The sequence below is a fragment of the Eulemur rufifrons genome, chromosome 21 (assembly GCF_041146395.1).
Source record: "Eulemur rufifrons isolate Redbay chromosome 21, OSU_ERuf_1, whole genome shotgun sequence".
Classification (NCBI taxonomy): Eukaryota; Metazoa; Chordata; class Mammalia; order Primates; family Lemuridae; genus Eulemur; species Eulemur rufifrons.
The window spans coordinates 1,001,956-1,143,568 of NC_091003.1; the positions used below are offsets into that span (position 1 = coordinate 1,001,956).

The 141,613-nt window shown below is 54.4% G+C and overlaps 2 protein-coding genes across 6 annotated transcripts; both read right to left on the reverse strand.

Annotated features, from left to right (window-relative positions):
- Positions 1–4,013: 4,013 nt before the first annotated feature.
- On the reverse strand, positions 4,014–20,998 carry MMP17 (matrix metallopeptidase 17). Its single transcript, XM_069497495.1, has 10 exons — positions 20,840–20,998; positions 13,272–13,404; positions 12,844–12,973; positions 11,833–12,116; positions 11,358–11,534; positions 10,617–10,716; positions 9,098–9,180; positions 8,850–9,002; positions 5,039–5,296; positions 4,014–4,348 (listed from the first exon to the last, which is right to left on the reverse strand). Exons 1-10 carry the CDS (start codon positions 20,996–20,998, stop codon positions 4,014–4,016), a joined length of 1,812 nt encoding a protein of 603 aa, XP_069353596.1.
- Positions 20,999–37,926: 16,928 nt separating this feature from the next.
- Positions 37,927–99,256, reverse strand: SFSWAP (splicing factor SWAP). 5 transcript variants are annotated; one of them, XM_069497004.1, is made up of 19 exons: positions 98,899–99,256; positions 96,163–96,332; positions 95,447–95,578; positions 90,453–90,538; positions 84,132–84,357; positions 82,751–82,863; positions 81,635–81,770; positions 66,438–66,678; positions 65,289–65,420; positions 64,631–64,724; positions 63,171–63,336; positions 57,163–57,393; positions 55,897–56,087; positions 51,180–51,445; positions 45,598–45,753; positions 44,238–44,363; positions 39,830–40,003; positions 38,643–38,715; positions 37,927–38,255 (listed from the first exon to the last, which is right to left on the reverse strand). In XM_069497004.1, exons 1-19 carry the CDS (start codon positions 99,114–99,116, stop codon positions 38,190–38,192), a joined length of 2,997 nt encoding a protein of 998 aa, XP_069353105.1. In that variant the 5' UTR covers positions 99,117–99,256; the 3' UTR covers positions 37,927–38,189. The 5 variants fall into 5 exon arrangements, with proteins under 5 accessions (XP_069353105.1, XP_069353107.1, XP_069353106.1 ...); XM_069497006.1 differs by lacking the exon at positions 45,598–45,753; XM_069497005.1 differs by lacking the exon at positions 45,598–45,753 and having other exon boundaries at positions 37,955–38,255; positions 84,120–84,357; positions 98,899–99,229.
- Positions 99,257–141,613: the final 42,357 nt, after the last annotated feature.

Here is a 141,613-nt window from a genome sequence, read left to right on the forward strand (position 1 = left end):
GGATCCGTGGCCCAGGGCTCACCTCCGGGACAGCAGCCGTGTGTTTGGTGGCCTGTTTGCTACCGTCCCCTAAATGAGCGGTCGGCTGTGTTCCAGGGAAGATTTGTTTACAAAACCAGCCGTGCGGATCCAGTTTGTCCCCGGGGCCCACGCTGGCCAGCCCTGATCTGACAGCTCTGTTCTGCCCGGTCACCCCGCCCTGGTCTCCGAGGGAGACGTGAAGCTATTTCTGGCTTCCCCACCGGCAGGTCCGGTAGGATCACTTCTGCCCACGTCTCGGGCCTGCCCACGCCCGGCAGAACCAACCCGCAGCTGCAGTGTCGGCCGAGTTCTGGGAAGGCCCTGTGGGAGGGGTCTCGGCCCACCACGGAGAGCCCGGTTGGCTCCATGCGTCCCACGCCACGTGGCCCTGACCGCCCCAGACGGCTCCTGCCCTCGGCAGGGTGGTAGCCCTGTCCCTCCAGGCGCCCAGCGAAGATCTCGCCATCCTATGGGCAGTGGCGCCGGCTCCGCCTTCCAGACACGCCCAGCGTGTGGCTGCACTGACCCCAGTCCCTGGAGTGTCCCCGCGGCCTCACCTGTCCCTGCACCCACCTCTTCCCCTTGGCTTCCTTAAGGCCATTTGACTCACTATACAGCCAACTATATGTCACTAGTACCCATTCTCGCAGGCTCAACTTGTGATTCCTTGGTTGTTTCTTCCCCACTAACTAGAAGGTCTCACAAGACTAATGATTTGGTCCATGTGGCTCCAGGCTGTGGCCTGGCACCTAGAACAGGGCCTGGCTCATCTCGTGTTTGTTGAGTGAATAAACGAACAACAACAATGCCATGGGTAGACGCAGGCACCGCCCTCCGCACCCGCCCTCGCACCTGGCCACAGGCTGGGAGGAAGCCCAGAGCCAGCACCTACAGCTACGCATGAGAGACGTGAGAGACGTCAGAGATGTGAGAGATGTCAGAGACGTGAGAGACGTAAGAGATGTCAGAGACATGAGATATGTCAGAGATGTGAGAGACGTCAGAGACATCAGAGATGTCAGAGACGTGAGAGACATCAGAGACGTCAGAGACATGAGAAACGTCAGAGACGTGAGACAGGGGCGTGGCAGCAGCCCGGCCACCATCCGACTGCAACTGCAGGGGAGACCCCGCAAGAGACCACCCGGCCGAGCCCAGGTGACCTCCAGAGACGGGGGTGGGGGGACAGACAGAGGACTGTGCTTGCTTTAAGCCTCCTAGCTTCGGGGGTCTGTTCTGCGGCCGAGTCGGCGGAGCCGGCAGGTCACGGGCACTGAGTCCGCCCGCGGCTGTCCCCTCGTCCCCCGGAGGGCAGGGTCCTGCGCAGCCTCCCGGACTCACTGCGGGGCCTTCGGGGGCCCAGAGGGAGCAGCACCTGGGACTCCAAGGCGGAGCACCCGCTGCCCCTCGACCCCTCGACCCCTCCACCCCTCCCACGGGCAGCAGAACGCTGTTTCAGTCCCGACCTTTGGCACGTGGCCAGCGGTTCCCGCTCACTGCCGCCTGGGGCGCAGCGACCTCGTCTGGAGAGTGGGAGCGGCCACCCGCCCGGCCTCGGGGGCTGTGGCCTGCGTAGGTGTGGGGCAGCCGGCTGCCCCTGCCACCAATCACACTCATTCCCTGGGGTCACCCGAGTGCCCCCACGCCCCCACAGCCACCCCCACAGGGCTTCTCAATGGGACCCAGGAGAGGGGGCAGGGAGGGGCTGGGGGCTGTGCCCCAAAGTCACAGCCGTGATGCTGTGAGGAGGTGGAGCCTTTGGGAGGGGACCAGGGTCAGAGAAGGTCGTGAGGGTGGAGCCCGGCAGGGATGGAGGGACGAGCAGCCCCCTCGGGGGCCGTCTGGGGACCAGAGAGCGGCGCCCTAAGAACCCGAGCCCGCGACCCCGGTCTCAGACTTGCAGCCCCCAGGACTGTGGGGACACGAACGCCTGCTGTCCAGGGCGCCAGTCTGTGGTCTGTTACGGCACCTGAGCCAGGACACCCTGCCTCAGTTTCCCCACCTGCATGACGCGCTCGGGAAAGGGTGTGCCCCCCCTACGTCACCTGTGTAGACGTGTTTTGTCAGCTCAACACCCTCCCCAACACATGGGGATAGGCATGTTTGCTCACAAGGCTGGGTCACGCTGAGGGCCCAGCACCTGGGCCCGGCCAGGGTCCTGCCCCTCCCCGGGTGACCCCTGAGCACAGCCACCCACCCGGCCATGGCTGGCAACAGCCCGAGTCCTGGCGTCAGCACAGCGCGAGGAACAAACCAAGGCTCGGAAAATCCGAACGTCGCGGGAACCTGCGGGCCCGGCTGGAGACCCACCTGCAGGAGGAAGCCCGTGTCCGCGGCACCGGCTGAGAGCCCAAACCTAACCTGGAGGACGCCCCGGTGGGCTGCCCGGGCACACGCCAAGGTCGCAGGGGCAAAGGAGGGCGGGTGCTGTGGCCGCGGGTGGAGGACACCGTGTGGCAAGGCCACCCGCGTGGGTCCTTTCCCTGCAGGGGTCGTTGCTGGGGAAATGGGGCCGGGGGCCTGCGGAGCGAGGGGCTGACGTGTCCGCCCCGTCTCCCGGTGTCGACCTTGGGGGAGCGTCCGGTTTGCGGGAAACACTCAGGGGTGCTCCCCAGGCCCCGGGAAAGTGCCCTGTAAGCGGAATCGTTTCAGCAGAGGAAAACGCAGGGACCGGCTGGTCGTGCGTCCCTTATCGAAAATGCTCGCGACCAGGAATGCTTGGGACTCCGGACTTTCTCAGATCTTGGAATGCCGTATTTGCATTATCCCTGCCGGTTGGCATCCTAACTCGAAAATCTGAAACCCTAAGTGCCCCAGGGAGCATTTCCTGAGTCGGTGCTCAGGGGTTTCGGGTTCTGGGGTGTTGGGACCCGGGTTTCTGGGCGAGGGTGCTCCGCCTGCGCCGGAACACGGAGTGATGGGGGAGGAAGATGTTCCCGGGGGCTGCTTCTCCCTGCTCCTCTGTCCCCAACGGGAGGCTCCGAGAAGCTCCGCTCTGCGCCTACTGTTTACCTCTTCACGGGGACAGAACGGTCAGAGCTTTATGAAAGAGTGTCTGGGCTTCACAGCCGCAGTGAGGCAGCTCCCGGCCTTGCCTGTCTGGCGTGGCTGGGGCACCTTGGGGCCCCCCTGGGCCATTTCCCAGCCGCTCAGGGGGCCACAAAGTGGGACAATGCAGGGAATGGATGTGTGCACTCCGGGCAGGGCAGAGCCAGTGTCCCTGTGAGCAGAAGGGACCCGTTCCCGCCTGCGAGGGGAGGACGTCTCCGCACAGACCTGTCCTGCCCCGTCTGGCAGGCGGGGTCTTTCCCGGCTCCAGGAGCAGATGGTGAACAGATGGACGCAGGAGCGGCCGGGCCCTGGCGGAGTCTGGGATGGGCCGGCCCTGGGGTTGGGGAGGGCAACCCGAGGAGCCACGCGGACGCTGCGCAGGGAGGTGCTGAGGAACCCACAGTTCCTCCCCCTGGTGCGCCCACCCCTGTGCACCCCCCCAAAGCGCCAGGGAGCCGAGATTACAAAGCGGGGCGCGGTCGTGTTTGTCTGGAACGCGTCACAGGGAGACGTGCCGTGGCCCCGGCTGGGGGCTCGTGGGTGTGGGGCCGTGGCCCGCGGGGGAAGGGGCCGGAATGAAGGTCCCCTGGGCGGTGGAGGCACAGGGTGGCAGTGACTCGCGGCGGGGCTGGCGGCCGCCCTCCCAGCCCAGGCTGCTCCCTCCAGGGCCGGCGGGGGCCGAGCAGTGACGTCCCCGGCTCAGCAGTGAGGTCCTGGCGGCCGGGCGCTGGCCAGGGGAAGGCGGCTCCGTCCCTGGTCCTCCCGGCCCCGGCGGGCAGCGCCCTCTGCCGGCCCCGCCCCCGTGCGCGGCCGCGGCCCGGCCTGTCCTCGGCGGCGGTGCGGGCTCCCACGTCCGCACGCCCTGGGCACCGGTTCTCGCCCTGCGCGGCGAGCGGTCCTGATGCATCTGCCCTCTCCCAGGCCAGCGCCGCCGTCACACGTCACAGCGCCGGGGCCTGGGCCGCCGTCCACGGGATGTTCAGCAGCAGCAGCAGCAGCAGCAGCGCGGCGGCCACCAGCGGTCCCGGGGTCCCCGGCAGCGGCGGGGCCAGGGAGGTGCAGGAGCAGACCTCGTAGCCGTCCTCGGAGCGGCTCTGGTCGTGCTGTCCGGGCGGGGCTCGGGCCCCGTCCACACCCGTCACCTCGGTGCCGCCGGCCCGCGGGTCTCCACACACCAGCCAGTCCCGGGCCGTGGACTGCGGGTACCCGGGCGCCGCCTGCAGCTCTCCGTCCAGCACCTTCCAGTACTCCTGGCCGCGGAAGAAGTAGGAGGCACCTGGTGGGGGAGGAGGCAGCGCTGAGCTCCGCTGGCCCCGCACGGGGACTCCGGGGACTCCGCTGGCCAGCCGGGGACACTGAGGGCCTGAGGGCCAGCGTGTGTGTGGCCACAGCAGCGCCGCCACGGGCCCGGGAGGCTCAGAGGAGCCCGCTGGCGGCAGGGACGGACGGGGCGACCTCTCAGGGCTTCCTTCCCTTCCCGGGTTCCACCGAGAGCCCACTCTGTGCCCGGCCGTCCTAGGTTTTGGGGTCGGAGCACTGAATGCAAAACAAGACGGAAGACACTTCTGTCCTGGGGCAGCTGCCCGGTGGGGAGGTTTCTCCACACCACGGGGCGCGGGGAGGCCGGGGCTGTGCTCAGGGACCTGGGGCCCGTGGCGGGGGCTGTGTGGGTGTCTCGGGAAGGTGCAAAGGCCCTGGGGTGGCCGCATGTTTGCTGTGAGAGGCAGAGGCTGCTGGGCTGGGGGCACGGCCGGGCTACAGAGGGCAGAGGAGCCCCAAGGGGAGGGGTGTGGTGCTCAGGAGTGGGGGACCCTTGGAGGGTCTGCGGCGGGTGTGACCCCTCAAGCTCACTCCGACAGGTGCTGGGCTCCGCTCTGCTCAGGGAACCCTCCCAACAACCCATTGCCGACCTGTCTACAGGTGGGGAAACTGAGGCTGCACAGCCCCCACCCACGACGGCGCTCACCATCGGACCAGCGCATGGCGTCGTCCAGCGTGCTGGGGACGCCCCTCCACAGGGGGCTCTGGGCAGGGTAGCCGGGGTCCATGCGCCGCGTGTGGTCATCGTAGCGCCAGTACAGCTGGTCCTTAAAGAAATAAGTCCTGTCATTGTGGGCCCAGGAGAAGGCGGCGTCCACGCCGCCCGGCGGCAGGCTGAAGTCCGAGACGGGCCGCGGGTATCCTTCCTCTACGTTATTGTCCTTAAACACCCAGTATCTGTCTCCTGGGGGCGAGAGAAAGAGCCATGGGCCGGGGCTCGGCCCCGCCCCGAGGGGCAGGGGGCTCCAGCCCCTCCCCCTCCCCACAGCCACCGCCCTCGCCCGGCGCACCGGGACGGCACTGCCACTCGGTGCCACGCGCCACAGTGCCGGGAGCTCGCGAACACTCAGCGAGCAGCTGCTCGTGCCTGGCACGGACGTCCCGTGCACCCGGCAGCTGGGGACCCGGGTTCTGTGCGGCGGCCACTTCGTGGCTTTACCCTTTGCTCTGCCCCGTTCCCGTTCCGCGGGACAGGGCTGGGGACATCTTCGTGGGCACAGACGGGAAAGGCACCTGTGTGACTTTCACACTTTAGTAAGAGTTGACGCAGAAACAAGACGTTTAAAAGTCCTTTGCTGGACAAAGGGAAGAGGGACAGGTGGGTGACGTGCACGTGGACAGATGCTCACGTCACGAGAGAAGCGCAACTCAGGACTCAAGGAGACTCGGCTGCACCCGTCAGGACGGTCACGGTCACAAACAGAAAATAAGCGCTGGGGGTGGAGAGGCTGGAGCCCAGGGGCCACTGCTGGTGGGAATGTGACACGGTGCAGCCACCGTGGAAAACAGCCACCGTGGAAAACAGCTTGGAGCGTCCTCAAACGTCTAAAGCTAAGGTGACCATGGGACCCGGCGATCCCACCGCTGGGTGTTTATCCAGGAGGAACAATGGTAAGATCTGGAAGACGCATTTGCACGCTCATTTGCACGCCCACGTGCACAGCTGCTCTCTTCTCCACAGCCACGAGGCGGCGTGGCCTCCCGTGGACGGTGGATAAACGCGGGTCTGCCCACACGACCGACGTTACTCGGCCTCGGACAGGAGGGAACTCCTGTCTCAGGCTGCCACGTGGACGCGCCCCGAGGACAGCGCGCGGGGTGAAACTGCCAGGCACGAGGGACAAACCGCAGGGTCCCCTGGTCTGAGGTGCTCAGAGCTCCAGGCTCAGAGACAGAGAGTGGGGGGGGGGGGCGGGGCTGGGGGGGGTCACGGATCGGAGTTTGGTGGGGACAGAGCCCACTCTGGAAGGTGAACGTGTTCTGGAGGCAGACGGCGGTGACGGCCGCAGAACCACCTGTCTGTGGTTACCGCCACGGAACAGCACACTTAAAAACGGTTGAAATGGTAAATCTTGTTACATATTTTCTACCACAATTAAGAAGGACACAAAAAAGTCCTTTGCTGGAGACTGGACGGAGCCGGCATGTGAGCCGGGAGGCGTCAGGAGACGACGGCACATCCAACAACCGGCCACACTGCAGCCCAGCGGGAACCAGCCGGGGACGCAGGGGACGCAGGGAGGGTGGGCCACGGCCAGAGGCCCCCACGGTCTCAGACCTGTCCCCACAGGTCACCCATGCACTCCACGGGGGAAGTGGGGACTTTAGACTCGAGAAACCTGCAGACGCACCTTGTCCAGGAGACCACAGCGAACGTCACCAGAACTCACCACCTGGGTAACGTTCCTGCCAAACCTGCAAACCACAGTATGGTCTAGAGGAGACGCCAGACAGAGCCACGAGGGACGACTCAGGTGACGTGCGGGGGTCCGCGGGCACCCGGGGCACAAGGCGAATATGGGCCGGGAGGTGCCAACCAGGGACGGGGCCGTCAACATTCAACTGCCCACGTCTCGTCACAGTGCAGGGACGATGCCTTGCTCTCATGGCCTTTAGGAGCAACAGGTCATGAGGTCTGCAACTCACTCTTTTCGTAAAAAAATTTTTTAGAATTTATTTTTTTTTTTTGAGACAGGGTCTCTATATGTTGCCCAGGCTGGTCTTGAACTGAGCTCAAGCGATCCTCCTGCTTCAGCCTCCAGGGTACCTGGGACTCTAGGTGTGCGCCACTGTGCCCAGCTTTTGCAACTCACTCTTAACTGGTTCAGGAAAAGGCGGCAGAGAAGGCCGGGCGAGGGGGTGCACGCGTGGTCCCAGCTACTCGGGAGGCCGAGGCGGGAGGATGCTTAGCCCAGGAGTTGGAGGCTGCAGTGAGCTGTGATCGCACCACTGCACTCCAGCCCGGGTGACAGAGCGAGACCCTGTCTCGAAAGAGAAAGAAAGAGTGAGCATGAGGACCTAGAGGATGGGAATTTGGGCATTGATACGGTATTTTTGCAGTTTGTCTGGAAGTTAAAATTTTTCAAAATAAAGTCTAAATCACGAGGAGGCTCTTTATGCAGTGACATGAAACAATCCCCTTGTCACAGCAAGAGGAGAGCCGGGTGGCGGGCGTGGCGGGCGTGGCGGCTGCTCTTGGTGCAAAGGGAATGAAACCATCGGGAAAACTCGGCACATCTGCTTATTTGTGCAAATTTTCTCGAAAGGCGACGTTTCCAAGAGGTGAACACAAAACATAAATACCATCAAAGTTTTATAAAAACGTGCCTGAACACGTGCCGGTTCCCTCTTTCTCACGCAGGGTCTTTGTGGGCCGCCACTCGCCCCGGGGCCTCGCTGTGCCTTGGGGAGGAATCGGCCCTGGGGCAGCCCCTGCGCGGTGGCCCCCGAGGGCCGACAGTGCCGGGTGCCGGGTCCACGCCAGCAGGGGACGGGCGGGTGGCGGGATGGGCAAGGACGCGGTTCACGTCACAGACACGCGGAATGCTCTTTGCCTCCTCAGAGGAACGGGATCTCTCCCGTGCTTGTGGACGTAGCCGCTGCCCTGGGTTGAACAGCAGCCCCCCCAGTTCACATCCACCCGGAGCCCCAGAACGAGACCTTACTTGGAAACGGGTCTTTGCAGGTGTGAACAGGTAAGATGAGGTCGTGCCGCGTGAGGGTGGACCTAGACCCTGGTGTCCCTGCAGGGAGAGGGGACGCCGGGTGCAGACGCAGGCTGAGGCCGGGGGCTGAGCCGGAGGCGCCCGCAGAGCCCCAGGGGAGCCCACCTGCCCACGCTGGGTGTGGGACTTGCAGCCTGCGGAGCTGCGGGGGACAAACTCCTGCTGTTCCCAGCCCCCACGCGGGGCCGAGACGTGGGCGTGAGAGAAAGGCTCGCGTCGTGTGCAAACAGGAGACAGAGGGTCTCCCTGGAACGGGGGCTGTGGGTGGGGTGGCCTGGAGAGAGGCAGCCGCCTGCCCCGCCACAGTCCCTGGACCCTGCACCGGGTTCTCCGCCTCCTCCTGCCCCAAGTCACCCCTTGGACGTTCCTGGCACTCGGCGGAGTGTCCCTGCCACAGGGCCTTTGCACTGGCAGATCCCCTGGCACAGAACCCTGCTCCCCCGGTCTCCGCTCCGAGCCCGTCACCCCTCCTTTCTCACCGCGTGAACCCTGCCCACGACGAACCTCATTACTGGGGTGCTTAGTGCGTGACCCCCCCGAGCCCGGGCAGGGGTCTTCATCCGTCTTGCCCTGCGTGTACCCGCAGTGTGGCGCCCAGGGTACCTGCACTGGGAGCTCAGGTGAACGTGCGCCCCGTGCTCTGTGCCTGCGGCGGACGCCAGGCCACGTGCCGCGGTACGGAGGCCGCAGGGAGCCCGCAGAGGCCCTGAGTGCACCGTGGGGACCACACACCTTTGAAGAAGACGATCTTGTGGTCGCTGGTGCGCTCATACACCGCGTCCACGCTGTCCAGGTGCAGGGGCAGGCCCCGCCAGAAGCGGTGCATCTGTGCCGGCTGCAGGGACACCAGGTGCCGGTCTCGGTTCAGCCGCCAGAAGTACTTGCCTGCGGGACACAGGGGCGGGGGGCTGGAGGTGGTGGGTCTGGGGCCCGAGTGGACCACACGCTTCCATCCTCCGGCTGCGGGACCCCCGGATTACCTTTGAAGAAGAAAGCTTCCCCGCGGATCTGGGCCACCGCGTCAAAGTGGGTGCTGCACCTGTGAGGCATGTCCTTCCTGGGCCTGTGGGGGCAGAGAGAGCGGGTGGGCCTGGAGGCAGCCCCCACCCAGCACCCGCAGGGCCGGCATCGCCAGGCCTCGGAACGGGCATCTTGGCTGCGGCTCTGCCAGGCGCGGTGGCTCACCAGAAGAGAAGGCGAGTTAACGGGAGGCCGGCAAGGACCCACCCTCCAGGCAAGCGTCAGGGCGCTCACGCACACGCGGGCAGGAGGGGAAGCTGAGGCAGCGCTCGAGGGGCCGGCTGGGCACCGTCTACCTAAGAGTGAAGTGCACCTGGGACCCCGCTCCAGTTCTAGAGCTCTGTCCTAGAAAGGGTATTCATAGCATCACCATCATCATCATTTCGTATAGATGGGGTCTTGCTATGCTGTCCAGGCTGGTCTTAAACTCCTGGCTTCAAGCCATCCTCCCGCTTCAGCCTCCCAGAGTGCTGGGATTACAGGTGTGAGTCACCACACCCAACCTGCATCACCACACCAACCTTGGCCTCTGGGATGGCCAAGGACCCAGGACAATGTAAACGTCCACCAAGAGAGGAATTTAAAAATACAGGGTGGCCCATGGATGCCAGTGTGGCACTCAGCTCTCCGAGGGACGGGTGAGTCGTCACGGACAGACACAGGCCCCTCAGAGAAGCCGCATGTGGCGTGAGCAGCACTGTGGCTGTACGCGTGGCTCTGTGTCCACGGTTGCTCACAGAAGTGTCCGGGACGTCCGGAAGGGACATTTGCTCCCAGGGAGGAGGACGGGTGCTGGGGTCAGGGGGACAAAATCGACCCTTCCAAGCTGGGCGCTTTCTGTGCCTTCTGAGTTGTGCTCCACTGGCTTGTGTCACCCACTCCAAAAATAAGTTACTTTAAGAAAAAAGCCAAGTTGGAGCCACATCTGTTGGGCAGAGTGAAATCCGGGGTGTACAGCTAAGTGACAAAAGTGTAAAGCCATCGCACGCTGGAAACCAAAACCACTCCCTGCAAAGCCACTGTTGCGGCCGAGGCAGCCACGCCGTGTGCCGGCCAGCTCCCAGGACAACGCGGCCCGGCCGACTGTCCCGGCTGAGCCCAGGCACCCGGCCGGGTCCACACGCCCGTGGTCTTCCCCGTCCCCCCGGGCAATGTCCCTGCCGTGTGGAGCGGCAGCCAGCCACCCCCGTGCCCCGTGTGACTTCCAGACCCACAGAAGCCACGGGCTGACATGGTGGTGGTGTCTGGTGGCACGAGGCTGGGCTGCCTGTCACGCAGCAGGTGACGGGGATGGGGGTGAGAGGAAACCGTGTTGGAAGTTCAGTATCTCTGCTCCGGCTCCCCGGTGGGGCGAGCGAGTGTTTCCCTGCCCTGCCCTGGGAGTTCACGGAAAGGGAAAGTGTCACTCAGGCCGTGGCGGGGCAGCGCTGGACGAGGACACAGGCCGCGGAGGGAGGTGGCAGGGGGGCCATGGCTTACGGGATGCTGGACCGGTTGTCGGGGGACTCCGGCAGCAGGGGAGGCTCCTCGGGCTCCGGGGTGTGCGGCTGCACCGTGGGGGACACAGACTCCCGCACGCCTGCGGGACACAGGGAGAACCGCGTCGAGCCCCAGGACGCCCGCCTCCCCCACCTGCCCTGGGCCCCCGGAGTCTGGATCAGGCGGGTACAGCCGGGCACAGCCGGGCGCCGCCGGGCCAGACCACAGGGCGCAGGGCGTTCAAACACCGCCTGGAAATCGCGCTACGCATCCGAGAGCACCGGGAACATGGGTGTCCCAACAAGACTCGCACTCCATGTTCACAGCGCGGTTCCCACGGCCAAAGGTGGACACACCCCCAGGCCACAGGGACAAACAGACGAGGAAAACCCCGCAGTCGCGCAGAGAAGGAAGCTCTGCCCCGGGCGGCCGCGTGACGAGCCGTGAAAACCCGCGCGCAGCGCGAGGGCCGGAGACAACGGCTGCAGGACGAGCCCTTTATAAAAAGTCCAGAACTGGCCCATCTACAGCGACAGAAAGTGGATCGGGGGCGCCAGGCTGCCCCAGTGTTTGGGGGACAGGCACGGGATTCTGCCCCGGGGCGCCGAGGGTCTCAGGGACGGCTCTGGGAAAGGCCGGAGGGGCCCAGCCGGGCACCCCACGGACGCGCTCTCTGGCCCCCCACACGCGTGGGGCCGCGGGGTGTGCCGGGCGCCCGTGTCGGCTTCGGGCCCCACTCACCGTACAGCTGCCAGATGCGCACTCTGTCCTCGTAGGGCAGCCCGTAGCGCAGCGGGTCGCCCACCGGGCCCTGGTAGTACGGACGCATGATGGAGCGCGCGGCAGCCACGTGGCTCAGCCCCAGGGCGTGGCCGAACTCGTGGACGGCGACTGCAAACAGGTCCATCCCGTGGGCATCTGGGGACATGGGGACCACATGAGCCAGAGGGAGGGGCCCTGTCCCTGAGGGGGAGGGGCTGGCAGCCACCTGCTGAGTTAGGGGGCTGCAGTGCCCCAGGGTGTGGGCCGGGGCTGGGGTGGCTGTGGGGGCCACCATCCGGCTAAGCCGGGCTGCCGTGGGGGGTGCCCGTGGGGACCCTGGTCCTGGTCACACGGGTTCCGAGGGTCGCTCGGGGCTCGCTCGATCCCCACCGAGGCTCTGTGGGGTCTGCCCGGGCCCAGGGGTCCCCACGGACTCAGCGCTGCCCAGACGCACCCGAGGAGCGGAAAGTCCAAGCCTCGTCATCGTCAAAGTGGGTATCTCCCGCGGTGTGGTGGTCGCCAGGGAAGAAGGCGTGGGCCACGGTGCCGCCAGGGCCGTCGAAGGGGTAGCCGTCGTTGTGGTCGGCCTTGGAGAAGTCGATCTGGATGTCGGCGGCGCTGCCCGCCACCTCGTGGAAGTTCAGCGGCGTGATGTCGCTCCAGACCTTGAGCGCGTAGTACATGAGCGCCCGCACCGTGTCGCGGCCCAGTGCCGAGTCCCGCGGGAACGTCCGGACCCTGCAGGCGGGGGTCAGAGCCCAGAGTCCGGTCACGACGAGGAGGCCCAGTGGCCCCCGCCCGGGCTGAGGTGCCTTCCCTGGGACACCCCTCCCTGGGGCTAGCACTGCCCCCAGCCCGGGGGTGCCTGTGTCCCCGAGGCTGGACCCGTGACCTGCCCTTCCCCCTCCCCAGGGTGTGTCTGCTGCCCTTGGGAAGACCCCAGGACTTCACGCAGGATGGACCGGAAGGTGGAAGCAGGGGACAGTCCGGGTGGGCGGAGACCCCCAGCACACCAGGGTCCACGCCCGAGTGCAGCCCGGGCCCCTCGGCGGGCACACCCTGACCCCCAGCCACCCGCTCCCGCCCAGGGACGGCCTCTCTGAGCCCTTTCTGACCCCAGAGAAGGGGACAGTGCGGCCCAAACTCGTGCCCATCAGAACCCCGGCATGTGGCCCGACTAGCAAACAGGTCTTTGTGGACAGAAGGACTGAGACGAGGGCATCGGATTAGGGCGGCCCGACGGCAGGGAGTGCCCTGCGGGGGCAGAGGGTACACAGACTGCAGGCAGGGGACCAGAAGCCGGGCAGGGGCCTGGGCAGACCCGCCCGAGCCTCCGGGACAGAGAGGGGACAACTTCCTGCTGCCCAAGGCCTCCGGCGTGTGGGCGTTTGCTGGGGCAGCCCCAGGACACGGAGACACCACCAACGCCAGGCCGGGGCCTGCCCCTCACCGGCCACCCACCCACCTCCACGACAGGTTCCTCTTGTTCCACTTGGCGGGGGCCGGAGCCTGGCGCCGTCTCCGAGCCTGGGCGGCGGTGGGGAGGTCGGGGAGGGAGCAGCGTGGGGTTTTCATCAGCGCCAGGGTGGCCTCGTCTGCAGGGGTGGGAGGTGGTGGGGGTCAGAGCCAGGCCCAGCACCCCAACTGGGGGTTCCGCGTGTCTGTCTCCCCAGAGCTGGAGCGTCTGACTCCCACCACGGCTCCCACCCAGCTGCCACCCCCTCCCGCCACACGCGGCCTGCGGGAACAAGCCCCGGGGCCACTGTCCCCACGGGCCACCGCACTGTGGCAACAAACTTGGGGTGTGGCCCTGACCAAGCAGAGGGGGCCCGGCTGTGCTGGCGCAGCCCAGCAGGGACAACGGTGTCCCCCGCCGACCCCCCGAGAACTGACCGAGGACGCCAGTGGGCTCCAGGCCGCCAAACTGCTGCATGGCCGCGATGGCCCTGGCCAGCTCCTCCTGGGTCTGCAGCTGCCCGGTGGCGGGGTCTGCCGGGGGCAGGTAGCCAAACCTGCTCAGCCACTCCTGGGGGCAGAGAGCAGAGTGAGGGGTGCAGTGGGGGCTCAGCCCCCACCCCCGAAGAGGAGCCCGCCCCAGGCCCCACTGGGGACAGGTAGGGACAGCTTCTCCCAGCCCCGATCAACACCAGCCAGCCCCTCTTTAGCCCACAAGTCACCTCGTGCCCCATTTTTAAGTCACTTTACAGGCAGCAGCTGGAAAATTGTCTTAATAAACTTACGTCCTCTAGAGAGGATGAGCTTGTGCAGTACACAGCCTGTACAACTGCCCATAGCGGCCCCGCCCCACCTCCTCCCGAGGCAGCAAAATGCCCAGGGGACATTTAAAAGGTTCTTAAACATGGCCAGCACCACATGCACTCGTGATTCGAGGGCGCAGCTTCTCCCGAGGGGCCCCTAGAGCGCCAACCTGCGCTCCTCCACGGTGGGTCCCAGAAGGGCCCACCTGCCACTCTGGCTCTGTGCCCTGGGGTGCTGGGGTCCTGGCTGGGCCTGCACGTTCCTCCTCTGGGCGGGCACGCCCCGCCCCACATGGACACGCTCCCACAGCCTTCGTCACCAGGACTCGCTGGCGTGTCCCACGGCTACTCGCCGTGCTGGCCGCTGAGACACCCAAGAGCGCATTCCACATTCAATATGAGCATTTTCAGCTACACGCGGGTTTTCGGAAAAGTTTTACAAACATTTTAAAGTTTTGATTCTGCCGTATTCTTTCCAAATGTCAGAACACACACACACACACACACACACACACAGACACAAACACACACAAATTTTTGTAGTCCCTTTGTTAAGATCACAGGCTGGAGCTACAGCACCACGGTGCCTCATGGTTACAACAACCTGTCACCTCCTCCAGGAAGCCCTCCAGAGCATCCTCAGTGCACAGGGAGGTGCCTCCCCCCCCCAGGCCAGCTGCTTCCCTACCCCCTGCCAGGCCTCCCCCACTGGGGAGCCAGCCTAGGAGCTGGGTGGCCGCAGTGAGCAGCCCCTCTGCTCTGAGGGTTCACAGAGGAAGGAAACTCCTTCTCATCCCCCGAGAGCCGGGCAGCCCGGCCATGAGGCCACACAGCTTTCGGGCTTCAAACGCCTCACGCTGAGCCTGGGCCCAGCAGGTAGCCCTCGAGGTGGGTTTTAAATGTTTTCCAGCATTTAAGAGCCGGTGGTCTTAGCCGCAGGTCCCAGTGCCCCCCAGGACGGGCAAACCCCCGTCCACAGCCACCTCTGCCGGGCACAGAGCATACAAGGGACCAAATCCCGGGGGTGGTGGGGGGCCCGTGACTCCCGCCCACCTGAAGGCCCGTGGTCGCTCCGGGTCAGTCCCTGGACGTGGCGGGAGTGTGAGGGTGGGAACAACTCTGCGCCTCGCCAGGGGACGCGCTACGGAGGACAGGACGAGGCCCCGCTGGACGCAGGGCAGAGGTTCCCCCGGCCCTGCCCAGCGCGACCCTGCGGGAAGGAGCAGCCGGCGGGGACAGCTCTGCTCTCCAGGAGAGAGGCCCAGGCCCGGTGGCCAGCGCTTGGGTGATGCTGGCCTGGCGGTTAATACGCGGAAATGCCTGAGGCAGTCAGCGGGGCGGGGAGGGGGCAGAGGTGACCAGGCTGGGGTCCTCACAGGGCCAAATGCGGCGGTGCCCCCGCCCAGCCCTCCCCTGCCACAGAGGCGCCTAAGGCAGGATGGCCCTGGGGTTGGGGCACAGACCCCCCACCGCGTGTCCCCTGCCCGCCCACCCCAATACCTGCAGAGCCTGGGCTCACGCGCCAGTCGGCCGGGGACATGGGTCTGAGCAGCTTCCTGCCCCCACACCCACCGCCTGGTCCTCCCTCCGCGGTCGCCACGGAGACCGCTGTCTCCAGGGTAACCGAGGCTGCAGCGGGCTCTGCGGCAGCAGCAGCGGGTGAACCTTCCAGAAGGCCACTGGGGAGGGGGCAGGAGGAGGCTGAACCTTCCAGAAGGCCACTGGGGAGGGGGCAGGAGGGGACCCAAGAGCTCCAGGTCGTCCCAACCCTGCAGCCGCCTCACTGGTGGTGACTCTCTGAGCAGACGGCAGCTCCACTCCCGCCAGGGGCGGGGCCGTTGCTGTGGAGGGGACACTGAGGCCGGAGGCGGGGCCTCCCCCATGCGCCCCCCCCCCCGGCCACCCAGCGCCCACTTCACTTCCCACTGTGGCTCTGATCACCGTTTGACACTCCGTGTGTCTTCCACAGCTTTAAGGAGGCGGAACATACACAGCATAAAATTCCCCTTGATGTGTTTTTGTTTGTTATCTTTAGACAGACTCTCGCTCTGTCACCCGGGCTAGAGTGCCGTGGCGTCAGCCTAGCTCACTGCAACCTCACACTCCTGGGCTCAAGCGATCCTCCTGCCTCAGCCTCCTGAGTAGCTGGGACTACAGGCATGTGCCACCATGCCCGGCTAATTTTTTCTATATATTTTTAGTTGTCCGGTTAATTTCTTTCTATTTTTTAGTAGAGACGGGGTCTCGCTCTTGCTCAGGCTGGTCTCGAACTCCTGAGCTCAAACGATCCTCCCGCCTCGGCCTCCCAGAGTGCTGGGATTACAGGCGTGAGCCACCGTGCCCGGCCGCCTCTGATGATTTTTAGCAAACCTACAAGTGCAACCCCCGCCCCCGCACGTTAGCTGTGCTGGTTGACTCTGTCTCTTCCGAGCGCCCAGGTGTGCTGGCTCCCCGCCCCGCCCCCGTACTGTGACTCTGCTGTGTCACGGGGGTGGGGGTGGCTCCTGGCACCTGGGACCCGCCCTCACTGAGGCCTTACAGCTGACCTACCTCACCCACGTCAGACTTGACCAGCACCAGGGCGGGTGGAGAGCAGGTGCCGTTAGCCCCATTTTGCAGACGAGGAAACCGAGGCTCAGAGAGGTTGGGTGACCTGCCACAGTCACACAGCTCACGGTCCGCCTCACCAACCTGTCTTCTGCTGCCACACGCCCTTCCCCAGGGGACGCTCACAGGGGCCTCTCACAGCCTGCCGACTGTCCGTGCGACACATCCCAGCGCGCCGTATGGGTGCTGGGGAGGGAGAAGGCCGGGGCCATCCTGCCGGCCCCTGGAGCGGTGGCACGTGGGAAGCCCCACGGCAAACCATGGACACAAGTAAATGAATCTCAGCGGCCGTGACAACACGGACGGGAATCACCCTACGTGACCTGGCGGCTGCCGTCACCAAGCACCTGCCACGCTCGCAGCCTGATGCTCACGGCGCCCTCAGGCGCCACGCGAGGACGGGCCCTCGATTCCAAGAGTGCGCAGCACACAGCAGGCGCTCGAAAAGTACCTGCTCAATCGACCTTAAGAAGTGGGTACTAGGCCGGGCGCGGTGGCTCACGCCTGTAATCCTAGCACTCTGGGAGGCCGAGATGGGCGGATCGTTTGAGCTCAGGAGTTCGAGACCAGCCTGAGCAAGAGCGAGACCCCATCTCTACTAAAAATAGAAAGAAATTATCTGGACAGCTAAAAATATATATAGAAAAAATTAGCCGGGCATGGTGGTGCATGCCTGTAGTCCCAGCTACTCGGGAGGCTGAGACAGGAGGATCGCTTGAGCTCAGGAGTTTGAGGTTGCTGTGAGCTAGGCTGACACCACGGCACTCACTCTAGCCTGGGCAACAGAGTGAGACTCTGTCTCAAAAAAAAAAAAAAAAAAAAAAAAAGAAGTGGGTACTATTATTGTCCTCAGTTGACAGATGAGAAAATGGAAGCACAGAGAGGTTAGGACGCTTACCCAAGGTCACACAGCCCGTGAGTGGCCAGCTGGGGCCTGAGCTATGCGTGGCGGTGAGGGATGGTATGGAGCTGCTTAAATAAGGGGGCTCAGGGAACACATCCTGGGGGTGACCTTTGGGCTGTGACCTGCTAGATGAGAAGCGGCTGTCCAGGTATTAACAGTGGGTGAACACAGCAGGGGACAGCAAGCGCAAAGGCCCTGAGGCAGGGCCCTGCGGGGACAGGGACGCGCAGGGAGAGCAAGGAGCTGGCCCCGAACACAGGCAGGCGGGATGGGAGGAGGAGGTGGGCCAGGGCAGGAGGGGCTCTTGGGCCCAGTGGAAAGTGGGACTTGATCCTGAGTGCGGGAGAAGCCAGGCTCTGCACCCCGAGCTGGGGCGGGGGGCCGAATCTCAGAGCTCGTGCCCGGCAGGCTCACGGCTACCGTGAGACGGATGTCACCTGTCATCCGCCGGGCACCGATCCTCCACCCAGAGCCTGGGCTTGTGTTTCCCGGAAGCTCAGATCTACCCTCAACAAAGGGGCAAAAATCACAGGCTCAAAGTACCCTGGGAAACACCCTACTGTGCCCCAAACCCTCAGCTCCCGCCCCTCCCCACCCCGCCCCAGAACCACCGGAAGCTCTGCCTGACGGTCCCACAACGACCTGTTCTCATGGTCCCCATTTTACAGCTGGGAAGACTGAGGCCTGGCGCTTAGGTCACGGAGCTGGTGAGGTCCTGTCCGTGTTATGGGGCCACGCCAGAGAGAAACCACATTCCCCGAGCCACACAGATGGCTGTTGGCAGGGGACCATGGAGCAAGGGACACGCAGACACTCGTCTCCCTGCCTGCCCAACTCTGGGTGAAGCCACGGCTCCACTTGACCACTAGCGGCTCTCTTGGCTTTGGCCGAGGGTATGTGGCTGGCGTTCTCAGCACAGCTGCAGGGTGCAAGGGGACATACCTGGTCCCAAGCCAGGGCGATGACACAGGTACCGAGGGCACACTGGGGCCACTGGCCGCCTGGGTGCTGCGGCAGAGGGACCCATAGGCCGCGAGCTGAGGCCGGGACGAGGAGGACAGCTCCTGCCACCTTCCGGGGTCCTGGCTCCCACCCACCACCACCCGGCCCCTGCCCAGCACAGCCCCTCGGGGCCTCCTGGGCCACGGAGACCCCGCACACGGCCTCAGCGATAAACCCTTCCAGCCACGTGGGTGCCGAAGGTCAACAGATCCGTCACCGCGCAGTGTGGCTGGAGGCGACGAGACTCGGACTTTGCTGCTGAGAGTGGAAATGTAGTAGGAACTTCACAGGACACTTTGCAAAACCTGCCACCAGGCGGCCAACACTCACGCGTGGCACCAGGCAGCTCTCGCAGAGCCCAGGAACCTCTCGCCCCAGCCGCGGTGCCAGGGGCTCTGGCAGTGCTGCCGGTGGCAACCGAACACTGGAAACAGCCTGCACCGGGCCCGGGCCTGGCTGGGCGACACGCAAGCCTGGGCGACACGGAGTGTTCTCCAGCACAGACCGCGGAGCAGGCGAGCAGCGCGGCGCCTCCTGTGCAAGAATAACGGGGGGACGTGGCCATGTCCCCTTCTGTGCCCAGTCTGCGGAAGGCCCCCGGGAAACCGGGGCTGGGGGCGCACCTCCCCCTCCGGGGGGACCACCCTCATCCGGCTCTGCCACTTTGCTGGGGTTGTCACTCAAAGCCAGAAAGACTGTGCTCAAGGACGACCCCAGGAGGGCACAGCATGCTCTTTTGTCCCCGCCACAGCCAGAAAGCCGGCGAGAGCCAGTCCCGCGGCTCAATCCCAGGCTGTGTCCACCGAGGACGCCGGGTGGGCTGGCCGGGGGCCCTCCCCTCCAGCCGGCTGCAGACCGCGGGGCACAGCTCTGCCGGCAGCAGCCGGGTCACATGTACAAAGGGGCCCTTCTCCTCGCTGGCACCCAGACCCGAACGTGCACAGGGTCAGCGGCCCCCAGGGCAGTCTGGGGAGGGGGCGGCAAGGAGTTCCCACGCCCCATAAACCCCGCCTGACACAGCCTCCTCCCCTCCGGCCCAGCTCTGACGTGTGGTTCCCCCGAGGGCCACCAGAGGCCGCCCTGCACCACCAGTCGGGAGCAGGTGGCAGGACAGTGGCTCCCACACCCGGAGGGTCCCGGCCTTCCCTGGGCGGGAGGCCTCCCTGGGCAGGGCGCTGCCGGCAGCATCCTCTGTCTTCACCCACGGGCCGGACGCCAGGGCCCCACTGCCTCCGGCCAGGCTGGGGAGCCACGTCCTCTGCTCAGCGTGGCCCCTGGGGCAGGTGACCCTGGGGTGCCGGGGAACCCAGAAGCCCTGGGGAGCTGGGAGAGGAGGAGGCCACAGGTAGAGCCGGGAGGAGTGTGGCCACCCCACTGTGTCCCGACAGGCAGGAGCGAGACACTCCCACACTCCACCAGGCTGATGGGCCACTTGGCCGGGCCGGGGCTGCATCCCTAAGCGTGTGGACCCCACCCCCATAGCCCTCCCGCCAGGGCCCTTCTGTGGCACCCTCGGAGCTGGAAGGTGGGGCCTGGGCTCTCCTGTCCGAGCAGAGCTGGAGTCACAACGCCCCCCGAGGGTGCACCTCAGTGGGGCCTCCAGGAACCCCCCACGCTGCACACGGGACTGGGGGGCACCCTGATTTCAGAGCCTGTTGGCTGGGAGGAAGCCGCTCTGGGGACTCGCGCATCTGGATGTGGACAGCAGGGACGGTGGCCAATGCCCCCATATGGCAGAGGGGTCTGCGGCAGCCGGGGCGGGGTGGCCACATCTGCTTCCCATCCAGACCCTGTGGCCGAGTCCTGCCGACCACAGGGCTGCGGATGCCACTCCGGTGCCTCCACCCCAATGCTCCGCCCGCCCGAACTCCACCTACGGCAACTTGCTTGGACCCGAGGGTCTTGGAGCCCCCAAAAGTCAGCGGTGCTGGGAGAGGGGCCTCGCCAGGACCCCACTGGGAGCCGGGGGAGGCCCGGGCCAGGAGTCCCCGCACCTGAGCGGAGTGGGGACAGCTGCCGGGGCAGAAGCCTCTTAAAGGATCACTTGATCCTCCAGCCTGCGAGCGTCCCCAGGACCGCAGCCTGGGGGTGGTGGGACCCCGGAGTCTGATCTCAAATCTTCCGGGTCCACAGGAGGCTCCACCCCGGCGGCCGAGCAGGGCAGCGGGTGTGGGAAGAGGAATAGCGGGCGCGGGGTAAGGGGCGGCTGGGGAGGCGGCGCGTGGGCCTGGACCGGGAGGACGGCACCGGCTCGCGGCCGGGAGGCAGGGCAGGCTGGCCCGGGCGGGGGGCGCGCAGGGCCAAGGTCCAAGCCCCGCGCGAGCTGGGACCGGCTGCTCGCCCCCGACACCCGCAGCGGAGCAAACTCAGGGACGCGGGCTGTCCGGGCGCCCACGCTCCGCAGCCCCAGCCCTCCTCGCGCGGGGCGCACGCCCCTTCCCACGGCGCTGCGCACCCCCGGACCGCGCGGCGGGGCGGCAGTCCTCGCCCACGGGCCGCTCCGCGCCGGGACCCGGAGGCCCCCGAGCTCCTGCGGCTGCGGCGCCCCGAGCGCTCGGCGCGGAGAGGGGACCCGCGCCCCCGGCCTCCCCGCCGCGCCGGCCTCAGCGCTCCCGCCTCGGCAATGGGCGCAGGGCGCGCCCGCCCCGCACCGACGGGGCCCCCGCCCGCGCCCCCGACCGCGCACTCACCACCCCCAGGCTCAGGTCCTCGGCGCGGGGCGCGGGCGCGGCGCAGACCCCGCGCGCCGCCAGCAGCAGCAGCAGCAGCGGGAGCAGCGGGAGCAGCCCGGGCCCGGGGAGCGGGCGCGGGTGCGGGGGGCCGGGGCCCCGGGCAGCGCGGAGCCCCATGGCGCGGCCGTGCAGCTCCCCGCGCAGCCCCGCGCAGCGGCCCGACCGAGCCCCGCGCCCGCCCCCGGGCGGGGCGGGGCCATGCTAATGAGATGCTAACGAGGCGCGCGTCCCTCTGCCGCCTTAAAGGGCCCGCGCCTGCCGGCCCGCGCCCCCGCTGCGGTACTGGGGTCCCCGCCGGACCTGCCGGGTCCTCCGGGCCTGGTCCGCGCGTCCGGAGGAAGGGGCTTCCCGAGTGTCCCTAGACCAAGCTGGGGCGGCGGGGGGCGCGGCAGGGCGCGGGATCCGGCTGCCGGGCTGCCCCGCGGTGAGCGGACCCCGCCCGCTCCCCCCACCGCGCCTGCGCCCACCTCGCCGCCCGGCCAGGGTTCGCGGTCACTCGGGGTCCCGGGGGTCGCGGTCATTCGGGGTCCCGGGCGGCCGCAGCACAGCACACCGCGGGCGCTTGGGGGAGCCAGTGCGCCGCGGAGAAGGGGGAGGGGGCGAGCGGCGGGGGTCCTGGGGGGCGCGGGGGTCCCAGGGCGCGAGAGGGGCAGGGGTCCGAGGGCGGGGCCGGGTCGGTCGGGAGCCGAGTCTCAGCCGGGCTCGACAGCCACTGGGGGTCGCGAGGGCCGGGGTCTGCGGTCACCGGGTTGGGAGGGGCCGGGGTCTGGCGGGGGTGCAGCGTGTGCCCAGGTGCTCGGGGTCACGCGTGTATTTCAGCCCTCGCACCCTCTGCGCGGAGGAACCAGGGTTCCCGTTTGCAGACGGAGCCCCTGAGCCCAGAGACAAGGACAGGGACCGGGGAGGCTGGTGGGCGCTGAGCGGGGGCAGAGCCGGTCGGAACCCCAGCGGGGGACACAGTGGCGTCCGCGCTGTGAAGGATCTGGGGACAGGCCCGGTAGGCTTAGGCCAGACCCCCCCACCCCGGCTTCCCACCTTGCAGGCTGCGCTCTCCCTGCATCCTGCAAAGTCACAGCTGGTGGTCAGGACCCGGGGCCCATCCTATGGACAGGGAAACTGAGGCTCAGGCACCTCTGCAGCTCCATGGAGGGGCGCGGTGGCCCCTGCCCAGGTCGGGGCTGGGTTCAGGGAAACCCCCTCCCCTTGGCCCTCCCCTGCGTGGCGCTGCCCCCGCATCCCTGCTGCTCTGCGCAGCTGTGGCTCCTTCTGGAGCGCGGAGATTCTGCACCTGCTTCAGACAACCCGGCACTGGCGGGTGGAGATCACGTGGGCCGAGCAGCCTCGCGCGTGGGACCTTCCACAGACACATCTCGAATTCGGATCAAGTGCAGCAGGAACGGAGCAGAGACCCAACCAAACTGGCCTTAGTCAAGGAAAAGAAACTTGAGGGCTCGTTAAACTGGGATGTCCCAGAGCGTGCTCACATCAGGCAGGGCTGGATCAAGCCGCACAGCAACAAGATCAGAGCGTGGTTTCTCTCACTCCGTATCTGTACTGGGCAAAGATGGCCAGCGGCACCCGACATCCTTCCAGCTCAGCAAGCCCAGCCAGAGACAGGTGCTTTCTTAGGCCAAGTGCCAAGGCTGTGGGTCACGTGTCCATCCCTGAACTGATCATGATGCCAAGGGGGTGGAAATGAGCTGAACTGCCTGGGTTGACTGGGATTTTCCAAAGGAAATTGGAGGTGCTGAAGTCAGAGCAAGGGAGAGTGGATGGCAGGCGAGGTTGGATCAAGGGGCTCAGAGGATATGATGTAGCAGTCGACCCTGCTGCGTAGCAAAACTCTTAGTGCATTTGAGACCTGGAGTGGGAACACGGGCCGAGGGGCTGCGGAAGGGCCTTGGCATGGCTAACAGCTTGGAGCTGGGAAGAGGCTTCAGGAAGGGCTGTCAGCAGCGAAGACAGTGGCCCAGGGTGGACACACGCTGGGAAATACCCCAGAGATGGAACTCGGCAGGGTGGGGCCACTCAGACGTATTATGAGAAAAAAGTAGAAGGCAGAAAAAACCCACAAAGCAAAACAATCGCTACATACTGCGTTTGCACCCAACGTGTGTACTCAGCACACACCTGTATCACATCTGCCAAGCCCTTGATCCAGCCGCGCCTGCCATCCATCTCCCTTACTCTGACTTCAGCACCTCCAGTTTCCTCTAGAACATCCCCCTTTGCCCCAGGGGTCAGTGACGCCGACCCCACCCCCAGCATTTACCCAGGTTGGGCCCCCTGGAGACTCAGGTAGGTCTGTTGACCTTGGTGGTTGGCGAATGATGGTTGGGCACTATTTGCGGGGGTCTGTGGGGCAAGGGGCTCCTGGCTGTGACATGGAAGGTTCTAGAGACAGCTGTCGGGGCTCCCTCCCTGGAGCAGAGGCTCTGATGTGTGGCCCCTGCCGCCCAGCCGGCCCCTTCAGCCAGACGGAATCGTTCAGGGTGAATTGCACTCAGGGACCCCTGGGTGTGGGGGACGGGACCCTGATGCAGACGGGCCTGAGGACCAAAGCTCCGGTCAGCCCGGCTCAGGGACGCCCCGGCCACACCGCCGCAGCCCGTCTGTCCTCGGCTCAAAGTCCCGTTTCCACGTCCTCGCCCCCTGACGCCCAGCTCCAGTCCCTGCAATGAAACTGCCCCATCGAGGTCCTTAACCCCCTGTTGTCGACTTTGCACATTTGTATTTACTTGTTTAAGTTGTGGCAAAATATGCACAATATGAAATTTGCTCCTAACCAGCTGTACGTGTCCATTCAGTGTCATTGAGCACATTCGCATTGTCCTGCGGCCGTCACCGCCGTCCACCTATGGGACACTTTCCTCTTTCCACACTGCAGCTCTGCCCCATGAAACACTGGCTCCCGCCCCTCCCCGCCCCGGCACCCCGTCCCCCTGCTGTCCCCGAGCTTGACGACTCACGAGTAGGACCCGCAGGATTTGTCCTTCTGTGACCGGCTGACTTCACTCAGCAGAGCGTCCACGAGGCCCCGGGTCCCGCCTTCCTTCCGTCCTGCGCATTTTCTCACCTGCCCCGCGGTGGGCACTGGGCCGGGTCCACCTCGTTAGTGTGAGCAGCGCCACGTGCGCCTCCTCCTTAGCTGGCGTCCCTGTGGCAGCCGCACCTGGGCCGGTTCTGTGCCCACGTCCCCCAGCCAGCCGCTGCGCCCAGCAGGTCCTCCTCCCTTGCAGGACATCGAGGGGAACGTGGCTCGGTGGCCCGTTTTGCTCCCAACCCAGAAGCCTCAGTCAGAAACCTGAGCATCATTAGTTAGTTATTTCTTTTCTTTTTTTTTTCTAAAGAGCAGCCTAATGTGTCTTTATCCCAGAAGTGCTCATTCTGAACAATAATGAGAAAAGGAAATATATCTCCACATCTTGACTTTATTAAAGTCAACAAATACTGCCTTTGTAAATTTTCAATTCCCTAGTTCCAGCTTCTTTTTTGCAGAGGAAATCATCTAGTATCAATTCATGTGACATTTTGGAAAATTAGCTTTGAAGCCCAATCACAGGAAACCCAGCGGCAGAGTGACGGCGGGGGCCGTGCAGATGGTGCCAGGAGAACCGTCCTCTCACCTGCGTGCTCCTGGGGCTGTCCTGGCGGCCATCTGAGCGTCCTGGCCCGTCCCCTCCCGCTGGCGCGGCCTGAGGTTTGCGAGCGGGTGGAGGAGCAGGGTACACAGCGCAGCCCACCCACCCCGCACCTGCAGGCCAGGGCAAACGTCCCCACGTCACACAGACACAGATGTTCCTAGATGACAGCTTTGGAAGGCATAGTTTGTGTGTGTTGTTTCTTTGTTGTTTTAAAAACTAAACTAAATTTAGAACAGTTGAATTTACAGAGAAATTGTGAAGGTAGTACGGAAAGTTCCCATATGTCTTGTTTTTAAAAATAAACGTTATTGTGTACATTTCAGCTGTGTCACGTGGTGTTCCGAGACACAGAGTGGACTGGTCACTGCAGTGGAGCAGAGTCACACGCCACATGGCAGGAGCAGCGTGGTCTGCTCGCCGGGCGAACGTCCCGCAGACCATGCCTGTCACTGACTGCAGCCCCGGGTGCGTGGGACCTTTTGACGGGTCGACGACGTGTTTGCTACTTTGTATCCACGTGTTTGCTACTTTGTATCCTCTGACCGCCACAGGCATTCCTCCCCTCCAGCGCAACCCTGGTAACCACTGCTTTTTATCGCTACATATTTAATTTTTTTGTTTTAAAGATTCCACATGTATGCGCGATCCTGCGCGTTTTCCTTCCTTCACTTAGCGCCACCCGCTCCCCGTCCAGCCACGGGGCGAGCGCCAGGGCCTCCCCCCGCGTGCGGCTGAGTCACAGTCCCTCGCGTGTGCACCGCGGGTTCTCTGCCCCTTTGTCCCTCGATGGGCACAACTTCACCAGGTGGTGATTTCACTCCCTCTGGGTGTGCCTGTGCCCGGAAGGGGGATTTCTGAGTCACACGGTGGTTCTATTTTTCAATTATTTAAGAACTTCCATTCTGTTTCCACAACGGTTACGAGTTCCCACGTATCTTACACCCACTTCCCTCTGTCACTAACATCTGCTGTGGTTACGGCACGTTGTGTGTTTTTTGAGAGAGGGTCTCGCTCTGTCCCCCAGGCTGGAGTGTGGTGCTGTCATCGTAGCTCACTGCAGCCTCCAACTCCTGGGCTCAAGCCATCCTCCCGCCTCCCAGAGTGCTGGGATTACAGGCGTGAGCCACCGCGCCCAGCCAGGATATTTGTTTTATACTTTGTATAAATCCAACACTACAGAATCGTAATTTTTTGGTTCAACTTGCTCCGACGGCCTGGGGAGCTTTGTGTGTCCACACATCACACAGGAGGTTTGTTTTTAAAAATTTATCTAGTTGCAGCTTACAGAGCTTCTGGAAGAAAAGTTGGGTTTGAGGAAACAAGAAGAATTTAGGATTTAGCCCAGTTTCCAAGCGGATAACAAGAACTTGAAAACAACGTGTGGTCTACAGTCTAAGAACAGGCCTGCTGTAGCTTTTCTTTAGAAACATAAATTTCTCTCTATAGTGATCACATAGAAATCTCAGATTTAAAAACCTCTTGAGGTAGGAAGCCAAAACAGGGCATATTTTAGATTTTACTTACAGTCTTGAGGCTTCGGGCCTGCCAGGAAGTGATAGTTTTATTACTCACTGCAAGGCCAGAACCCTTCAAGCCAGAAACATTCTGTGCACATTTTCAAATATGACGTTTTGGTCAGAGCCTTGCCAAGATAACCAATGTTTCCAGTTGTATCTTGTCATAAAGAGAGAGTAGGTTTTAATTGGACTTATGCAGATAGCTGTATTGTCACCAGAACACTCACGAATAGTCTCCGAATTTTGGAAGATTCCAGTAGGAAGAAAATCAAATGCTTTCTTCTTTGTTTACGAGAGCACAGTTCGCCACGTGGGTGCAAACTGCAGACAGGGTGGGAGAGAAAGGGGCAGGGGGGTCCAGCGGGAGGAGGGAGCCATGAGCAGGTCTGGGCAGCTGCCAGGACGGGCGCCGTCGCCCCGGAAACAGAAACAGGAAGAAAAATAGTTACACCAACAACCCGAAGTGCTGGATGATTTAGGGAAACCCAGAGACTCGACATATTAAGTTTTTTTTTTTTTTTTTGAGACAGAGTCTCATTCTTTTCCCCAGGCTAGAGTGCTGTGGCGTCAGCCTTGCTCACAGCAACAAACTCCTGGTCTCAAACTCCTGGGCTCAAGCGATCCTCCTGCCTCAGCCTCCCGAGTAGCTGGGACTACAGGCATGTGTCACCATGCCCGGCTAATTTTTCTATATATGTTTTTAGCTGTCCATATAATCTCTATTTTTAGTAGAGACGGGGTCTCACTCTTGCTCAGGCTGGTCTTGAACTCCTGACCTCGAGCGATCCTCCCGCCTCGGCCTCCCAAAGTGCTAGGATTACAGGCGTGAGCCACTGCGCCCGGCGGACACATTAGGTTTTAAAAACAGCTCCTGCTCAGGTCCCTTTGCTCTTCCAAACCTGCTCTCAGATGTCATCAGGTTATGCTGGGCCTCCGTGTCATTTACGCGTGGTACAGATCTGCAGTGACGTGGAGCCCAATCCTGGATTAGATGCTCGGTTTCCATGTTTACCTCCTTGTAAAACACATTAGTCATCATCATCTTTCTGTGAGCCGGAGAAACACCCTTTGGAATCCAGCAGGAAACCAGGCGACACCCGCTGTGTGGCCAGAGGACAGGCCGCGTCACATCCGAGGGCTGCCAGGGACGGGCCTCATTGAAGATCTGTGGCCGTCTTCAGCGGGGGCCACGGGAGCCTCCCTGTAGAGATGTCACCAGGGAGAAAACAAACCGAGCTTCCGATGCGGCCTCCTACGCTGCCGCCACGCTGCTCCGCGACGACACCAAACGCCCGTGTTCCCGCCGCCCTGGCCCTGGCGGAGGAGCCCGGCAAGCTCCGTGTGACCCGCAACGTCCCCGCGGAAAGAGCGCGGCCGCACCTGCTGAGCACACGGGGCTCGGGGCTGAGTGGCCCGTGCGCACTCGGGCCGCGTCGTGGGAACCAGCGGCTGCAGCTGCCGCCGCCCTGCGTTCCGGGATCCCGGGGACCCGGGCGGAGCTGGGCCCCCGCTGCAGACCCAGATGCGCGGGGAGCATTCGGGGAGTGTCTCACACGTGGGCCCGCTTAGCTGTTTATCATGTTGATGGAAGGATGGCAGCAGCGTCTCCCACGGTGTCACAGCTAGTGCGTGCCGTGGTGACTTGTGGCTGGTTGGCTTGGCCTCCCGTGGCCAGTGGGAAGCCCCCACTGCTCCGCCCTCCAGCTCTGCCGTTTGTAATTCATGGTGTCACTTCGCTTTCCTGGTCGGGAATCTGGTTTCAAGGGACAGGCCTGTCAAGGAGCGCAATTGCCGAGTCGTCCAACCCTCTCCAGTGGCTGCAGCCTGTGGGGTCCCGAGTCCTCCCTGTCGTGGGAGCTGCCAGGACGCCGCAGGGAGGATGCAGAGGGTCCCGTCGAGGGTCCCGAGCGAAGGCGGCAGAGACCGCGCCTTCTCATGTCTGATACGTGAGAATAATGAACGAAAATTAATTCTTTTAAATATAAGAATACACAGGCAGCTAGAGACTAGGGACAGGAAAGAAATCTTTAGCGATGAGAGGAGGGGGCTGGGCCCTGTGGCTCACGCCTGTAATCCCAGCACTTTGGGAGGCCCGGGGGTTGGGGGGCGGGGAAGAGGATCGCTTGAGGCCAGGAGTTCAAGACCAGCCTGGGCAACATAGTGAGACCCCCATCTCTGCAAAAAATAAGTGGTCCCAGCTACTCAGGAGGCCTGGGTGGGAGGCTTGCTCCAGCCCGGGAGACAGAGCAAGATCCTGTCTCTTTAAATAATAATAATAATAAGCGGAGGGTAATGCATGCCCTATCCTGTCAGGAGAAGGCATCCACGGGCTCCCTGTCTATGAACTAAAGCTGAAACACATTTGCCTGACTACCGAAAAAAGAGAGAGAGAGAGAGAGAGAGAAAATTTCCTTTAATCTGAAAAGCAAAACATTTTAGAGAACCAACAATGTTTTAAATGAAAGTCATACAGCCACTATTGTTATTAGTAATTTATTTTTATGTAATTAATTTTTGTTTTGCTGCATTGTAATTAGCGGTTTCATAAACCCATCAGTTTCTTCATCAGAGTTCTGGAAATTTTTATTTAGTCTGCTGATTTTAAAGATATTAGAAATATGTGTTTGGGAATGTTTGTTGAAACCTTTTCCATGAAAAGCAATTTTGGGCTACAGCAAATTGCTAATGTTTTTGGAGAAAAATAAAAACAACTAGATGACAAAAACTTGGAATAGTCATGGTTAAAAATCTGATGAAAATTCACAATTGACAAGGAAATTGCTATTTTTATTACCTACAGCATTTTAAGGCAAGAACCAGAATCATGACTGACGTGTCACATTAGGACCTTAAGACCGTTATAAATGTTACATAATCTTTAGAATTACTAATAACATATTTGTATAAATATAACTTTAACATAGATTTAATGTAACAACTAAAATCATGACTGATAACAGATTTTTAAGAGTTTTATATAATTTTGGAACTTTCATATTAATAACATAAATATGACTAAAATATCTGGTATCACTTATTATTTGACACTGACTCTCATATAATTTACTAAGTAAGCTTAGTGATTTAAAATCTCTACTAAATCAGAGGTATATTCTTTTTCTTTTTTTTCAATTTTTTTTTTTAGCGATAGGGTCTCATGCTGTTGTCCAGGCTGGAGGGCAGTGGCGTGATCACAGCTCACCACAGCCTCAAATTCCTGAGCTCAAGTGCTCCTCCTGCCTCAGCCTCCTGAGAAGCTGGGACTACAGAAGTGCCACCACATGCAGCTAATTTTTTTGGTTTTTAGTTGCCTGGCTAATTTTTTTTTTCTATTTTTGGTAGAGATGGGGTCTTGCTCTTGCTCAGGCTGGCCTTGAACTCCTGGCCTCAAGCAATCCTCCTGCCTCGGCCTCCCAGAGTGCTGGGGTTACAGGTGTGAGCCACTGCACCCGGCCTCTTTCTAAATCTGTACTTTGAAATAACCTTCAAATAACCTCCAAATTAAACAAAAAACTTTTTTTTATAAATGACACATTTTTATGTCTTATAATTTTTTAAATCTTGGCTGGTGCCATAAGCAGTGAAGTTTGTCTCAACACCAGGAGAGAAGCAGGCAGAAGAAAGGAGAGAGAGCTTAGAAGCTTCTACATGTTCGTTCTATAGTTGCAGCATTTTTTAAAAGAGACTTTGAGGCCGGGCGCGGTGGCTCACGCCTGTAATCCCAGCACTCTGGGAGGCCGAGGTGGGCGGATCGTTTGAGCTCAGGAGTTCGAGACCAGCCTGAGCAAGAGCGAGACCCCATCTCTACTAAAAATAGAAAGAAATTATATGGACAACTAAAAATATATATATAGAAAAAAGTTAGCCGGGCATGGTGGCGCATGCCTGTAGTCCCAGCTACTCGGGAGGCTGAGACAGGAGGATCCTTTGAGCTCAGGAGTTTGAGGTTGCTGTGAGCTAGGCTGACGCCACGGCACTCACTCTAGCCTGGGCAACAGAGTGAGACTCTGTCTCAAAAAAAAAAAAAAAAAAAAAAAAAACAAAAAGAGACTTTGAATAACGCTCACTGGAGCTCTGACTTTTCCTTGGTGTAATTTGTCCATCAGTTTAAAAATGTGCGTGCGAACAGGCTGTGATACGCAGCCAGCTGGAGTCCCGGAAAACTTGGCATGGCTTAATATTTAACAACCCCGTTCTGTTTCTTATTAATCTCCGGAGAGCAAAGAAGCTTCTACAATCCTGTCAGAGAGTGTTGGGACCTGGGACCGGCGTTCTACCCGGTGGCAACTGCCCCAGCGGCTTTTAATTAGCCATCCGGTGTCCGCCATTTAGAATGTTTATTTTTGTTCGTGAAAGATTTTCAGAAACAAGCAGGGAGAAGGAGTCAGCTCACTCACGTAACCAAACTATAATCAGAGCGCTCACACAGAATTTTAGCCCAGGCACGTAGATCAAACGAAATATTAAACTAGGTGCACAGATCAAAAGCGGATTTGCCAGAGAAGTGTCACCGACAGGACGTGAGTCTGTAGAAACCAGAGTCCTCAGACCAGGAAGACACTTGTCTTCCTACCGGAAAGGACTTACCAGAAAAGACACAAAGTCTTTTGTCATCCGAGAGGGACATAAGGACCCTTATCAAGGCGCTCTCATAACCGAACGAGATCTGCCAAAAAGAGGGGGGCGTGGCCTGGGAGGGCCTCACGGGCAGAACCGGTTCCGGGAATCACCGATTCCTTCCGACAGCGACCCCGCTTCAGGTCTCATTTCTGACACTGTTTATGTCGACCTAAATACAGATATGGAGAGAGGGTCTCCAAAAGGATGATACGTATTCAGCGACAGGGCATCGCGGTGGGGATGCGCCAGCCGCAGTAGAGTGTGCGGTTGCCTGTCCCGCAGGGGTCCTTGCAGAAGTGTTTTCTGTGCAAGGCAGCGATGGCCTCTGTCCAGGTTTCTGCAGTCCCCTGTGACAGTGCAGTCACCAGGCGTTAATGCGCGAGAACCCCCGGTTGTGACTCCGACTATCCCCAGACCAGGCTCCGGCCCCCGGCGTGTGTGTTGCTCCTCAGGCCTCGCTGCTCAGCTGAAAGGAAGACGTGTGTGTATATTAACTGTTGTGTGTACACGTTGCCTTACACATTTTTCTACTTCTATTTAATTGACCATAATAATTGCACGTATTTACGGCAGCAGAGTGACGTTTCCATACATACAACGCACAGCGATCCCGTCAGGAATGAGCACAGCCGTCGTCACGAACATTCATCATCGCTTTGAGTTGGGAACGTTCGGTATCTTCCTCCCAGTTGTTTGAAACTGTGTATTATTGGTAACTACAGTCGGGCATCCGGCGGCGGCATGGAGCCCCGGAACCACCCTCCTTCACGGCTGCCATGCTGTGTCCTTTAGCCAGATGTCTGTCCCTGTCCTGATCATCTCTGTATCAGCCATCGGTAGCTACGCGCAGCTGAACACTCCAGCCCTGGGGTGCTGCCTGGGGTGCTGGGGTGCCGCCTCCCCGCCCCTCGGGGACCTGCCCTGTGCTCTGCACCGTCTAATCCCAGACTGCGCCGAGAGCCCCAGCGCCGTGCCCTAGTTTACTTCTCTGTCCTCCCAGAAGAGCGCTTGGCGCGAGGATGTGCTCAGCGTCTGGAGGATGCACGGAGGCGGGTGGAGAGCCGGGCACGGAGCGTCGTCTGAGCAGAGTTGGAAAAGGCTGAGCCCTCTGGGGCGCGGGGCTCTGCGGGAGCGGGAGCGGGCAGGGGGAGAGGCAGCTCCCGGCCTGGTGCTCTAAGCATCTGCTGTTGCAACTTTGTTTCCAGGGTTGCACGTTGTTTCAGAGCCAGCAGCGCCTGCTGTACTCAGACAGAAATGTGGGTCATTTCTAGGCAGGTGAGGGCATCGCGCCAGCCTTGGTTCCGCTGTGGTCCGGCGACCCACTGCCCGGTCTGTCCGGGGGGAAGACACAGACTGGCTCGGCTCTGCAGAGCCGAAATCCCAATCTATAAGAAGTCATTCTTCTGAATCCTCTGTTCCAACATTTGACTTTCACGCTTCCCCAAGCTGCCCCCGCTGAACAGTTAATGAACTCGTAATTAAAGCAACTCTTCACTTGGTGAGACGCTGTACCCTGACGCCCACCGCTGGGCAGGCGTGGGAAGACCGGCCCTCGTGGCCACGGAGCGTGGTCGAGCCGTGGGCTCCGTGGGGGCCCAGCCTCTCGCCCTCCTGTGGTACCAGCTCCGCAACTCCCTCTGGGGTTCGCCTGTCCCCACTGGACACGCCGGGGTGCCCGATGCCCTTGGCCCGGGGACGAGTGGCCGTGGGTACCCAGCGCAAGCCCAAATCCCTGAACTTGAATGATGAGCAGAGTCGGGAGAAGGTGGGGAAGGGTTGGGTCTCGCTTGCTACACCGGTGCTTGGCTGCTGGTCCACGGGTCACTCCCACCGTGGGGACTTTGCGGAGCCGCCGGGTCCCCAGCCGTCCCTTCACTCCAGGGCACGGCCCACGGCCCTGTGACACTTCCGGTTTTGCCACATCAGCCAGAGCTGTTTCTGCTGCTCACGACCAAAACTCTGACCGATGCAGCGTGTAAGTCTCCGGTCAAAACGGGAGCGGTGAGGGCTCCGCCCCGCAGATCTGAGTGACGCGGGGGCTGGAAGCCACTGGCAGACGCTGGGTCTCCAATGAGCTCCCTACAGAGGAGCAAACGGAGACGGGAAGAGGCCGGGGAGGAACAAGAGCGCCTGACGCTTCAGTCGCTCCCCCGCCTGTCTTGCCTCCACCTGGGGAAGCTTCGGTCCCAGGTTCCCGCGGACGCGGACAGCTTGGCCCCGGAGAAGGTTCTGTCTGGGTCAAGTAACATTTCTGAACCGCAAACCACCCCGAGGGCCACTTCTGGCTCTGAACCATTAAAGTGCAGCCAGTTCTCAGTGGGGAGTGACGATCTCAGGACCTCAGGAGTTGGGCAGGTGTAGACGTGTGAAGTGACTCAGTGGAAGACAGCAGGGAGGGGTGGGGACTACGGCATTCAAGTCCAGTGTAAAAAAGACAGCAAGGGAAGGCATCTGCGACCCATGTCACACAGAGCTAATAGCCTTCATATGTAAAAAGCTTCTGAAATCAATAAGAAATGACTAACAATTCAATAAAACATAGAATGTACATAGTTCAAAGAGCTAATATAAATGTCTCTTAAAAGCATTACTTATATTTATTTAATAATAGCTTTGAGATATAATTCACACACCATACAATTCCACCATTTAAAGTATACAGTGAAATATTTTCAGTATGTTCAGAGTTGTGTAACCATCACCATGGTCTATTTTGGACATTTTCACCACCCCACAAAGAAACCTGTGCCCAGGAGCAGTCTCTCCCCGTGTCCCCACCCAACCCCAGATGGTCACTGGTGCTTATGGATTTACCTGTTCTGCACAGGGCACGTAGGTGGGGTCTGGGGCACAGCTCTAGGGGTGGAAAGACCGGCTGTCCGGTAGGTAACTGTGTGGAGCCTTCCGTGGAGCTGCCGGACCGTCTTCTGCGGTGGCGGCACCGACGGCAACGTACGAGGGGAGGGCTCCAGTTCACGCCGCACCTGTCCGCAGGTCTCTGGTGGCGGCCACCCTGGTGGGTGTTCACGAGGTCCCACTGGGGTTTTTTTGCACCTGTGACGACTGATGACGCTGAGCATCTTTTCATGGGCTCATGGGTCACTTGTACGTCGTCTCTGGAGAAATGTCTGTCCAGATCCTTCACTCATTTAAAACCTGGGCTGTTTTCTTCTTCTTGAGTTGCTGAGAGGTCCCTGTGCGGAATGCTGGACACAGGTCCCTCCTCAGACACGCGGTTTGCAGCTCTCTGCCGTTCTGTGCGTTGTCTTTGCACGCTCCGGCTGGTGCCTTGGGAGCACGGGTTTTACATTTCCATGGAGTCCAGTTCGCCTCTTTTGTCTTCTGTTGCTTCTGCCTTTGTAGTCACATGCAAGATACTGTTACTGACTAAGCCAAAGTCATGAGGAGTTTTTTTTTTTTTTAGAGACAGGGTCTCACTCTGTGGCCCAGGGTAGAGTGCAGTGGTCTCATCACACCTCACTGCAGCCTCTAACTCCTGGGCTCAAGTGATCCTCCTGCCTCAGCCTCCCAAGTTGCTGGGACTACAGGCATGCACCACCACGCCTGGCTAATTTTTAAAAAAAACTTTTGTAGACACAGAGCCTTGATATTGCCCAGGCTGATCTGGAACTCCTGGCCTGAAGTGATCCTCCTGCCTTGACCTCCCAGAGTGCTGGGATTACAGGCATGAGCCACCATGCCCGGCCTCAAGATACACTTTTGAGTTTTAGCTCTTCTAATCATTTTATGGTTTTAGCTCTTGTGTTTAGGTCTCTGATCCAGATGGAGTTTACTGTTGTATATGGCGTGAGGTAGGGGTCCAGCTTCATTCTTCTGCACACGAGTATCCAGTTTCCCCAGCACCATTGTGAAACTAAATCCTTTTCTCTATTGCATTGTCTCGGCACTCCTGTCGGAAACCTGGACCTCAACTCCACCCCGTCGACCTGTGTCTAACCTCACGCCAGTGCCCACAGTCCTGAACACTGTGCTTCGTAGTAACTTTCAAATGGTGAATTGTGAGTCCTCTGACGTTACTCTCCTTCTTCCAGATTGCTTTGGGTATTCAGGTACAAATGTCTCTTACACATATGAGAAGATGCTCAAGTTCACTCCTAAAAGCATGCTATGGTGAGACCGTGTTGAAGGGGCCCTCGTGCCCCAGTTGGTTTTTTTAATCTCCAAGGAGGGAGGCCTGGCTGCATCCTCACGGGCACAAATACAGCCCCCCGATGAGACTTTCTGCCTGGGGGTGGCAAACGGCCCCGTGCAGACTTCCCCGGCCTGTGGGCCAAATGGTTTCTACATTTAAAAAAAAAATTTGGGTGCTGGGGGAGGACTGCAGCCCAGAAACACTGGGAACTGCTTCTAGTTTTCACATTTTAAATTACAAAATAAATTTTGTTAATAAAAAGAGAGCATATTTTGTGTTATGTAAAAATTATATGAAATTCAAATTTCAGTGTCCATAAAGCTTTATTGGAACATGGCCACATCCATCCAATTACATCTGTCTCCGGCTGCTTTGATGCCCGACGGCAGAGTTGAATAATTGCTCCAGAAACTGAGCGGTTTGCAAATCCTAGAATATTTACTAGCAGGCCTTTGCTAAAAGCTTGCTAAGCCCTGTTTTATGAAAAAGATGCTTATGCAGATATGAGAAATAACTTATGTACAGGGTTTTTACAGCAAATCTTTTTTTTTTTTTTTTTGAGGCAGAGTCCCACTTTGCTCTAGCCTGGGCAATGCAGTGAGACCCCCATCTCAAAAAAAAAAATAGTAATGAATCAGTATTGGTTCATTAATTGTAATAAACGTACTATCCTAATTAAGATGCTAATATAGGGGAACGGTGCCAGTATATGAAAACTTTTTGTACCATCTTTGTCATTTTTCTATAAACCTAAAACTGTTCTTTAAAAAGTTCATTATTAACAACACAGGAAGCTCTTTATGTGCAGATAAGGAAGTAATTCCAGGACAGACAGCAACTGCAAAGCAGACAACGCGGGCACACGACACACCGTTTGTTCTGCATAAAGATGTGTATTGGGGGGGCAGAAAAGGGAGAATTTATTTCCATATTTGCTTATATCGCGAAAAGGAACTGTGAAGGATTCAGGAGAAACTAGTATTTAGCCATGTGAATGAACCACTTACTCAAAGCAAACAAAACCCCAAATCTTGGTGAAACTGCTGAAGTTGGCCCTGAGGTCGAAGTGTCCAAGTTTCTCGGCAACACCTCGGTCTTCTGCCCAGCTGGCCCGGGCTCCTACCAAATGCTTCGTTTCCGATCATTTTTCTTTCCCTTTGTCCCCCGCTTGTCTGCAGCCCGTGACCCCGTGACCCCGCCTCGTTCCGGGAACCGGTGCAGCAGCTGAGCCCTCCCGGCCGGCACCGGGGCACGGAGAGTTTAACGATCCAGACACGGGTCACAGCGAGAGCGAAGGAGGCTGATCGGAGCCACGCGCCACCCCGGGCACCGCAGAGGCACCAAAGCTAATGACTGCTGACAAAACAGCCGGTTCTACAAAAAACAGGTGGAAGTATTTTTAGAGGACAGTTTTATTACCACAGTGTAGGAGCCTTAGAATGATCCAGTAAAACGACTGCAAATCCACCAGATCCTTTTAAAGGGGCAGGACTCTGATATGACGGCAGCGTCCTCTGTAATGTGAGAGAGGGACGCTGTCCCCACGTCCGACACGGAACAGCCGGGCCCTGGGAGGGGGGGCTGCACCCGCAAGGCGAGGGGCAGCCGTGAACGCTCAATTGCTCTTCACGTGCGGGATTCCCGGTTTAACGCACACGGTCCTCAACGGCAAGAAGGAATTACGGATGTATCACACGTAACACGCCTCGCACACACTGGGCACGGCCTGACTTTCCAGTGTTCTAAATCACAGAATGCACGCGTGTGCCGTGCGCGCGACACCACCGCATGCGTCTCCTTGGGACGCTGTGGCCGCCACACGCGGCAATTTTGGAGACGGGAGCAGTGGAGTGTCAGGTGGGCTGTCCTCCTCTCGAGGCGGGGACCCTGCCCGGGGAGGGCGTGAAGGACGCAGCTGCTGGCCGGGGCCTTGCTGGGGGCGACTGCCGCGTGGCAACCTTCTCACCGCGGACCTGCCGCTCTGGGGATCTGGCCTGCAGGCTGCGGCATGTGGCAAAGACGGCGCTGGCACCAGGATGTCCACCGTGGTGCTGCTGCGGCAGCACAGGCCACATCACGCAGGGAGCAGCCACCGGACACCAGCGAACGGGGTCGGTGCGGCCACGGGCCGGGCGCGTGCAGCTCCTCGTGCAGGGAGGCATGAGGAGCACTTGCCGGCGGACGGTCCCGGCCCCTGGACAGAGGACGCCGCCTCGGAATCAGACCCGCCAGAGAAAGCCCAGGACGCCTGGAAAGCGGGCCGGGCTTGGCGAGGGGAGCCAGGAGCGCGGTGTGGGCTTCTCGCTCTGCCCCGCCGGGCACGTGAGGCAGCGCTGGCCGGGGACGGCCGGGGCCTGTACCCGTGCGCAGCCCCCAGCCCCCTCTCCGGCCCCCACACCCCAGGGACCCAGGCCGGCCACGCCAGCCTCGGGGGGCGTGCGGGGTCCGAGGTGCAGTCCTGGCTGGGCAGGACTCGACTCTGTGAGGGGAAAACACAAATTCCACCTCTGGGTTTTGGTGAATCGGCAGAAGTGACGAAGGAGTCTGGAAACTGGCACAGAAGGGACTTCAGTGGATGACGGAGAAGTTCCTGTCTGTGGGGACGGAAGCTTTACTCTCAACGTCACCGCACGGACAAGCCAGCGGGTCCTTAATCTTGGCGTCAGGCCCAGCAGTGAGCCCTGTGCACGGGAAAGGCTGCCGGGGGCGAGTCCCGGGGGACACAAAACTGCATCTGTGGGGCATGGCTGGAACCGCGGGGGAGTCCGAAGCGCGTGGACAGCAGGAAAGTGACCAGGGAGCGAGCTGCACAGGGCTCCAGCCACGGGCACCGCTCGGCACCGGGGTCTGGGGGCTCTGAGGACGGCGTTGGCGCCGGGCCGGGGGAGGGGCCCGGCCCCCAGAGTGCCTGCAGAGCCGTCTGCGCCCTCTCCCCCTGGGGGCCGGGCACGGGGACAGGCGCCCACAGAGCTCACAGTGGCAGGGAGGCCGTCTGCGCCCACGGCGGGTGCAGTGGCTGCTGTCAGAGGGGCCCCGACGGGCTGTGCCCGCAGCTCACGTGGCCAAGGCAAACCCACTGGCCAGAGAGGAAAGAAGAAACCGCCCCACAGTTCTAGCTAGAAAAGGTGTTTTCCTCCCATTTTATTTGATAATACATTTTCACAGAAACATGATATTATTTACAAATATACAGGTAAGAGACTGCTGGTCAAAAATCTTAAACTGAAAATGTCATCAAAAATTAATTTACAAAAGCCACCAACTGTCCGCGGGAGTCCCAGGGCGGAAGCCCTGACGGCGGTCTGCGCGGACACCAGCTCTCGCTCCGCGATCCGACCCGGGCGTGTGGGGCCGCCCCGCCCGGCGGCTGCGTCTCAGGAGGCGCTGGTTTGTAGGTTTTTGGAGGCCGCAAGCATTGCCCTGACTTTGGCCATGAGATCCTGTGCGAGGCAGACACGGAGGAGACCCGTGAGCTTCCTGCTAAGACTCGGGACCCCAGAACCCGCGTGGCGCAGACAAAAGACAGAGTTCCCGACACCAACGGAAGGCGGCGGCTGCTGCGAACACGCCCAGGGCAGGGCCCACGGAGGCAGCGCCTCGCGAGCTCCTTCCAGGCTCCCCCTGCCCGGCCGCACACGCATCACCGTGTCCCCGCGTGGCGCCTCAGCGGTGGGCACCAGCCCAGTGTCCACAGACCCAGCCCCCAGCCCCAGGGCGGACCCTGGCAGGGCCACGGCCCGCGCTGTGTCGGAGTCAGTGAGACGAGGGACAGGGAACTCGGCAGCGGGGGAGAGAAGACGGGAAGGCGGGAGAGTCAGCCCGCTTACCTGAGTTATTTTGCTCTGCACGGAGGAGACAATCGCCGAGGAGATCTGAGCGTCTTTTTCCTGAGAAACGCCCCTAGTGCAAGAGAGCGAGAGCGAGGCTGACCCGGTGGCTCCACACCCACTCCCAGAGCCAAGACAGACCAGTTATATCTGCTAACAGCATCTTTACGATAAAAATAAACATCGCGAACACACACTTGAAATACTTTATGAAATGCAGCCTAATTCAAAACGTACTTTCATATAAACATTGCATGAAACACAAGGAGAAACAGGAGACGGAAGAAAGAAGTCTCAGGAAGATGGAGCCGTTCCCAGAACCTGCCCACCTCCTCGAGCTTCGCAGGCGGCCGCGCCTCCCCCCACTGACATTTTAACGCTAGAGACGCCACCGTGGACCCCGATCCATCCCACGTGTGCTGTGGTCTCTGCCCCCCACATGGGACAGTCCCCTTCACTCCTGAGTCTGGACACACCCAATACTCTCACCACGGGGGCAACCGGCTTACGGCCGGGAGGGTGCGGGAGGACAGGGTGCAGGGTGCGGGAGGACAGGGTGCAGGGTGCGGGAGGACAGGGTGCAGGGCAGGAGGATGGGGCGGGGCGCGGGAGGATGGGGTGCAGGGTGCAAGAGGACGGGGCGCAGGTGCCCGATTTTGGTCTTGGCAAATGGGACTTGGATGGGAAGAGCTTCCTGACAACCAAGGGCTGTGGCAACCAAGAGCCACCAAGGTCTGGGACGCTGCCTGGCTCACAGCACGTGACAGCCTGGACTCTGATACCACTGGGAGGCTGGGTTGGCCTCAGCCCTTGTGGCTTGGTGACGTGTTGACAGGAGTTGTGGGTCCCTGGTCACTGCGGAGCCCGAGTGCCCGGACCTCCCAGTCCCTTATAATCACAGCGCAGGGGCTGCGGCTGGGCCACCCTCCCGCCCACCCTGCCCAGGGGGAACGAGGAGCCTCCTGTCCTCACCGGCTGCCGCGCAGGGTCCCAGTGAGGCCCTGAGTCCGAGGGACCCCCAGCCCCACCCCCACGCTCACATCAAGGTCGGGACTCCGAGCTCAGGCCTCGTGGGGACCTTCCCCGCTGGACGGGAGCTGCAGGGTGCAGCCCGGGTGCCGGGGGACGGGAGGCCCCCAGCCGCCCCTCGCCCCTCGCCCCTGCCTGCTGGGAGCGGCCGGGCTCACCTGGAACGCTCCTGGCTGGAGCCCCGGCTCTCCACGGGAGAGATGCTGGCCGAGTGGGCCGCGGGGGCCGCAGGCCGGGGTGCTGCCTGCTTGCTCGGGGACGCCGACTGAGACCTGGCCTTGGACTTGGTCCGAGACCGGGACCGCCTCTTCTTCTTCTTCTCATGGGGACTTCTGGAAGGAAAGCGTCTTGGTGAGAGAAACGGACGGTGGGTGAAAGGCTCAGAACGCAGGGGAGGAGCCGGGGCCTGAACCAGCTTCTGCAGACGTGTTTTCAGGGACCGTGGGCGACTGAACCTTTCCCTTCTATCACGTTCATTCCTTTCAAAGCTGTACATATTTTATGCACCTCACAACGGATGGATTTAGCAAAACAAGCCATGGGTTTAACAAAAGCCACCTCAAGTGAAAAGAAGACAGGCATGGTCTCTGCAGGACGCTCTGTCCGTTTCTGGGCCTTCGGTAAGATGCCTGTGGCATTTAAAATATAATCAGCATTTTATTTGCATTTAAAATACCTAAGAAAAGCAACCAAGAGCAGTTTATATTGCTTTATCATTCATGCTGACTCAATCAGAACTTCCGAAAGGACGTGGAAAGCTATAAAGTCCAGTGTCACACATGCCAAAGTTCTGTGGGCCTACTGTTTCCAGCGGCTGGTCCCTGTCGCCCGGGCTGGAGTGCAGTGGGGCGACCACAGCCCACTGCAGCCCGACTGCTGGGCTCCGGCATCCTCCCGCCTCAGCCTCCCGAGCGGCACGCGCCTCCGTGCCCGGCTTCCCGTGTCCCTGCCGGCCCTCGGTCTGGCGGGTATGGCTGGGCAGGCCTGCGGGGCCGGCAAAGGCCCTCCAGGCAGCTGAGCTCCGTGAGCACAGGGTACCGTGCGGTGGCCCCACAGAGCAGCGCTTCCAACACTGCCCCGCAGGCCAGGCCACCCCCCTGCACCTGCCGCAGCACCCCCTTCCCTCCTGCAGGACACGGCGACTCCTTGGCTCCACTTCCACACCCGCACCCCGACCACCCCCAGCACAGCAACAAAAAGGGGGTCCTTGGTGAAAGCCCTGTGCCCTGCAGACAGAGCCCCCCCCCCCCCCGCAGTCCCGTGTGCCAGCCAGGCTCCAGGGCAGTCCCTCAGTCCCTCCGAGTGGGACCGCTGGGGCAGGGGCGTGAGCCGCAGCACGGCTGGCGCTGCCCGACTGCCTCCCTGGTTCTGCACCCTCTCAACCAAAGGGTGTCCCAGCTGCTCAGCCTGCCACGCTCCGCACCTCCCCTGGGTCCACCATTTGCACGGCCCCCACGTGTCTGGGCTCCCCCAGGAGTCGGCCCGGCAAGACCCTGGCCCCCCGCCCGTCCTCCAGGGAGACACCCCAGGGCCTGTCCACCTGCCACGTACTCCAAGCCCCGCCCTTATTAGGGCTGTGTGACTGCACGGATTCTCGTGCCTTCCCCGTGACCTGACATGCTGCTGCCGATGACCAGGGCTGTGCTGTCTGCAGGGGCGACCCCCTGAGCAGCCCACGCCCACCGCCAGCACCCGGCTCTGGAGGTGCTTAAGGACCCCGGGGACCGACAGCCCACCCCAGAGTACCGGGACCCTGTCACCCTCTGTAAGGACAGCCCGAGAGGCTGAGGAGAGCTCAGCACTTCCACCTGGGTTCCCTGGGCTGTTCCGGGTAAAAGCGACTGTGCTGGCGCCAATGAGACAATCTGGTGCCAGCGCCACAGGCCGGGGCTTTCCAGCTCCGCTCTGTTAACAAGGAGGAACTTGCCGAGGTGGGGACAGTTTAGCCACATAAACCCAGCGGCCAGAGGTGGTGTCCCTCGTGAGCTGGGGCTGCAGGCAGGTGGCCCAGCGTCTTCTGGAAGCCAGCAAGGAGGAAATGTGGTCACAAATGGAGAAGCTGCTCTTGGCGTCAGACACACAGATGCAGAAACTGCGTACAAGAGGGCGATTTTCTAAACTGCAAAGGCTGTGCGCCATGTTTATGTCTATAAACACACGCTAGGATATCAAAGGAAGTCCCATGTAAGTAAATATTTAGTAGCACGTGACATATGTCCAAAATGACGGACAAAACTTTCTAAGCATTTGCTGGAGGGATTAAGTAACTCCTTTTTTCCAAAAGCCGAGGTGCACTTTACACGATGTGACACGGTCCTCAGGGCGGTTGGCTGAGTCTGGCAAATGCTCACCTGGTGAGACACAGACCCCACCCGTCAGGAGCACACGAGGTCCCCAAAGTCCCTAATGCCGAGGCCGGTCAGCCTGAGTGAGCCCCGCCCTGGTTTCCAGTGCGTGACTCCAAGCCGCACACGCGCGCGCGCACACACACACACACACACACACACACGGGTCCACGCCGGGCACTGCGGGAGCCTCGCGGGCGGCTGGCGCCCCCCACCCGCTTCTCCGCGCTGACAGGCAGCACCGCACGGCAGCCGTCTCCAGCCCGTGTTTACTCTTTCTCCTGTCAACTGTCACTTGGGGCCAGGCACGGTGGCAGTGCCTGTCGGCCCAGCTGCTGGGGAGGCTGAGGCGGGAGGACCCCTCTAGCCCAGCAGGGTGAGGCTGCGGCGAGCCATGACCTGCAGTGACGGCACCACTGAGCTCCAGCCGGGCCGCAGGGACAGAACCCGTATCTTAAAAAAAAAAAAGACACCTGGGTTGTTTCTAAGTTGTTTTTGTGGCTAAATATTTCCTTTGTAAGAGTGAATAGCAGGGCTAGGACAGCTGGGGTGTGGAGTAGGTGCCTATTTAACTCCGTCACACCACCGTCCGCACCTGGCACCCCTTGCCAGGGGGGTCCCGCCGCCCAGGTCCCTGCCCCCGGTGCCGTCTGGTCAGCGTCTAGTGTCTCACTGGGGTTTTACTCTACACGTCCCTGATTGATGACTCATGAGGTCAAACATCTTCCGGGTGCTTACTGGCTATTTAAATACATTCTTCTGTGAAGTCTCTTCGAGTCCTCTGTCCCCTTTTTAATCGGGTCCTTTGTCTCTTTGGTATCAGCACCGGCTTCTGCCAGACAAACATACTGCCAAGGCGGGGCTCGCCTGCTCGTTTCTCTTTTAGAGACAAGGCCCCGCCACGCTGCGCAGGCTGGAGCGCGGTGGCACAATCACAGGTCACGCAGCCTTGAATGCCTGGCTTAAGGGATCCTCCCGCCTCAGCCTCCCGAGTAGCTGGGACAACAGGTGTGCACCAGCACACCTGGCTAACTTAAAAAAAATTTTTGTAGAGACGGGGTCTTGCTGTGTTGCCCAGGCTGGAGAGCCGTGCTAGTCACAGGCACGATCACGGCTCACTGCAGCCTTGAACTCCCGGACTGAGCTGATCTTCCCGCCTCGGCCTCCTGAGCAGCTGGGACTAAAGGCACACACTACTGTGCCTGTTTTAAAAACTTTCCTATAAACTAAAAAGTTTTCAAGATTAAGAAGTCAGTGAAAGAAGGGTAGTGGGCACTTCGCCCCGGTCTGGGGGATGTTACAGGGTTAAAGTGACGACGTCACAAGCCACGGCACTGAGCCTCGCTCCTGCGCGGAGACAGGAGGACGGAGGGGACGGAGGGTGCGTCTGACCACGTGGTGACACAATTCGGTGGCTGACGAAACACAGCCTGGATTCACCTTGACTGAGAGTCTCCGGAACAGCCCCGGTTTGCAACTCTGCAGTCCGGCTGCAGGTTTAACCGCAGCGACTTGGCCGGGGCAGCTCGGCACCGCCGCAGACTCCAGCCTTAGCTCTGCGGACTCACACAGCCCCGGCGATAAAGCCGGAAGATCGCACGAGTTCTCAGGTCTGACCTGGCGGCTGCCCGGGGCAGCACTCATTCCTCCCGCAATCACCGTCTCCTCCCAAGACCTCTCCTTCAACGCAAAGGTTAAGTGAGGGCAAGGCAAGAACTCTTCCGTTGAGAGAGCCCTTTTGCTATAAGGAATTAATTTTAGACCGTGCCCTTTGCATATATACCAAAGGTGATGAATTCCAGATGTTAAGTTACTTGCTTAAGGAACGAATTCCAACATGGACTTTGATTTTTATACTGTGCTGGAGTCGTCGTGAGCGCTCAGTGTGGGGTTGCTAAGGGCCAGAGCGAGTCTGCATGGAAATCTGCTCTCAGCCGTCAGCTCTGCAGCTCCTTTGCTGACTTTTCTGCTTTAAGAAGAAGATCACATCGGATCAATCCACGGGACTGTCACGGGACTGTCACAGGACGAGGCAGGTGGCGGCGACACTTCCCTGCAGAGATGTCACCAGGGCCACTCCTGCCCAGCCGCGCTGGAGAGGGGCTGGTTCCTGTGGCTGCCCCGGCACCGCCCTCATCCCCGCAGCTCCCTTCACACACGTGGGCCCCAAGCTCCAGGCCCCCCTTCCCGCCACGGCGCCCGGGAACACACCCCGGCCTACCTGGAGCGGGTGCGCTTGCGGCTGGCCCCGGGGCTGCTGCTCACACGGTAGGCGGTGGGGACGCCTCTCTCTTCCCTCCGTCTCTCGGGGGAGTGGGCTCTCCTCCGAGGGGACCTGGAGCGGGACCTGGACAGAAGGGACGTGGTGCTTCAGCTCTGCAGTCCGGCTGGCGGCGCGTCCCTCCCCACCCGCCCTGCGCAGGCCGCTCCGCCCAGCCCCACGGCTCTCCTGACACAGGCGGACTCGTCTCAGACGCGGAGATGTCTCTCCCCACACCACACACCGGGCACGGCCACGCCAGACTTCCACCCAACGCACACACGTACTCGGGGCTGGAGTACGGGCTGCTGCTTCGAATGGCCGGTGGCCACCAACTGTCCTCGAGTCAAGGTCTGACTGCGCAACGTGTGGCCCACGCAGGCCGCCGTCCCCTCCCCTCCTCCTGCCTCTGCCCACTCCGCTCCCTGCACATTCTGGCTCACTGACATTTCTGCCAACGTGAGGTACGAAGAGGCCATGAAATCCCAGTGAGTCAGTTCAACCTGTGTGAATACTGGTGGTAAGAAGAAACTGTACGGCAATGAAGTTAGAGGATCATCTGGAAATTTCTTTGGTTCGCAGTCATCTCTGGCCCCTTAGCTGACTGACCGAGAACAGGCCGCGGCACCGGCATGAAGCCTGCAGTGCGGTTCTGACTGTGCCACTCTGACAGGTTAGGCTAAACGATTTCAGCTTATGAGATTTCGTGGATGCAAAACCATCCATTGATATTTATTCTTCCTTGTCATGCGCCTGAAAAGCCTTGTGCTGCGCACGCAGTGACACGGTCCGCACGGTCCAGCAAAGACCCGGAACACCCTCACCCATTCGGGGTCGAGGTCCTCAGCGTGGGCCCCTTGGCCATAGGTTTAGCACATTTTAGTTCTTTGCTCATCTGGTAAAGTTACTATTTTGGGAAGACCTGCAATGAGCAGAAATCTGGAAAAAAACCTCACCATTTGTTTCCATTCTGTTTCCATGACAACCCACTCAAAAACAATATAAAGAAGAGCGGTTTGATTTTACCATTTAAAAAAGTTCTGCATTGCATCATTGCATCATTTTAATTAGAATAAAACCCCAGACCGACACCGGCTGTCGCTCCACCCTCTGGTTCCCGGAGGAGGCCCTGAGCCCGCAGAGCCGCCACGGCGGGCCACGGCAGGCCACGGCAGGCCACGGCAGGCCACGGCGGGCCACACCTGCTCCAGGGCCATCTCTGGCACCACTTAACCTTTTAACTTATAAACGGTTACGATTTTTCCCCAGACCTTTCCTAAGATTTATACAACAGATTACAAAGGCGAGGTCAGTTAGACACCTTGACATTTTACCAGGTTTTCCCTCAAAAGAGCTCCGGGAGTCAAATCTGTTGGTGGCTGAGGCTGCCTGATAAGCTCCTTGCTCTGCTCCTGCTGCCACTGCCGAGCTGCTCTGACAAGGCTCCGTGCTCAGTGTCCCTGGGGAGGCTGTGGCTCTGTGACACGGAGGCACACACTTCACACTCAGGGTAAAAGGTGCCGGGCTGGGCGCTACCAGATCCCTGAAAAAAGCTCTGCTTAATCAACGCTACGGCGCCTACGGAATGCTCGCACGTAGAGTTCTACGATAAACTCAATCATCAGCAGTAAATTAGTTTCTCACGCCTGCAAACTCGTAACTTAGACACACAGTACCATCTTGCAGTGGCTGCCAGTATTAGGGTTCTTTAACTGAAGGGGCCGTTCCCAGCAGATTTTACGTTCTCTGGGGAAAAAGCCCACCTCAGACTGAGGGGCTTTTTCAATGGCAAATACCATTCAATAACTCTTTAAGTTTTACTTTAATTAAAGAAGCTTTGATGTCTTTTATTCTGTTAATTAGGCTTTTCATATTGACATACACAGGATAAGAAACGGGAATTCCATTTCGTAAGTAAATCATCTGTATACTGTGGCTAGAAGCCTTCTTAAAGATGAAACTTTAAGCATAATGTAAGTCAGTTTTCCCAGAACAATCATTACTATTTGCTTTCAAATAAAGGCAGGAGACTTTTTCAATGCTAAAATCCCAGAAATGTCATCGGCATGACAGCGATCACATCTGTAACTGTCAGAGCTTCTCTGCACCAGTGTTCACCGTCCCACCTAATCCGCTCCCCTCTCTGCCCGGCTACGCTCGGCTCCTGCGAAACCCAACAGACTGATCAGCCGCCGGCGCCGGGGTCTGGATCTCGCCCGGCTGGAGCAACCAGGAGGCTCCTCATTTTCCTCACATTTAAACCGTGGATCAAATTTCGCCTACAAGCCTTCGTGGCTCCCTGAGCAAGGTAAACCGCCCGCTGTTCTCCTCCCCACCCTTGGTCTGGGCTCGGCTCTGATTCCCGCCGGCGCGGGCGCGTCCTCCTACGGGAGGGACTCGCAGGTGGAACAATGACTCTCTCTGCTTTGCTGTGCAGTTGGTCACGGGGAAAAGGACTGTGAGGAACTACAAACTTCAAACTAAAGTGTCATCCAAGTTCTGCCTGCCGGAGTTCTTTCTGAATGCTAAAATAAAACTCTTTATAGTCTGCCCCTCCTCCACCACCCAAAGTACTTGAGGGGCTAATTCCTATAAAGAAATACATCTTTATCATACAGATCCTCTATACCGGAAGATATTTTAAAATGATGAAATTTAAAGATTTCTAGCTCTATCTAGAATATCCTCAAAGGCTGGACTAGATCTGAAATGAATACCAGAAGAAATCTCACCAAAAGTTTAAAAAACAAACTTAGTTTCAAGTTTAGTCTAAAAATACTTAAACTATTAAAATTAAATTTTGATTTTAGGCCATAAATACACTGTGTGAGTACTTGTTCATTCCATTAAGATAGAGAAAAATACAAATGAAAATAGAATCTGGGAGGCCGAGGCGGGTGGATCGCTCGAGGTCAGGAGTTCGAGACCAGCCTGAGCAAGAGCGAGACCCCGTCTCTACTAAAAATAGAAAGAAATTATATGGACAACTAAAATATATATATACAAAAAATTAGCCGGGCATGGTGGCACATGTCTGTAGTCCCAGCTACTCGGGAGGCTGAGGCAGTAGGATCGCTTAAGCCCAGGAGTTTGAGGTTGCTGTGAGCTAGGCTGACACCACGGCACTCACTCTAGCCCGGGCAACAGAGTGAGACTCTGTCTCAAAAAAAAAAAAAAAAAAAAAAAAAAGAAAATAGAAAACACCACAATAGAAAAAAAGTCTTACACTTTAATCAGCGTTAACTTAAGATACGACATATGCCCTTGTCACAATCAGTACGGTTCTGAGAAGCAACACACTAGTTTTCCAAAGCTAAAGATTTCTCTACGACTAATTCACCTTTGGAGATCCAGAGTCGCCTACAATTTAAACATATCGAATAAATGAGGCTTCAGACGTGGACAGTATAGACACTAAATAAAAATTCATTATGATGTAAAAGGGCTTTCTAATCTTACCTCTCTACAGTTTACACAAAACGTTAATAATTTAATATACGAAAGGAAGTACAGTACATTCCAGGCACCACCCTGCCACGCTTAGAAACGGCAACAACCGCCGCACTCCGCTCTGGGCTGGCGGCAGTCACTAAACATAGTCAACTAGGTCATGTCGGCCCCAGAGGCAAGTCTGACACGTCCTATGCAGACGCTATGTCTGTAACGGGTTATTCTATCCGAAAAGACAGATAAAGAAAAAACGATGACAGTATCATTAGCGCTTTCAATATTTCGGTTAAAATTTCATTGTTTTTTATACTTCAAGAATTCATATTACCGAGGAGAATACCACCCCTCCTGTTTATAACCGTGTGTTTTAAACCCACTTGGCTCCGCGGAGGCGAGCAGTGCTGTGGAGCCCGGGCTGCAATCTGCACCGAGCGCGGAAGAACTCGGCCCACCCGGCGGGCGTGGGCTCCCCCGCCTCAGCGGAGCAGGGGCAGAGTTCTGTGAGCTAAGGTGACGGTGGAAACCACCGGCTCATCTAACTCTGTCCTCAGGCTCCAGAGACCACAGGACAGCAGGTCTCTGACCGCAGCCCAGGCTCCGCCCTCCGCCCTCAGCGAAGCCACTGGCAGGAGCTGGGCGGGGCCCTGGCCGGTGCCGCTCTGGGCAAAACGTGCCGAACAAGCCAACACTGGCAGGGTTTTGTTTCCTCTTACTATACCTATTTTAAAATAAAGTTGTACTCTGAATTCATATGTTATCTGAACTGCAAAATCAAACACCAAAGATCTGACTTATTAGTTAACTTAAAAAAACAGCAAGATTTTGCTTCTTAGACTTGCCGTGCCGAACACATAAAAATAATATAAAAATATTATATATTTACATATAAAATATGGAAATCTAAATCTACCCTAAACTAAGAAAACTAAAAAAGATAAAATAATGCATATAAGGACTCAGTCTATTATAGACTAGTCAAAAAAAGAACATAAAACTTAAAATTCCAAGTGTTAAATAAATACTTCCAGTTCTGAATATAATAATCTGGGACATTGTATCACCTTTTCTTAACACTGAACAGACGGGATACACTGAAACACCCGGCATCAGAACCTCCTGTGTCTGCTAAACGCTCGACACTGAACCTGAGCGAATCTCGTCACGGTTTCCAGTCCCGAAACCGGAGATTTATGAAGGAATTATACTTTCTTTTGTTTGAGCCCTGCAGAAAACAATGATTGCAAAGAATTTTACTGAACATGGTTTATTAGGGGGACTTATTTAGGCCCATGTTATTATCTTCAGCTACATAATGTCATAGGAAATTTTTTTCAATAAGCAATTTAAAAAAAGTTTTTTTTTTTTTTTTGAGACAGAGTCTCACTCTGTTGCCCAGGCTAGAGTGAGTGCCGTGGCGTCAGCCTAGCTCACAGCAACCTCAAACTCCTGAGCTCAAGCGATCCTCCTGTCTCAGCCTCCCGAGTAGCTGGGACTACAGGCATGCGCCACCATGCCCGGCTAATTTTTTTTCTATATATATTTTTAGCTGTCCATATAATTTTTTTCTATTTTTAGTAGAGGTGGGGTCTCGCTCTTGCTCAGGCTGGTCTCGAACTCCTGAGCTCAAACGATCCGCCCACCTCGGCCTCCCAGAGTGCTAGGATTACAGGCGTGAGCCACTGCGCCCGGCCTAAAAAAAGTTTTGATATATACTTCTTGGGATATATCAACAAAGTTGTTCATTTCATTAAAAATCAGCAAGCTTTTTATTCTTGAGTAAGTGTAGGAAGTGATGAAAATTCTAAAGAACCAGCAAAAATGCAGATAGTGAAAGATCAAGTTTATCATGGAGGTGGATCCAATTTCACTGCAGGAAAGTTAGTGTAAATATTTGTCAAACCTTTAGGGGTCGGCCTGGCTAAGAGTAAGGAAAGCATATTGTTTTTAGGATATACTCATAGAGGCAAATGTATAAAATTGTACTTTTAAACTGTGCTTTTTGTTTTTAAGAGATAGGGTCTTCCTTCGTTGCCTGGGCGTGAGGGCGCTGCAACCTCCAACTCCTGGGCTCAAGCAATCCTCCTGCCTCAGCCTCCCAGTAGGTGGGACCATAGGTGTGCACCTTCATGTCCGGCTAATTTTTCTATTTGTCGTAGATTATAGGTCTTGCTATGTTGCTCAGGCTGGTCTTGAACTCCTAACCTCAAATAATCCTCCTGCCTTGGCCTCCCCAAGAACTAGGATTACAGGCGTGAGCCACTGCGTCCAGCCCATACTTTTTTTTTTTTTAAACATAAAGCATACAGGGCATCTGCATTTTTCCTATGGAAAGGCAAGAACTGACGTCAATGATGTAAGAGCCGCTAGATCACAACAGTACAAGTGCTGTGTCTGAGACTCGCAAGAGCCCAAGCGACGCAACACCTCACAGCCTGACGAGAGTCTGAAAAATAGGATGTGCCTTTTTGAACCTCTGGGAGCCACTGGGTCACTGTTTTTTTTAAAAAACTATTTTACGGCCGGGCGCGGTGGCTCACGCCTGTAATCCTAGCACTCTGGGAGGCCGAGGTGGGCGGATCGTTTGAGCTCAGGAGTTCGAGACCAGCCTGAGCAAGAGCGAGACCCCACCTCTACTAAAAATAGAAAAAAATTATATGGACAGCTAAAAATATATATAGAAAAAAAATTAGCCGGGCATGGTGGCGCATGCCTGTAGTCCCAGCTACTCGGGAGGCTGAGACAGGAGGATCGCTTGAGCTCAGGAGTTTGAGGTTGCTGTGAGCTAGGCTGACGCCACGGCACTCACTCTAGCCTGGGCAACAGAGTGAGACTCTGTCTCAAAAAAAAAAAAAAAAAAAAAAAAACTATTTTACTAAGCAGTAAATTCCATGACCCTTAAATGTCTGATTGTATCTGTTGCCAGAAATGTTAAGCCGCTTTTTCAGAAAATGGCTCCTGGTGAGGCGGCTTTGGGGACAGAAGTGACTCTGAGCAGGAGGCATGGAGAGGCAGACGGGTCCCACGAGACAGATCTGTGTTCTGTCCACTCTACACGCGTCGGCAGATGCTGTGCGGGAGAAACCCAACACACACCAAGCCACAAAGACTCCTTCCGTCTCGAAATTGACACCATGGAAAGAAGTCAGTGTGGGGAGATTCATTCATACAAACAGAACAAAGGAGCCCAGCACCCCACCCTGTGAATTTATCGCACATTCGGCAAACGTGCTGGACTTGCGAAAATTGAAATCAATCCATTGTTTAAACCTGGCAGAGGTTGATGAGCTTTGAAAAGTTAAATATAAGACAAAAAAGTAGTTCTACACGGTCTCACTTGGGCCTGCAGGACACACACAGGCACGCGCGTATGCACCTATTGCAAACTTCCTGCGGGCCCCAACGCACGCACATCAGACACAGGACACAGCAGCGGGCGCCGCCCTGCACACCCACCTAGACCGCCGCACCGTGCGGTAGGCACTGGGCAGAGAATGCTTTGCTTTTGAGTGTGACCGAGACCTGGACTTGGATGACGAGTGGTACTTCGGAGATCGCGACCTTGTTCGAGATCTCTTTTTGTGCTTTTTCTTTTTCTTTTCTTTCTCTTCTTCTCTTGGTGGATCTTTGCTTTTGCTTGAAGGCCTTTCGGGTGGTTTCACTTCTAAAGCAGGCGGAGGTCGGCCCCCAGTCAGCAGAGGACAGGGCCCGGCACTGGCCTCCTGGAAACAAAAGTACATGTCTGGGCATTAATAGGGAAAGTATGACATTTAAAAATACGTATTTATAAGATTTCGGCTTTGGGTCTCTCACACCAATAACACAGTAATCATCGCACAGCAAGGCCTGTGTCTTTTCCACGGCTATTACAAGCTCTCCCTGGCCGCTCAGGGGAGACGACCCCTCATACTCTGGGGCCTAAGTGACGCCTCCCATCTGCAGCGGCTCCGCGTCACGCTGTGGGCAGCTCAACGCAATGAAAAGACTATGGTAATAAAGATACTGTGTTAGAAAAGAATCTGTTTGTTCTTTAATAATTTTAACTTTCCGTTGAAAAAGAGATTCCCCGTACCTCCATGAAGTTTTTTATGAACCCTGGACTACTCTGAAAACAATTTTTAAAGAAGGTCCAAACTAAATGGGCGTCTCTTCGATTTTCCCACACATGTGCAGAAGAGCACACAAATCTCAAGCACATCAGCAAGGAACTTCCGCACTAGGGCACCAGCACCCAGATGGAGAGACAGCCGCCTTTCACCCGCCAAGAGCTGCTTCGTGTGAAGGCTGTGGCCAGCTGCCTCCAGTCCTCCCCTCCTCCTCCAGCAAGGTTCTTCCTCCAATTCACTGTAAGTCAATTTTAACCACAGTCATTAAACGCACAGCTCGAGACGCAGTGAGAAACCTGCAATTTATCATCTCATGCCTTGAGGACTGGGCTGCAAGGTTTTGGAAAACCATGCAAGTTTGGCCAGTCCCTGGAGAGTCACTCCCGTGGCCACACCCCCTTCCCAGTGTGCCCAGCGCACGGGACTCGGGAGCCAGGGTCCTGGCAGAACAGTGGACGCTCTTGCCTTCCTCACCAGGGACCTGACCGTTCACTCCTACGCGATCTCTGCAGGTTTTTTCTTTTTTCTTTTCTTTTTTTTTTTTGAGACAGAGTCTCACTTTGTTGCCCAGGCTAGAGTGAGTGCCGTGGCGTCAGCTTAGCTCACAGCAACCTCAGACTCCTCGGCTTAAGCGATCCTACTGCCTCAGCCTCCCTAGTAGCTGGGACTACAGGCATGCGCCACTATGCCCGGCTAATTTTTCTATATATATTTTTAGTTGTTCATATAATTTCTTTCTATTTTTAGTAGAGACGGGGTCTCACTCTTGCTCAGGCTGGTCTCGAACTCCTGACCTCGAGCGATCCACCCGCCTCGGCCTCCCAGAGTGCTAGGATTACAGGCGTGAGCCACCGCGCCCGGCCAGGTTTTTTCTTTAGAGATGGGGTCTCACTATGTTGCCCGTGATGGTCTTGAACTCCTGGCCCCAGATGATACTCCCACCTTGACCTCAGTAGCTTCCCAAAGCCATCGAGTGACACCCACTGAGCTCGGCCTTGCCAAGTCCTTTCCGAAGGCTCTGCCTAAATGCTCTCTAGACACATTTTCTCAAGGAAACCTATTTCACTGTGGGACAGTTCTTATCAGAAAGATCCCCCTCACTTCCAATTCTTCTAGTGTAATAAGTTTTCAGATTATATTCTAAATGATTTTATTGTTAAAACAATTCTAGCATGAAAGCACTTAATAAGAAACCAACCTCTACATCTGAGAACACCTATTTCCACTCTGGCACTAATGAAGATTTGCCCATAGGCAGATATTATGTGATATTTTAAATTAAAAATGCAGGAAGCTTTATTACGTTAGAAGGTTCGGCATCCTGGCGACGGCCTCTCGGAGGGAGATGCTTTCCGTCTACACAGACCAAAGCACCAGGCGGGGAGGCTGCGTCCTTGCGGTTCTCTGGGCTCAGAGGTGCCCCAGGCGGGCCCCGGTCTGAATGCGCACTGCCGTGCTGGCTGACAGAGAGCGCTGCAGCTGGACCACCAGGAAACCCAGCCCCACGCATTTAAACCCCCAGTAACTACAGACAGTGAGGAGGACACATGCACGAAATCTGAGACGGAACTCGAGGATGAAAGATGCTACTGGGATTTCAGTGCTGGCCCTGGTGAGGCCTGCGAGGGCAGAGGTAGCATCGGGAGCCCCCCCCCCCCCCCCCCGGCCCCAGGGAAGTCAGAACTGCAGCCTCCTGGGCTCAAGAGACCCTCCTGCCTCAGCCTCCTGAGTAGCTGGGGCTACAAGCTCACACCAAGACGCCTGGCTAATTTTTCTCTGTTTGGTAGAGACGGGGTCTCGCTCTTGCTCAGGCTGGTCTTGAACTCCTGAGCTCAAGCGATCCTCCTGCCTCAGCCTCCCAGAGTGCTGGGATCACAGGCGTGGGCCACTGCACACGGCCTGCAGGTATCTTTTAATTAACCCCTTTATTCACTGCGCAAATGATATTAAAACAATAAAGGAAATTAAAACAACCCACACACCACTCTAACAGTTCCTTTACTTTCTTAAGTTTTCTCTCCTTCCTTGCTATATGCACAATTTTTATAGCTGCAACCATGAAAGTGAAGACACTTTACATTCTCCTGGTCCCCTTCATCACACCAAAAGCATTTTTCTACGTGGTTGCAGCAGTCTCCATGATTTTTAGTTGCTGCGTATTTCATTCCTTACTGCTGCAGAAATCTCAAAGCTAAGGAACGACACAGGTCCTCTTTGCTTCTGCCTGAGTGGCTGGAGCAGGGGCCGTCTCCGAAGTGGTGTGGGGAGGGGCTGGGGAGCCAGCGTTCTGGCGGGTGTTTCCACCTCCCTGGAAACGTGAGACAGTTCCAAGGATAGGACAATAGCAGAGGTGGCTTCAGAGCAGGTGGTCTGGAACACCCAGGAGTTGGGGAGCAGGAACATTCCATAGCATTCCGTAACTCGACAGGGTCTCCCACAAACTCACATTCACTGCTCTTCCCAGTCTAATTCAGCTATTATTTTTGAGGCCTCCTGCCAGATTTGAGAGGATTTCAGCCTGACTCCTGACATAAGAAAGCGGATTCAAGGCTGGGTGCAGTGGCTCACGCCTACAATCCTAGCACTCCGGGGGGAAGGAGAAAAGATTGCTTTGGCCCAAAAGTTTGAGACCAACCTGAGAAACACAGCAAGACCCTATTTCTACAAAAAACAGAAAAATCAGCTGGGCATGGTGGTGTGTTCCTGCAGTCCCAGCTACTCAGGGGGCTGAGGCAGGAGGGTCACGTGAGCCCAGCAGTCTGAGGTTGCTGTGAGCTATGATGATGCCGCTGCACTCCAGCCTCGGAGTGCAGACCCGGTCTCAAAAATGAAAGCTGGTTCAGCCTTCAGCAGAATGGTAAAAATCTGAACTCAGAATGGTGCTTTCCACAGAAAAACAAATAAACCAAGTGACGACATGCAGAGGATTAGTTTTGAATAATGGTCTGGACTCTTAGAAATGTCAATATAATTAAAGTAAAAGAAGTGAAGTGCCCTGTTGTATGCTCAGGGAAACGTGGGCTACAAAAGACGCTTGTGGACACTTACGGAAACGTGGCCACAGCCTGCAGAGGACAGACGGCACCAAGGGTCCCTCGTGAGAGACACGAACGGGGCCATTACGCGGAGTGCTGCCCTGTCTCGTAGCACTTTTTAGCTACTAGTTGTGGATCTACAACTCGTCCTAACATCCCAGTTCAAATGTAAAGTGGCTTCTAATCTACCTAAGACTGCAGGCCCAGCTCCGAGGGTCTCGGTGTGGCCAGGTTACTGACACCGAGACAGGCCTCCTTTAAGCCTCGATGTGTCCGTCATACTCTGCTGCTTTTCCTACTTCAAAGAAGCCTTATCTCCAAAATGTTCCAGGACTCCCAGAAGAATCTCTAGATACCTTTGAAGTATAGTTTAAATACAAACTAAAATTCAGAAATAAAATGCTATAAAGAGTCTAAAATAAAACTTAAAAGACTCTAAATCGAGGAAACCAGGAGAGAGCAGAGCGTCACTGAACGTGCTCAGCTGCAGGAGTCGGTGGGTCTCGGGCCCGGCTCGAGCCCCGGCTGCACAGAAGCCTTGTGGGGCAGCACGCGAGGGTCCTGACCCTGTGGTCACCAGGGTCCTGACCACATCCCTGGTCACACCACAAGGAAGGGGCCACCTACCCCTGGAGTGTGTGCTCTCAACTCCCCCTTCAGAGAGACAACAGTGACCGTATCTTACTTTTCCTTTTTAATTAAAACTGCTGCTGCTATAGACCCTGGCATAAGGATTTCGGCCACGTGAGCTCAGAACCGGGGGTGGCAGCCCCGGTCCGTTCCCCACACATCACCAGCAGGCCCTGCACGAGGCCCTCCCTCGGCCCTCCCGCCAGCTCTGTGCCATGTGCTCCTGCAGGAGGAGGTGCCAGGACCTTACGGACGCACACCGGAGCCGCAAGGTCTGAAAGACCAGCAGGAAGGAGGAGCTGGTAGGCTACTGTCCCTCCCTCGGGCCAGAGGCGTGAGCGGCCGGAGGAGCGGCCGGAGGAGTCGCGCCCAGGCATGCGGCTGGGAGTTTCTGTAACGCACCTCCACGCTGAAAGCACTCTCCTCAGCTTTCCCAACTTCTGCTTCTGACAGAGGATTTTTTAACGTCTGTAAAAATAACGCTGCTTTCCTTTTACGTTCTGCTTGAAGCTGCTTCTCCTTCGACTCCTTAGACGCCTGGGCCAGCTTTTCCCGGGCAGCAGCTGCAAGGCGGTCCTCCAGCTTTTGCTTCGCTTAAAGAATAAACAAAACAAAACAAGAGAGAGACGTTTAGAGCACGCAGTATTTTATCTTCTAATCTCAATTTTCAAGGCAGCATAAGGTCATACAATGAATGCAGTTATTTAAAAACATGAGTATGATACAAATTTCAGAACAGGTACACACACCGGACAAATCGAATTCTGAATTAGTTTCTAATGCCTTTTGAACATTTCAATCGTGAAGTCACAAGGCCGAGGGGAATCCACACTGGGGAAAGCAGAAATAATGGGACCCTCAGAATGGCTCTCACACACGTGTCCGGAGTGTTCACCCAGGCAGTGGTGCTCGAGGAAAGTGCTTTGTTCCAGACATGTGACAGAGGTGTGGTCTACACGCACACACACACACACGCACGAGCAGGAATACACGCCTGCTCGGGGACAGCACTACAGCACAAGGCCAGTTCTTGATGGGGAGGCATATTGTGGTTAAAAATTTCCTTTTATAAATGCTGCTTGATCTGTTTGTGTATATACAGAAGAAGCAATTTGAGAAAACGTTAGAATAGGTAAAAACCACAAATGCAATCGTTAATTAACTCTTTAATGCAGGATATAATGTATTCTGGAGCAGGGTGGGAAGACGGTAAGATGCCCCCGGCACTGCGGGCCGTGGGTTGTGACCCGTGAAGATGAGCCCAGCCTGGAAGGTGCTGGGCACACGCCATCTTCAAGGGCGGGGGGCTCTGCGGGGAGACAGCCGCACAAAAGGGCCCCCCTGCTTCGGTGCGTGTCACCCCGGGGCTGCCGGCCAGGCACAAAGAGAGCCCCCATTAAAGCACTCTGCCGCAGCCCATTAGGTTCTGTCGGCCGCCGAGGCTCCTCTGCAGAGGACTGGCCAGAGGCACCGCCTCTCGCGCTCAGCGAGGAGCGCAGCTCGTCCGCTAACAGACTTCGAACCTCAGACACAGAGCACAACCCAAACGGTTCTCGTCTGCAAAGGCCTGAGATTCCACTTGGCAGTCTCAGTATTTTTGGCTTAGCAGAAAAGTCTTATATTTATGTATTTTCTTTCTTTCAAGAAGTTCAAAAGCTATCGACAAACCTTGCTTTGCTTCTAGCTCCTCCTGGGTAAGTTGAGGCTTCTTCTCCTCAACAACTACACAGGGTGGGGCAACTGCCGGGTTAGTGTGTGCAGCACTACTAGAACTTTCTTGGCCTTCTTTGCTTTCTTCATCATCATCACTGTCATCATCTAGCTTAACACGATTTTTTTCCAGGGGAAGTAGATCATTTTCTTTGGCCTTGATTGCAAAGCTTATTGGAGCAAATGAAGCTAGTGAGGAAAGTGAGAATCGTGATACATTTTAGGCAACTGGAAGCACAGAGCAGAATCGTCACAGGCCCTGCCACCCGCCTGAGCGTCAGCTGGGGGGAAGGGGACGACCAGCGTGGAGCCACATCTTACGCAGGGTCTGCCGCAGGGCTGAGGTCCTGTTCAAACGCCTGTCCCTGGACCCAGCATGGGTGCGGCTCACACAGACCCACACAGGAGCGGCCACCTTGCCCGCAGGGACACACTGCTGATGCCAGAGTTTTGGCATTGATATCTGCAATTTTCAGTGGTCAATTCTTATCATTTTTCTTTTATTACATTTTTTTCATGGCTCAATATATGGCTGAATTTGCTTAAGTAGGCATATGATGTGACTCCACTAAAAAAGGTATCTTTTAAAAAAACTCCATTATATAAAATAACCTTTTCTTATAAAGCAAAATTCTGGCATCCACTCCTTTATTCAACAAACATTTTTGCCTACTTTGTGGTAGGCGTTACGTCAGATCATTCTCTACACCTGTAAGAAAATGTTAAACGCGGCATACCAGGTGGTGCAATTTCCCCCCTAGAATATTCAGAAAACTTAATTTAACAGAAACACAAAGGCCCAAGAGGAGAACATCTCCATCCCAACCCACTCAACAAACATGGAATCCCTTTCTCCTTCCATAAATAGCTCTTAATGAGAGCTAATTGGATGTAATAAGATACTTTATTTTTAAAAACTGTGAGTAAATATTTACGAAGGAAATTCAAGTAAACCACAATGAAGTGGAATTTTAAGTGCACTGCAAACCTGCGGACTTCGGGAGGGAGGAGGATTCTGGGTAAACAAAGGCAGGCCTCAGACTGATTATAAACCTGTGTGTGACGTGAAGTGGATGCTAAGCATGTAGCGTCCCAGGTCTTTTGAAGCAGAGTAAGCTTTCATCAATGATCTCCTCAAGCTACAGAGTACACACCAAGATATTAAATGAGAGACCAGTATTTTATAAGTTAAACATAAAAAGTAGCAAAATTAGTCTCCTATTGACAATGTTATGCAACTGTATCCTATACTGGGACAGTGTATGTTTATATTCATAACCCCTCCAAGAACGAAGGTATAACAGAAGGGATTAAAAATATATTTTGTAAGGAGAGTCAATAGTAACCATTTTACTGTGGTTACATTTTTAAAAAGTCCTTATCTTTTAGAGATGCATACTAAAATATTTACAGAAAAATGCTACGATGATGGAGATTTGCTTCAGAGTATTCTGGGGGTGGACGTGAATGAAGTGGCTGATGCATTCCAAGCAAGGCCGGCCCAGGGTAACCTGCCCAGCACCCGCGGGTGGGCTGAGCTGTGCTCACCAGACCACCTTCTGTTTTTGTACATGTTTGAAATTTTCCATAAGAAAAAAAAATTAACAAAATAAACCCTTTACTGCCTATAGTAATATGATCCCTTTAGTAAACATAAGGTCAAGGAAACTTCTAGGAGAAAAAACTTCACATAAAATGTTAATCAAAATCACTCAAGGGGATAGACTAAAATGTGTCACCAGATGCTTTTGAAACAATTCTTTACAACCATCTCTTCTTCAAATTAGAAAAATTAGCAATCAACAAAGAATGTATTTAGATGAAAGTTTTTGGAGCACTTTCTGCCAACATTTACCATAAAGGGGTTATTTTAAAGCCAGTGTCTACTGCCAGGCACGCACTCTCATGCCTGGAACCCCAGCACTTTGGAAGGCTGAGGTGGGATGCTTGCTTCAGGCCAGCCTGGGCAACACTGTGGGATCCCATTTCTACAAAAAAGTTTAAAAATCAGCCAGGCGTGGTGGCACATGCCTGTGATCCCAGCTACTCTGGAGGCTGAGGCGGGAGGATCGCGTGAGCTCAGCAGTTCAAGGTTACAGTGAGGTACGATTGCACCACTGCACTCCAGTCTGAGCCAAAGAGCAAGACTTTGTCTCTCAAAAAATAAATATAACAATAAAAGTGATTTAAAGAACTGACTAACACGCAGGCTGCAGGCCTCCCTCGGTTCACCTTTCAGCGCCGCGAGACAGAAGACAGGCTCCCCACTGCGCAGATGTGGAAATGGAGCCCACAAGGGTTAAGTGACTTTCTCAAGGCAACTCGGCTCAGCTCAGGGGATGAGGAATTAGTTCTTTCTGTAGAATTAATCATAGAACTATTGCTTCTGCCTAGAACCTTCCTTGCAAAGCATCGCAACATATGGAAAGCATGTCCTGTGTCCTTTAACGAATGGTTTCCCACCAAATCAAGAATAAAAGCTGTGTGTCCATGCAGGGGTTTAAACACCCCGTGTGACCTGGGCTGCCCCTGCCTTCCGCCCCAGCTCCGGCCGCGCCCGCCTCACCACTGCCGCCCTCGCCCTGGCCGAGCGCCTGCTTGCTCTCCTGCCTGGCACTTTCTTGTCCCCGAAGGGTTGGCCCTAGGGGCACCTCCTCACACAGGCCCTGCCCGATCTGTCTCCTGCACACGCTGACGCAGTGTGGCACCCGGCACAGAGCAGCGAGCACCTGAGCGCAAATCCTCCATCTGCTACATCCAGTAGGCTTCCATTTTTAAGGTAATAACTTTTATTGCTAACTTCTAACTTCAAAAGTAATATGTATTCTCTATGGGAAGTTTTGAAAACATAAATGAGCAAACTGAAAGATGAACTGCAATTCAGATATGGAAAACACACAGAAGAAAACCCGGATCGTACCTTCTAGTTTCATAGCTCCAGTTTTCACTTAAGCAGCAACGCCTTTCTGGATACAGTGCAGACATGTGTCCACTTCAATACAGACCATTTTTTAAAAAAACAGCAATACTATTTCTTAGTATTGCCATGCCAATTATTTCACATCTCCCACAGCTGTTTCCAATTTTTTTTTTTTTAGACAGAGTCTCGCTCTCTCACCCGAAGTAGAGTGCCATGGCATCAGCCTAGCTCACAGCAACCTCAAACTCCTGGGCTCAAGTGATCCTCCTGTCTCAGCCTCCCGAGTAGCTGGGTCTACAGGTGTGACACCGTCCGTGCCCAGCTAATTTTTTCTATTTTTAGTAGAGATGGGATCTCGCTGTTGCTCAGGCTGGTCTCGAACTCCTGAGCTCAAATGATCCTCCTGCTTCAGCCTCCCAGAGTGCTAGGATTACAGGCGTGAGCCACTGCACCCGGCCTCCAATTCTTTTATTTATAAAAACTAACAGGCCCTATGGTGCACATCCTTGTACAAACATCCTGGAGAGCTGTATGCTTCTGGGGGTAGAAGGGCATCACATTTAAAATTTGGTCCACATTGCTGGGCTCTATCGACTCACACTTCCAAAAACAACTCGCCCACTGCCCACAGCCTCTCCATCATTGAGTTTTTTTTAAAACTTTATCAATCTAAAAGGCAAAACCCAAAACCTTGTTAATAAGGATATATTGAAAAAATTTATTTACTGGTCATCTGATTTCTTCTTTTTGGAACTATCTTTTCATGTTCTTTGTCCATTCTTCTACTGCAGTAATTGTATTTTCTTATTGATTTATAAGAGCTCTTTCTATGTTAAGGATATTAACCCTTTACCTTCTATTATGTTAGCAGTTACCATCATTTCCACATTTGTCTTTTAGCTTTCAGGTCCTGCCCCCAACAGGCCTATTAATTGTGGCTTCAGTTCTTAGAAAGTCCTTTCCACCAACTCCAAGATTATAGAAAAATTTACTTTTATTTTCTTCTACCTTTATAGACTTAGTTTTTACATTTAAATACCGAATTTATCTGGAATTACTGTTGTCAGATGTGATGTGTCTTATTTTTTTCCAAAATGAAAAGGCTGTTTTTCCAACATCAATTATTATTAAAGAAGTTTTATCATCAAAATTTCAAAATTTCTCAGCATCTACTGAGATAAAAGCGTGAAAAATCTTCCATCCGTTAACATGATAAACCACAATGGAAGACCTAACGGTGCCATACTGGGATTCCTGGAACAAATCCCACTTGCTCATAACCTGCTCCTATTCTAACAGACAGCTGGATTCAGCTTAATATTTTAACATCTATACTTGTCAGTGATCGTGGTCCACAGATTGCCAAGCTTTGAGAGTTTCATAATTTCCCATCTTCCTTAATGCTCTGGAGTAGCTTTAATGACACCGGCGTTCTGTTTCTTGAGGGTAAATTAACCCGACCTTGGTCTTGGCCGACTGCCTGGTTTTAGAGGCATTTCATTGACCAACATTTTAAAATTCTTTCAGGCCACGAATCTGTGTCAGTTTCCTATCTCTTCTGGAAACAATTTCAGCAATTTATATTTTCTTAGAAAAAAATATTTTTCAGTGATTTTTCAAATTTATTCACACTTACAGAAATACATATTATTCTTGTGCACATTCATGTTGTATATTTGCATTTGTTTTTTCTATATTAAACATGCACAATGACTGTGTATTTTATTGGTCTTTTCTTAATTTTATCATGAATTTCTGCCTTGATTTTTACTGATTCTCCTTTTCCTGCTTTCCTTAGATGCATTTTAGTTTCTTCCTAGGTCTTAGTTCAAAGCTCGTTTTCTTTTTATTTTTCGTTTACCAACATAAACATGTAAGGCTATATATTTTTCTCTGAATAAAGCTTCACTGCATTTGATGGATTTTTTATAAGTGACATTCTCACTGCCCTCACTTTCGCTGACTCACGACTTCTGTGCCCGCGATGCCCGCCAGTCTCTCTGCTCCAGCATTCAGGACACAGCTGGCCCGGACTCGGGGTGAGGCCACGTTCCGATCATTAAGTCGAAAATGCATTTACTCTCTAAACTGCATTTTCCTAGCGAGTCATCGATCCGTGTCGTCTGGTTACCCGAGATCTCCGCTCCTCCCCGACGAGGCGAGCCCATGCAAGGCGTGCTGGCACTCAGCCCGGCCCCACAGCCACCCTCTGCTCCAGCCCACCCAGGCCGCCAACCCACCAAAAACCTGAGATGGTGCCCCTGCCTCAATCTGTCCAGAGTCACCAGACTGGGTGAAGTCATTCTCCCAACCTCAAACCTGTAAGGTGTGCAACACCCACCTCCCGGGGCCCCCATGAGCTGGCCACGCCCACTTCTCCGGCTTCTCCCACATCATCGCCCACGTCACAGGGCCGGGCCCAGGGCCAGCCTTCTGGACCTCCACTCCTCCCTCCACACCAGGGGAGCATCTCCTCTCCAAAGCCCGTCTTAGCCCACCTAGTGGAATCAACCGCTCTTCTCAGGCGCTGCCACACGGACCTTTGCTGACATGCCCGCTCCAGCCTTCCCCTTTTGCTTTTTATCATATCGGCTATTTACACCCACGTCTGCCCTGTGGGATGAGAATCTCCTTCTAAGAACACAAGGTGAGTAAACTGAGTAAAGAGTATTGCCTGGTAGAGAGTCTCAAGGGACCTGCTTTGGCAAATAAAATAAATTTCCTGGGTACAACAGTTTGCACACAAACAATGTTTTGGAAGTTTGATGGGGTAAAGACATCGTTTGAAATTTTCCAAATAGGTTTGTTAACCCGCGCAGCACAGGCCGTGAGCCAAACACCCAAGACTCGCTTACATGCACGGGACCCCAAGTGCCATGCCAGGAAAGCGCGACAAGGCCAAGAAGGTCCCACGCAGCGACTCGAAAGGAGCCGCCGGTCCCACCCTGTGCTGCAGTTAGCGGCTCCTGGTCTTCAGGACCGAGACTCCGTCCTGCCAAGCGAAGGTGAAACCTGCAAGACCTGCCACGGCTCGGCAGCAGCGTACCTTTCACCAGCTTCCCGTCCGGGGCGGTCTTGCTGGACGCCGCCTCCTTCTTCCCGCTCGAGCGTCCTCCTGCCTCAGCCGCGTCCTCCGGCACGCCACCCTCCCCGGCGTCATCCGGCTTCTCGGGAGCAGCATCTGCAGGAGCCTCCTCTGGCGCTGACGCAGCCTGAGAGATCAAACATCACTGTAAACTGTTACATCAGAAATCATGTAGAAATTGTTGGCCGGGCACGGTGGCTCACGCCGGTAATCCTAGCACTCTGGGAGGCTGAGGCGGGAGGATCGCTCGGAGTCAGGAGTTCGAGACCAGCCTGAGCAAGAGCGAGACCCCGTCTCTACTAAAAGTACAAAGAAATTATATGGACAGCTAAAAATATATATAGAAAAAAAAATTAGCCAGGCATGGTGGCGCATGCCTGTAGTCCCAGCTACTCGGGAGGCTGAGGCAGGAGGATCGCTTGAGCCCAGGAGTTTGAGGTTGCTGTGAGCTAGGATGACGCCATGGCACTCTAGCCCAGGCAATAGAACGAGACTCTGTCTCATTAAAAAAAAAAAAAAAAAAAAAAAGAAAGAAAGAAGAAATTACGCATAAGTTGTCAAAAGAGAGAGATACGGTATATATGTACATTTCATTGGATAGTAGCATTTCTATGTCGTTGCCCAAGAAGCACTAAGGGACATGCTCCCAAATTCAGACTTGCTATTTTCTGCTATGACAGAATGAAAAGAGGGGTGAAAGGAGACCTTTTCTCCTCTGGAAACAGCACACTTCTGGAAGCTCTGATACTGCCTCGTGAACCCCTTTTCTTTGGACACTAATTACCGTTAGAATATCAGGTCACCCCCCACTGCCCACAAGGGGAATCAATCCCCTCTGGCCTGAGCCATCGGAGGACAAGGTCTGAAGAGACGCAGGGACAAGGCGGCTTACGCCACCTCTACCGAAACCGGCTTCAACAACGTCGGGTGTGCCCGACACTGAGACGACGAGGGCAAAGGCAGAGGACGGACTGCAGGACGAGAAGAAACGCTCCCGACGGGGACCTGGCGAGGGGGCAGGGCGTGCGGGCCGGGCGGCAGGCCATGCTGCAGGGCACAGGCCTCCACCCTGGTCCGTACCCGCAAGCCCACAGGGAGGCACACGCATACGTTCCACACATTCAAATACGTGTTCACACAACACAAGAGGAGTCAGAAAGGGTAGACAGCCAGAACACCGAACGCGCGCAGAAACGGGACTTTTTTGTTTAGAACATGCAGGACAAATGATCGTCAACACGCTGTGAGCACAAATGAACATTTTCAACAGATCTAAGACAAGTTTAAACTCCGAGGCAGGGAAAGATAAAGACAGTATATACACATTAGAAAGAAATCTAGGACCAACAAGCCCTTTTGTACATCCCGAGAACAAACAGCAAGCGGTTTCTGTATCTGTACCCCTACCTTCCGGGACGTACCTGTGTGCTGTCCCCCCCCTCCTTCTGGAGGAAGAACTGCTTCTTAAACTCGTAGTAGGCGTTGTACTGGTGCCACGGCTGCAGGAACTCGAACCTGCGCAGGGCAAGGAAACAAGGCATTTAGGAAGGCAAGCGGACTGCGGTGACACGGGCGCCGTTCTCAACTCTCCACAGCGACTCTGTAATCTGCTCAGCAGGCTTATGAAGTCGCTGCTTTTACAGCTGCCCGTTCACAGACACGGGTGACGGGGGCAGAGGGAGGCTGGATCGCCTGCCCAGGTCACACTGGAGATGCCACCTTGTGCTTCCTGTTTTACTACCCGAGGCACGAAACATTATTTGATTTGAAAAAAGAAAGGACTGTGTATAAATTTCCAAGGCAGATTCTTGAAAAGCATGAGTTCCAGCCTTTTATTTTAGGTAGCTTCAACATTTTCACTTAAAAAAATAATACAAAGCAAACTAAAACAAAACCAGGCAACACAATAAAAAACACCAATCTAACTCTAAACAATAAGAGTATAAATCTATCTAAAAACATTTGAGTGAAGAAAAAGGATTAAAAACACAAAAAAGGAATTATGTATCTAGATTAAAAAAAAAACTAAACTCAAAGCCCAAATACCATGTATCTAATATACAAAATTTTTCCTCTGACCTTTGATCATTCTTGGCACGAACGCTGGTCTCAAATTTCAGGCCGTTCCTGGCGACGTACTCTGCCAGCTTGTCGATCACAGGCTGGATGTCGGGGGGCGGGGGGATGATGGCGGCCGCGGGGGCAAGTGCACTGCGGAGAAGAGCCCCGTGAGCCGAGCGGCCCTGGCGCCCCATGAGCTGATGGCGGGGCCTCCCCCGGCCTCAGACACTCACACGGGTGTGTGGGTCACACATGCGTGCATGGGTCACACATGCGTGCATGGGTCACACACGCATGGGGAAGGCTCTTTACAGAAGGTGCAGCTAATTAAAGTCAGTCACACAGAGACCATTGTCATCAACAGTGAAAATGGGGATTGTATTGAAAAATGAGACGTAAAGTGATAAGAACAGGTTCATTTTCTTCCCCTCCTAATTAACATTTCCCTCCAATCACAAGCTAATTCTTAGAAACAGTCAAGTGTTGGTTTTTTGTTATGCTGAAAAAGTCGGCTAGCATGACTCAAAATCCTTCATTTCACGTTTGACTTTCTCAGCATGATCTGAAAGAGGGTCATTTTGCAGAAATATTCAAGTGTTTCGTTAAGTTTCCCAAGAGCCTCTTGAAAACGGGGGACATTCCAGGCCCTCTGATGAGGCACCTGATCTGTACTCGTCCCCCCCCCCAGCACTGAGGAGCCCTTCCTGCTGGAGGGCCGGGTGCCCGTGCTGTCTGTGTGGGTTACCTGGTCTAACCGCCAGGTCCCCACCTGCCAACGGCTTGTGTGAGCCTCAAGAAGCGCCCGAATGCCACCACCAGCAACTCTGATACCCTGCACGTTCTGCAAACAACCGCAGTTCCATCTGACGTTGAGTTTAGCACCGCCCAGCGAGACATCGGCAGAATGCACGAGAGATGCTGGGGGTAAGGGCAGGTGCGGATGCCAGACCAGAGTGAAAGTTTCTAAGTGGCTGGACTTCCTTGCTAGGAATTTTCATGTTACGACAATTCCTGTTTCCCTGTCAACTTTTAACTTGGGATTTGGATAATAACGACTCCGATGATGGAGCAATCCAGATCACAGCCCCCCCACCGATTCACCGATGTCCTCGGTGACTGCTGTGCCCAGTGGTGCCCAGCAGGCGGCAGCGGGCCAAGCATGCTTACCTTGTGGTGGTGGTGGTGGAGGTGGCCCCGCTGCTTGTTTTGGCTGTGGTTGGTGGGGGCGGTGGTGTGGTCCCGGGAGGTGGAGGGGCAGTGGTCGTCACCCCGGGGGAGCTGGACACGGTCACGCCAGCAGGAAGGGTGCTGTAGTAAGTGGCCACGTCGATGCCCGGAGGGGGAGGCGCCAGGCAGTAGGTGCCATCCGGCAGCATGTAGTAGCTGTAATACATGGCTGCCACCGCGGCTGCAGAGACACAGTTTTTGGGGAGTGAGTGCGGCCAACGCCAGGCGAGGCTGCACATCTACAGCACAGTCAGAAAGGGCCACCTCCCCAGACGCAGGGCAGCGTCTGCCCGTTTCCAACCAGGCCGCCCCATCACGCGGATGCAAGAAAGGCTGCCCACGCGATACACAACTTAGAAGAACCGGGTGAAGCCAAACATACACCAGGGACAAACGGAGAGTGAATGGCGCAAGGACAGTCCAAGCAACCAGACGTGAACGTTCTCCAGACAAATTAATGTTCTCCCCAACTTCAGAATGTGCAGAACGGGAAAAAGTCCCCCCTCCAGAAGCAACTGGTGACCCTTTTTGTCTGTGGCCCGCCAAGCCGACATGAACGCACGCGCACACCAATGCCCTTGGCCCCCCACTGTGCCAGCAGCTCCGCCTTCTCTAACCTCACTTTTCCCATTTCCACGCTCCTCTTGGAAACCACCCCGCGTGCAAAGCTGGGCTGCTCTTCCAACCACCGCCCTGGACGCCGGCCCCCCACATAGACGTGCCGTGTGCATTTAAGACGCTCTGACAGACACTGAGGTGGTTTCTGGGCTTTTCTAGCAGAAACAATGACACACAGTGGCTTCCTACATATCTTGTGCACATATGCAAGTGTCTGTAGGATAACGGCACACTGTTTTAATAGTTAAAAATCCTGTAAATTTATCCATCTTTTGGGGGGGATGTTCAAAATCAGCCCAAGTTACAGAAAATTCAAGGATATGATTACGAATTTTTATTGCTAATCCTGCTGTAGATAAGCAACTGGTTCTGACTACACAGAGAGTTAATGTCCTCTTCATTAGGGGATGGCAAAAAGATTTCTCTAAGAAATTTTATCTTCATTTTCAATTAATTCATTCAAAAACAGCAACATTAAAACACTGAAAGCTTCACACTGCCATGGTTTTTAGCAATGCATGTTACGCAGGGAAAGGACCACAGAGACACACAACTTTAAATTTCCCAGTGACAGCCAGATCGCAGCCCTTCCGTCTGAGGCAGGGAAGATGCGAGATTCCCACGTGCCACAGGCACGCTCACCCCTAACGACTTACTGCTTATTAATTATGCATGTATGAACTCCCAAATTGTCACTCTCTAGCTCAATGTCACACGCCAACCACTGTCACACAGGAGCAGCAATAGTCCCCATTTTCAAAGTAAGACAGGTGGCCTCAGCGTGCTGCGCACTGCACGGTCTTCAACACACAAACACGCAAACAGCGTCTCTGCAGAAAGGCCAGGACCACGACGACACCATCTGACGCAATCAGGGGTGGGCGGTGCCGGCAGCAGGACAGGCTCTGTGGGCTCCTGTAGGGGGGCGGGTGTCTTGTCTCCATTCTCTCTGCAACCCCAGCGCTGAGCACGCAGGATTTGTTGGGTGGACAAACTGATACAGTGGTTCAAAGGTAGACCATTCCTACCAAAATCAGGCATTCAAACGTAAGCATGTGCTGACGTAAGATACCACGTTATCCTTTAAAGAGTGGAATCACTATTCCCACCCATCCCCCCTTGGAACAATCAAGCTACTATGGGTCCCACTCCTCAGCCCTGGGCACAGCCACCACAGCAGAGGAGGTGGTGGCCTGGCCTCCCGCACGGGCGCCCAACAATGCATCCTGTGTCTCCGGGAGGGTGGCTGGCCGGGCAGACCGGGCCGACACAACACTGACCGGCTACCGCCGGCCCGAGCCTCACATCTCAGCAAGGACAGAAACCCCATGTCCTATCCTGGACTGCCAGTCTCTTGCCTGAAAACAAACCCAAGTAGATTTTAAACTGCAGCCACAAGGAAGATATCTGAATTCATAAAAACAACCAAAACAGTTTATAATTGTTTCAACTAGAAGTATGCGTCACACAGCTCTGACTCGATACATTCTGTATGTAAATGCGTACATAGAGAAGGACAATCACACTTGAACAGAAGTGAATGAACTGCTTACTGCTTTCACAACCGAGTATCATCCCTTTGAAAGTACTAACACGCAGGCCGGGCATGGTGGTGCACACCTGCAGTCCCATCTACTCGGGAGGCCGAGGCGGGAGGATCGCTTGAGCCCAGGAGCTGGAGGCTGCAGTGAGCTGTGATGATGTCACTGCACTCCAGCCTGGGCAACAGAGCAAGACCTTGTCTCAAAAAAAAAAAAAAAAAGAAAGAAAGAACGAACGAACGAACTAATAAGCAGACTGCTAGTCTATATGACCTTCCTGAACCTTCCATCATGTTAAATTAAAACAAAGTGTTAAAAAAACAGCACTGCTGGCAAGATGGCAGACTAACTCAGAAATTCACCTACTGCAAACATCTAAAAATGTTGGCTAAAATATAACGAAACATTTAAAATGTACAGCTGAGCTTGCAGAAAGAAAAAGTGGCCGTCTCCAGGTGGGAAAATAAAACTAACCCCGAGACCTGAACACGCCTCCCGGGACAAACCCAGGCCGGGCCCACAGCCGGCTGCGCGGTTCCCGGTTCCACACTGAGAACCGGCCCAGGCTGACGCCCTCCGCGCACCCTCCCCCCAGCACAGGGCCTCCTGCAGGACGGCAGGGCTCAGACCCACGGAGAGAAGGTGTGAGCAGCATCCCTGGCGCAGGCTGCTAGGACTTCTCACCTACACGCTTTGTGACTCTTCCCCGTGAGATTCAACTGAGTTTGAAAGTCTCCTTATATTTCAACATGACCCTGGGAGAGGGGGCGTCTGTGTGCCTGGTGCAGCGGACGCTCACCGGCCGGCAGGTGCCCTGGGGCATCGGATGGCTACAAGCAGCCTGGGAGCCCACGCAGCAGCGGCGGCAGCAGCAGCGGCGGCTCATGAATTTCACCACGTGGCTCTTGGCCACCTCTCCCAGATTCTCGTTTTGTGGACTGTCAGTGACACGAAGGTCTCAGGGAGGAGGTGGGATCAGTCCTTCCCCACAGACACCCAGCCCCGGGTGGCAGGTGTGGCAGGCCAGAGTGGTCTGAGGCCAGCCTCTTGGGGTCTCTGCCCCGGGCTCAGCCCGCACTCTGGCCTCCCGTCTGCCCCCCGCTTCCTGCCCTGGGCATGACTGCGCGGCGCCTCTGCCTGCAGGGAAGCCCCTCTTCAGCTCACGTCCACGGCCACCTCTTTAGGGACGCTCCGGCCCCAGGCAGGCTTGGGGGCCTTTGCTCTGGCCTCACGTGGGGCCCTGCACACATCCCCATCCCTGCGACACCAGGGCTGCTGGTGCAGCGACGGCCCCGAGGGCTCCACGTCCTACAAACAGTGACAGTAACCCCTCAGCAGCCTGCACAGCTCCCGCTATGTGAAATATGCAAATTCTTAAAAGGCACCCACTTTATTAATAGAAGAGAGTTAAAATGTGGCACTGTGTTTCGGCGCTCGTGTCACATGAGCACATCTGAGAAGCTGCAGCAAGCCAGTTGCCGTGCCCCTGCTGTGGGGAGAAGTGGGGGTCCCCCAACCCGCAGCGGATCTAGACAGTGGCGGGAGGGGTGCTGTGCCGGGGGGCCCTGCCTGCCAGGACTGGGGTGCTGCTGACAGACGTCCCCCGTGGGATCCTGGCGGGGAAGGAATCCTCGCTAGGGTGCTTCAGGACCGCACAAGAGAGCAGAGGGTGGGTCTTGCAGGGAAGGCTGCTCTTGGAAGGGAAGACAAAGCAGCTCAGAGGAGGTGAGCGCGTGTCAAGGAGAGTCGCCCACTCCACGCCAGGACGAAAAGGCCGCGGGGAGCTGCCAGCGCGGAGCGGGTGGGGACGCACGAGGGGCAGAGGCTCGTGACTGCAACACGCTCCGGCAGGAGGCTCGGAGGCAGGACTGGCCCGTGCGAGTGAGAGCTCAGCCTGGGAGAAAATGTGCCCCGAGGCACCTCTGAGCTTTCGGAGCCACAGATGAATCTGGGAAGACAGGAATTCAATAAGGCACAAAGAGGAGGCAAAAGCACCAAATGCGATCAAAAGGGAGACCGCCACGCCAGGGTCAGCAAAGTGTCATGGCCCCCGTTGTAGCACAGCCCACGGGCAGAATGGCTTTTACGTTATTAAACAGCTGGGAAAAAAACCAAAATAATATTCCACGATGTAAAAATTATATGAAATTCAAGTTTCAGTGCCCACACAGTAAGCTTTGTTGACGCCCAGCCACACTCGCAGGTCCGTGGCTGTCCGTGGCTGCTGCAGTCACAGCAGTGGAACTGGGGGCTGCGACAGACCACGGGAGGGCAAAGCCAGGGAGGGCTCCTCTCTGGGCCTGGGAGGAAGGCTGCCGAGCCCGCTGCAGGGCTTAGAACCCAACAGAGCAGCACCGTCACAGAACCAGCAACACTCACAGCGCGAGGAGTAAAACCCACGTGGCCGACACAGAAGGTGGACACACGCCGAACGCCAAACGCAGAGGATAAAACTGCAATGAGAGAAGGATGGGCTCGGAAGGAAAAGAGGATCCAGAGTACAGAAATCGTAGGGTATGACAGGATTAGATAAGGAAAAAACCACCAAAACAAAGAACTTGGTGTCTTTTAAGTGAACAGCCTACAAATGGGACAGAAAAGGTATTCAGAGGTACAACGGAAAAGAATTTCCCTGAAATGAGAAGTGAATCTTTGATTGAAAGGCAACAACACATTCCAGGAAACACGGGCAACGCAGGATCAAGTTAATGAAGTTCAAGGGCAAAGCGCGACTTCCTTAGGCGTCTGGTCAGGAAGGGCATCCACCCAGCGGGGCGGGGCGCGAAGGGGAGGCCTCGCCCCTCCCCACAGCAACAGGCCGTGCGGGACACACGGGAGCAAGCGTGACTCAGTGCCGCTCCCTGCCAAGCGGCTATGCGTGTCAAAGGCAGCAGGCAAACAGTCCCAAACACCAGGGAACAACTGCACCAGGAGCAATGGATGAAAACCAACCGGTGAACAAACCCCAACAACCAGTCAAAGGCAAACACCGGCAGACCCAGGTCTGTAAGGCGGAAAGGGACAGCACCAGCCCCTGAGGGACAGCGCCAGCCCCTGCGGGAGTTTACAAGGACGAGGGAGGGAGAGAGAGAGGGTTAGATAGGGAGGTGTCGTTACTCAAGGCTTTTGCACCCAGACAAGCTGTCCTTTCTACCCAGGGATGAGGGCAGGCACTTTTCAAGTATGCAAGAATTCATGAGCTAGAGTCCCTGTAAAAACCCGTTTACGAAATTCAAACGACCAGGAAAAGGTGAACTGAATCAAGAGCACAAATGGAGAAGCTGTGATTAAAAAAAACTCATCTACTCAACCACAGAACTCAGATTAAGCACACAGGAAATTATACTTACAGAGCAGAACTTAAGTACTAGTTATAAATTCTCACAATAGAAAAATATTATTTCTAACAAAAAAATCAGGAGTGTAGGGAAGGTATTTTATAAGAGCTAATTTCCTCTAGTTTCAGAGCTAGCAGAGTTAATGATAAAAATATATAGCTTTAAAAATATCTACAAGGACAACCTTTTAATGTTCTCCTATGCCTTTTTCAGAACTGCATTCTTGAGGTATGGAAGAAATTTTTAACTGAAATTCAGCAATAACCTCACTTTTAGATTATAGGCTCTTCCGTTAAGTTTAAGTAAAAATAAGTTTATTAACACTTTAAGTATTTCCATTGACACAGTCAACGTTTCAATCTGTATCTTTAAAAAAATTTTTTAAATATCTGTATTTACGGTAGGCCTTCCCCCAAATTATCATTAATCAAATGAATTTTCCTAAGTCAGAATACTTCAGGAAGAGCTTAAAGAAAATTTGACCCTTTGAAAATTATTTAAGGAGAAAACTGTACGCTATGATTTCTCTAGAAGGAGTACAGGAAATAAAGATTAAATTTTAAACATTTACTGATGGTCCAGAATTCTCACTATTAGAAACATGCTAACTTTTAGGCTCTATCTCTCTCAGCATCTCGGCACAAAGATGCTCTTTGTCTTCCACAGACACGAGGGTCTTTCTTCTGCTTTTTGTTCACCACGATGACCTCAGTCTTTTCCTGTGCTGATGACGTCCACGACTGTTAGTAGTGGCTATTTCTGGATGGTAGTATTTTTTCTTCCTTCTACTTTTCTTGATTTACAATAAAACCATTTTTAAAAAGGGCTTGGACAGTAAGTAAAGCACTTCAGGGTCATGATTTGTAGGGGGAAAAACGCTATAAACAGCAAAAGCACATTTAAAAAAACTGGTATAGAAGAGAAGATCTAGCCCAGCTGCACAAAAGGGTTTAATTTCACTTAAGCTATTTATACAACAAACAGGAAAGAAATTGAGTTGGCATTTTATTTTTTAAAAATCATACGCCATAACACTATTTAGTATTTCAGTATTATTACCCTCTGCATAATGAATTTTACCTATCTATCAACTAAGTGATAACAAAAAATAAAAAGCATGACAACGTTGTCAGGCTACTGATAAATGAAAGAAATTATTAGTTTTGCATATTTGCATTTATATAACTTCTAGAAAAAATTTGTGTGTGTGTGTGTATATTTTTTTAAGCTCTGTTGGACTTGAAGGAAAAAATTGGTTTAAAATAAAAATAGAGGCTTTTCTTCCCTGGCTACCAAAATCTAGGAAAATCTCTATCGGTAGAAAGTAAATAACACGGAACGACTGAGTCTCTCCTCCGGTGATTATTAAATACCAGGTACCCTCACAGAGGAGGGACAAGCTCAGTGACTCCAATCCCAGCAGTGCGAGGCAGCAGGTTTTTGTGGGGGAGAAAGATGTTACAGGGGCAGCTTCCGCCTTGACAGAACACACTGAGCTGACGAAGTATTCTTGATATCGTATGGAATTGATTCAGGATGCTAGTTCAGTCTCAAAATAAGCATCACACAAATCCACAGTTTTCTGCCAAGGTGGTATAGGTCACGCTGCAGGAATTCAAGCAGCACAAATGACAGGTGAGGCCCCCGCCCCAGAGCTGACCGTTGGCACTGGTTTCTGACCTGTCCTTCTGGACGCTGACACGGAAGCACACAGACACTTCCCTCCCCTCGACACCGAGCACTGACCCTCCTCTCGTGGCGGCGTCCCAGCAGCCCCCGGGGACAGCGCACCAGTGCGGGCTCACTAGGCCCCACCGACGACACACAGGTCGACTCTGTCTTCTGCTACGACTGCAAATCTCGCCTGCAATGAATATTCTCGCAGCTGTATCTTTACCCACATGTTTGCGGACCAAAGCAGACATCCCGGGCAAAGCCCCATGCATCAGAACTCTGACCTAGGTATCGCCGGCTCGCCCCCCGCATCCGTGGAACAAATCTGCATCCCATCCGTGATATACGAGTCCTGTCAGCCTTTCCTTCTCTGCTTAGCTGGCAGCTGAGAACGGCACGTAGGTTTCATCTGCATTTCTTTTATTTAATTTCTATTATCTATGTATGTGCTGCCGAAGTAAGAACTAACCTCTGTTAAGATACCCAAATTTATATCTATGAAATAACATTTCGACAGCCTAAAAACCTCCATTTGCTCCTAAGGCTTGTGGCTGCAGACTCGCGTGTGACAGTGAGCGCAGCCCTTCCTGCCCTAACACGAGCCTCAGACCCCGGTGACCTGCCGCAGTCGGGGGGACATCAAGCCGGGACTGCGAGGATCTCAAGTCAGCAGATGCGGTTGAGTGGCCGGGAGGATAAACCTTAAAAAACTCAGGGCCATTTTTGCCTCTGTGGATTATTTTTTATATTGCAGTTGATTTTTCTACCAGTTTTAGGGGACTATTATTAGGTTTTCTTCCCTATTTGATTGTAAGAGCTGTCTATACATTAAAGATATTTTTCCTGCTTTCTCAACAGTTTTATTTTTTCATTGGTGGAAAATAATATAATGTCTGTTGGCTGAAAACAGACAATTCTTCATCCTGAAGGAAGTGTCTTTATTTTCCCAAGAATTTCCACATCTGGCACTTGCGTCTGGAAGTGATTTTGCTGCTGGATAGAAGTGAGGCTCTGATGTGATCTGGTTCCCAAATAGCTCTTCCTGGGGCTGCTGTTTCCCGTCCCAGGGACTTACTTCTACGTGCCCCTGTCTCTCGGCCCGCTCTCCTTCTCCCCCTGCGGAGCCCGCGGCCCCTGTGCCGCGCTGTCTCCTTCCAGACACGCCGCGGGAGCCCTGGCTGGGCCGGTGCCCGCCGTGCTGGGGAACCGGCGCCACGGCAGACACGGGGGGAGGGCAGGCTCCCTTCTGCTCTTAGCAGTAGAGTTTTTCTCTTACACTACTTATTCCAGTTAAACTTACAGTACTTATGTATTTAACTAAAATTTATGTAAACAGATGAAATTTGAGTGAAAAAGACAATTACTATTTCTGCAAAAATGAAGGTAAATGCTTCTGAGAGATGAGATAGAAGAGCAATGGCTTCCCAAGCCGCAGGGCAACTGGAGAAGGGCACTGACGGCGAAGCCCTTGAAGCAGGAGGAGCCCGGCTGGCACTCCGCGCCCTGGCGCTCGGGCTCCGCCACGTCACAGAAACGCAGCAGGAGGGCAGCGCCCGGCAGGCGGCTCCCACGTGACAACCACGGGCACCGTGGCCAAGGGCCCCGTGGCTGAAGTCGGGTGAAAGCACAGGGACGTTTCAGACAGAAGGTGTTTCAGGTCATACGTAGCATCCGTGGACCTTTTGTCCTTTAGACAGTCACCAACTGGGCCCGGAGAGGACGTCCCTGCCACATGGCAGTCTACTACACATGGGCGCGTCACCCTTTGCTCCTCCTCCTGCTCAAACTCCTCACATTCTGGCTCTGACTCATTATTTTCTTAGACAGCCACGGAATCATCCCGTTAAGATAAAAACAAACCACCCCACAAACCCTCCTTTGGTTTCACTGGATCTCACCAATGTGAAATCTTTAAAATACATCCTCAGTGTTTCCATCAGAATACAACAAAGTGCTGCTTTTATATAACATTGAAGCTGTACAAATGGGGAAACTGAGGCCTACAGAAGCAAAGCGAACTGCCCAAAGCCATCCAGCCACGACAGAACAGAGCCACAAAGACTGTTTTTTCAGGAAGTGCAGACATACTATAAACCTTCCCATTCACACCCAGGGCTGGGAAGATACACGTCCCGCAGTTACAACGGTCGTCCTTGCGTGGTGAGGGTCTGAGGACAGTTCTCTGGGCTTTTCTATGGTTTCCACGTTTCTCTTGTGCCCCAAACCCAAACACTTAACCTGCCGCTGCTCTCAGCCAGAGAAGCCCCCGCCAGCTCTCTGCACGGCCCAGCTTCCCGTGGCCACACCGCCTCGTGCCGCCTTCACGTGTGGGGCCGTGTTCTGCCTGTGGCACCAGCGTGACCTTCACGGACACAGTGCGCACTCCCTGCCTGGCGTGCCTGCCTCTGGGAGCAGGTGCTCCCGCCCTCACCGCCTGGCCCCGTCCCAGCCCGTGCCCAGCCCATGCCCAGCCCGTGCCCGACAGCCGCAGCAGCAGCTCCGTCCCTGTGTCCACAGGCCCACCCCTCGGGACATGTGTGTGAAGATGTTCATTTACACGGGGCAAGTCAGTCTTAGGTGTCTGTGCCGTTGTTTCCTCCTAGGGAACACCAGGTGCTTCTGGAACTTCTATTCTTCATTTTTTAAAGGTTATTCACTCAGTACACACTCCCAGGAACCCCGGCATGCCCTCGCAAGGAGCGAAAGAGGGTGCGCTGGCCAGCAGACGGTCAAGGTCTCTGTCCGTACGCAGCGTCCTGTCCAGGGGGCTCGCACCTGCAAACACACACACACAGCTGTGCAACGTGCAGCCGTGACGGGCTCTGAGAGCGCAGCGGAAACGTGCGATGGCGGGGGCTGAGCTGGGCAAGGAGGGGAATATGTGGGCATGGAGTAGTGTGCCCTCTGACCTCCTACAGTCACCATTTGTTTGTTTTGAGACAGGATCTCGCTCTGTCACCCAGGCTGGAGAGCAGTGGCATCATCATAGCTCACTGCAGCCTCCAACTCCTGGGCTCAAGTGATCCTCCTGCCTCAGCCTCCTGAGTAGCTGGGACTACAGGCGCATGCCACCACGTGTGGTCTCGTGGTACTTTTTTTTTTAGAAACAGGGTCTTGCTATGTTGCCCAGGCTGGTCTTGAACTTCTGGCCTCAAGCAATCCACCCGCCTCAGCCTCCCAAAGTGCTGGGATTACAGCGTGAGCCACCGTGCTCGGCTCAGTGGCTCTCTCATTCATACAGGGTTCTTCTCATTTCCCTTCATGCTCATTTTAAAGTCCTCCTGGGTTAGGTCTTGGTTAGTCAGGACAAACAAAACCACTCTCTTCATGAGCAGCAGAAGTCTGTAACTTTGCTACTCTGCGTGTGGAGCAAGAACATGGACGCAGTGTGCAGGTGTCGCCCTGCGCAGAGGCACGCTAGCCCTGGTCCAGCTCCTGAGTCCCCGGGAGCAGCAGAAAGCAGCGAACACTCTCTGTGCCACAGTCCTGGCACCTCCTGCCCCAGACGGCAGAGTCCCTGGACGCCTCCCCAGCCTCTGCTGCTGGCATCAGCATCACCCCAGCCATGGGGTTCCAGTGGGCTGTGCCACACGGACACCTGCCGGCAACAGGAGCAAAGTTCCCGAATGACGGTGGCAAGTCACACATCGCGCACTGGGCAGCTCCCGACTCTCACCGAGCCCTCAGCTGCCGCCCCAGGGTGGGCATCACATTTCCTGCATCCAGGGGGTCAGACCTGCGGTCACCTGGAGACTACGCCCTAGGGATGACGCTGTGGGGAGGGGGGCACGGCGTGCCAGGGCAGGGTCCTGGGGTGCTGTTCCTGCTTTCAGCCTCTGCCAGGCCGGGGCTTCCCCAGTGACAGGGAGGAGGCACCGCCTGTGTCAACACTTCAATGCCTAAATGCGACAGGTGTCACTGCCTAGTTCTCACGACGTGCACTGTACTCTAGCATCATGAAATTGCCCCCTATAAATGACGAGAACTATCACTCCCCGCAAAGCTGGAGTGAAATGCTAAGACTGTCAACGGCTTCAGGGAGCCTTCAGACCTCCTGGCCTGTCCCCGGGTCCCAGGGACAGGAACGGGAGGGGGAGCCAGGGAGCTGCACACAGGACAGTCCTCACAGAGAGGAGCAGCCGCTCAGCGTCACCTGGCTAGTCCTAGAAGACTGCACCACTTCTGCCCGTTCCTATAGTGCTGAAGCTTCACACCCACAGCCTTGCTCTGGCCTGTGGCAGCCACGCTGGCAGTGGTTTGTCATTCAGGCCACAGGCCTCCACGTTCATCTTAGGGCACGAGCTCCTTTGTGCTTTAAATCACGTTTTCTCCCTTGTGTGTGATTTCTGTCCTTAGGACAGGTGATCAGGGTCCATAAGCCATGCTGCTCCCTGGACACCCGCCCTGCCCGGCCAGCCTGGGCCCAGCCACGCCCTCTCCAGACTCACATGGCTGCAGCTGTCCCCGCTGAGGGTCTTCCAAAAAGTTATCAGTAATTCTAGTAATTTCAAGACAGTTTCTTATTACCTACTACAGTATTTTCCCAAGTGCAAGGTCCACAATCTAAACCCTCTTCTGAAAATTACTTAAATGCCTGTGAATGTTACTCCTTCTCTGTATAAGAAACAGGAAGGCCACACACACCTGCAGCATGGACAGTAACACACCAGAGACACGAGAATGGGAGGTTTTGTGCAAGACTCTGCAGGCAGGACACTTCTGTGGACACGCCGGGTCAGGGGACAGGAGGGCGTGCCGAGAGCTGTCTGTGGGCAGCAGAACCAAAGATCCATCTCTGCTCCAGCTCTCCTGCCGGGGTCAGGGGGGCCCCACAGGAAAAGGACTCCTCAAGACCTTCCTTTGCATTGGCTGAGGCAGTAATTTTGCAACAGTCCGCCAACTTCATACACTACACTCACAAAGACGACAGGCACGGCCTGATCTCGTCCTCACACAGCTCAGCAACGCCTGGAGACAGCAGGAGGGACGGACCTCAGTGTGACTCTGCAGGGACGAGGGCTTGACATGAACTGAGAGCAAGTGACCGGCTGCTTGTGTCCTCACCACCAGCGTTTCAAACGTAGAATTATTCCAGAACTGTTTTACTTTGTTGCTTAAGCACAACGGCAATGCACACTCACACGAGTGTGGAAAATAAAGTATGCAGAGAAAAAATCGACCACAGGGCTCTTTCTCAGAGGCAGCTCTGAGCCTAATCACTCTTTGCACAGTTCTCTCTAGTTTATCTATTATTTTAAACACAGGTGGGATCCAATGCATACTTTTATAATTAATATTACACAGATAAACTTAAATTATCTTGAACTCTAGCGCAAGCGAACTAAAACCAAAAACCATTAGCAGTTTTTCCTTTAATTGAACTGCATTTGTAAATAAATGCCTTTATCAATGACTGATCACAAACCAATAACCACGTAACAGTCACCTGTGGACGACAGGCAGTTTCTGAATCATGACCAACCCAGGCAGAGAAACGGCTGCTGCCACTGCTGTCTCCACCTGCCAGTGGCTGACAACCCCCCCGACGGGACCCCCGATTCCTTGCTGCTTCACTGCAAGGCCAAAGGCAAAGACGAGGTCACCAGGACTTCTGCCTGTGGAATTTCAATAGCTCACAGAGTCACAGACAGGCAGGACGACGTCTCCCACGTGACGGCGAGAGGCGGTGAGACCCAGGCAAGGGGAGTCCGCAGGGCGGGGGACAGCAGGGCTGGGGCTGGGGCTGAGCTCCGTCCGCAGCAGCCGCATCCGTAGGGGCCAAGGTGCTGCAGGACACCAGTGGTGCCAGGACAAGCCACTCCTCCCACAAAGGGACACTGGCTGTGTGAGCCCAAGCACAGGTCACACTGATGGCTCTGACCTCAGGGCTGAGGCAGGACTGTGTCTACAACCTACAAACCTGAACATCTGACGTACTCACTCTCACCATGACTCCAGACTCCCAAATGCCTTATCCTCCACGTGTCCGTCACTCTCACCGTGTAAAGAGGGAGCAGGTGGGTTTGGGAACAGCCTCGCACTGCACTGAGGGCAGGCGGTGGTGACTCACGGCCCCTGCAGAGCACTTCCTGTTGGGAGGTTGGGGACTGACATCGGTGCCCGGGCTGAACAGAGCAGGCCACACGGGGTTCTCACAGAGGCAGAGGCTGCCACGGCACAGGAGCTCTCTAGGGTCTCCCCACCGCACCAGCCACCTCTGCACGATTCGGTTCAGAGCACGGCCCCCACCAGACCGGGATGTCGTGTGTCACTGAGAGGCCACGGTCGGCCCGCTCCCCCGTCCCGCCTGGCCCTGCAGGGTGGTCCGCACACGGCCCCACGACTGACCTCTGTGGAACTGTGCTTCTAGTAAGCAGAATGCATGATCGAGCCCCACCCAACTCCCTGTCCCTCTCCTTTGCAGCAGAGTGGACTGGATCGGGGACCCAGTGGACCTGCCTGGACACTGCGTTTGACTCAAGCAAACTCAACAGCAGCCGTGAGAAAGGAAAACACAGACGTGGAGCGAACGTCCCCTAAGTGCACAGGGCTGGCTGGGCTGGGGCCCAGTCTCCGCTCCTCGTGACGCCGAGGCGGGAGCTCTCGGGGTGCCGGTGGGGCTCAGGATTTGAAGGCATCTGTCTACCCGACATCCAAGCGTGAGGACTGGGCGTGAGGAGCCACGTGCACAACTCCTCAAGGACAGCTGCCTGCGGCCGCTCACACTGTGCAATGATGGCAGAACCAACCCAGCAGCACACGACCCACCGCTGGGGTCGAATACTCCAAGAAACAGGATTTGACTTGATTCAATCATTTAAAGAAATTATCTAAGTTCTTAACTTTAAGAGGTTTTTTAGGGACACAGGCTGAAAGCTCACTCAAGTAATGGATTTTTCAAAGTCTAAAAAAGTCCAGCGAGTGCCAGTGCTAAACGGAAGTGCGGAAGAGCACAGCCATCGGGTCCAACAAAAGCTGGTCCCACATAAAGGGCTGCTCACAGTTTCAGACAATTGAGCTCAAGCTGACGGAGGCGGACAAGCTTTACAGAGGGACCCGGGACAACAGATCCGCATGGAAGCGGCTGGACAACAAATTCCTGCTGCTCTGCTGACGATAATCACCTCACTCAGCAGCCAACCTCTGAATACAGTAATTAAAAAAGATCTGATATTGAGACCAAGGCCAACAGTTTCAAATGATCTCTTGAACAGAACTTCAAGATCTACCTTCAATTAATAATCTTTAAGTAATTAAAAAGATAAAATAATAGCAATCAGTGAGAAAAAGAAATGTGATTCTTTGGTGCGTATCATACGCTGCCCTATGCTGCACGTCTCTTTCAAGAAAGCAACCGTGGCAGGCAAGACCACGTGTCCCTCCAACACCCTCTCCCCGTTCTTCTACAGAACTCTGTGCACACTGTCTACCCCGCACGGTGTGTCTACACTAGTGCAGCACCACGGTACCATCACAGAATTGTCTGTGCTACAGACAAGACCACGTGTCTCCCCAACACCCTCTCCCTGTTCTTCTGAACAGAATTTGGCATTTGTTTCAGGTGTCAGTGTGTCCAACTGAGGGCCCATCTCCCAGCCTCCACTGCAGGTGGGGATGACCACGTAACCACGTGACCTCCGGCTAGTCAATGGGACTGAAGGGAAGCCACCGGTATGGCTCCTGGGTACAGCTGCTGGGAAGATCTTTAAGGACGTTTCTGCCTTGGCCCTTCCTCTCCTTCCTTCCCGAAATGCAGGGTTGATGCTGGAGACAGGCAACCATCTTGCCCACACTGGGTCAGCCAAAAGGATGACCTCATGGCACCTCCCTCGTGGCCACAGTGGGTCTGACCTGCGCCCTCCACACCTGCTACAGCAGTGGGAAAGCAGCCCTGGCGGGCAGGGCTCGGCAGCTGGCTCTGTGACAGGCAGCGGAACACAGGTCAGGACGCACAGTGAGTACTCACAGTCTGTCGTGTACTCCACCTGGGAGGGCTGCGCGGGCGCGCCGTCGGCCGTCTGTGCTGCGGGGGCGGAGCTGTCAGCCTGTGCTTTGCGGACAAGTGCTGCTAGGGGGTGATCCGGGTCCACCACCTTCAAGGGCTGGAGACGGAGAAGACACGCGGCCTCAGCACTTTCTGTACTGGGACCCAAACGGCGCGACTCAACTTTGGTGTGCGTGACTTAGACAAACCAACACGCGTGGGCATGTCCAGACACACACACACACACACACACACACGCACACACACGCACGCATGCGCAGGTCATGACTAACTGTGGCCAGGTGCTCCAGCTGGTTCTAAGTCCCAGAGGACCTGCGTAAACGCCCGGCTTCCCTCTCCGTAACCAACACCACACAAGGAAGGAGGGGCCATCACCGCTAGATCGCTGATGCAACGTGATCGTTCAAACTCATGCAAAACGTGAAACTCTGCCCTCCCTCACAGGAATTTCTGATTTCTAATCACCCACAGCTTTAATAGTCCGATCAATCAAGAATTATTCCCTAAGGGACCAGCCACATGGCATCGGCTGCTGCAAACCACATGCTGAAGTCTAATGGGCTCCAGTTCTCGGCACCGACGGCAGGAGAGTGGTGTGAACTAACCGCAGGTTAGGCTGAGTGACTGCTTTATACGGACGAGGGGAGCATCAGAAATAAAAACATTCACTTCCACCTATCTATGGAGGTCAGAGAGGGCTTCAAGCAGCACACTCTAAACAGCTATTAATATAAAATCCAATCCTATAATGAAGTCTACACGAAAAAACAATTATTAAGTCCTAATCAACTCTACTTATTCTAAATATCCCAGAGGATTAAAATAATAATAAAGTGAAAATACAAAAAATAAAGTGAAAATAATCTGCTTGTGAAATGTATAAGGTAGATATAGAAAACATACAGCAAATCGTCTGCCACCGAGCTAAAAACAAAAATGCACCATGCACCTCAAGGATGAAAAAATAAGATATAGCTCTAACACCCAGGAAACGACTGGCTTCTTACTTCCCAAAATTAACTTAGCAGCAGTGCGGTCATGACACGAGAAAGCATAGCTGGGTAAGGAGATAGAGACCTTCATCAGCTCCTCGAGGCGGTTGCACTTCTGGGAGGCGAAGAGAGACGGGTGCAGGTAATTCCCATCTTCCTCATCATCATCGTCCTCATTGTCCGAGTTGACCCCTGGCTCTGAAATCACAATCACAGGTTGAGCTTTTAGTGTATGGAGAGAAAAAAACGTATAAATAAATTGTGCAAAAACTCAGCAGCAGACCAAGGCAGAGCTCTGCACGGTCATTCCTTGGTCTCCCGTCCAAAGACACCTCGGGATGCTCGTTCCCTGAGCCCCTGAGCTGGGCAGAGAAGCCAGGCAGCAAGGAGGCAGCCCCCAGCGCTGACCAGTCGGGGGCCCTGCATGCTCTCTGGTTTTCATTAAAAAGAAAAAGGTAAGAATCTGACTGATTTATGAGAAAACAACACTAACAGAAATAAAGAAACTACAACAAACTAGGAGAAGAAATCTGTAATAAGGTTTACACAACAGACTCCAGACATCTTATTTCAGCCGAAGACAACAAAATTCAATGCAAGACTTTTACATAAAAAGACTTCTCAGGCCGGTCGCGGTGGGTCATGCCTGTAATCCCAGCACTCTGGGAGACCGAGGCGGGAGGATTGCTTTGAGGTCAGGAGTTCGAGGCCAGCCTGAGCAAGAGCGAGACCCTGTCTCTACTAAAAACAGAAAGAAATTATCTGGACAACTAAAAATATAGAAAGAATTAGCAGGGCATGGTGGCACATGCCTGTAGTCCCAGCTACCCATGAGGCTGAGGCAGAAGGATTGCTTGAGCCCAGGAGTTTGAGGTTGCTGTGAGCTAGGTTGACACTACAGCACTCTAGCCTGGGCAACACAGTGAGACTCTGTCTCAGGGGAAAAAAAAAAAAAAAAAGACTTGTCAAAATATTATCTTTATTCAAAATAGAGATTACTGGTCTTTGTAGTAAAAATTCTAAATGGAGACCTTATATAAAAAAAAAAATAGCCTAAACAGATGACCCAAGTAAAGCTCATTTTTGTGGACATGTACAATTTAACCTTATAGTCCTAGACACTGTTAATTGTATACTGAGAATAATCCAACAAAGTATGAAACTCACTGTTTTTCCATGAAATGTTAAGCAAGCAAATGAAAGAAAAAATGTCTAACCTAGATGCTATGTTCCGATAGCATCAATATTTAATTACATTTCACCTATCTATAAAATATTAAAGAATTTAATATGGGCACACCAGCAGGGTTCATTATCAGGCCTTAGTGGCAGGATTCAGAAGGCTTCCGGAAATTCTGCAGTCTAGACCTTTGAGAACGTGCACATTTTCCCCGCAGCTACCCTTGCCTGCCCCCGCCCGGACCCCAGCCCAGATTCCAAAGGGGCAGACTGACTGGTCTCCGTACTTTTCTTCTCTTCACTTTTGTTTTCTGCCAATGCTGTGTACCGCCCCTCCTTCATGGCTTTCTGGATGAACTTGTAGTAGGGGTTGAGGTAGTGGTCGAAGCGCAGGAAGTCGAACTGCGAGTTCCGGGCCTGCTTGGCCTTCAGCATGATCTCAAACTGGGCCCCCTGCTTGCACACGAAGTTGGCCGTGCGCTCGATGATGGCGTGCATCTTGGCTGTTGGTGGCTGTGAGAAAATACAGACATTCATGTCACTGAGCTGCCCTCGTTTCCATTGGCCACATGATTTGATTAAAACACAGAAATGACCCTGGTTTTACTGTCAATTTTAAGAGATAAGAGACATTTCCACTGAAAGAGGCCAGTGTGTTCAGACTTGGGCGCTGCCTGGTCTGTCTCTGACTCTCGCCAGGACTCTGTGGGGGAGAAACCTGAGGCCATTGCTCCTTTGTACAGACCCAGGGGAAGCAACCTTCGTTTACACCAAGTCAGTATCTTTCTATAAAATAGTGGTCCTTAACTGGGTTCTCTGAGGGGGTGGAAAGCCTCGGAAGTTGCACAACAATGTTGCACCCACGGGCGTTTTTCTAGGGAGAGGGAGGAGCACACCTTCAACGGCTCCCCAGGAGCGCTTAGGACCAGTTCTTACAGCGTGGAGGCTCCCTCTTCACACACAGCCCTCTGAACATGCGGAGAAAGCCGTGCGCTCATCCAAGCCTCCTCTGCTGCACCAAGCTCTCCCCTTGCCACCTTCCCCGTCCCTACTCCCCCGTAAGACGTGGCCGGTGGCTCCAGCTCACTGCTGTTCCCATTTAAGGAGTGTCCCTAACTGAAGACAACCTAGGTGTGGTCTGGCCAGGGCAGGGTGGGACACTCCAGGGCGTTCACCTGTGGCATCAGACCCCCCCCCTCCCCGCACGTGCTGCTAAGGAGTCACTTCCACCACGTGCTTGGCTCTCCCTGCCCCAAAGCTGGAAGCTCAAATACCTTTAATATCAACAAAGAGATCAACACTAGGAAATTACATGCAAATAAAACTGGAAATCATTCTCATTAAAAATGGGCAGTTAAGAATTCAAGATGCCCCTTGTAATTCCAGGGCTTCATCCTTCATAAAATATAAATGGCTTAATTCTCAAATTTAATTTCTGAACTAATAACGTCCTTCACACTTAAAAAGGATAAATGTCTATAATGAAAGTTGTTTACTGATCCCCAAATAAATTAGATTCCATGTTAAAGGCCCACTACTGTGTATTGAAGTATGGATCATGATGCAGATTTTCATTGGTTTTAGCTAAAAGAAAGACTCATTTTTAAAACAGTACATTCCATAAACACATCAATGATTAACGATCACTTCAGAATAATGATCCTTCCCCAGCACAGGCTCTCTACTGCCCAAACTGTTGGTCTAAAATTTCTTAACAGTAGTGGTTAAAAAGCGAGGTGTAGGCTATTTTACAAAGTAACAATGATCACACAAACACAAAGCATCTTATGAACATATTTCAAGGTTGGCCACCACAGTCAGTGCATATAAGATAAAAAACATCTGGCTTGGAAAAAGCCATCCTTTGCTGTCTTTATTGTGCAGATTTTAGGGAAATCCTTTCCATTTAAGAATATCATGGGCCGGGCGCGGTGGCTCACGCCTGTAATCCTAGCACTCTGGGAGGCCGAGGCGGGTGGATTGCTCAAGGTCAGGAGTTCGAGACCAGCCTGAGCGAGACCCCGTCTCTACTAAAAATAGAAAGACATTATATGGACAACTAAAAAAATCTATATAGAAAAAATTAGCCGGGCATAGTGGCGCATGCCTGTAGTCCCAGCTACTCGGGAGGCTGAGGCAGTAGGATCGCTTAAGCCGAGGAGTCTGAGGTTGCTGTGAGCTAAGCTGACGCCACGGCACTCACTCTAGCCTGGGCAACAAAGTGAGACTCTGTCTCAACAACAAAAAAAAAAAAAGAATATCATGATCATTCCTACCACACAATGAGATTTTAAGGATAGAGTCAACCTATAAATATGCATATGTTACAAAGATTACCTCATAAAAGGAAAAATGTTTTTCTAATTTAAATCCAGGGAGGAATCCCTTTGTTCAAGGAAGCCCACATAGCCCAAGAAGGGGCCAAACACCTCCCTCTCCTTCGAAATTCCATTAACGCGGCTTTAAACCCCACGGCAGGCCCCGGAGAGTGGGAGCATGCTACCAGCAGGCCCGGAAACCCGCACCAGCGTAAGGTTTCCCAGGGGCTTAGGAAAACGCTTGTGCTCCGATCCAGCAGGGGGAACGGAGGCGGGTGGCACGGGATGGAGATGGGGAGCAGCGTGGGACCCCGGGAGCAGGCGGGCCAGCCCTCTCCTCTAAGATCAGAGGAGGAAAAGATTAAACACCTGCTTCTCCCAGAGCCCCAAATAAGTATCAGTTTGAGTTGCAATGCAAATGTAAAAATAAAACTATAGAAATACTGGCAGGAAATACAGGAAAATGTTTTCAAACTCTCAGGGGTGGAAAGAGGTTTTCCAAAGTAAACTTCCACACCCGGAAGCCATAAAGGCTGCGAGTGACAAACACAGCTCCGTAAGTACATGCAATTCTGCATGGAGGGAGGCACCGACTCACAGCACCTGCAGAAAATTATCTGCAAGACACAGACGACCAAGGGCTAAGGCTCGTCGGACACAGAGTGTCCTTATAAACCCGGAAGAACAGGCAAAGCCACAGGAATGCAGGAGTAAACCGAGTTCTCTTTTCTCCCCCACCCCGTGGCAACACAGCGCCCGGATGACGATGACGCGCTACTCCGTGCACCAGTCACCAGCGCTTAACTCCGCGTTCAGAGCTCTGGAGTCGGCCCCTTGGCTGGACCCCAGGCCTGACCCGCACATGTCTGACTTGGGGCAGCTACTCTTACACTCTCTAAACCTCAATGATTCTCATCTGCAAAGTGGATAACAACTGTTTCTACCTCACTGAGTTATTCTGAGCACTAAGTGAGAAGGGTCAGAATCACTTGCCCAGTGCCTGGCACACAGTATGGCTCCCTATATGTTGCCATTCATCTAACAGACTAAAACACTGCACATAACAGCAATTAATTATCAACCCCCTCGCCCCCTTTCCTTCTGTCCATAAAATGCGTTCGAATGAGCATCCTTCCCTCGAAACATACCCTGACAGGTCTGCCCAGCAGTAGTACTTGCCCGCCGCCCGCCACAGCTGTTGGGGGCTCTTGCGCCAAGAAACTGAGTGAAACGCAAGGTGTTAGGTCCACAAGGCTGTGGGCACCCGGCAGACATGATGTTCAGCGCAGACTCCGTGTGCGCCACCTGCAGACTGAGGAGCCAGGTGGGTACGAGGACGGGCAGAACGCAGACTCCGCCTCCCCAGACCACAGCTGCTGGCCAAGTGCCTGCCAGACTCCGACACAACAAAACACAACTGGGGATCCCAGGACAGGACACAGACGGGCATTCTGGACCTCAGGAAAGGGGCAGATGACTGAATACACCATGTCGGAACAAATGATGCTGGGCTACAGATGGGGGGAAAAATAGGTTCTCACTTCCCACGGCAGAGAAAACTAGGTCCATGACGTGCCACACGGAGTCAGCATAAAAAGCTAAAGACGAGCTGCAAGGTCACCTCAGGGGTGTGAGTTGGGATGCAGGAAGAGCACACGGAGGGGCTGAGTCCAGGGGCCTAGCCGGACACGGGGCAGCACCCAGTGTCTTGAGCAGGAGTCAAGAACACGCCTCAGGCTGCCGCAACCTAACTGCTGCTTACGCTTCACCCCAAACCTCAAGGTTCCTGTAATCAGTAGGTTCTAATCCAACATTCGGTTTAAAAACCAAGACCCGCTCCCCGCAGTACCTGCTGTCTTTGCCGACTGCTCCAACCGTCCCCACTCGGCGAGCCAAGCCACCGCCCCTGCCCACTAAGGAGCAGCTGTCCATCCAAACACAGCCCAGCAATTCTGATGTCTACTCACCAAAACAGAACTTCTAACGCAAACACTGCTATCTTCCCCATTCTCTCCACTAACGCAGACGTAACAGTGTACAATTTATACAATGAATTACTACCAAAACACCCACAATAATTACGCAGAAGGAAATGCCAACACCACCACAGAGGAATGAGAGATGCAGATCAGAGACTCAAGCAGTTTCCACAGTCAACCCACTCAGAGAGTGGAGAGACCTTTTCAAAATAACATTAGAAGAAACTGTTTAACAATAAGAGAGCCAGTAATTACATACTGGGGCATATTTTGCTCTCCACTGAGTGGCAACCATGTCTGATTCTGGCAGACCATTAAACAGCTTGGCTGAGAACACACAGCCACTACGTATTTTAATAGGAATTAAGCAAGGCAACAAAATTCTATTGTATTTCTATATTTACATTTGAATAAAAATTTTGAAAATCTTTCATACCAAAAACAAAATAAAATTCCACATAGTCGAGCTTAAATAAAAGGTTTTACCATTATATATAGGTAACGGTGCAACTGTGATTTTTAAGGCTTAATTTCAATGGATCGCTCACGCAGAATAAACAGCGTATTTCAGAATAGGCAGAAACACAATATATACCGAAACACAGAAAATATATTAACACAGCCCTGGGGTATCAAATCTTCAGGTAACATTGTTTAGCTTTAACCACAGTGAAACGGCCCATCCTGCAAATGGAGACGCAAACGTGAGTAGCAATTACGCCAGACAAAATCCAAAAAGGTTTTTTCCTTAAAACCCATATTTGTAAGAGAAAAGGAGAGACGGAGAGGAATGGAAATGAATAGGGAAGGGTGGGCTGGAGGCAGGAATCAGAAGGGCTATTATGATGTCTCCTTTCCTCACACAATGGAAGGTAAGAAAAGAGTGACAGGTGGAACCGTCAATTCAGGCTGCATTAAATCAGGGCGGCGGCGAGTGACAGTGGAGAGAACTGGAGACCCCCCCCCCCAGGCAGATCTCCGCGTCCACTGTGCACCCAACTTAGGGCGCAGACAGGAACCTAGAACGCCCACGTCTATGGCATCTGCAACCCAGTTAGGAAAATGTCACAGGAAACACTTTCTGCTGAATGTATTTGAGAATCCTTCCCAAGTATGTACAGGCAAAAAATATGCATTTTTTATATCTCAAAAAATATACATACATAAAATATATACATATATATCTCACTCTGTTGCCCAGGCTGGAGTACAGTGGTGTGATCATAGCTCACTGCAGCCTAGAACTGCTGGGTTCAAACGATCCTCCCACCTCAGCCTCCCAAGTGCCTGGGCCTACAGGCGCGTGCCACACCAGGATAGTTTTTCTTATTTCTGTGGAGACAGGGTCTCACTATGCTACCCAGGCTGGTCTCGAACTCCTGGCCTCAAGCAACCCTCCCACCTCAGTCTCCCAAATTCCTGGGATCGTAGGCAGGAACCACCATGCCCAGCCACAAAAATATTTTAAACATCCCTAATAAACATATAAAAATCCCATAAAACATGGTGACTCGAGGTGGCATAATAATTAAGACTATGGGTTTGAGTTCCTGTGTGCCACATATTAGCCAAACTCTTCACTCTCCTAAGACTCGGTTTTACCATCTGCACGAGAGGGACAGTAACAGTAGTCACTCTCAGGGTTGTTGGCATTAAATGAGATAATACACAGAAAGCAGCATGGCATAGTGACTAGAATGTAGAAATCCCCAAATGAACTTTGAGAAAAGAAAGAAAAATCTCGGTTTTGGCTTTAACACCTGTTATAACTGAACCTTAATCTAACATGATGCCACTAAAACAGCGGGTGAGATCAATGCAGAACAGACAGTGGCAAAGTGCTCGGGTGAAGAGGAGTTCCGGCTCGGCGTTCCCCACCAGTGAAAGCGTAGCCCGAAGGTGGCCCAGAAAACTGCCCAGAACACATGAGGCAAGAGGGAAGGTGAAGCGCCCACAAACATCACACTAACAAAGCCAGAACGAAGCCACTTTACTGAAAGCAACGCTGCCCTGCGCGAGACTGTTTTTACGCCTGTGTGTGGGTAACAGCCCACTGGCCACTAGTTCTTAGTTTTCCACACTGGTAAAATCTGGGGACGCAACTACACGATCTCTGAACAGATCCAACTTGGTCTAGTGCTTTTGCTGTAATTCTTCCCTTTTCTTTCAGAGGAAAACGAGGGGGTGTGATCTTTTTCTCCATTAACTCACAAATCGTTTCAAAGCAGTTCTCATCACTGTGCTCTCAAGCAAACAGAACTCAGAAATGAAGACGGTGACAATGACCAGTGCTTGTGAATAGTACACATACCAGCTCCACGTCGGACGGGACATTCAATCCTAGAGGGGCAATGAAGGGTTCTTCATTTTCCTCTAAATTTTCAGCCTCATTTTTTTCTGTATAAAAAGAAGATAAAAAACTTCAGAACCATGGCCAGGAAGGAAGGCAGTGCAACCGCAGGCAGCAACGGGGGGAAGGGCAGAGAGTGGCGTCCCTGGGTCTTTATCTTTCTGTCACTACTTCTGGAAATAAATTTTCAGCTTTCTCTTCTACTCCACCACATGTGATGAAACTTGCTGTGGGAGATTCCACACAGGTGGGTGGCACCGCGGGAGGAACGTGTTTACAGGGTCAGACTGTACAGCTGTCCCGTGGTACTCACGGGGGACTGGTACCAGGACCCCCACGGATGACCAAATCTGAACAAGCTCAAATCCCGCAGTCGGCCCAGAACCAGCATATAGGAAAAGCTGGCACTCCACGTATGTGGGGCTCGCGTCCCCAGAATCCTGGAATTTCTATCTGCGTTTGTTTGACATAACACAAGGTAATCAGTTCCCAGACAACGGATTCCATCACTAAACTGTGGAATACCTGGGCATAACCGCCGACGCTTCTCCCTCCCTCCCCAAGCACATGCCCTCTCCTCCCCAAACAACAGACGTATTTTCCATTTCCATTTATTCATTAACAGTTCACTTAAATAATCTGTCTATTATGTGCTAGACAACGTACTATACATTATTAGTTTCTGAATTCTAAGGTACCTAAATATATCTCAGTAATGCAAATGATTACTCATTTAAAAAGATTTAGTGAAATGTACAAAAATATAGAAAACTTTAAAAAGCTAACATTTTTGGAGACTGCAAAATCTACTTAGGTTTTTATTTCAAAAAAGATGACATCAGAGAATCAAACATTAAATTTTTAACAAAATAAATGTTTCTATTCTATATAGTGAAACCTCTTGGAGAGATCAACAATTTGCAGAGACCCCCATTAAACCTAATTCTGTGAAACCAAGGGAGAATTTTAAGCAGGTTTCATTGTACATAAAAACGTGGGCATTCTAGTCTGACGAGGTACAAGCTGATTATAAATTCCTATTAAGTCAGAGTATTTAACACAGTCTCACCTGTTTCTGATCCCTGTTCCCTCCTAACTAAGAACCTGAAGTGAGTGGGAGAACAGAGAATTACTCCTGCCCCAAAACTCCCTGTCATTAGCAACCCTGCTGTTCAGCTCCAGTGACCAAATGACACACTGGGATTAGGAGACACCAGAAACACTGGTCTGCAGAGATTTTTTCCAGGCAAAACACCAAGTAACAACTTGGCTATCTCACAATCTCTTTGGGAATGAGGCGAAGGGTGTGTGTTTAAAAATACAGCTTTTACTATATTTTCTTTAAATGAAAAAAGTGGTCAAAAACTGTGTCTATTCAAACAGCCTTTCCTTACTGTTGAGTTGTTCATAAACATAAAGGCATCCTAGTGGCAGGAGCTGTCTGGGATACGCAGGCTAAAGAGATTTGCTTATCCACACGTGCCTTTATTTACAGGAAGGTGGCTTTAGCAGCACAAAATAAAAACCAACCATTGCAATACAAACTCAGATTTAAATACATTCAAATAACAACCTTTTCTTGTTTAAAAAATGGATATATAGTGATGATAAAAAATTACGAAAATCCAGGTAGGGGCTAGGCTGAAAACAGCAGGATGCAAAAAGAAGAGGAGGGCTGGGGGTTCCCAGAGGAGAGACACCTCCAAAACGCTTTTGGCTAATATCTCAAGGCTTCAAAATACTAAAAATGCCAGAATATAGAAATTTTAGAAATCAAGTAGTATTTAGATATGTTGATGGCTCAGGCAAAAAAATTTATCTTGTTTTTATTTGAAAAGAATGTGACATTAGGCCGGGTGCGGTGGCTCACGCCTATGACCCCAGCAATTAGGGAGGCTGAGGCAGGAGGACCATTTGGGCCCAGGAGCACGAGGCTGCAGTGAGCTGTGGGCCCAACACTGCAACACAGGCCCTCACGCCCAGGCAACAAAGCAAGCCCCTGTCTCCAAAAAACAAAAAGGAATATGTGACACTAAATTTGGCTACTTGGCTGTTATTTGTACTGGGTACCAAACTGAACTCTATTAAACTGTGTGTGTGTGTGGTGTTTTATTTATAGTAATAATGCAAGTTAAACATAAAAGGTCAAGCCCTAAGTTTCACATGGGCCCAATTTCCATTAAAAAAATTAATCAGCATATAAGGCAAAGTTCTCAGAACATGATCACAGAAAGAAACAACAACGTAAAATACTAAAGAGAACTGTATGTCAAAGAGAAAGCATACTAACACTTAGAAGATAAACTAAGTCATGTGGAAGCCCTCAAAACTCAGTAACTGTAACAAAGTTAATATCATTTAGCCCAATAATTATGCTGAAACAATGGTCTACTATCTAGAACAGAGGCTGACAAACTCTTTCCATAAAATGCCAGATACTAAGTATCCTCAGCTCTGTGGGCCATACGGTCTCTGTCTCACCTCAACTCTGCTGCTGAAGTGCAAAGGCTGCAACAGACAACACGTAAAACAGATGAGCATGGCTGTATTCCAATAAAGCTTTATTTACAAAAACCTGTCGATCAGGTCTGTGGTCAAGGCTGACTGCTCCCTAACCTAGCATGTTAGGGAAATTAATAATGACTTTTTCTAGAGATTTGTTGCCATGATCTTGAAGAAGACATGTGGACTTTACGTATAGTCATCCTTCTGTATCCCAAGGGGCTGGTTCCAGGACCCCTGCAGACATCAAAATCCTTGGATGCTCAAGTCCTTTAATCTACACACATCTTCCTGTATATTTCAAATCAACTTTCGATTACTCATAATAGTGCAATGTGTATGTGTGTAAATAATTGTCATATTGAATTTTTTAAAATTTGCCGTATCTTTTATTGTTGCATTATTATTTTCTTTCGAATACTTTAGACTTGTGGTTGAATCCACAGATGTGGAACCCACACATACGAAGAGCTGACTGTACTTTCAACTCTTTCTTGTGAAATGGTGATAGTACGTATCCCTTACTTCTGATAAAAAACACTATGAATTTAAACCCGAAATGATGGATGTGGTTCAGAGATGAGACAACAAAATCTGAACTATCTGGAACCCCAAATGGGACAACTTATTCTGGATAAATGAATGGGTGTTTACTACTTAGGCCTGCGTGAACATTTCCATCTTAACTTGGAGGAACAGTTAGGTTCAAAAGTCAATAGAAACAATGTTAAATACCTTAGTTAGCCTCGAACTCAACACAGTTAAAATTACACTTGAATGTCTCTTTAAAAGCTCGTCAAATAGAGCCGTGCAACAGTTGTTCTGTGCCCACAAAGTAATGAGCAGGACTAAAGGAAGGTCGAAAAGGGAAGTCCGGCCAGGCACAGTGGCTCACGCTAGTAATCCCAGCACTTTGGGAGGCCAAGGCAGGAGGATTGTTTGAGCCCAGGAGTTTGAAGTTACAGTAAGCTATGACTGGGCCACTGCAATCTAGTCTGGGTGACGGAGCAAGACCTTGTCTCTTAAAAAAAAAAAAAAAGAAAGAAAGGAAAGAAAGGAAAGGGAGAGAGGGAAGGAGAAAAGGAAAAGCCGTATGTATGTGTTTGTCCCTACACCCTATTGTTCCCCCAGGATCACAGCCCTCAGTGAATAGTGATGAGGAGAACCTAGTACAGTTCCAGAGTGGAAGGGCAGACATCATTTTGCTTTAACATTAAACTGCTGTAATTACCTCATACTTGTTAAAAGATTTGTTACTTAAGGAGAAATTAATTAAGTCCCAAATAACAGATAAAGTTAGCTCTAAAATTAAATCTCCACAGAATGTAATTTCACTTTATTATTCTAAATATTTGAATAGGTTTCTAAAGTTAAAGTTCTCCTTCTTGGCCGGGTGTGATGGCTCACACCTGTAATCCCAGCGCTCTGGGAGGCCGACGTAGGAGGATCTGAGTTCAGGACCAGCCTGAGCAAGAGCAAGGCCCCGTTTCTTCTAAAAATAGAAAAACTTGGCCAGGCCCAGCTACTCGGGAGGCTGAGGCAGGAGCATCACTTGAGTCCAGGAGTTTGAGGTTACAGTGAGCTGCAATGACACTACTGCACTCTAGCCAAGGCAACAGAGTGAGACTGTCTTCAAAAAAAAAAAAAAAAAAAAAAGTTCTCCTTCCCTTTAAACAGACTATCCTGAATATAAGTTATCCATCTTCAGTGATCCAGGTTCACCTCATTGTTATTGATAATTAACGACTGGCGGTAATTCAGGGCTGTGATGCTGGTCCTCGAGGCTTACTGAAGCGACTAAGGGTATTTTCTCCTGTACTACATTAGTTCACATTTTTAAGTAGCACTATGTTTTATATTCAAAGCTTCCAGATTTAAGCCAGAAAAGCACACATTTAAAATCTTTAATTTAAAATATTATAAGTATATATACCCTGGGTTCTACTAAGCTACTAGGAAGCCTTGTGTTGTTTTCTGCTTAGCAATAACTGGTGTCCTTCTGCTGGTGTGTGTCATTTCAGCTGTGTAGGAGACATGCAGAAGCAGGTCATATGGGGTGAGGTGACCTTAACTTATCCTGGTTAAGGCCTATTCTTTCAATGCTCCAGGAACGAATCACTGAGGATAGTGACATGTGTGTTACTAATCTAGAAACAAAGAATCCAGAATGAGTAATTTTCTGTTAACTGAATCAAAGAAAAATAAATCAAAAGGAAATTTGATCCAATGTAGATAATGAGAGTCTGAACTCTCTTTCTACCTCCACTAACAACTCATTTCCTAGTTTTTAGCTTTGGTTTTTTTTTTTTACCAAAAGAAGAAACATCACTCATGTTTTTTGTACGTGTCACAGCGGTGTTATAAGTAGCGTCCCTAAATGTGTTCTGAAGACGTGACCACGCTGCAGGCAGTGCGGGGCCCGCAGCACCACCCCGGCCGCTCTCCCCGCTCACCGCGCTGTCTGGAAGGCTCCTCCTCCTCCGTTGGCTCTGACGGGTCGTAATAGTCACTCCCGTAAGTGAACCCCACGGCATTGTAGCTCCCATCCTCTGCCAGGGCTTCACTCAACCGCTTGTACTCTTCCTCTTGAATAAAAATGAGAATTTTATTAACAAAAATGGAAAATTACTGAGAAAAACTTTATATATTTCTAAAGTTGTAGCTATCAGTAAAGCATACAACATACGTCTTACAACCTCCTTTTGAGGTGAAAATATTTTCAAAAGTTCACACTTTATATCTATCAATATGTACTTTTGCCAGTACATGTTTACCCACACACAGCTGAATACACATCTTTTGTGGAATATTTCTTCCTGCTGAGAAAATTTTGGGATTAAGAACTGTATTGAAGATTGTTATGGCAAAGACAAGAACATCAATTTTAATTTATACGATACTGTTAAAGAAGAACAGTTAAAGAGTTTGGTTTTTGTTTTTTTTCAAATCCCAGTCTGCCCTCAAAAGCTGGGAAAATTCTTTGTGGCTCTATATATAAACTATCCTGAGGTCCTCTCAGAACGCAAAGACTCCTGTTTTTCCAATCCACTGGGTACTGTCAAGATAATATCAGAAAGAGTGAGTATAAAAAAATGAATGGGAGTAAATTTTTAATACTTAAAATTTTTTAAAAAGTTTGTTGCTTAAGTAAGTTTTTCTTGAGCAGTACCTTGCCTTGCCTCCTCCTCAAGCAAGTCCGTATGCAAGGCTAAATACCTCTCTTCATCACACAGGGCATCTATTCGTGCCTCCTCTTCAGACAGCTGATAGTCTCTGTTCCATGTGGCATACTCAGCATCGTACTCAGAAAGGTCATGCAGGTGACCACGTCCATCATATCTGTAATATGAACAAGCTGGTCAATAAAAAGAAATCAAGGTCTAGATTGGCGTGTGTGTGATATTTTATATATATATACTTACCAATTAAAATAAAGAAATAAAAATATTAAAACAAACATAAAAACTCTTCTGAGATTTATATTTAATTTTGCTAGTCATATCTCACCTACTTTTAAACTCAAATTATCTTAAGAAAGTCAAAATGCCTCTCTACAGAATGCTAAAACTTATAATTAAAGGCAAACAATCCTTTATTAGCATATATGTTATCCATTTCACTGGCAGCTCTTACCATTATGGTTTGGTCAACCATTCAGTGCCACTTGCAAAAAAAAAAATCTTTTTTCTGAGAAGTCAAATATCATAGCTTACATTCACACAAACCGAATACATAAATACCTATCCGTAAGAACCAAACGGTCGAAATTTCCTCGCTTCTTTCTGCTAGTCCGAACTCTCAGGAGAGATCTTCACCAAGAGACTTGCGTCCATGGGAGGTAAAATCGTGGCTAGGCTCGCCCCCTAGCCACTAGGCTGAGGAAATAAGTGCTGGGTTATGTGATAGAGAGACACACATACATAGGAACAGTGACATATACGTGCAGTTTAAGGAGGTTCACTGGAAACAGAGCAAAACTATTAGAAGATGCAGAATTGGTATTTCCTTCTGAACTTTATACCTCCAGGAAATGACATACATGAAGACACATCCTTGTTTCTCTTACAGGGACCAAGAGGTGCTTTAGCCAAATTAAGAATGTGAGCACTTCCTGCTGTGCTTTGAACATAAAAGATTCAATGAAGATGCCGTGAACGTGTAACTGTCGCATAATAAGTGAGTTGGTGAATTTTACTTAAAACACTCAGATTTAGGATTTCAAAAACAAATGGAGACAAACAAAAGTCTGCCTAATTTTCTAATGCTGACTTTTGTAATGGGGGACCAAAAATGTTAATGTAAAAAAAAAAGAAATTTACAGGGAAAATGCCAAAAATTCCAGCGTAGCCAAGTTATTGCATTTTATGGAACTTCAAATTTAATTTTACTTTGATGTAAACCTCCTTAACTTACAAATGTAGATTATTTTAAAACATTACACATGTCCATGTGTAGCGTTTGCTCCCCACCAGTTCTGGAAGACCTAACTCAAATCATGTACAGAATGATACGGAAAACTGCATAAAGAGCTCAGACTCCACTGCTTACCAAACTTTAATAATAAATATCACAGGTAACACTTTGGAAAAGCAAGCCTGATAACTCAGGTGACATTCGATATAAACCATGGCTCAAAGGCACATCACGTGTGAGCAAAGCACGGAGCCATCAGATCCGGCCCTGATCTGGCCTGAAAACCCTCCCTGCACGGCTCCTTGTTTTCTAGATCTAACTCCAGACGGAAACGTCAGGGATGGAGAAAGGCCTATTTGGTCATTAATGTGTCCATTCTGGCCAGCTCAGAGGTCATCCCTACAGTCATGTTCCAGGGCTTTGCAGAATCCAGTTTTAATGGTCTCTCAATCGATGGGCTTCACTCGCTTGGAGAGACTATTCCACAGTTTAATGGTTGGTCACGGTCAGCTTTTCAGTCCGGGCCCCAGAAGTAGTGTTGCCAAACTGGCAAAAAACAAAACAAAAAAACCCCACCCCGCCCCCCACATGCAGGTAGGAGGGGAAGGAAAGGGGGAATGAAAAAAGGGGGAGGGGAGCAAACAACCTACATCATGTAATGTCATCCTTCTCAAATCAAACACCTTTAGAAATCCCTAATCCCAGGCCCCCTCTGCCCACGGTCGCTGAACATCTTCCAGAGTCATCACCTAAAGCAGGTTTGATTTGAAAAGAAACAACACATCTGCGTCCCAGCTCCCCCCAGCAGTTTTAAGAGACAGTGAAACCGGCCCTAAGAACACTACCTCTAAGAGCAGGGCCAGGGTCCTCACGCAGTCAACTGACCGCCAACTGATGGGCAACTTAACCCACTACCTCAATCTGTCAAACTCGTCGAATTAGCACCGGGGAGGGGGCCGCTGGGGGGAGTCAAATGTCACCAGCCAAGTACAGGCACTCCACCGAGGGCGCTGGGGCATAAAAGGTTCAGGCTAAATCACAGGGTCCAAAGAGGCTTCTAAGTGTGCGGCGTTTCAGAAGAATAAAAGCGCGCTTCCCGGGCTGCCCTCCCAGCACACCGAGCAGTGGGCGCGCACGACCCCGCGGCAGCGCCGGGCGGCGGGCCCGAGGCACCGGTCAGGAGAGGCCCCAGGCACCGGTAGCTTCCACCGCGCGGAGTCGCCAACTGCAGCCCGGCGACGGGGGTGAGGGGTCGAGGGGGGCTGTGGGAGCAGAGACGATCCCTCCGGCGACCGACGCGGCACGCAATTCCAGCCAGTGCCGTCCCCCAACCCCAAGAACACCAGGAGGAGGTGGGGAACGGGGCGGGGTGTCCCCCAGATCCCCGCTGGCTCCAGAAAACCCATTTTTAGTCCCGGCCATCAAGTCAACATCAGACGAGATCAAGCGGGTGAGGGAAGGGGAGGATCGACGGGTGGGGGGAGGAACCGACCTGTCGATGAGGATCTTGTGGTCCCCCATCCAGGGGATGAGGTGCTGTCCCTGTTCCTGGGCCAGGGCCCGCTCGTCGTCCCGGAACAGTTTGCAGGCATAGCCGAAAACCAACAGCTCCACTCGGCTCCCCCCACCGCCGGCGCCGCCCGGCCCGGCCTCCTCCTTCGCGCCGCTTTTCCTCTCGGGTTTGGCGCGGCCTCCGCCCGCGCCGTACATGACAGCGTCCCCGGCGTCCAGCCCGGTCCTCTTCTGTGCCGCACGACGTCCCCTATGCCTCCGCCTGTCCTACCCCCTCAGTCAAAGGCGTCGCTTCCCGTCCCCAACCTCAACACCGCCGCCATAGCGGGCCACAAAATGGAGGAAGCGCAACTTCCGGCAGGAGGGCTCGCACTTCCGGCGATTGGACCGGCAGATTCGCCACAGTTTGGAGCGCTCTGAGCCTCTGGAAAACATGCTGACTTTAGTTCTAGCATTCAGATGCGTCTTCACGCTCGGAGCTGCTTCGTGAAGGGGAGAGCGCATTTTGAACTTTTATTTTCTGGGGCGGCCGTCAAGAACGTGACGAAAGCGCGGCGTGGAATCGCGCGCCGGCTTGGCCGCGGCGGGCCGGGGAGGTGACGGAGGCGCAGGGAGGAGGCCGAGCGCGTCCCCGCGGGTGTGGACCGCCTCGGGCCCGCCGCGGGCGCCGTGTTCCAGCGGCCCGGCCGGGCCGGTCGTGCTCTGCCCGGGGCGGTGCTGTCCTTTCCTCGCGCCGTCTCCTTGTCGGTCGCAACGGGGACGTGACCCTGGGCCCGCCCACCTCGGAAGGTTTCCAAGGCAGCTGTCAAGGGCTTGTGAGCCGGGAAGCCCTCGCGGGTGACGGGATTTTGGAGCCCGGGGACCCCCGTCGGGGGAGGGGGTCGGGCGGCGCAGGGAGACCCCAGTCTCGGAGGCAGGTCGCCCGGTGCGGTGTGATGGTGCCCAGGGTGCCTCCTCGGCTGCGGTTTCCCGTCTGCGGGTCCACTGGGATCTTTCGGGTCCTTTCAGGTCGGAGGGGCTGGAGTGCAAAAGTTCAGTTTGGGGACGGGATCCCCCAGTTCGTGCCCGTGACTGGAAAACTCTACGGCAGGCGGACGTTCTCCTTTCTGGGCGTCAGATGTAAAATAATGATGTCTTTTTACCAGCAGTGTTGAAATGAGATAAAGCTTGAGTGTTAGCCGGTTTTTGAAAATTAAGCAGCAAGCGGTTCCCACCAAATGGGCGTCGTTCTGGTTCCCCCTGGCTGGGTCGCACTCCCAGCCTCCTCACCCAGTTTAACTCGGCCATCCCTTCTCAGCGCGGCCTGGTCTGTCTCGGTTGTCTAGAGTTTCCCCTCACTTGTCAGTCGCCGGGCCCTGCTGATGTGACTGGTCGCGTTCACCACTTTGTGTTACCTCGGTGTTCAGTGTCCCGCTGGAATTAGCTTTAGGAGAGCAAGGGCTTTGGTTCCCCTTAGCATCCTCAGGGCCTGGAAAAACACCAGCATACAGTGGGCACGTGCCGATTAATTAATCCCTGCACAACGAGAGGGCCGGCAGCTGGGCATGGCCAGGCCAGCATCCTCCTGTCTGCCTCTGCCTCACCTGCTGCTGCTGAAAAGGAAGTGCTGTGTCGCGGTTACGGGGTGGGTCCCACCCTGGTCGCCCCCAGGCGTGTGCTGGGCTACTGGGGTGTTGGGCCCCTTCAGGCTTTCCCCTGGGCTTAAGGAGTAGGGTGTTAAAACAAATAAGAAGGCCATTACCCTCAGGTTGTGTCTGTAACTGCAGCTCCTAGGCAAGCAAATCAACACTTAATTCAAATTAAAACGTAAAATGAAACTTAGCTTAACCAATCAGAAACCACCAACTACCCTGGGGGTGGGGCGCTTTCCACTGGGTCATACCTGAATAAGGCAAACACCTGGCTGCAGCTAATCAAGGGGTTCCTTTGCTTTGCTTCCCGTGTGAAAGCTCGCTGCTCATGTGCAGAGTAGAGCTCTCTGAACCTCTTCCAGTTCTGAGTGCTGCCGGATTCATGAACTGCTTTTTGCTCAAATAAACTGTTGAATTTATTTTGTCTACAGTTTTTCTTTTAGCAGTTCTGGTCTCAGAAATGGGATCTGAAGGGAACCTCCCCCGTCCCCCAGTGATGACCCCTGGAGCAAGAGGTAAACAGGCATAGGTGCCCCTCTGTGCAGGACAGCTTTCTGGGAGGCCGGGGACTGGCCCAGTTCTCCCCACTTCTCACTTGTTCTCAGGAGTAACTGTAGAACATCCTGGCAGTGCAACACTGAGGTGGGGAGGGACCGGCTGATGTTCCAGCCTCCCCTGGAAACAGGATGTCCTTCAGCACCTTAGCCTGGTGATTCACGTAACCCTGAGGTGTATAACCTGGGTGGGCTGCCTTTTGGGGTCTCTCATCTGTGGTGTGAGTGGGGCACACACAGTCAAGACTCCATCTGCCCTGGGCAGCTTTCTGAGCCCTGGGCTTCTGTCGTCCCTTGTCACCCGTCTGTAAGTAGTCGGTCCACTGTATGTCACTTGTTGCTTAGGAGGGTGTTCTGCCTGGCGGATTCAGAATGAGTCGGTGGCCAGTGTACAGTGAGTCTGCCTCCCTCAGCCCCTGTGCTCACTGCCCCCGCTGTGCCTTTGGGGGTCACCACCGGCAGGTCCTGCTTAGATACAAGCTCCACAACCTGTGTCGAGTTCTCCAAGTTTATTTGAGCATTTTTGGTCTGAACTGGGTCCAAAAGTCACAGTGGAAACTGGACTGGGTCCAGTCCGAGGCCGCTGGTGAGATGACAAGAAGACAGGGAATCGTGGGTTCCTCTGGATACAGGGAGTCTGGTCCTCCATGTGGACTCCAGCTGATTTCATGCATAAGAACTAGGGACCCAGAATCTGTGCTTTTCTAGAGAAATGGGTAAACCTACCAAAGGTAACTTGGAGTTACAATGGCCAAAGTGAGGAAGTTTTAACCTAGATAAAATTCTTCACTTGCAAGGCACATTAGGAAAGAAAGGATCCCAGACACCTCAGAAGCAGCGGGGTGTAGTTTTGATTGGCATGCAGAGGCTTCTAAAAGGTTAAATGAACAAAAGATTGCCTCTCTAGAAGACTCCTTACAAAAGGCAAATGAAAAACTTAAGCAGCTAATTAATGAGAAGAAATTATAGGCTGACTGACTTATCTGCCCCCTTCCTCTCTTCTTCTCTCCATCCTCTGCCGACTCTGGATCTACTGACCGCTAGCCCGGTTCCCTTCCCACTCCAAAGACAAAAAGAAAGCTACACAAAGGCCTTATAAAGGCAGGCCCTCAGGGCAACCGGGTCTGCTGCTTTAACCACCTTTATGCCTCATTCAAAATCTTGAGTTCAGAGCAGCAGTGAAAACCACGAGAAATTTGCAAAGACATAAAAAATTCTCATTGTCCGTGTGATCCAGGACTCTCGATCTTTACCAGTTTGTTCACACGATACCTGGGCGTTGGGAAACCTGTAACTGGGCGGCTGGAGCCAACTGGGAGGCGCCTGAGAAAGATACCAAAGACCCAACCACCCCGTCTCTCAGGGTGGACCAAAGTCGGGAAAGGAACACAGGATGTCTTAGACTGCATCCCCAAAATATTTCCTAAAGAAACTCCATAAAACCAGATCTTTACGTCCAAAGGCACAGAGTTGAGACGTCGTGTCTAAATGCCGTCATTTGCAAAGAAAGAAAGAAGGGTGTAGGCAAGGGTGTGGCCCGGTGGAAGGCAAGCTGCTTGAGACAAGCTCTCCAGGAAAAGAAGGTGACAAAGCCCTAACTGGCCTGTCACTCAATCTTGTAAACAGGAAAGATGAGCCAGTCTCTGACCGTAAGGCAAGATTAGGAATACTGTTGACATTTGTCAAGCATTCTGGTCTACCCATGCTGAGTCCGCACATAGAAAATGCTTCCCGCACTCGATAACCTAGTTTAAAAATACAAGCTGGGTTGGGAAGCCACCTAGCTGGCTGAATTAGTCTCCAAAATGTGCCTTTCTAGCATAAGGACAGTTCTCAGCCAGTAATTTTGAAACCCTTTTGTAAGAGAAATTTACATTTATAAAGAAAATGTGTGTTTGTAAGGGTGACTACCTCTCTGCCCCACAGAGGAAGGATGATCCATCGATGGATTGATCGCTAGAAACTCTTACAAAGGGGACACATTGGCCTGAATTTGCATTGCCTTTGTGTGAGGTCCACGTCCTGGCGTCTTGTTTCTACTGGGCCTTTGTACGCCTCCTGCCTTTGAGATGAAAATTTTCTACCTGGCCTTGCTGAACAGCCAACCTTTTGGAAATGCAATTGAGGCGGCCTACTCTGAAAAAGGAAAAGGAACTATTTGGAAACTGACAAATGAAGTCTTTAATGCTTTTTTTTTGGTGAAAAGCATTAGCCATCTGGATATTCTGCATATTCTTTATAAACTAGTGAGGTTTGTGTTACTGTACCTGGCACTTGGCTGAAATGTTAGAATGAAATAAAGGTATCACACTACTGGACTTCAAAATATACTACAAAGCTATAGTAATAAAGCAGCATGAGGCCAGGCATGGTGGCTTATGCCTGTATCCTCAGCACTTTGAGAGGCTGAGGCAGGAGGATTCTTGAGGCCAGGAGTTTAAGACCAGCCCGGGCAACATAGTGAGACCCCCTCTCTAAAAAAAAAAAAAAAAAATGTATATACATAAATTAGCCAGGCATGGCATGGTAGCACATGCCTCTAGTCCCAGCTACTCAGGAGGATGAGGCAGGAGGATCACTTGAGCTTAGGAGCTGGAGGCTGCAGTGAGCTACGATCACGCCACTGCACCCTATCCTGGGTGACAGAGTTAGACCCTGACTCTACAAAAAAATTTAAAAATTAGCCAGGTACAGTGGTACACACTTGTAGTCCCAGCTACTGAGGAGGTTGAGGTAGGAGGATCCCTTGAGCCCAGGAGTTGGGGGCTGCAGTGAGCTGTGATCGTGCCGCTGCACTCCAGCCTGGGCCACAGAGTGAGATCCTGTCTCTAAAACACACAACAAACCAAGAACAAGAACAACAAAAATCAGTATGACACTGGCATAAAAACAGACACATAGACCCATGGAGCAAAATGGAGAACTCGGAAATAAATCCATGTACTTACAGCCAACTTATTTTTGACAAAGGCACAAATAACAGTGGGGAAGGGACAGTCTCTTCAATAAATGGCCCTGGGAATATCCATATGCACAAAAATGAAACTAGACCCCTAGACCTCTATCTTCTGTAACACACAATTAGAGACACCGGTTATATCACCAAGGCTTTGACTAGAAAGACAAATATGTCCGTACTGCTTTGAGAAATTAGAAGAGACTTTATAGAGTCAACCCTTAGAAGACTGGACTGGTACTTGTCCCTTACAAGGTTCCTGACCTTACGGTTAGGAAAAAATGTCACTTTCTGACAGGCCCAGGAACCTGAAGATATTTTAAGACCTGGACCAGAGAGAAGTTCACTGGACTCATACAGGTATTACGGACACAGTCTGGGGGTGAATATTTGGCTTCTCTTCCTGGCCTTGAGGCTTTAAAAAATTTTTTTAAATTTCTTATAAGAAATTCCAGCAAGACCAACTTTTAAAAAGCCTACATGGCCAATCACTTTTCTTGCTGTACTTTATACAAATAATTGGGCCAAGTATCATAAGACTAAAACTTATTTTATAAGTAAATTAGTCCTACTATAATTTATTCTTAGCAAAAAGGAAAAACTAGAAAAAATATTATGTTTAAAAATAAACATACAGTACTCCTGTTACTAGATTCTAGCCTTGTCCGTTGTTTTTAAGTTTTTATTATTTGCCTACAATTTAGGCTAAATCCTAAATTCTTTCCTGGCTACACGTCTCCAAACTAACATTTTCAAATTTTCCTCACTTGCAATCACCAGAAATTGAAACTGTGCTTTTCTTAAAGCCCTACGAACTGCAGCTAGACAGCTTGCTACAAACCTCAAGGCAAATCACCGCAGTAACTCATACACAAACAGCTTTCGTGCCTGGTCATACGGACGGCTCAGAAAGTTCCCTTCAACACCAGATGCAAACGTCAAGCCAGCGTCAAGCCTGGCCGTGATCCTCCCCATCTTACGCACGACACGGTGGGAGCAGAGGCTGAACCAGCACTCAGGTTCCCGCGGGCCACAGCAGGGGACCTGGACGCGGGCTGCCACCCACGCGGGCCTGCTGGGCTGGGCTGGGCTGGGCTGTGTGATCTGTCTGTTCTCAGCACCATCCAGGGGCAAGTCCCAGTGCATCGAAATGCACAGAAACGACAGCCGATGCCTCACGCCCAGCAGCCGAGAGTAGTTCACCTCCAGGGATCACCAGAGAAGGGGACTTTGGCTTTTCTGAAATGTTAGGTTTTAACACAAAAAAGGGTATTCAAGTGTCGCTTGTGTAACTGAACGTCAATTGAAGGAAATCCTGCTTTGGTGGCAGTGACACGCCAGCTTGCAGAAGACCCGGCCACATTTGACAGTTCACTGTGAAAGTAAACGGGCTTCCAGATTAACCCCCCAGGGAAGATCTCACGATTCCTGGCGACACCCTGTCCCTGAGTGAAGAGTCTCACCATGAATTCCTCAAACCGTTGACCTGCTCCTCAGCGCATGACTCGCAGGCAGCGACGAGACCCTGCCTCGTTGCAGAATCATGGAGTTTGACCGCCTGCCTTGCAGGTAGGACGTCTTAGCCTGTGTGCTGCAGGCTGTGTCCAACGACCGTGACCTCCGTGTGCTCCAGTGACAAAGGACAGCTGTGTGCCGAGCCGCCCTCCTCCTGAACCCACCTGTGAAAGCCGCCTCTACAACACCCCCACCTCCGTGCTGCGCTTTCCCAGCACACTTGGCTTTAAATAACGCCTGTGTCAAATTATTTCCATCTCAACAGCTTTAATTTCAGCCGACACATCAAAAAAACAATCTAAAAAGCTACTTACACTACAAACAAACGCACAACAGGAAAGCTGGCGGCGGCGTTGCCAGGCAGTGAGGACTTGAGGAGACAAGAGCCGCGAGAGGCGAACTTGCCGTAGGAGCTTGGGAAGAGCAAAGCTTACTAACACCGACACGTGAAGCACGAGAAACACGATTATTATTATATCTGTGGAAGAAATCGTTGCTATAATTAGAAATCTTACCTGTCAGGTAGATAGTGAGGGACCTCGGCTCTCCTAGGGACAAAAGTCTGCGCCCTGCCTCGGTGCCGCTCGAGCGATTGCCACACCTGGGGAAGAGGACAAGGCCAGGGGCTGCCCCAGCAACTGCCACACCTGGGGAAGGAGGACCCGCCCTGCCAACCTGCACAGGAGCGCAGGGAATCCCCAGCCGAGGGCCACACAGCCCAGGCTCCGTAGGGTCTGGAAAATGACCTGCAGGAACCTGAGGCTGATGACTCTATCATGTCCTTAACCGTCCGTGAAAGCGGTTCCATGGTGACGTCTGAACCACCAGGAGGGCCCAACCCAGGCAGTGTAAAACAGCCCAGACCTAACCGGGGCCTCTTGCTCCCTGATCGTCATCCGTGGCGAGTGCGTCTCGCTCCTGCTCTGCACACCTGTCCTGCTCTTCCTCAGCAAGCCTCGCGCCGGTCCGCGTGTCAGGCCCTCCTGCGGCCACGGGCACTCGGAGAGCCGGGAACAGACTGCCCGCCCCGCCTGGCCCCACGGAGCTCAGCTGTTCTAAACGGCTTCACAGCTGAATTCTTCTAAATTTAAAGAAAATTTAAAGACAGTGCTCTCCCACAGACTCTGCCGGGTGTGGCGAGGCCGCGCAGCCTTGCTGCCGAGCCGTGACGCGGGCACCGTGGGGAAGGAGAAGGGCCGCGGAGCAGAGGCGAAATCACAAAGCGAGGTTTGCACACACGGAGTCCGGCGGTGCGTGGCCGTGAGAACGCGCCGTGACCAAGGTGCAAGGTCGCGTTAACATGAGGAAACCAAACAAGTACTCGCCACTTTAAGGGAAGAAATATAAACTCTGTGATCATCTCAATGGGCGCAGAAAAAAGTATGCGATACAATTCCACACATCCATAATGAGGGCTCTTTGCAGCGTCGGAACAGAAGTAGCTCCCTTTATGCTGTGCAAAAGGCATGTTTGAACGGAGCGAGTCAGTGACACTGTTGCTGACCGTGAAGCGCTGGCCGCTCTGCCCGGCCCGGGGACGGAGGCCGCTCTGCCGTCCGTCCCGACCAGGCTTTCGACCGGGGCTGAGCTAGTTCCGTTCCGCAGGGGGGAGACAAAACGGCAGTGGGCTGAAAAGGAGGGGACAGAACTAGCCTGCTTTCCGGACGAACGTCCTTCGCTGTGAAGGCTGAGGAGGAACACGGCAGGGTAACCGGATACCGTGTCGGCAGGGTGACCGGATACCGTGTCGGCAGGGTGACCGGATACCGTGTCGGCAGGGTGACCGGATACCGTGTCGGCAGGGTGACCGGATACCGTGTCGGCAGGGTGACCGGATACCGTGTCGGCAGGGTGACCGGATACCGTGTCGGCAGGGTGACCGGATACCGTGTCGGCAGGGTGACCGGATACCGTGTCAGCGGACACGCGTAGCTGGGAAATACCAGGTACCCAAGAATTAGCCTAACAGGGACGCGAAAGGTTCGACACACAGGCGCCCACATGCTTCGAAACACGACTGAGAGAAACTGCAGGACCTGAATGGGTGCGCTACAAGGCGGATGTTCAAATGCTCCAGAAAACTATAAAAGGAGGCTGCATGTTTTAGCGGACAGGGAAATACAAAGTAAAACTGCAGTCAGCGCCACGACGCGCCCACCCAAGGCCGACAGGGAGAGGCGGGCGGTGCGGAGGCTCACGGGGACGCTGCACACGCACACCATGACAAACATGGAGCTTGTCATGCCAGCGTGCCCCCTGCAGCGAGCGGCCACACGTGTGTTCGGCAGCAGCCCCGCTCCACACACGCTCCCGACAGGTGTGCGCACGTGCTCACCGAAAGGCCGGGGTGAGCACGCTCCTAGCAGCGCCACCCCAGGAGCCCAGGGGGACACAGACGTCGTCGACAGCGGGATGGGTACACTGACGTGGGTAAACAGACGGTGCGGTGGGTGCCGCGCAGCGGCGAGACTGCTGGACTCCGACGGCAAACAGCACGGCCGAGTCTGGCAAACGCGTTGCCGCGGGAAGATGGACGGACGCTCAGGGCAAGCAGAGCCTGTTCCAGTCCTGGCTGGGCGACACGCTCCCCTTGGAGACACAGGCCAGCGCAGTCACCTGTGGGCTGGTGGTGACGCGCAGGGGCAGGGGCACCAGGCCTTCGGGGGACCTGCTCGTGCCCTGACTCGCGGTCCGGTGCTGCTTACGGCGCTGTGCTCGCTTTGGCGAATTCCATCACGCTGCCCACGGCTGACTTGTGTTCTTTCCTGCGTTTCTGTAACTGCAATTAAAATGGGTTTTATTTCTTTCCTTAAAACTGTAAACTGAAGAATGGAAGAGCACGGACACATTCCGAACCCAGCCCCTCAACACCTTCCCTGCAGCTGGGGGCGAAGTCCCAGCAGGAGAGCCCCATGCAGGCTCCGTGTGCAGCCTCCACCTGCAGTCTCTGTGTGCAGCCTCCGTGTGCAGCCTCTGTGTGCAGCCTCCCTGGTACAGCCTCCGTGTGCAGCCTCCCTGGTGCAGGCTCCGTGTGCAGCCTCCACCTGCAGTCTCTGTGTGCAGCCTCCCTGGTACAGCCTCCGTGTGCAGCCTCCACCTGCAGTCTCTGTGTGCAGCCTCCCTGGTACAGCCTCCGTGTGCAGCCTCCACCTGCAGTCTCTGTGTGCAGCCTCTGTGTGCAGCCTCCCTGGTACAGCCTCCGTGTGCAGCCTCTACCTGCAGTCTCTGTGTGCAGCCTCCCTGGCACAGCCTCCATGTGCAGCCTCCGTGTGTAGCCTCTACCTGCAGTCTCTGTGTGCAGCCTCCCTGGTGCAGGCTCCGTGTGCAGCCTCCCTGGTACAGCCTCCGTGTGCAGCCTCCACCTGCAGTCTCTGTGTGCAGCCTCCGTGTGCAGTCTGTATGGGCAGCTGACTTTGAACTGCACCCTGATGTCACGGAGCGTGGGACTGGGCAGCGCCGCTGTGTGGGACCATGGTGGGCGACTGTGCAGTCCTGCAGCCACACAGACTCAGCAGGAGGACGCGGGTACCTGCAGCATCCAATACAGTAACTGGGAAGTGACGACTTGTGACCATTACCCTTGCTTTAATACAATTTACTTAATTATAACTTTATATAATTTTAATAATGGTGGTGTTTAACAACTGACTCAGGAATTTCCCGAAAATCTAACAGGTGTCTCCGTGAGCCTGTACAAGCTGACTCCGGCGCACCCCTACCGAGGCCCCTTGGGCGATGGGCGTCCCTTCTCTGTCCTGTACAGGCAGATGACGTCAGGGATCGGGTGGCCCCCTTGTCCCCCTCCCAGCTCCCTGCACCTCACGCAGGCTGGAGCTCAGCTGTTGCACTGGGAAGTGCAGAGCCCCAGGTGCTGCGGGCCGTGTGTGCCATTGGGCTGGGGGTGCAGACAGAGATCGAACCCGTGGGTCACACCACGAAGGCGGTGCTGTTTCTTACACACCTGAGGTCGAGGCTGCAATGCCTGGACAGAGCCTCATGCAAGCTAGAAAAAAGCACCGCCGAGGCTGACACCCGGCACCTGTGAGTGAATCATGACTCCTCCTGGACCCTCTCCTGCCCCCTGCCAGGCACCCTGAGCAGTGTGCAACCTGCACTCCCGTGTGGGGCAGCCCAAACTCAGCACTTGTGAAATGGGCTTGAGGCACCGTTAAAGGGTCTCCCCCCGCCCCCGCCCGGCACTTCCCTCCTAGTAACTCATCCTAGAAAAGTAATCAGAGCTATGTGCGAAGATTTATATCATAACAGCATAGTTTATAGTGGCGGAAAACATTGGAGACAATCTAAATGTTTAAAATGGGGGATGCATTCCATGAATTATTGTACATCGCTCTCACCGCAGACCAAGCCAGCATTAAAAACGACGCCGTAATGTGCACAAGGACGTCTGAACAGAGATATTCATTACGGCCCTGTTAGTAATGAAGCCCAAGATAAATGTCCGCTGATAGGGAACCACTCAAATAAACGATGGGGCGTCCACACAGCGGCACAGGGGAGCCGTGACGGTACCACCTTGGAAGAAACGTGTGATACGAAAAATGCACACAAGTATGCTACCACTTTTGTGTGAATGTATGTGTGTATACATGCTTGTATGCGTGTATTTGTGTGTACGTGTGCATGTGTGTTCACATGTGTATGTGTCTATGTGCTCGCGTGCATGTATTTGTGTATATTTTCACATGTGTATGCATGCATGTGCTTGTATGAATGCATGTATGTTTGCATGTGTTTTAAAGCATGTATGTTTGTATCCACACGTGCATTTGTATGTGTATATGCATGTGTGTTCACATGTGTCTATGTGCTCATGTGCTTGTGTGTGTGTATGTTTTCACACATGTGTGCTTGTGTGCATGTGTGTTTGCATGTGTGTATGTTTTCACATATGTATGTGTATGAACTTGTTCATGTACAGATTATCTCTGGAAAGACTTAAAAACAGCCGCAGCTGCGTTTAGAGGGGCTGAGGGAGATTTTGTGGTCAAAGGAACAAGGAAGAAACCTTTTCCTCCCCATGGGATCCTATTTTACCCTCTGCATTTTAAACCGTGGATATGTCTTATTTGGGGGCATGACAGTGAAAAAGGAGATGAGGTCTGAGGGCGGCACACGCAGGCGAGAAGGCGACCCGCTCCGCCGGCCCAGCCCTGCCACGGCAACGCCCAGCCTCGCAGGGAAGTAGCTTCGGGGCCACAGCCCCCCACCCGACCCTGCAGCCTCGGCACGCAGTGTGCTCTGTATCTTTAAGGAAACTCTTCATAGTTTGGAGTAGTTTTGGGTTCACCGAAAAGTCGTGCCGATCGTTTGAGTTCTCACACACCCCAACACCCGGGTCCAGTTTCTCTGTCGTCAGCGTCGCACGGACGGCACGTCCCGGGCAGGAGTGTCCACCCGCTTCAGCTCTATTTGGAGACAGACGTAACACGTTCTGACACGCAACGGGCTTTCTCTTCAACTCTTCCCAGACTTTGCCATTGATTTTTCTCGTCCACAGGTTGGAGAACTGGGTTCCGGAGCGGCCAGTCGGAAGTCGAGGGTGCCAGCTGACCCATCAGGGCGGGAGAGCAGCACTGGGGGCCAAGGAGGGGACGGAGGTGGTGGGGACACAGAGCCGCCCCACAGGCCTCCAACCTGTTCATGTCCGGGGAACCTCCGCCACGGCCCCGCCTTGCTCTGGCCGGGCGGATTCTACTGGGAGGGAGAAAGCACAGCCCGCGACGGCACTTCCAAGGTGTTGGCTCACGTCATGAATCTCACTGTTTTAGCTGGTTTCGGGTGTGGCTACACTCTGGTCTCTGAAGACATCACCAGGAAGTTTCTCTCTCTCTCTCTCTCTCTCAGGAGCTGAGCTCTGCCTCCTCTGTGCTGGCTTCAATCTCAGGCCCCACAGGTGTCCCCTGGCAGCTCCAAGGTCCCCTCATCAATGCTGCAGCACCTCCCACCTCACATACTTTCCAAAAAGAGCTCACGCCTTCCCCAACTGCTTCTGCAATGGTCCTGATGCTGCTCTGATCGGCCCAGCTGAGGACACACGCCCATACGCCGAATAATGCGATGACTCGGGATGTTGTGTGTTTGTTACGTGGACTCCAGTCACATGATTCACACGTAGACAAAGGCCAGGGCCCCACCCAGACCCCAGAACTGAATTTGGGGAGGGGCGACCCCACATGGGAAGCCGAGAGCATCACTGGGGCAGGAGGAAGGGGACGCTGGGGAGGAGCCACCAGTGCTGCTGCGGCGAGCGTCCCTGCAGCGGAGCCAGCGTCCTCTGTGCCCAGGAGCTGCCGTGTCCATCGACTCCCTGAAAAGCCTTTCTGGGCTTGTCAGATCCTAGAAAAGCCCCCGGAGCGTGTCAGCTGCACATTTGAACAACATCCATCATGTTCACGCAGCGGAAAAAAGCTTGAAAGCCTGGTCTGTTTCACACCTGAGTGAAAAATGAAGTCTTTTCGTCCGTGAGGACTTGGGCTGTGGAGTGAGGGCCCAGGAAGCCAGACTGGATTCTTGACGAAGCCGCGTCTCTTCTGCCACTTGGGACCCAGTCCCGGGGGCTGAGACGTGGCAGGCCCTTATTTTTCTTGCCATGTGTTTGCTGCAATTTATTGCCCCGGGATTAATGCCAAAGCAGTTCTCCCTGTGATTTAGAGCGTGCAGGGAGACCGGGATGGGAAGGCGTTTGCCAGACACCGTTCAGGGCGGCCTTGCTCCCGGCGTCGCTGACGGTGACACTCGGGCCTGGCAGAAAAGCCCTGCAGGCTGGGACGTGGGGCAAGGCGGCCCCACGCCCACCCCGTGCTGGAGGGCTTGGGGGACGCCGGCAGGACCCGTCTCTGGGGCAGCAGGAGGCCGAGAGCTCAGGCCGAGCTGGGATTCCACGTGCAGCCCCGCAACCACACGCGGTGGCCCCACCCGTGCGACGCACTCGGTCGCGTGTGAGAGTGAGCGGGGGTCCTGTGGACACGGCATGGACACGTCACAGCGCTGGACACTCGACGGGTGATGAATTACGGTTGTTGCTGTTCATGTTGCTGAGGACGTGTTTGTTTATTTTGACGCCTGCCGGCTCGTGAGTGTATGCGTGTGAGAATGTGCATGAGTGTGTGTGTGTGTGCATGTGTGTGCGTGTGAGTGTGCGTGTGTGGGCGTGTGTGTGCGTGTGTACGTGTGTGTGCATGTGGACGTGTGAGAATGCAGCTCACCCGGCCCCTGTGTAGCGAGCCCCCTGTCAGTCCCCCTGGGACCCTGGGGGTGGCTCTGGCCTCCTGTCTGCCCGGCCACTCACGGCCCCCTTCCTGCCCCCCAAGTCCTCCTCTAGCCATGCACCCCAGAGAGAGAGGGGCCGGGTCCCGCCGGGACAGGGCTCTGAGCTGACCCGGGCACCCGTGTGTCCACGTCGCTCGTGGCCAGAAGTGGTTTCGTCGTCTCCGGGAGGCAGACTGTGCAGCTCCAGCTTTATCTCCATAATTTCATTCACCTTCACTCCCATGAACGGAATGTCACTGCGACCTCTGATCTCCTGCTCCGCAAGCAGGACACAGATGCTCCGACGGAAGTGGCTGCCACACAGGCAGCCTGGGAGTGAGGACAGGGCTCTGCAGGCCTCGGACAGACACAGAGACAGACAGACAGGTGGACGCACAGACACACGGACGGACAGACAGACAGACAGGAGGACAGATGCCGGCTGCGCTTCCCACCAGCCGCGAGGCCCTGAGCAGGGCAGTCGACCGCCCGGAGCCGCCTTGCTCACTGTGGGGCGCAGCCCACGTCCCCTACCTGCTGACCCTCTCTGAGGGATCCACGTGTCCCGCGGGTCCTTCAGAGCATTCTCAGAGCCCCCCCGCCCTTGTCACCCTGGGAAGAGCTTCCAGGCGCCCAGCAGGGAGGATCCCCCCGACCTCTGAGCAGAGACCAGCTCAGCCGCAAACCCTCCCGCTTAAACCGTCTCCTCGGGGAGGCTTTGAAACGGGAGCTCTTCTAGGAAGATTGTTTTGTTGAGACTCTTTCTCCGTCTGGGTTTGCACTTTCACGAAACCTTGACCTGAACTAAATTTAATCAAGAAATCGTCCCTGGTTTCGGGGAGAGCAGAGAGGAGATTTAGGTGAGAAAACTAATCTCACAGAACCGTGGGGAGGAAACCTTTCCTCGCCTTCTTATGCTCGGTGACTGCGCTAAACTGACGGAAGGGAGATTCTCAGGGAAAAAGCATCCGGGTTCGTCAAGTTTTAACTTTACTTGTGCAGGGGGCGTCTCAGAAATAAGCAAACCCCCGGCGGAGCAGAGAGATTTGAGCGCTTAGGTGCCACAAAGACGCGTCTCCCCCGAGTCTGCTCAGAGCGTGTCACCGGCAGGACCCCCTGCGTCAGGCATGTCCAGGCCGCTTCTCGGTGGACTCGAGGCAGGTGGAAATGCCAAAGCAGCTCTCAGTTCTGCCACCGCATCCCACACCTGTCCCTGCTGGGACAGGGACATGGTTCCCTCCAGGAGGGGCAGGTTTCAGCACCCTGGACAGGGCCAGCGCCCGGCGGTCACGAGGCTGAATGCTGGGGCTACTGGGGAAGGGGCCACGGGGAGACGGGGGCAGGAGTGGGGACAGCAGGGGGGCAGGAGGGCGGGGAGGTGCGGGGGGAGAGGCTGAGAGGCCCCCACCTGGGGAAGCCCCGGCTGTCACAGGACATGGGACGGCTCCTCCTGGCCCGGGGCTGAGATCACGGGTCCACCCACCTGGGCAGATTTCCTCCGTGGCCCCACCCTCGCCCTGGTGGCCATCTCGCAGACACGCCCCACAGGGCCCAGGACGCCGGACATCCCCGTGGCCTGTCTGCCCTGACGACGGTCAGACGCTGCGTTCGAGGAAGAGGAGGAGGAGGAGACGATGGCAGCTCCCAAATCACAGGGCAGAGAAGGACCCCGAGGAAACAAAGCAAAACCTGCCTCCTAGGTGGTTCCAGACCTGCGTCCCCTCAGTCCCCCTTCGTCGCGGTGACAACAGCCCTGACCCGCACACCCTCGCTGCCCTGGGCCCTGCGCATGTGTCTGCGGCATGGCTGGGCTGGTGTCTCCTCTGTGCCCCCGCACACGCATTGATCTGCTGTTCACACTCTGTGATGATCCGACTGCGGGCTCCTTAATGAGAAAGCCAGGCGGGTCCAGGCACAGCACACACTTCTTTTGTTTGCACTAGTTTAGAAAACAAAAGCACCGAAACTCCCCCGTAGCTAATTAACCTGCCGGGATGTGCACAATGGCGGAGACAGGGATGTCCCTCCACACAGCCACCCCGCTCAGCAGGAGGAGGCGGCGGGCGGGTGCATCCCGCTCTCGGGGCTCGACTGTCTAAAGAGACACGTCCTTCCTGTCCTCGTCCCTGCCTCCTGTCACTTCCATCTCCCCCAGAGCCAGCCGATCCACTCGGGACCAGGCGGGCCCAGGTGGCTCTGCCAGCCCCAGGGAGGCCTCAGTCCCTGCGACATGACTGAGGGGGTGGGTGGGGGGAGGCTGCCCTCCCCCCTCCTCCCCGGCTGCGGGCACAATGGCCACAGGGGTGGGGACGTGCCCCTCAGGGAGGTCTGTCTGCTGTGGAATCGGTGACTCGCAGGTCAGCGTCTCCATCCCCAGGTTCAAGTCACTAAGACAAACAGGGCTGTGAGAGCGCCCCGTCAGAACAAGAGGGAGCTCACCTTGCAGTTACCTCCAGCCCAGCTTGGCTCAGCCTCCAGGTCTTCCTAGTTATTTCCTCATTTATCCCTAAAACACTCCTGGAAGGAAGGACCAGGACCTTTTCTTGATCCATTTTGAGGACGGACAACCCGAGGCTCATCGCCGTGTTGGTGTCCTTCCCAGAGCCCCCCGGAGTGCGGGAGCCGCTGCGGCACCGAGACCCGAACTCCTCCCGGGAGGCCCCGCTCTGCCCGGCCCTGAGCCGCCCCAGCCGCGCCGCCCGGTGCCCGGGGGCTGCAGGTGATTCTGCCTAGAACCCGCCTCACCCACCTGCTTCTCCATCAAGAACAGGGCAGCTCCCTCCTTCGCAAACCTGAGCTCGCTGCAATCGCCCAGGAAGTCCTCCAGGTGCTGCCTGTAGACGCATGTAGCATCGGCCTCCCCCACCCTGCACTCCTAGGATTTGCCCCTGGACTGTCCTCGGGACCCATCACCTCTCCTCTGGGTCCTGCAGGGCCCCCCTGGCTGCTCCTGCACCAGGCCTTGCAGGCAGCTCCCCACACGGCAGCCTGGGGTCCCCCCAGCTCCAGCCCTGCAGGGGCTCCCACCTGCTCCTCAGACCCCTGCTGCCCAATCCGCTGGGGCAGAGCCTCGGTCCTCACCAGGGGCCATGGAAACCCGGCCCCCGGCCCCTGCAGGGGTTGTGCTGTGTCACCAGTGCCGGCCCGTGGACTATGAGCTGCGGGGACAGAAGAGGGACAGGGCTCCCCGTCCTCCCTCCCAGGGGCCAGGTTCTGCAGGGCACGTTCCGCACGCTCAGCGGCTTCACACGGCCCCAGCCTCAGTCTCGGGTCCCTGTGGTGAGGGCCTGGGCAGAGCACTTGCTCCCACAGCAAACCTCAGCCAACGGGGCAGTGAGGGGCCCAGGCCCCGGCGTCCTGCTGCTGTGCTCACAGCCTACCCCGCCCGGCCCCACGAGGTCCAGGTTTGTGGCGTCTGATTTAGAGGATCGATGAGCAAGTCCCGGGTTTCCTGGTTAATTGGCTGTGTGGGAGTGACTGATTTCCCGGAAGTGGGGATAATTGAAGTCATCGGCTGGGAGCCTGCGGGGGCTGGTGGGGACGTTATCTGGGATGCGGGAGGAGAGCAGGGTCGGGAGGAGGGGGCTGGGGCGGGGGGTGGGGGACCGCAGTGTGCACCTGCCGGGTGTGAGCCGTAACCCCTGGAAACCGCTGCTGTCTCCTCTGCCGCTCCAGAGGACGCGTGAACGGGCTGGCGCAGCGTGGCGCTCCCGTGCTCAGCGGGGTTCATCTGCAATTCCTCCCGCGTCCTGCGCGTGCCTGCAGCAGCTCTCTGACCGCGGAGCGCTGCTCCACCATAGGACGCTCCGGGTTTGCTGTCCCTTCCCTGGCTGAGGGACACTGGCATTGTTTCCAGTGTCTGCAATTACAAACATTGTTTCCAGTGTCTGCAATTACAAACAAAGCTGCCATGAACATTTCCGTACAGTTTTTTGTGTCAACAGTTTTCATTCCACTTTAGCAGTGCCTGGGAGTGGGATTGCTGAGTCACCCGGAGCGTGTGTGTGGCTGGACGAGAAACTGCCAATCGTGTCCGGAGTGGGCACACCCGCTGCGCCCCAGAGTTCCCGTGGCTGCATGTCCTCAGCAGCAATTAAGCTCTTAAGAAAGAATCAACAAAGTACAAAAAATCTTTTGCATAATTCTTTGAGTACATTTGGGTGTCTACCCGTAGGATAAATTACTAGAAGTGGATTTGTGCAGTAAACGATTTTTTTTTTTTTTTTTTTTTTTTGAGACAGAGTCTCACTCTGTTGCCCAGGCTAGAGTGAGTGCCGTGGCGTCAGCCTAGCTCACAGCAACCTCAAACTCCTGGGCTCAAGCGATCCTCCTGTCTCAGCCTCCCGAGTAGCTGGGACTACAGGCATGCACCACCATGCCCGGCTAATTTTTTCTATATATATTTTTAGCTGTCCATATAATTTCTTTCTATTTTTAGTAGAGATGGGGTCTCGCTCTTGCTCAGGCTGGTCTCGAACTCCTGAGCTCAAACGATCCGCCCACCTCGGCCTCCCAGAGTGCTAGGATTACAGGCGTGAGCCACCGCGCCCGGCCCAGTAAACGATTTTAAAGATGAAGAAATGTGAAATTATTTGCACAATAAATTTGCCAAAAGCTGACATAAAATCAGAAATGTTGAGTCCCTAGTTTGACCCATATTTCAACAAATACTCAAAATATGGGAAGCAAATGCTACTTTGAGGGGCTATTGAACATTTAGTAATTGGTCTCTTCATTATAGAGTAAGTAGAAGGAGGGACAGGTGAATGGCTGGCTGGCTGTAGAGATAGGTGGATGGAAGGATGTGTAGACGGGTGGGTAGTTGAGTGGATGAAGGTATGTATGTATGGGTGGATGCGTATATGGGTGAGTGGGTGGGTGGATGGGTGAGTAGATACATGGATGGTGAGTGGGTGGGTGGATGGGTGAGTAGATAGATGGATGGTGAGTGGATGGGCGGATGGGTGAGTGGGTGGGTAGATGGATGAGTAGATACATGGATGGTGAGTGGGTGGGTGGATGGGTGAGTAGATGGATGGTGAGTGGGTGGGTGGATGGGTGAGTGGGTGGCTGGGTGGAGAGCCCATTCAGTCATCCGTTCTACTGTCCTTCCTTTAATATGACCACTCTTCCATCCACCATCCATAGACCTACTCACCCACCCTTCACTGAATATCCATCTGTCTAGTCATCCATGGATCCCTCCCCATCCATGTATCCAATCATCCATCCATCTGCCCATCCATCCATGTGTCCATTCGCCACCCCATCAACCCTTCCTTCCATCCGGCCACCCACACACCCACCAATCCATCTGTCCATCGGTCTCATCCATTCATCTGAACACACACCCAGCCTTCCCTCCACTCTTCTTTCTTTCATCCACCCATCCCGACACCATCCACTTACCCACTCATCCATTTTCACACCCATCCCCCATCGTAGCCAACCATCCCCATTTTAACCAATTATACCAATTATCTTCCAATTACCCACTCATCCGTTTAACGGCCACCCCCATTTTAACCATTATCCTGTTATCTGTCCTTTTGTTCCTCTGCTTGTTAATGACCCTCTCGTGCGTGCATCCCTCCTTCCATCCACCCATCACCTGACAGCACCAGCTCCACCACCGGCTGACCCTGGAGACCCCATCAGACACTGAGGACGATGACAGGCCAGCAATGAGGGGGCTGGGTGAGCACAGTGGGGTCGGGGGAGTCTGTGTCTGTATCTGGCCTGTTTCTACCGTGAAGTTTCCACTGGAGGAGCCCAGAGGAGGAAGTGAGATTTATACCTCCTGCTTCAGAACCTATTGTCCTTCTGGGTTAAAAGAATCGATGTGTTCACTTAATCAGATGGCACTGTGTTTAACTGTCACATTATCACACCAGAACCATTGTTCCTACTTGGACACAACCTCTGCTCACCAAGGGAGGCAATTAGCCATCCAAGTGACTCAAAGCATGACGTGCAGAACCAGAGGGGACAAGCGGAGCGGTGCATTTCACACAGCTGTTAATCCCGTGCAGTCCGACTTCAGGGTTTGCACCACTAGCAAGGAGCTTTGCGTACGGTGGACACGGCCCCGTCCTGTCTCTGGGGCCTTTGGTCTGCCCTGAGGCTCGTTCTGCCTCTCCCTCCCTGTCCCTCTCTCTCTGTCTCTCTCCCTCCCTGTCCCTCTCTCTCTGTCTCTCTCCCTCCCTGTCCCTCTCTCTCTGTCTCTCTCCCTCCCTGTCCCTCTCTCTCTGTCTCTCTCCCTCCCTGTCCCTCTCTCTCTGTCTCTCTCTCCCTGTTCCTCTCTCTGTCTCTCTCCCTCCCTGTTCCTCTCTCTCTTGTCTCTCTGTCCCTCTGTCTCTCTCCCTCTCTGTCCCTCTCTCTGTCTCTCTGTCCCTCTCTCTCTCTCTGTTTCTCTTTATCTGTCTCTGTCTCTCTCTGTCTCTCCCTCTGTTCCCCTGTCCGGCTCCACTCCTGGGCAAACCCGCTGAGCCCGGCTCTGGGCAGCAAGGTGCAGTGGGCGACCCTCCTGCCCTGCCCTGGGAGCTGCTGGTCTCCACCAAGATGGAGGAGGTGGGGGGAGGGGAGGCTGCAGCCCAGGGAGGGAGGGGGAGGGTAAGAGATGGGGCAGGGAAGGGAGGTCACAGGGGCAGGACTGCGGGTGGCTGTGACAGGGTTGAGCCCCAGGTAAGGAGGGGCATGGACTCTCCAGCACAGCACTGGGGAGCCATGGAAGGTTGTAGGGGAAAGTCATTCTGCCCCCAGGGGGGCTTCTGGGTCCTGCTGAGGCCTCAGCCTAGTCCCCCTCACAGCTGGGCCCTCCGTCCCCTCCCATCCTGAGAACTGTGACCTTTGCCTTTGGTGAGGTCACAGCTGCAGGGGGCCGGATGCCTGGTGCTGCAAACAGCTTCACCCCTGTGTGGCTGAGGGCAGGAGCTGGAAATGACCCGCAGCGACCCTGGCCCAGCCACACAGTGCTGGCTGCGACCGGCCCCGGCCCCCTTCCTGCTCACATGGGAGGAAACCCCGAGCTGGGGGCTCCCAGACAAGGCCGCCTTGTGTGGCTCTCTGAGGGCCTTTCATCTTTGCCCTCCCCCTCCCAGCGGCCCAGCTGCAGCCCCCTCCTCACCACTGACCCCAGGCCCTTCACCTCGGGCGGTGGGGGGGACGCAGGCAGTGGTGGGGGAGGAAGGGCCGGGGCTGGACCAGGCCACAGGGTCCCCCAGCCGCCCGCCGGCCCCTCCACCGGCAGCCTCCCCTTCCGGAACACAATGTCCCTGAGCGTCCTGTGGGAGCCGGGCCAGGGTGTGGCTGAGCCAGGAGCTGCCTGGGCAGCAGAGCCAGGGGCCGGGGTGAGGCAGCTCCCTGGCAAGTGGAGACGCCCGCTGTGTGCACAGCCCTGGGCAGATATCACGTGTGTGCACGTGTGTACACAGCCCTGGCCCACACACCATGTTTGTGAGTTTAGGAAACGTGTGTGCACGTGTGTACACAGCCCTGGCCCACACACCATGTTTGTGAGTTTAGGAAACGTGTGTGCACGTGTGTACACAGCCCTGGCCCACACACCATGTTTGTGAGTTTAGGAAACGTGTGTGCACGTGTGTACACAGCCCTGGCCCACACACCATGTTTGTGAGTTTAGGAAACATGTGTGCACGTGTGTACACAGCCCTGGCCCACGCACCATGTTTGTGAGTTTCGGAAACGTGTGTGTGTGCACGTGTGCGTGTGTGCCTGTGCACAGCACACAGTGGTGAGTCTCAGCCTCGGCGGCAGGGCAGCACCCCCTGGGGTGTGGAGAGCCTGGAACTTTCTCACGTTGACAGGGGAGGGCAGGTCTGTGGGGCCCTGGGAAATGGGCTGGCAGTGTTGCCTGGAGCTGAAGGCTCACGTCCCCCAACCCAGCAGCTCCACTCCTAGGCAGGCCCCCCGCACACGCGTGTGTTCACCACGGGGCCTGCGCTGGTGCTCATGGAGGCACCGCTGGCCAGAGCCCAGTTACTCCATGCTAGAGTGTGCATGGGGTGATCGCTGCCCTGAGGCCCCCAGGACAGCCCCGGTAGCCGGCACGGACGCAGGGGTGGGAGGGCGACAGTCTGTCCAGCCAGGATGCAGGCCCAGCCTGCCGGGACCTCAGACTCCATGGGGGGCTGCAACGCTGCCCAGCACCCCACCCCAGTCTGCCCGAGTCCTCCCCCACAGCAGGAGCGCGAGGGTCTCAGGAGGGGACCTCCACAGCTCAGACGCACGACAGCCACCCCCATGGGCCGGGCTTGTCAGAGTGTTGCTGTGTGTGGCAGGTGTGGAGAAACGCAGGGCGGATTGCACGGTGGTGGTGGTGGGGTTATAGCACCGTGTGTGTGTGTGTGTGTGTGTGTGCACACTCAACACGTATCTGTGTGCCTGTCTCTCTGTGTGCATGGATGTGTCTGTACATACACGTGTACAGACATACGTGTGCATTCATATGTGCATGTGTCTTGCATGGTTCTGTACATGCTGTGTATGTGTGTATGTCTGTATGTGCATGCATGTGTGCCTGTGTGCATGTGAGCCCCCTGAGGCCCAGGAGGGAGCAGGCAGGGCTGATCTCTTTCCGGCACCCTCCGCACTGGGCTTGCTGCCCTCAGCCCACCTCCCCCTGGCCACACGGCTGGGGGCAGGGCAGGGCCTGCACTGAGACCAGTCAGGGCGTGCAGGGCAGGTAAAGAGTCAAACGTCCCACCTGTGTGTGTCCACGTTCCGCAGACCCACTGCCAACTCCGCCCTGAGTGGCGAGCAGCCGCACCGAATGCCAGCGTCGTCTGGCTCGCGGTCTCTCAGAGCCTCTGTCTGGGGACGGTCACTGTTTCTCATCCACTCGTCAAAGCATCCGTGCAGAGAGGGACCCTGGGAGTCCCAGAGTAGAGAACGTCGGCAGCGTCCTCATTCGGATCCTCCCGGGTTGCAGACGGACGCAGAGGGAGGAGGGTGCAGAGCAGCCCTTTGGGGTGCGCTGGGGAGGAACGAGCCCTTTTCCAGGAGCCCCGAGCCCCGGAGCGGCAGGAGGGGAGATCACCCCGTAGCCTGGTGAAGGCCGTTCTCTGGACAGCGGTTTCCGGCAGGGGCTGACTTGGTGGGCACTCGCCTATCAGAGCCTTGTTAACCACGCGGATTCCTGGCCCAGCCCCGAGTCCACACTGCGGGGTGCAGTGGAGGGACCCAGGCCCTGGCACTGCCACCTCTCGGCTGCCTCAGACAGTCACTCAAGCGGGAAAACCAGCTCTAGGAAGAGCTGATGGTGCAGGCACAGTTGAAACATTCATTCATCCATTCAGCAAACATTCCTGAGTCTCTGCAGGTGCCGGCGCTGTCCCTGGTGCTGGGGACGAGCCGTGAAGCAGCCAGGCCCAGGCCCGCTCGTGGCTGTATTGGGGTGGGGGTGGGGGGTAGGGGGTGGTCCTGCAGCAATCAGAAGGGACCTCAAGGCTAGCTGAAGAGAGCAAGTGGAGGGCAAAGGTCAGGACCGAGGTGGTCACGGCAAGACGCAGGGCATCTATGGGTGGCCGCGTCTGAGAATCTAGTGAGTCCAGAAGCTTCTGAGGCGCACCGAGAGCAAAGCCAGACTGCTTTCCACGCCCGGACCGTGCAAGGCAAGACTCGGAATCGCCGCCAGGGGCCGCTCCTGTCCCCAGGGGTTGTGGCCTGTGCCGGCCGCTACGACGCCAGATGCCACCGCGTCCTGCAGACTCACCCTTTACCAGCCACGTCTGGAATTTCTCCAGCAGCACAAAGGGCACGGCAGAGGCCCTGGAGGAAAAGGGTCCGGCCTGGGGGCACACAGCACGCACTCGGCTCCCCAAGTCCCTGAGGGTGGCCCGACTGCCTTTCCTGGAACACGTGTCCCAGGGCCCTGGGTCTGGGGTGCAGAGAGGCGTGAGCCCTACCTGAATCCAGAGACCGGGGGCACCAGGGTGGCTCCCACAGGAGAAGTGGGGGTTGACGCGGGACACGGTGCTGGCTGGGAACGGAGGGGACCCGTGGGCCCCAGGGGCTGCTCACCCTCCTCGTCCCCACGGTCTCTGGCCTTGGCTGCTGTTCCTCCACGCGGCCAACACCTCAGGGTGTCAGGGTGTCTTCTGGGCCGCCAGGCTCCCAGGGAACCAGCCTGGAGCTTCCATTCCCAGAACCACGCTGGCCCTGAGTTTGCCACGATGGATGCCGAGGCACAGCCAGAGACAAGGCCTCCTCCTGCCGCCCACTGACTGTCCATGTCACCGTCCCCTGCCATGACACAGCAGGGCTCAGGGACGGAGTCCGGCCAGGCCCTGTCGGGAGGTTTCCGCAGGAAGCAGGTGCAGCGGTGGGAGGCAGGACCACTGGGGCTGGAGGGACCCGGGATGGGGCCAGCACTGCCCACGGCCTGAGGGCCACAGAGATGCCATCGCCCCAGAGAGGCTGCGCCAGCGGGGAAGGAGGGAGGTGCCCTGGCTTCTGGCTCTTCCCGCCCCTGTGCTGACCGGTCTCCCTGGCGCACCGGCCTGGGCAGTCTGCAAAGGATCCTGGGAAGTGTGGTCTTCAGGTCCCCGAGATGTAGGGCAGGGCAGGAACGGGGCAGGGCGCCCGGGGTGACCGGCTGGCACGCAGCCCACCCTGCCCACACGTGCACATGTACACACGCTCGCACACGCCTGCGCACACCCCTGCGCGGCAGCAGAACCACATGGGGGAGGAAGAGGAGAAACTGTGTGGAGGGGAAGCTGCCCCGCCAGGGTCTCCACAGCCCTCCCGAAGGCCACCGCCAGGCCCCCGTGACCCCCCGGTGCCGGCACCTAACCAGCCGCTGAGTGCAAGGTGACTCGACGCTGTCACACGGAACAGGCCTCGAAGCCGGTGGCCCGACACTGCAAGGTGCCCGCCTGTGCGAACGGACAGTGGAAGGCGAACTAGCGTCTCCGGCAGCCGGTGTTTTCGTAGCTCACAGACACCTCCCCGGCCATCGCTCTGCCCACGAGCCTGTTTAATATTAAACACACTCACAGATTCTCGGAACTGGCAGGAGCCTCAGAGGACAGCTGATCTCGCTTCCACTGACTCACGACACGCCTAAAAATAGACGATGAAACGGAAATTCAAAGCAGTGGAGACACGGGCAGTGCGTGAATGACTGTCAGTGGGTGGGACAAACAGCCTCTTCTCTTCCCCTCGGCTCCACAGGGCACCCCAGGTCACGTCTGACTCAAAACGTACCCGGTGACTCCATGGAGACTCGGCTGTCAGTAAGCGGCACTCCAGAGTTGGAAGGGGACAGGGCGCCACCGGCACTGGAGACGGTGACTGGGCGTCGTCTGTCGGGGGGAAAAAGCACAGCGGCCTCTGCTGCCTCGGGCTCCGCACCTGCCGATCCAGTCAAGGAAGGATCAAAGATCTTTGGGAAAAAAACTAAAAAATAACAATACAATAATAAAAATGATAAAAATAAAATCCCTGCAGTATAGTAACTATTTATATAGCATGTACGTTGTATTAGGTGATCTAGAGATGATGTAAAGCGTCCAGGAGGACGTGGGTAGGTTATACACAACCCCCCTGCCATTTCATATCAGGGGCTTGAGCACCTGAGGATTTTGGTATCCACGGCGGGGGTGGGGGGATGTGGGGAGGGGGGAGTCCTGGAACCAAACCCCGGAGGATACAAAGGGACGACCACAGTCCGGAAAAGTTGGTGAGTCTGTGCATTTGTAAACAGGGCACAGGAACGCAGGCTCACAGCAGTCCTCTTGGGCTGCACAATATCAAAGTCTCCACCGGGCTCTCTTCTCAGACCCAGAGATTTCCAGGTACGCATCCGAATCAGACCTTGGCCCTGAGGGGAAAGGAATGTGAGGATAGTTTCAAAGATACTTCTAGAAGAAAAGACCTATCACAACTTTTTTAGATGCCTCTGCCCTGAGCTGAAACCTAGGGGGAAAGTCCTCAAGGAAGAGGTTGAAACACATCAGAGACGAGAGAGCTCCAGGAAGATAAGGAAGACAGGACAGAACAGAAGCCGGGACACGATGATGATTCTGTTGGTGTGGTCGTGGCGACTTTGCGATTGCTTTGAATCCTGCTGGGAACGAAGGGAAGTTGTTGGGAGGAAGGGTTTTGTTGTTGTTGCTGTTTGTTTGTTTGTTTTAATAGTATTGGTGGTGGTGGCTTTGCTCTTCTAGAAGTGGCACAGTAGGGCGGGGAAGGAAAGCGGAGACGGAGCGGAGTGCAGGGTGGGCTCCGTGGGGTCAGGACGGGATCCTCCGGGAGGGTTAGGGTGACAGGAAGGCCCCCACACCCCGCCCACAGCAGCTCGAGCACAGCAGCTGTGGGGACTCGGCCACAGCAGTATTTTCTCCAGAGGCTTCTAGATTTTTTGATATGCAGAAAAAAACCCTCACCCACTTTCATCTTAGATGGACTGGGATGAAACACAATTTTTAAGAATCAAAGAAAGTTCTGGAGGTGATGCATGTTTCTCCTCTCAGATGTTTTTGTTCTTTGCATGAAGGAACTCCCGGGTGTGGGGAGCAAGGTCGTCAGGGTTCTAATCGCAGAGCGATGCTGGGTTTCTTCCAGGCTCCATCGGCGCCGAGCGGTGTTGGAACCTCCGACAGAAGCCATCACTCTGCAGCCGGCTGCCCCCGGGCCTTTGCGATTCCATCGCTCGCCACCCAGCACCACCTACGCTGCAGCTGTGTAAAACTTCATTTTTCTTCCCGGGCAACAGGCTATTTGGCCGAGACAGCATGTCATTCTGAATGGTGTGGAGGGAATCCTCAAATGCAGCCGAGTTTCTCTGAACCTGGCTGGGAATTTTTCCCTCTGAAAAGTTGCACAAAGAGCTGTGCTGGGTGTTGCGGGCTCAGCGGTGCGGGAGCCCCAGGGGGATGCTAGTGTGGGCTGAGGACCCACAGAGGACGTTCAGGGACAGGGGGTGAAAGCAGGCTGGCCGGCCCTCGCTCAGGTTCTGACCTTGAGTCTTGCCTTCGACGCTGAGTCATGACTCTTGGTTTCTAGCAACGGAAAACCCACCTGAAGAAGGACTTAGGTAAGAGGAGTGGAGGAGGAGTTGCTTTAGGACCCGACGACTCAAGGGACATCACCGGGGAATTCTCCTTCCTCCTGGGGACTGCACTGTCAGGAGGGCCCCTCCTTTGCGCAGGGAGACACCTGCTGAGCGCACCCAGCTGGTGTCCTCACTTCTCAGCAGCCTCGGCAGCAAATAGAGCTTCTCGCCTCTAATAGCTGCGGTGAAGGGCTGGGCCTGAGTGTTACTGGCAAAGCTGGCTCATGTGTCTCCCATCAGCCAATCACTGCGATGGGGAAGGCAGGGGTGGCAGCAGGTGTAGAATATGTTGATTGGCTTAAGCAGGGGTCAAAATCCTCCGCTGACAGGCCATTGAGGTCAGGCTCATCCAAAAGCTATGGAGGAAGGCTGGGTGCGGTGGTTCACACCTGTAATCCCAGTGCTCTGGGAGGCCAAGGTGGGAGGACTTCCTGAGGCCAGGAGTCTGAGACCCCATCTCTGAGAAAAATAAGAAAAATCAGCTGAGCATGGAGGCTCGCACCCGTAGCTTCGGCTACTCGGGAGGCTGAGGTGGGAGGGTTGCTTGAGCCCAGGAACTCGAGTCTGCCACGAGCCGTGACTGTGCCATTGTACTCCAGCCTGAGCACTGTTTCTTTTTATTTATTTATTTTTTTGAGACAGAGTCTCACTCTGTTGCCCGGGCTAGAGTGAGTGCCGTGGTGTCAGCCTCACTCACAGCAACCTCAAACTCCTGGGCTCAAGCGATCCTCCTGCTTCAGCCTCCTGGGTAGCTGGGACTACAGGCATGCACCACCATGCCCGGCTAATTTTTTTTCTATATATATTTTAGTTGGCCAGATAATTTCTTTCTATTTTTAGTAGAGATGCGGTCTCGCTCTTGCTCAGGCTGGTCTCGAACTCCTGACCTCAAGCGATCCACCCACCTCAGCCTCCCAGAGTGCTAGGATTACAGGTGTGAGCCACCGCACCCGGCCACGTTTCTTTTTATTTATTTATTTTTTTGAGACAGAGTCTCACTCTGTTGCCTGGGCTAGAGTGCCGTGGTGTCAGCCTCGCTCACAGCAACCTCAAACTCCTGGGCTCAAGCAATCCTCCTGCCTCAGCCTCCTGAGTAGCTGGGACTATAGGCATGCGCCATTGTGCCCGGCTAATTTTTTCTATATGTTTTTAGCTGTCCAGATAATTTCTTTCTATTTTTTTAGTAGAGACGGGGTCTCGCTCTTGCTCAGGCTGGTCTCGAACTCCTGAACTCAAATGATCCGCCTGCCTCAGCCTCCCAGAGTGTTAGGATTACAAGCGTGAGCCACCGCACCCGGCACCGTTTCTTTAAAAAATATAAAAGAAGAGGGGACTCCGCAAAGCTCCATCAGAGATACTGGTTTCAGAAGATGGAACAGCCACCGGCAGGCACAAACAGCACGTGTCCATCACAGCCTTTGACATCTCATCTTGCAGCTTCCACTGGGAAACACAGAATTCATTCCCTTTCGGAGAAGTGACATAAGGGCAAAATATAGTGTCCTCAAAAGAAAAGAGGCGATCGATCTCCTGCATTTTATTGCCTATGATTTGGAAAATTGCCACTTTGGGACCGAGATTATCACTTGTATTTGTGTTACGGAAAGCCTCCAACAAACCCCTTCCTGATAGTTTACTGTTTTAATAACACTGGGAAGAGGGGCCATCGTTTCTGGTTCTCGTGGCTGCCACAGCAAACCCTCGTCACCAAGACATCGCTTGGCTCCAGGACGTGGGCATCAATCTCCTCTGCGTCACTCGCGTGGTTCAGGAAGGCTCTGCTGCCGAATCACGGCTGCCGTTCACCCTGCAGGTGACGGCCACTGTGCCGGGACTCGGGAGAGCGTTCTGCGGACACTGACATCTCCCAGAGAGCCTACTCCCTGCACAGGCGACATGCTCCAAATCCCAAAGCTCAGACGGTAATCACGACGATCACAGGCGTCCCTATGTGTAAAAGGCTTAGAACAGCATCTGCCACATAAACACTTTTACAGGGTTTTGAGTTTTCCTCGCTTAAGACAGATCCAAGGAATCACGTGACGAACCACGTGTTCAACAGGCCCCACGTGTGGAGGCTGCCGCTGGCCTTCCTGCCCAGACGAGAACATGCTGGGGTGACTGCGAAGCAAGTTTGGGATATTCATGCAGAGTCCGGGCCCCTCCAGGCCTGCGGAAGGGGAATGCAGGGGCCGGGGAATGTGCATTTTCAGCACACTCTGGAATTCAGACAACTCATTAGCCTAATTTATATTGGCATGGGCAACTCATCAATGGGGTTGTTTTAGAATATTTAGCCATTCAGAAAGTTTGCTAACAGCCTGGCCTCGGGCGGGGCGAAGGGGTTTGTCCTTCAGGGACCCCGGACTCTACTCCTGGCCCGGCTGAGTCAAGTCCCCTGATGGAAGAGTGGCCATGGGGCAGGAGTCTTCTGTCGCATGTCCCTGCACGCCTCCAAGTCTGCCCGGGTTGTTCTGACTCTTTCTGTAATGTGACGGCTGCCTGGGCGATCCTGCAGGGCCTCAATTAGATTGCCTGTGATTTGTGGTCCAGGATTACATCTCAGCTCCCTTGGTATCCCTTGTAGATGCCAGAATAGAAGCTTAAATAGAGCAGATATTCAATAATAGAATTTAAAGTTTCATCCAGAAAAGATCACTGTCTCAATAATTTGAACTATAATATTAAATTCCAGACCCAGTTTCCAGCTCAGTGCCCTCCTTTGCCATTTTGTAATTTTTCTTTTATTTCCAAGGATTGCTGAGGCGGTGAACTGCAGCAGCTACGTCGTGCCTGCAGCTGGTTGCCTTGTTTCCCAGGAGGAATCACCACCACCGACTCTCCCAGAACATATTCGGTTCTTCCCTTATCACCGGCCATCTCACTCACGAACAGGAGTTTCTTTTCTGAGTTGGTTTTCCGTGCGATCCTATGAAGAATCTTTGGTGGTGGTGCTGCCTGAACTGGTATTCCTCTCCCCCAGGGGGTCCTTCATCTGCCTGTGGCAGAGAAGCCCCTCCAACAGTGATAGAGGCTGGGCTCAGGGTATTGCCATTGGGTAGGAGGCATCTGGGGCCAGATCGAAGCTGTCGTGTATCACGTGTGGCAGCTGGACGTGTTTCTCTGAATAGAAAGGCTGTGTTTGAGGGAGGGGGTCTTTTCTGGGGAGTGGGGCTAAACTGTCCAGTTCTCAGTTATCCTGTGTGACTTCGCTGGCAAGTTGAGCAAGGCCTTCTGCTTATGGAAGCACCATGGCTGTGACTTTCCATGTTGAATTCCTGCTTTTCAGTGGATGAGAATGACCGAATAAATTACCGGTAATGTGGGTGTCAACAGTCTATTTGCTTTTAAAAACATTTCCTCCTGCCTGGTTTAGTGAGTAATGTACTCACAGCAACTGTGCTAATGCAGAAGCCACTCGGAGGGACGGTATTCATGTTCAGGAAACCCTTGTTGATGCGAAGGTCGAGATCTTGCCAAGACAATTACCATATTAAGGAGAAGCCCAATGCGGTTCGTAGGCAGAAGCAATATTAAGAAAGCCGCCTGCAGGGTCTTCAGCTCCAGCCCACCCGTTCACCCCATTCTGTTAATTCCATCCGTTGGTCCCATTCCATCTGTCTTCGTCTGTTTGGGCAGCTGTAACAAAACCACCATCCATAGACCGGGTGGCTTCAATACCAAACATCTATCAATATTTCCCACAGTTCTCGAGGCTGGGAAGTCCCAGGTCAAGGCACCTGCAGACTCTGTGTCTGGTGAGGGCCCCCCTTCCCGGTCCCCTCGTCAACCCTTCTCCAACCTGATGATTTTGCCCCCAGAATTTCCCTGGAATCCGCTCACTCCCCATCTCCACAGGCCCTTTTTGAAGCTGCCCCTTCTAGGGTACCGCTCACATACCAGTGGGTGGCTCCCCTGCCCGCGCGCTGGGGAGCTGGTGGACCCCTGCGAAAACTCCTCCAGAGAGCTCACAGTCCACCCTTGGAATGCCAGCTCGTAACCCATGTCCGTGGCGAGACACCAGTGCCTTCTGAGAGAGACGTGGATGTTTGCTGTCGATGGTTGGCCTCTCGGTGGCTCTAGCATGTGGTAAGGATCAAATCTGGTGCCTCCTTGAAATTTCCAATTTGTTATCCTGATCATTTGATTTTGAGGGATGGCAGAACAGTGTCATGTTACTTCAGAAGCGCTAGTTCTGAGTGATGGACAAGTTCTTCTATGTTAATCTTACTATTTTTATATACACACCAAACTTTTGTCTGTCAATCTTATCATTATTTTCTCTTTTTGGCAGCAGTGGCAGGCACGGGAGTGAATTCAGGGTTATAGGGCATTTCCTGTTGGAGTTTCTCTGTCAGCCTCGTCATTTAGCCCATTCTCTGGGAGCAGGGAACTGCGCTGCAGAAATAGCGAGACTTTTCCGCGGGTCTGAAAATCCAGGTCAGCTGCTGGAACCACTACCATTCGAGCTACCAGAAGCTCACAGAACTGAAGAACAAAGAGGGAACACCAACTAGAGAGTCTCCCCCTTCTACTGAGGGAGGGACAGAGACGACACAGTGACCACCAGATGCACCAGGGACCCAGAAGCCCGGCTCAGGGAGAAGAGGATTTTTTTAATCCGGGGAGAGTTTATCTTTCTTTTTGTCTTCTTCAGAGCAGGGAGAAGTCACGTGTCAGTGTCACAAACGTACTTGGACCCACATGAGCCTCAGGCGTGTGCAGACACGAGTGGATCCACCCGGTGTATTCAGATTCAAGTTCTTCGTGTGCTCGTTTCTGTGTGCGCGTGTGGTTCTGTGTATGTGTATCACACGTAGATTTACGGGACCACTAGACTCGAGATCCAGGGAAGTTCTATCAGCAGGATCCCTCCTGTGTTTTCTTCTAACAGCGGCCACGATGCCAGGTGATGTGAGCCTGGGAGGGGGCCTCTTCCTTCACCCTGGCCCTGCTGTGCCCATCTCTGCTGTGACAGCTTGATGAGCTTGACGTCCATGGAGGGAAGTCCAGCCCGGCGAAATCTGGACTGGCATGTCCCGGCTGCCCAGGCCTGAGCCTGCGTTCAGCACAGGCAGGAAGCCCCTCCAGGGGAGCTTCGCTGGCGTCATGGCAACAGCTGTCTGTGCTCCTGCAGTGTGGTGGTGGGGGGGGGAACCGAGCTGCAGCTCCCCGAGGGGCTGTGCACTCCTGCTATGGGGGAGGCGTAGAGCTTCCGGGTCCAGGCCTCCCCTGCCCCAGCCCCACTCAGCCAGGGGGCTCGTCTTCCCCGCAGAGATGGAGGGTGGTCCTGTAACCTCAGGGGATGGTACAGTCTGCTGCGAATCACAGGGGTCGAGAGGAAACCCCCCAACTTGCCCAGTCCTCAGATGCGGCCTGCTGGCTCCCGGGTGGCTCCGTTGGTCCTCTTCAATTTCCTCCCTCCAGGACTTAGTGGGTTCTTGTCCCTTGTCAGTTGTATGTCATTTGCCCGCAAGCTTTGCACATTCCATCACCTGCCCCCGCCCTGTGAGCTGGGCTGGAGCTGCCACTGCTGTTCCATCCCCACCCGCAGGGGGGAGGGCTGAGGCTGAGGGCCGCCCTCGCATCTGCACATCAGAGCCGCCTGAGGGGCTTGTCACCACAGCCCAGCAGCTCCCACACAGCCCTGATCACCTGGGGACTGTTGCCAATTCCTGGCGTCTAGTTCCCACGCAGAAAGTGTGATTTAATTGGTACCAGGTAGGGCCTGGGCGTCGTGGGTTTAAATTCTTCCCACCTGAGTCCAACCTGCAGCAACCTTGGGAACTGCCGACCTAGAGTGTTGTCCCCAATCCCAGAGAGTCTGGTGCAGCAGGTTTGGGCGGGGCCAAGAATTTTCATTTTTTTAATAGTTCCCAGGCGATGCTGGCGCTGCTGGTCTGGGCACTGCGTCCCGAGGGTGGCCGCACCAGCACTCCGGGCCGAGGCTGACTTTGGTGCAGGATGTGGGCTTTAGCCGTTGCAGACCTGGGGGTCAGCAGCTCTGGGGTTCTGCTGTAGGAGCAGCTGCTAGAAACAGAGTTAGACAACCGAGGACTGGCTTCTGCCTGAACAGGCTGTGGAAGTTGGTGCTCGGGGGACCTTGCTTGGGGAGTTCCGTGCTTCCTGAAGCCCAAGGCCAAATGTCTAGAGGTGTGAACTGGAGAGACCAATCTGGGCTCTGAGCCAACAGCCGCCATCTGTGTAGAGCCAGTGGGTCAGCCTCTCGCCTGTGACACTGCTGTCAGCTTCGGGGGAATAGAGCAGGCTTCTAATCTCATTTGTCACCAGCTCTCCCTCCTCCCCTGGCTGCATGTGGGCGTAGGAATTCCTAGAACCCGTGGGAGTCGATAGGCCAGGCTCCCGCTCTGTTTAATTCGGGGTCATCGCCCAGGCCCACCAGGCTGGGTTCCGCTGGAGAACGGGTCTCCTGCCATTTTGGGAGGTTTACTTCACTCTCTGCTTCCCATAGTCACACCCCAAAGTCCTTTGCTCAGACAGGGTTGGGCTGGGCACTTCCCGTGGGCCAGGGGGCCGTGGTGCAGCCTCACACGTGGAATCAGTGGGTGACACGTGCCCGTTCCTCTTGGCTTCTCACAAAATGAGCTTGGGACTTTGGGATCCCATTTCTACATCTTGGCCATTTAGTCCTTTTTATAAAGAATGGCTCCGTGGGGGATGTTCTGTTTGTCCCAGCTTCATTCTGGGTGTACTGAGCCCTCCAGGGGGACAAGCAGCTGTCTCCTCATGGAGACCTGAACCCGCTGGCCAAAGACACGTGGCCAAGCCACCCTAGTGACCCACAGGCCCCATCTGACCTGGGGTCTTTATTGCTCGGCCAATCATTTGTAACTAATTGCCAGTATTAAAATTTGGGAGATTTCGTGTGCAAAACTAGGTTGACAGCAGATTCACTGGAACAATGGGACAGTGAGGCGGCACCGGGCCACAGTCATCTCCCCACGTCCGGGGGACACACGCTGTGCACTTCACTGCCGTCTGCACCACCCTGTGGCCACTCTGTGCAGTGAGGTGTCATTGTCCCTTCCTTCTCTGCCCAGCCCACGTAACTCAGTACGTGTGACCTCCCTGACCCCAGTAAGTACGTGAGTCTTTGTACCACGGTGCAGAGTCTGCTCTGCCCTGACGTTGGAGAGTTGGCCAGTGGCTGGCGCTGGCCACAGAAGCAGTGGCCGTCTGTGCCGTCTGCGTGAACAGCCGTGTCCTGTTTGCACGGGGATCGCACAGTGAAGAGAACAGGTGTTTCTCAGCCTGAGAATGCTTACGTCAAGCAAAGTCTTTACCACTATACCATCAATAACCCTATATTCTCCGTTGTAAGGGATGAGATTTTAAATCTTACATCTAAAAAAGTCAAGCTTTTAAAGAATTCAAGTTAGTTTTATTCACCACCACCACCATCGTCACCATCACCACCATCACCACCATCACCATCATCATCACATTCACAATTAACATCTGTTGGACATTTCTGTTTAGGAAGTGCTTGGTTAAGAACTTTGCATGCATTATCTTATTTAATCTTCCCAATAATCACTTGTCAAATGAATAAATTCATTAACTCACCAAACATCAATAGGGATCTTAGACTTACCTTATTTATCTTCAATACTACGTATGTCATAAAAATTCTTCCTCCACCACTAGCATTCATCATTAACGAACAACCATAAATGACTTTAGTCCTCACAGTAACCATGTGCAGTAAGGACTGTTGTCATCCTCACCTTGTAAACGAGGCCGCTGGGCCCCAGCGAGGTAGACTCACTTGCCCGATGTCACCCAGCTATGGGGCAGTAGAACCCGGATTTGGACCAGGGAGTCTGGCCTCACGGTCTGGGATCAAGGAGGGCCATGCCACTGCTGGGCCCATGTTGGGATTACTGAGCCCTCCTCTGGCCATCCGTTCGGGGAGGTTATGTATCACGTTATTTACTAATATTTCCTGAGATGGGCTGGCACCAATTCATTGAACTGACAGGCACGTATTAATCATGCTGTTGTTAATACAAAATTGAAAATGCTTTTATGTTAAGCAGATAAAAAAGTTGCCACCTTTTTGTAAAACAGGATTGCAGTTGTGAAATACACGTATACTGAAAAAAGTATTGAAAGGCAATAACGCAAAATGACACTTTATTGTGCTATGACGTTGGTATTTGGTTACAATGTTTCCTCTGGTCCCCAGACTTCCTGTAACGCAGTTGTACTGTTTAACACTTAAAGCAAGCATGTTCCCAGGTCAGGACAGCGCCCCTGGTCTTTTCCAGGTAAGTAATCAAATCTGACACTCAGGGGGTCGCCTGTAGCTGACTCTGTCACCGGAGGGCCCTCCTCCTGCTGCCTGGGGATCAGGCGGAGGCTCCCCTGGGCGAGCGTCCTCCGGCCAGCAGGAACCTCGTCAGGGAGCAGATAAAGAGCCCCGAGTTCTCGCTGGGCCTGTTTCTTCTGCTCCGCTCCTTATCCCGGGTCTGAGCAACGCCATGTCCTTGTCAGACTATTTCTCGGGAACATTCTCTGTTAGTCTGTATCGTTTCCTATCATTTGCTTTGGATAGCTACAGAAAGGAAACCGAGTAAAGAAAGAGGAATTTTCTTCCGATCAGCCTCCTGCTGTCTCGGCTCCGTGGGTAGGACCGTGTCAGGACTGAGTGTCCGTGGTCTCCGCGCAGTGCCCTGGGAGAGGGTATCATGCGTCAGGCTGCCTTTCCCAGGCGCTGGGCAGTGAGGACAACTCCAGCTCTGCTCTGCCCAGACACACAGATGCGGCCACACGTGGAGCCCAATTTCGTGGCCCTGTGGCCCTCTGCTGGTGGTCAGCAGTGCCCAGTGCACAGAAGCTGCTCCACGACTCAGTGCGGGCACGATGAGAGCGTGCAGGTGAACGTGGTCTACTGTGCACCAGGCGGGTGGGGCTTGGTGACACAGGAACGTGGACCCCACACCGGGGTCCGGCCTGAAGGCCAAGTGGGTTCCTGGCATTGTGCAGGAAAGAATTCAAGAGCAAGCAGACAGAGTGAGGCAAAAGCAAGTTTACTGAGGTAAGAAAAGAAGAAAAACGCGGCTGCCCAGAGACGGAGCAGCAGCTCTCTCAGAGCCACAGACAGGAGCACTTGGCGAGTTTCCGGGGTCTTGTCTTATATCTTCAATTTCATTTTATGTCAAGCGGAGGGAGGGTCATTCATAAGATTTCTGGGAAAGGGCTGGAGAGTTCCCAGAACTGAGGGTCTCTCAACTTTTCAAACCATGCAGGTAACCTCTGGGAGGTGCCATGCCTCTGTAAACTGCCGCGGCACTGGGGGACAGTTCCTCTTAGTAGCTAATGCGTCACGAGCAGGGTGTAGTGCGGTGAGGGTGACCTGGGGCCGTTCTCGCGGCCATGTGGTTCTAGCTGGTTTGGTCTGGCTCTCCACCGCCTCCTGCTCTCTCAGGAGCTTGGTCTGCGACTCCTCACCGAGCAGGGCGTGCGGCTCCCTGTCTCATCGGGACCCGTGGCCTGGTCAGGAGGGGAAGGGAATTCACGCGTCCACCCTCTGTCTGCCGTGCAACTGCAGCGAGCGGCCCATAGCTGAATCGGGAAGCAGATGCAACCGTGGGCAAGGCCCAGGTCAGGCGTTCAAGTTCCACAGACATTATTTCCCTTCCTTTCAGGAAAATAAAAAAAGCTTTACCTCAAACGTCTGCAGGAAACAGCTACTGGTCTCAGCCGAGCTGAGGCACAACCGAGTGAGCACATGAAAGAGAAACGCTACTGAGAGCACTTCAGAAGAGAAAGAGAGTCGGACGTTCTCCCGGCTTCAGGATGAGACGATATCACAGATGAGCCGTGAAATGGGAGGAATCAGCCTCTCTGTGTTAGTGCAACAGCTCGGTGAAGACGAAGCACTCAGAGAAAGCATTGTCTGCGTGCGTTTGGGAACGAGAATGATTAAGCAGACCATTGTTCTGGCCCGTTCCCTCAATCCTGGAAGCTTTTAGAACTTGAGGCACTAATGAGAACAAGAATGTTCTTCTGGAACCATCTCCAGTTTTATTCCGTCTGGAGCTGCGGGTGCTGGGTGGACCCACCTCGCTGAGCCGCAGGCCGCGACTGGAGGATCAGCACCCCCCCCCACCCACTGCCGGGAGCCGGGCAGCGCCAGCCGGGGCTCAGGAAGCTCAGGGAGCCTCTGAGCAGGACAAGTGTCTGTCGGAAGCTCCTCGTCGACTCAAAGTCCCGCACGAAGCGTTGGAAAACACACACCGTCTCTGCAGAGTCATCACACTCTGGAGAGCCCGGTGTGTGCTGCACCTTTGCAGAGGCTCATTCAGACCTGCGGGGCGTCCCCCTCCTACGCTGCGTCCGCAGGCGAGAGGTCTCTCCTCCCCCTGCTCTGCGTGTCCAGACACGAGTGAGCCTCTCGCAGGTGCTATCACCTGCCTCGGGCATTCGTGTCTCCTGGCCCAGGAGGTGTCGGGAGGAACGGGCAGAAAGGCAGTGAGTGTGCCCGCGAGAGAGCTCGGAGGTCACCTGACCTTCCTGGGCCTCGGACTCCTCATCTGCAGGGTGGGGGTGATCACGGCACGGCCAGAGGGGCACCCTGGGGTGACGCTGGGCGACGCAGCGTGTGGGGGTGATGTGACACGGGGCAGGCGCGCTGCTCAGTAAACGGTCACCGAGTGAGCTGCAGGCAGAGACGTCACATCTGTGCTAGTGGGGACAGAATCCTCTGCCTGCCCAGAGCCCAGACACCCTGGAGCTGTTCCCGGATCCAGCGAGACGCGATGTCCTCAGGGAACCCCAGGCTCTTGGCAGCTCCGGTGCTCTGGAAATGGAAGTGTAAGGAGCTGATTTTCTTGCTGAGCTCCTGGAGTCACGTCTCATAAACTTGCTGGTTAAGGGCAATTTCACTGCAGACTAACTCTGCCATCCATCCTCGCCCAGTTCCAGAAGCCCCTTTTGGAGTCTGAGGCGGCCTCCTCATCGGAACATAATTCCGTGTCCTCGTGCATGTTCCTCCTGGCTTGTCTGAGGGGGTGGCTGCTGGCAGCAGCCTTGCAGAGAGCCTCCCGCAGCTGGGAGAGTTGTGAAGTGACCTCAGGACATTTGTTCGTGGACAACCAGATTATTTTTCACGGATGGCAGTTACCTTCGCAGAATTCGAGGTGGTGATGGTTTTGTGCTCTTGTACAGATCTCCTGCCAGGTTACGGTAAAACCAGTCTGGACCAACTCTGCTGCACATACAAGTATTTATTAAACACGTTTATTAGGAGGCAGACACAGAATGGCTTACATCAAACTCTTAGGTAAGCCTGAGAAAATCCCAGATCTTTCTTTAGATCTGAACCAGTTCCACCCTGCAGGGAGAGTTTACTGGAGGAAAGTAGGGGACATTCCAGAGGCAGGGTGTTTACTTGCTGGTCAGGGCCAGGCCCACATGTCCTCTGGTTCACAGGCTGAGTACAGGACCGTGTAGAGTCCGTGGGTATAGGCTGCCAGGCCTGCTGTTCCTTTACCTGTACATGCAGAGATGGGGGGGTCTCCAAAATATATCAGAGTGTCCCTCATCACTACGAAGAATGCATTTCGAGGACCTGCAACGGCACACAATAGGCCAATAACTTCACCCACAGAAACCCACTTTTAGCATCCCTAGTACGAGTAACAGGTGTGCAGCGTGTGCGTGGAGATGCCCTAGCACCGTGGCAGTGGCTGGCAGGCCCACGGGGCCAGGGAGGTGACAGATGTGGGCGTGGGTTGTACGTGACCCTAGGACAGCGGCTGCCGCTGCTCAGCTGCTCTCGCTGGTACAGGTCAGCGTTGTCAGGTTTTCTGCATTTTCCGGTGAGGCCAGAAATCCACATTTTGACTTGAGATCTTAGTCTTAAAAGTTGGCACAATAGCAAAGAAACTTTAAAACAGACTGTTCGGACCATAAAAGTACATCCGAAACTATAAAATGCCTCTGCTATAAAGTGAAGTGCCACTCTACAACCTCTGCCATAAAGGGAAGCGCAGCTTTCGGATTTACAACATCGTCTTCTCTGGGCAGAAACAGATGCTTTATTTCTTGACAGATGGAACTGACAAGTCTCCTTGCAAGGTAGGCCATTCCTGCAGCAAAGACGAAGAGTTTGTTCACTCGAGCTCTGCTGCTGGGGGGCTTTTAATAGCCAGCCTTTCTCGAGTTTGTGTGTCCTGGTGACTGCGGTGGCCCCAGGAGATTCTGTGCAATGACAGCCATCTGTCGGGGAAGGGCGGCAAAGCCAGCAACTCTGGGGGTGATCCTCCACAGCCGGGGTCCAGGCACGGCAGACGAGCCCCTCCGTGCTACAGAGAAAGGGGCGCTGGCTTTTTAGGAATCACATCCCAGTTCATTTATAAACAGAACCAGTCCCATAGTGAACTGTTCAGTGGGGACACGGCACTGACCACGCGATCCATCCTGGACCCCACACGCGGGAACCTCGCATGTGGCTTCGTCTGATGAGGAAGGCGGTTACCGTCACCAAGCGGACAGTGCGCTCCCACTCCCGAAGGTCTGATTCTGGGCAATGAGTCAGCCTGCGTCGTCCTCAGAGCTGTCACAGAACGAAGCCAGGCAGACGGTCTGCAGCCCAGTGGGTCATGACAGTTTCTTCCTTTTCCTGCCGGCGTGAAATGGTCCAAAACTCTAAGTACTGCTTTCAGTGCAGCTCACGGACTTCAATATGTTGTTTTCATTATATATTTATATGTTCATTTATCGCATGTGTTTATATAATGTTCTTTTGACTTCCTCTTTGACCCATGGATTATTTAGACATGTTGTTCAATTTCCAAATATTTAGGGAGTTTCCACATGTCTTTCTGTTATTGATTTCTACTTGAAGTCCATTATGGCTCAAGAACATACTTTCATGATTTATACTCGTTAATTTCTAAGGCCCAGAATGTGTTCTAACTCAGTGAGTGTTCTCTGTGCACCGAAAGCAAGGTGCATCCTGCCGTTACTGAGCGGAGTGTTCCGGAAAGTCTATTAAGTCAACGTGGTTGACAATGCTGCTTAGGTCGTCAATATCCACACTGATTTTCTGTCTACTTGTTGTATCAATTGGGGAGAGTGCACTGTCCAGGACTCCTACTCCAACTGTGGATTCGTCAATTTTTACTTTCAGTTCTATCAGTTTCCACCTCACGTAACTTGCAAGTCTGTTGTTAGGTGGTGGATGTTTAGGATATCGTGTCTTCCTGGAGAAAGCACCTGGTGTCACTACGTAACGGTCGTTGTCTTTGAACAGCTTCCTTGTTCTGAAGTCCACTTGGCCTGAAATCACCGAGTGGCTCCAGCTGTCCTTGCGTTGGTGTTTTCGTGGTATACCTTCCCCTTGTTTGACTTTTAACAGATATCTTTTTATGTTTAAAGTGGGTTTCTCACAGACAGCTTATTATATATTTGGTTCTTGCTTATTTCTATGGAATCTGACATTCTCAGTGTGTTAATTGGTAAGGCTTTGACCATCTACATTTAAAATGATTATTGATGGAATGAGATTAATAACTAATTAGTTGTTTTGCATTTTTCCATTTGTTCTTTTTTCCCTCTCTTTATGCTTCGCCTGGGTTTATTTGTTATTATTCCATTTTTCCTCTCAATTGGCATTTATAACTTTAAAAACATTTCAGTGGCGAACTATGGTTTATAACATTCATTTACAAATAATCTGAGTCCACCCTCCAGTAACATAATATTGCTCCACTTGACGTGTTGTTTACAAGCCACCAGGTTTATGCTATTTTGTTTGCCAGAATGGACCAGGACAAATAGTGACAATGAATTATGTGCTTAACACATGGAAACCTGAAGCGCATGAGCACAGTGGCACCCGGGGTGGAGAGAGGGGCTGGGGCACATTGCTATAAGGTCACACCTGCTCTCCCGGGACTCTGGCATTTGAGTCCCTGCCAGGCACACGTGCCCATGTGACCAGCCCCCAGTAAACCCTGGGCGCTGGGTCTCCGGTGAGCTTCCCTGACAGACAACACTCACGCATGTCGTCGCACCTCCTTGCTGGGGAGTTAAGCATGTCCTGTGTGACTGCATGGGGAGAGGACGCGGGGGGCTGTGCCGGGTTCCCCACCACCCTTCCCTTTGCTGCTCTGTCCTTTCACTGTAGTCAACTGTGGCCGTGAGCACAACAGAGTGCCGAGTCCTGGGCATCCTCCTAGGCAATCTCTGGCCCTGGGGGTGGTCTTGGGATCCCTGACACAGATGTGGCCAGGGAAGGGGTGAGGCTGGGCCCTGTAGGGTGCCCCAGGCTGCTCAGCATGACTGTCTCCCTTTCCCTGGGAGGACAAGGCGGTTCCCACGTACAGACCCCACGTGTGCGGGCCTGGGAAGGGGGTGTCTTGGTGCAGGCGGGCGACTTCACTACCCACCGCCTCGCAGCCTTCCCTGGGTTGGTTCTCTCCTCCTGCTTGTCCCAGGCCTGTCTCAGTAGCACTTGCCTTTGAAAGTGCCAAGTGTGACAGACCCCATGGTGCACTTTCTCTCTGCCTCTTCAGAAATGTGAAGTGGGAAACTGGTATCATTTGCATATCCTTTGCCTCACTGGGTTGGTGACGCAGAACTTGGAGACATCAGAGCTGGCCAGGAAGTGAGTAATTGCAGCATCTTTAGAAAATTTACTTGGCCCTTTCTAATTTTGTGTCTCTGGTTTCAATCTAGTAGTTTTCTTTGTGCACAACTGCTCAGTATTCAGGGAATAAAAAGATGAGATACTTCCTTAGGACCTATTAACAGGGACTGGATTTGCCTTTGGTATTTTCTTAAAAAAACAAAAAACAAAACTGGACTTATTGATCATAATTCCAGACTCTCAAGAAAGCAGCAGGGAACGTTCAGGTTTTACAAGTGGGATCTAGGTGAGACCCCTAGAGGCTCAGCTATGAGCAGTGTGTGTGGCAGGTGGGAACAGGGCCAGCCCTGGGGGAGCCAAGGGGGTGGCTGCAGTGGGGACTAAAGCGTGACTGGGCTGCAGCCCCCACCTGCCCAGGGCCCCCTCTCCTCTGCGTCTGACAAGGGGATGCTGACGGCTCTGGCCATGCTAACAACAGTCCTCAGAGAGCTTCAGCTTTTCTCCCCAAGATCTTCTTTCATTGCTCTGTTTTTAAGAAAAAAAATAGACCATGACCTTAAAAGTAGCGCATTCTGGTACCTATTTCTCAGTGACTGATCCTTTCAAATGTGGTCTCTCCACGAACTCAAGACTGTGGCTGAATAATGCATGATGCTGTTGTTTCCCAGAGACAGTGTTTTATTTTTATTGCATTAACGTTCTGCGAACACGCTGGCTGCAGTTTCCCTGAGAGCTGAAGTGCTGGAACGGTCCTGGGTTCTGCAGGGATTTTGCCGGGATCTTGGGCTCCGGACGAGGAAGCTCCTTTTGGTCGTGTCTCGCCTCCTCCTGGGAGGAGCCGGATCCACGTGCGGCACTTTCGCACTTTCATTCGCTTGTTCATTCTCTCCAGTGATCGTTTCCTGAGGATCTGAGTCCTGGCGCTGGGCTGCACCTTGGGGTTGCAGGGCTGGAAAGACAGAGTCCCGGCCTTCGGGAACTCGCTGTCTAGTGTCGGAGACAGACTCACGGTCACTGCGCCGAGTGAGGAGGGGTGAAGGCTTGAGCCGTGGATCTCCCCTGTGGGCGGGAG

Excerpts from the sequence above, each read along its gene's own strand:
- MMP17 (XM_069497495.1), bottom strand. The coding sequence starts at position 20,998 with ATGGGGCTCCGCGCTGCCCGGGGCCCCGGCCCCCCGCACCCGCGCCCG. Across the intron at positions 9,181-10,616 it reads GACAACCGGTCCAGCATCCC|GCCCAGGAAGGACATGCCTC; the intron begins GTAAGCCATGGC and ends CTGCCCCCACAG. Across the intron at positions 9,003-9,097 it reads GGAAGCTTTCTTCTTCAAAG|GCAAGTACTTCTGGCGGCTG; the intron begins GTAATCCGGGGG and ends TGTGTCCCGCAG.
- SFSWAP (XM_069497004.1), bottom strand. The coding sequence starts at position 99,116 with ATGTACGGCGCGGGCGGAGGCCGCGCCAAACCCGAGAGGAAAAGCGGC. Across the intron at positions 82,864-84,131 it reads CAAAAGTGAAGAGAAGAAAA|AGCCAGGGGTCAACTCGGAC; the intron begins GTACGGAGACCA and ends TTGTGATTTCAG. Across the intron at positions 57,394-63,170 it reads GGACGGGAAGCTGGTGAAAG|CTTCATTTGCTCCAATAAGC; the intron begins GTACGCTGCTGC and ends TTTCCTCACTAG.